We start from the raw sequence: 144,179 nt of genomic DNA, 5'->3' as shown, positions 1-144,179 counted from the left end.
CTTGGCGGGTGTGAGTGTGGGGTCCATGGGGTCACAAAGAGTTGGACACGACTGAGCGACTGAGCAGCGCATGGGCAGCAAGATCCCCTCCTCCCTCCTGATGGACAAGTCCCATTTTCTTGCCCCAGAATTTTTTTTAAGAAAACTTAAACCACCTTATCTTGTAGGCCTCGGGCCATTTTCCTCCTCTGAGCCTGAGTTTTCATTTCCTGAATAATGTAATCCCTAAATACCCATGTCAAGGACAAGTCAGGGCTCTGCAGCCAACACCATTCCTGGCTTCTGGGATAGCAGTTACAGAATTTGCATTTTTCCTTGAGCTTGATCTCATAAATTCCCCCAACACACCCTGGCTGAGGATTCATCAGACTAAAGATTTCCTATATCTCCTTTCTACAACCAAACTGAAGGAGAATTTCTAATTTTCTGCCGAGCCTCGGTGCTAAGCAGCTTCTTTCCCAAGGTTTTGCTTCACCAAAAATATTGATTGCTTGAAGAAAAAGCCACCATCGATCGCGCTTTCCCAAAAGCCTTAATGAACAGAGCTTTTGCCAGGCAGAGTCACGATGCTTTGTGTCCCAATAGGGGCTGAGGACTTTGTCACAGGACACAGCCATACACAGCACCTCATTAACTGGCTCACTCTGTACTGAGCTGAAAGCTCTGGGCGAGGCAGCCTCTCAGATGAAGAATAGAAAGTCCTATGTAGAAGAAAGAGAAGCAGTCTGACTACAACCCATGAGACTGTGGGAATGAGGGCTAACATCCCTGGGCCTCCGTCTTCTCATCTGCAAAATGGCCGTAATCACGTTCCCTTCGTGCTGTTCCTGGACAACACAGTGATCAAACATGCCCCGCACAGACCAGTTGCCCAATAACCGCTTCCTTTCCCTGCAGACTTTTATAAGGCTGGAACTAATTCCTCCACTAAGAAAATGAGCCCCTTACACAGTTTTTGTGTTTGTTTTTGTTTTGTGATGATGTGGAAGTATGAACTCAAAGTGCTGTTTTGAGCATGGACTTTGTACTTAGCACTGAGCCCAAACAGCCTGGAGAGACGATAGAGAAACCTAAGTAGTGTCTGCTGCCTGGGGAGTTTATAACCTGCTTGAGAACTTAAAAGGGGATACTTGCCAGCAACGAACACCCCATCGAGGCAGCTTTTCCTCCAAAGCCCTGAGGACAGGGTCCAGCACTGGCCGCTGCCAACCGTGCTATGTGGACCATTACTTAGCATCATGGAGCCTGCTTTTGCATCTATGGAACTGACTTTTTAACATCCACCTTCTGGGGATTTTAAAAAGCCTAAATAAAATGATGTAGGTGAAACACTCAGTATTGTGCCAGGAGCGTAGCAGACATGCCATCAATGCTTTTTGAATTTTATGACCCAAAACCCAGGGAATAATTGTATGATGCATCCAATGTATACTGGAGCTGCACTGGAGGGAAGTGAACAGAAAATGCTGGGGAACCTTGACCACGGTCTTGCACCTTGATTCACAGTAGCTTTTGCTGTTCCCCTGGGATTCCTTCCCAGCAGGAGGCAGGGTGCACAGAGAAGTAGATTGATATATGCTGCTAAGCAGGACACACTTGGGTTTCAAATCCAGCTTCACAAGTCACCTGCTGTGTGCCCTTGGCTGGCTGGCAGGCTTCCTAGACCTCTGTATATTCTCACATCTATAGGATGGCAACAATAACAGGCCTCTTCTCCCAGGCTGGGTGAGGGTGAAATGGTGTAATACACACGGAACTGGACCGTAGTGAGGCTCAGGAGATGTGGGTTATTATCTGGAGGAATTCTGATCCCTCCTTAGGAATGGGACTTCCCGGGAGCCTGGTGAGAAGCAAGGAAGAGAAGAAGGGAGGAAGCAAGCAGGATGGAGGCTCCGCACACACCCAGGGTGAAGCGATTCAAGAGAGGAGTCAGCATCGCACCAGGAACAGGAGAAGAGACATGAGATTTCTTGAGTTCCTGAAACTCCTCAGCCCAGGCAGGCCGGGAAAGCTGGTCACCCAAAGACATGCTTGAAGTGGCAACTACACGTGGAGGAGCTGAGCCCAGCCAAGAAGACAGTGAAGGTGAACCAAGGGGAGTGCTAGAGGGGTCCAGGCAAGGCAAGCTAAGCCCCAGAGAGTACTTCCCAGCCCCAGGGGCTATTGTTCAGAGCAGCAGTTCGGCACAGAGCCTTGCTTGTAAGGACATCTTGTCAACTACCTCTGTTGCCCTACACATCCCCTAGCACCCTTGCCTGGGTTGCACCGATGTTTCCCAAAGTGGTGAGTCCCCTGCCAGCAAAACAGGGGATGCTTAAAGAGCCACTGACCTTCCATCCACCTAATAAGAGCCCAGAAATAAGTAGAGATACCAGGAGGAAGGTGAAGTATCAAGACTAGAGGACAAAATAAGGAAATAGGCATGTGCCCAGCCCCCAACAAGGAAGCAGTGACAGCTGAAATCTTCAAAGGGATTTGTAATAAGCATGCATGTGTTTGACTTCACAGTTCAACGAATGTAACTATAATTGCATAAACCATGACAAGCAGTAATAATGATGAGGAGAGTTAACATTTCTGAGCATTTACTGTGTGTCAGGCACTTTGGATCATTTTTAAACCCTCAGAGCAATCCCACCACACAGGCATAATATAATCTCTGTGCCCATTGTACAGATTAGGGACCTGAGGCTTCCCAAGGGCAGCTCACTTGTCCAGATCACTGGAGCAATAGAAGACCTCAAAGCACTGTTTGGCTAAGTCCAAGAATTAGATTCTTTACAACCAAGAACCACAAGTGGGGGAGGTGTATGCTCCTGAAAGCAACTAGGGTAGGGGGTCCCCAGCAAGAGAGAGCCAAGCGTAGCTTTCTTGACATTAGAGAAGCACTTTTGGCCAAAGTCATTTTGTGATCTAAACCTGGGCATGATGCTTGCCCTTGAACAGGTCTCTGTAACTAATGATCTTAAGGGAACAAAAGGATATAGATTAAGTGGAACTTAAGAGATAATGATGTTGATCTTTTTTGACCTTCTTGACTGCAATCAACTAAAGCTTGGACTCTGTCCACTGCCCAAGCCCTTCACAGATATGCATGTTTCCTTAGCTTAAACTTTCCCCCCATTTTGCTGTCTGGGGAGACACTGCTTTGGGAAAGATCTCCAGCATTCTCCTTACTTGCTGCAAGTAATATACTCTCCTCTCCTGATCTTTGGCTCAGCTGTATCTTTTGGCTCCACACCCAGCAAGAGGCAAACTCAGATTTTTGGCTAACATCCCCCAAATGAAGATCTGTAACTCAAATAAGGGGGAACACATGCTGGGCAGGCAACCCCCAAGCCCACAGCTCACTGCAACTCAAGACACACTACCATCCCACACTTGCCTTTAGCACCAGCTGTATGCAATAAAATCCAATCTAAAATTAAGCCTTGCCTCAGCCTTTTTGTGTTTCAGTTATAGAGTCATTTAAAGTAAAAACCTTCTAGATGCAAAGTCATTGGCCATACCCTCCACATCCTCCAGCCCCCACAGGCATGTTTTCACATTTCACATTTCCCCCAGTTCAGTTAAAATAGTCATTTCTGACAATTAGTCAAGAACTCTCCCTCAACCTAAGAAGCCTATTTTTTGCTTTCTATCTCTAGGAGAACAGGGTGTGTAATTATAAGAACCTAATTATCAGCTCTCTCAAAAGAATCAGGTTGCTTGGGCTGTGTTGGTGGCGTTGAACTCAGCAGCACTGAAAACCATACTTGTACCATATTATAATTATCGTCATCAATCATGCTCCCCTTGAAGCACTAAGTGGAGACCTTTTCTCTGGAAAGAAAACAAAGCAAACCCTTTCTCCCCCACAAGCGAGTAGCAGAAAGAGAGGCTTAGTCATCCAGATGAGAGCTCCAATCCCAGTCCTGCCCAGGCCCTGACCTTGGATGAGTCACTCAGCATTTCCGTGCCTCGGTTTCTTCATCTGTCGAGTCGGGGATGACATGGTTTCCCTCACGTCATCATGTGAGGTTAGCAAAACAATGGCTTTCAAAGCAAGTCCTGGAGTGCCTGGCCCAAAATAAACACTGGCTAAATGGTAGCAGGGCTTCTATTTCATATCTTTGCGTTATTTCACTGAATGAAGATGATGGGCTGACATGCTCTCAGTAACCTGTCCAGTCCTGTTATAAGTTATTGCTTATTGTCCAGACAAGAAGTTCACCCCTTTGGCTTGAGGATGTCACTCCACTTTCCTCCTCTTCCTTGGGGGAAGCCCAGATCATAGTGCTCCAGGAGACAAGAAAAGACCAGGAGCTTAGGTTCCCCAGCCTCAGTTACCCCATCTGTAAATACTGGCTGGTCATCTCACCTCCCTGGGTGGTTGTGAAGTGTCCTCCTGGGCACCCACACCTACTTGCTTCTCCATCAAGGAGAAGTTTAGGTTCCCCAGCCTCAGTTACCCCGTCTGTAAAAACTGGCTGGTCATCTCTCCTCCCTGGGTGGTTATGAAGTGCCCTCCTCAGCACCCACACCTAGTTGCTTCTCCATCAAGGAGTTGTCTTCCTCCTGGTGCCCACTAAGCCACCCGGTGCTCTGAGAAGCAGAGAGGATCTGTGTTCCTTCTGGATCAGAGAGGGCAACAGGCCTCTTTGAGGGTGCTCAGCTGGCTAAAGCTGGAATGTAAACTTGGTCTCTGTGTTCCTGTGCTCTTTCTGGTGATCCACAGCCACTTTATTCATTTACTCAACAAAGACCTCCCATGTGCGTCCAATGGGCCAGTCTGGGCTACTGCACCAGTCCAAGCTCATTTTGCCAGGGCCTGAGCCTGAGCAGCAGCTGCACAGAAGGGTAAGGGGGAGTGTCTGTGTCTCTCCTTTCTGCACCTTCTCTTCTCTCTTCCCGGCTTATTCTTCCTCTTTTTTTTTCTCCCTGGGGCTTCACCACCCACACAGCCACGTTCTGATGAAGTTAATAATCAGGGTGTCAGCTTTAAATACAAGTTAGCTCAATGAAGAGAACCTATTTGAAGAGAACAAAACACCTAACTAAAGGAAAATTCCAGGTGAGCTAATCCATTACCATGGTGCCCAGATGGTAGGACATAGTTATAGTGAAACCATGAATTCATTCATTCATTTATTCTCCACACAAATATGTATAAGCATCTCTCTTTTAGGTATTAGATATAGTTCTAGGCCAGAGGTCAGCAAACTTTTTCTGTAAATGGCAAGATCGTGAATACACAAGTCTTGTGGGTCGCATGGTTTCTGTCACAACTACGTACTCTGTGCTGTTATTGTAGCATAGAGAGTACACAAGGAAACAGAAGTGACTATGCTTCAGTACAACTTTATTTACAGAAAAAGGAGACAGGCTGGAGTTTCCCCACCCCTGCTCTGGAGCTGGGTCCCAGAGGAGAAGGTGACCCAGGAGCCCCCTTGTGGAAATCAGAGTCTGAACATGAAGCTCTTCTCAGATGGAGCACTGTGATAAGAATGAGGATAAAAGAGGCAATGATGATGGATAGATAGCAGTTAACTACGTATCGAGTGACTACTATATGCCAGGAACTTCACCTAAGTTATTTCATTATTTTTCCAACAACCCTAAGAAGGAAATATTATGTATCATCATTTACAAATGAGAAAAATGAGGCTCGGATGGGGAAATAACTTGCCTGGACCACGTGGTAGTGATGCGTGGAGATTTTGAGGGGGAGGGTTTGGAGTCTCCGATGATGACCTACTGCTGAGTTTAGTAAAAATACTGTTGGGAGATCCCCTCTCCTCCCGCCATAGAAGATAACTCCTTCTCTCACTAGACAAAGTGAGCATGGACCCTGGGAGTGCCCAAAGGCTTGCAAGTATCCCCAGGGCAGTAATTGGGTTTTGTCCATTCTATCTTCCCTGGGCCCTGCAGGAGGTCCTGGAAAGGCTTCTGAGTTGTTGGCTAGCTGCCTTCCCCCAAATATTCCACCAATAGAATGGGAAAGACTAGAGATATCTTCAGGAAAATTAGTGATACCTAGTGAACACTTCATGCAAAGATGGGCAGAACATTTCATACAAAGGACAGAAATGGTAAGGACCTAACAGAAGCAGAAGATATTAAAAAGAGGTGGAAAGAAAACACAGAAGAACTATACAAAAAAAAGATTTTCATGACCCGGACAACCACAATGTGATCACTCACCTAGAGCCAGACATCCTGGAATGTGAAGTCAAGTGGGCCTTAGGAAGCATCACTATGAACAAAGCTAGTGGAGGTGATGGAACTCCAGCTGAGCTATTTCAAGTCCTAAACAATGATGCTGTTAAAGTGCTGCACTCAATATGCCAGCAAATTTGGAAAACTCAGCAGTGGCCACAGGACTGGAAAAGCGGTTTTCATTCCAATCCCAAAGAAAGGCAATGCCAAACAATGCTCAAACTACCACACAATTGCACTCATCTCACACACTAGCAAAGTAATACTCAAAATTCTCCAAGCCTGGCTTCCACAGTTCATGAACCAAGAACTTCCGGATGTTCAAGCTGAATTTAGAAAAGGCAGAAGAACCAGAGATCAAATTGCTAACATCTGCTGGATCACAGAAAAAGCAAGAGAGTTCCAGAAAAACATCTATTTATGCTTTGTTGACTATGCCAAAGCCTTTGACTGTTTGGATCACAACAAATTACGGAAAATTCTTAGAGATAGGAATACCAGACCACCTGACTTGCCTCCTGAGAAATCTGTATACAGGTCAAGAAGCAACAGTTAAAACCTGACATGGAACAATGGACTGGTTTCAAATTGAGAAATTAGTACATCAAGGTTGTATACTGTCACCCTGTTTATTTAACTTTTATGCAGAGTACATCATGCAAAATGGTGGCCTGGATGAAGCACAAGCTGGAATCAAAATGGCCAGGAGAAATATCAATAACAGATATAAAGATGACTCCACTTTTATGGCAGAAAGTGAAAAGGAACTGAGAAGCCTCTTGGTGAAAGTGAAAGAGAAGAGCGAAAAAGTTGGCTTAAAACTCAACATTCAGAAAACTAAGATCATGGCATGTGGTCCCATCACTTCATGGGAAATAGATGGGGAAACAATGGAAACAGTGAGAGACTTTACTTTCTTAGGCTCCAAAATCACTGCAGATGGTGACTGCAGCCATGAAATTAAAAGACACTTACTCCTTGGAAGAAAAGCTATGACCAACCTAAACAGCATATTAAAGAGCAGAGACATTACTTTGCCAGCAAAGGTCTGTCTAGTCAAGGCTATGGTTTTTCCAGTAGTCCTGTATGGATGTGAGAGTTGGACTATAAAGAAAGCTGAGCACCAAAGAATTGATGCTCTTGAACTGTGGTGTTGGAGAAGACTCTTGAGAGTCCTTTAGACTGCAAGAAGATCCACCCCATCCATCCTAAAGAAAATCAGTCCTGAATATTCATTGGAAGAACCGATACTGAAGCTGAAGCTCCAATACTCTGGCCACCTGATGCAGAGAACTGACTCATTGGAAAAGACCCAGATGCTGGGAAAGATAGAAGGCAGGAGGAGAAGGGGACGACAGAGGATTGGATGGTTGGATGGCATCACCGACTCAATGGACATGAGTTTAAGCAGGCTTTGGGAGTTGGTGATGGACAGGGAGGCCTGGCATGCTGCAGTTTGTGGGGTAGCAAAGAGTCAGACATGACTGAGTGACTGAACTGGACTGAACTGCCTCCCCCAAGGACACACAGGGTATGTGACTGGATCAGGGATGACTCCCTCCAGTTCTTGGTCCCCCCTCCTAAGAGCTCATCACCTTGACCTAAGAACAGGTGCGTGTGTGCCCCTGCCCCAGGATCGGAGGCAGCATCCTTTACTCAGCTTGAAAGGGAGGGGGCAGGGCTTCTAACCTGCTCAGGTCACTGCAGCCTCAGCACCAATTGTCACAAGAAGAGGTTAAAGAGGGAAAAGAGCTTTCTTCAGACACACACAGAGGAACATCCATTTCCTAGTAAATTCTAACTGGTTAAAGCAAAATCAGTCAACACTACCATAAATAAAACATTACATTCGTCTTTTGTGAAACCATTCTGATCTCCTGCTGTCCCAGGACGACAGGCAGATGTGTGTTGAGTGTAAACAACCAGCTAGGGTTACTTCTTCCTTTATTTTTAAAAAATAATGAGCAGAAACAGTAACCAATTGTTTTGCCCATTAAAAATTTTGATTTTCCATGCTTATTGTAACCAAGGTCAGAAATACAGAAGTCAAATAAATTTTTTCATTTCTGCCTTCCACTCTACAATGGCACATTTGTGAGCTTTCTGAGAATGAAATGTAGCAGGCTTTCATCACATCTCAGAGTCTCAGCCCCCACGATTGATCATTGTGACCATCGCTTTTCTGAAGCATGTGCCTTCCTGGGGTGGGTAAAGATGTGTGGAAGAGAGAGGTCCAAAGAAGGACACATTTTAAATCATTGACATTGAGCTGACTGCCAGTCTGTTTCCGGATAAATTCATGTCATGGAAATCTGCAAGGAATCTTTAAGAGACAGGAAACTATATATTTCTTTTGACACTCTCTGGGTGCCAGAAGGATGTTTCCAAACCTCGTCTCAAACAGTGGGCCCAGAATGTGTCATTACCCTTCAGGCTGCTAGTTGAAGGACTGTGTGCAGGAGAATTGTGTGTGGTAGGGCTCAGTCTATATTCAGACAGAAGAATTTAAAACACTCATGATCTCAATTCCTCTCTCTAGGGGAAAAAGCAGGCTGTAGGGATGCCAAAAACTGTAGCTATATCTGTTCGCAAGCCTTTTCTCTTGTATATTCATTTAAAGGAAAGCTATTATAGGGAGACCTGAGCTTATCAGACTGTTTCCCTCCTTCATTTTCGTATACTCAATGGTCCTTTTGCCTTAGATGCCCTTTTCTCACTATTTCCTTTAAAAATCCAGCCCAGAATTCTGCTTTGAATGTGATGAGCTAACTCCTGGCAAACATCAGTCCTCCCAGAAATTACCACTATAAGCTATGCACAAAATACAAAAAGCAACTACATTGAAGGCTCTGGAGACTGATCAGAAGCAGACACATTTTGGAGGAGAGTCAAAACAGAGCACAGACTGGAGCAAAGTGAGTTCTCCATTCTTGCAGCTTTAGTCTGGGGGTGGGCTGTGATCTTAGAGTGGTGATAGAAAACCATCTTTCTGACCTGAGGAGCCGGTGGATAGAGCCCACTAGAGAGCCAAGGGAGGAATCTAGGAAAGGAGCGAGCTGGAAAACGGGATTCCCAGGTTCTGAGTGTCAAGTTTACCCACGTGTCTGGCCAACCCTATGAACCATGCATGCTTTGGGAAGACTTGAAGCAGCCCAGTAAGGATGAAACACTGCCCTGACCAGTGACTCACCACACCCGCAGGTAAGCCAGAGATGACAGTCGAATCTAACTGCTAAAACAAAAACATCAGCATCCTTGTGAAGAGTATACTCAGAAATAAAGGAGTCTCCATAGCATGTTATAGCAGTACGTGGTGGCTCTTCCCTGCTAAGGAAGAAACCACTAGCCGATGCAGGCGACACAGGAGACGTGGGTTCAGTCCCTGGGTCAGGAAGATTCCCTGGTGGAGAAAGTGGAAACCCACTCCAGTATTCCTGCCTGGAAAATGCCATGGATAGCAGAGCCGGGCGGGCTGCAGTCCATGGGGTCTCAAAGTGCTGGAATTCTCTAGGCAAGGATATTAGAGTGGGTCGTTGTCATGAAGTCGCTCAGTCGTGTCCAGCTCTTTGTGACCCCCATGGACTGTGGCCCGCCAGGCTCCTCCATCCATGGAATCTTCTAGGCAAGCCTACTGGAGTGGGTTGCCATTTCCTTCTCCAGCTGGGGTGGGTAGCCATTCCCTTCTCCAGGGGATCTTCCTGACCCAGGGACCGAACCTGCATCTGCTGCATCACAGGTGGACTCTTTACCACTGAGCCACCAAGAAAGGCCTGGACACATAAACTACAGGGACAGAAATAGATCTGTAGTGGCCAGAGGCTGAGCGTGGGAGAACGGTTGACTACAAGGGGCCTGAGGACTCTGGGGGGTGATTTATGGAACTGTTTATTATCTTGATTGTGGTCATGGATATACAACTCTGAACATGTGTCAAATGTACATTGCAGGGGCATACACTAAAAGGGTAAATTCTACTCTATGTAAATCATACCTTATTTAAAAAAAATAATCACTATGATGTCTGAAAGTAACCATACACATTCTGCATGAGTTCATTTATCTGAAATCCTAGGAAAGGCAAATTAATGTCTATTAATCAGGTCAACAGTTGTCTGAGACTGTGGGGTAGGTGAAGGAGGCATGGACTGGACAAGGGTATGAGGGATCTTTGGGGGATGATAGAAATAAAGCTGTATATTGATTGTGATACGTTTTCATAAGTACATGGATGCATACATCTGTTAAAACTCATTGCATTTTAAACTTTGAATGAATGCAATTTGGTGTATATAAATCGTACCTAAAGAAGTTTATTTTTTAACATCCAGCTCAAATTTTGTCTCGTCTATGAATTCCTCTAAGCCCTCCCCAGGTATCATGGATTCTTCCTTCTGCTGTATTCCATGCATATATTATATACATGAGCACCTTCCACAGAACTACATTGTCATGCCTCATTCTTCTCTAACACCCAACACAGAGCTTAAAATTCATTCTTTCAACAAATATGTAATGTGCACCTATTATGAGCTAGGCAATTACTGCACCGTTATGAAGATTACAGTAAATCTGGAGAGAAAAATAATAATCTCATAGATAAGTAAACATAACTTCTCTAGGCCTGTTTCTTCATCTGTAAAATGGAGGTAATAGTTCAGTTCAGTTACTCAGTCGTGTCTGACACTTTGTGACCCCATGGACTGCAGCACACCAGACTTCCCTATAAAATTGAGGTTGTGAGGATTATAACAGCCTTATAACATTATATGATGTTATTTGTAATACTATTATGTGGAGCAATAGAACAGTGCCTGACACATAGTGAGCATTCAATAAGTGGTGGCTATTAATGTCATTATTGAATGTAATTACCACTATGACAATGAGTAGGAAGGAAATTAATCCTATCAATGATTCAATGATAGGAATAATGAAAAAGAACCTACTTTAGAAAGGGTCATGGGGTACCTTTCTGAGAGGACACACTGAAGTTGGAACTTGAAATCTGAGAAGATGTCAGCCAGGCAGACTGTGTTCCTGGCATATGTGATGCCCTGAGAAGGGAACTGGAGGGCCTCTTGGAGAAGCTGTAAAGAAACCAGGTGGTTTTCACCCAAACAGGGAAGGGGAGAAAATAGAGGAGATAAGAGAGAAGCAGGGAACCCGGAATCAGGGCCTCAGAAGCACTGACATGGTTTTGGTTCAGTTCAGTTCAGTTCAGTCGCTCAGTCGTGTCTGACTCTTTGCGACGCCATGAATTGCAGCACGCCAGGCCTCCCTGTCCATCACCAACTCCTGGAGTTCACTCAAACTCACATCTATCGAGTCGGTGATGCCATCCAGCCATCTCATCCTCGGTCGTCCCCTTCTCCTCCTGCCCCTAATCCCTCCCAGCATCAGAGTCTTTTCCAATGAGTCAACTCTTCCCATGAGGTGGCCAAAGTACTGGAGTTTCAGCTTTAGCATCTGTCCCTCCAAAGAACAGCCAGGGCTGATCTCCTTTAGAACGGACTGGTTGGATCTCCTTCCAGTCCAAGGGACTCTCAAGAGTCTTCTCCAACACCACAGTTCAAAAGCATCAATTCTTCGGCACTCAGCTTTCTTCACAGTCCAATTCTCACATCCATACATGATGACTGGAAAAACCATAGCCTTGACTAGACGGACCTTTGTTGGCAAAGTAATGTCTCTGCTTTTGAATATGCTGTCTAGGTTGCTCATAACTTTTCTTCCAAGGAGTAAGCGTCTTTTAATTTCATGGCTGCAGTCACCATCTGCAGTGATTTTGGAGCCCCCAAAAATAAAGTCTTCTAGTGTTTCCACTGTTTCCCCATTTATTTGCCAAGAAGTGATGGGACTGGATGCCATGATCTTAGTTTTCTGAATGTTGAGTTTTAAGCCAACTTTTTCACTCTCCTCTTTCACTTTCATCAAGAGGCTTTTTAGTTCCTCTTCACTTTCTGCCATAAGGGTGGTGTCATCTGCATATCTGAAGTTATTGATATTTCTCCCGGCAATCTTGATTCCAGCTTGTGCTTCATCCAACCCAGCGTTTCTCACGATGTACTCTGCAGAGAAGTTAAATAAGCAGGGTGACAATATACAGCCATGACAGACTCCTTTTCCTATTTAGACAACATCTGTTGTTCCATGTCCAGTTCTAACTGTTGCTTCCTGACCTGCATACAGGTTTCTCAAGAGGCAGGTCAGGTGGTCTGGTATTCTCATCTCTTTCAAAATTTTCCAGTTTATTGTGATCCACACAGTCAAAGGCTTTGGCATAGTCAATAAAGCAGAAATAGACGTTTTTCTGGAACTCTCTTGCTTTTTCGATGATCCAGCAGATGTTGCCAATTTGATCTCTAGTTCCTCTCTTTTCTAAAACCAGCTTGAACATCAGGAAGTTCATGGTTCACATATTGCTGAAGCCTGGCTTGGACAATTTTGAGCATTACTTTACTAGCGTGTGAGATGAGTGCAATTGTGCACTAGTTTGAGTGTTCTTTGGCATTCCCTTTCTTTGGGATTGGAATGAAAACTGACCTTTTCCAGTCTTGTGGCCACTGCTGGTTGGCCAAAACCATTTACCATTGGTTTTGGTAAATGTTCTCAAATGTGGATGAATACGTGGCTGGATTGATGGATGGACAGATGGATGGATACACAGACAGGTGGATGGGTAGATAGATGGAGGTAATATGGACAGATGATGGTCACTCAACTCAGAAGGTACACAGATCTGAATGTGAGCTATCATTGCCTCTTAGCAGCTGTGCAAAAAGGCAAGTACCTTCCTATATCCCAGACTTTGCCTCCACATCTGCAAAACATAGAGTTTATAGTTGTAGTGACCCCACAGGGATATTGAGAGGATCTAGTAGGGTCATGCAAAGAGACCGCCATTCTCTGAGGTGCTTGCTCTCTCTCGCCTTCATGTGTGCGTACGTATTACACCCCATCATGGCCAGAAGCCTTGCCTCAACTCGACGTGACCAGAAACAGAACGTGGTGAGGTGCCTGGAGTCAGCTGGGCTCAGAACGCATCAGAGTCACCCAGGTGGGATACGTAAGCCAGAGCCATGTTCTGTCACTCCCTGAGAAAGAAGGGCTGAGCCACCGATGTGAGGACATGCTCGGCAATCATCAGAGGACAGCTGAGGCAGGGCAGGGCCAGGGAAGGGATGCGCCTCGGGAGCAGAGCAAGGGGAGGGAGTGGGCAAGGAAAATGGTGACGATCTATTGACGTCTTCTTGGGGCGGGAAGCACTTACACAGATTTTCTCATTTGATCCTCAGTGCAACTCTGTAGGTTCTAGGAACTCCTCTTGTAGGTTCTGTGAAGACCTACGAGACCTTCTAGAACTAACACACAAAAATTGTTCTTTTCATTATAGGGGACTGGAATGCAAAAGTAGGAAGTCAAGAGACATCTGGAGTAACAGGTAAATTTGGCCTTGGAGTACAGAATGAAGCAGGGCAAAGGCCAACAGAGTTTTGCCAAGAGAATGCGCTGGTCATAGCAAACACCCACTGCCAACAACACAAGTGAGGACTCTACACATGGACATCACCAGATGGTCAATACCAAAATCAGATTGATTATATTCTTTGCAATCAAAGACGGAGAAGCTCTATGCAGTCAGCAAAAACAAGATCAGGAGCTGACTGTGGCTCAGATCATGAACTCCTTATTGCCAAATTCAGACTTAAGTTGAACAAAGTAGGGAAAACCACTAGACCATTCAGGTATGACCTAAATCAAGTTTCTTACAATTATACAGTGGAAGTGACAAATAGATTCAAGGGATTAGATCTGATAGACAGAGTGCCTGAAGAACTGTGGACAATGGTTCATGACACAGTACCGGAGGCAGGGATTAAGACCATCCTGAAGAAAAAGAAATGCAAAAAGGCAAAATGGTTCTCTGAGGAGGCCTTACAAATAGCTGAGAAAAAAAAGAGATGCTAAAGGCAAGGAGAAAAGGAAAGATATACCCATTTGAATATAGAGTTCCAAAGAATAGCAAGGAGAGATAAGAAAGGCTTCCTCGGTGATCAATGCAAAGAAATAGAGGAAAACAATAGAATGGGAAAGATTTGTGATCTCTTCAAGAAAGTTAGAGATATCAAGGGAACATTTCCTGCAAAGATGTGCACAATAAAGGACAGAAATGGTATGGACCCAATAGAAGCAGCAGATATTAAGAAGAGGTGGAAAGAATACACAGAAGAACTATGCAAAAAAAGATCTTCATGACCCAGCTAACCACGATGCTCTGATCACTCACCTAGAGCCAGACATCCTGGAATGCAAAGTCAAGCAGGCCTTAGGAAGCAACACTATGAACAAAGCTAGTGGAGGTGATGGAATTCCAGTTGAGCTATTTCAAATCCTAATAGATGGTGCTGTTAAAGTGCTGCACCCAATATGCTAGCCAGTTTGAAAAACTCAGCAGTGGCCACAGAACTGGAAAAGGTCAGTTTTCATTCTAATCCCCGAAAAAGGCAATGCCAAAGAATGCTCCAACTACCGCACAATTGCACTCATCTCACACGCTAGCAAAGTAATACTCAAAATTATCCAAGCCTGGCTTCAACAGTACATGAACTTCCAGGTGTTCAAGCTGGATTTAGAAAAGGCAGAGGAACAAGAGATCAAATTGCCAATATCCATTGGATCATCAAAAAAGCAAGAGAATTCCAGAAAAACATCTACTTCTGCCTTATTGACTACACCAAAGCCTTTGATTGTGAGGATCACAACAAACTGTGGAAAATTCTTCAAGAGATGGGAATACCAGACAACCTTACATGCCTCCTGAGAAATCTGCATGTAGGTCAAAAGGCAACAGTTGGAACTGTACATGGAACAGCAGACTGGTTTCAAATTGGGAAAGGAGTACATCAAGGCAGTATTTGTCACCCTGCTTATTTAACTTATATGCAGAGCACATCATGTGAAATGGTGGGTGGATGAAGCACAAGCTGAAATCAAGATTGCCAGGAGAAATGTCAATAACCTCAGATATGCAGATGACACCACCTTTATGGCAGAAAGCAAAGAAGAACTAAAGAGCCTCTTGATGAAAGTGAAAGAGGAGAGCAAAAAAGTTGGCTTAAAACTCAACATTCAGAAAACTAAGATCATAGTATGTGGTCCCATCACCTCATGGCAAATAGATGGGGAAACTGGAAACAATGACAGACTTTATTTTCTTGGGCTCCAAAAATCACTGCAGATGGTAACTGCAGCCATGAAATTAAAAGATGCTTGCTCCTGGAAAAAAACCTATGACCCACCTAGACACAATATTAAAAAGCAGAGACAATACTTTGCCAACAAAGGCCCATCTAGTCAAAGCTGTGGTTTTCCAGAAGTAATGTATGAATGTGAGAGCTGGACTATAAAGAAAGCTGAGTGCTGAAGAACTGATACTTTTCAACTGTGGTGCTAGAGAAGACTCTTGAGAGTCCCTTGCACAGCAAGAACATCCAACCAGTCAATCCTAAAGGAAATCAGTCCTGAATATTCATTGGAAGGGCTGATGCTGAAGCTGAAACTCCAATATTTTGGCCACCTGATGCAAAGAACTGACTCATTGGAAAAGACTCTGATGCTGGGAGGGATTGAGGGCAGGAGGAAAAAGGGACGACAGAGGATAAGATGGTTGGATGGCATCACTGACTTGATGGACATGAGTTTGAGCAAGCTCCAGGAGTGGGTGATGGACAGAGAAGTTTGGCGTGCTGCAGTCCATGGGGTTTCAAAGAGTTGGACATGACTGAGTGATTGAACTGTACTGAACTGAACAGCTCTCTGACACTAGGAGGGGAGTGCTTTCTATCAACATCCCCATTTTACAGATAAGGAGCCAGCGGTTCAGAGAGGCATGCTGCATTTCCCACCAAGGTGCCCCTGTGGAGTTAGGGGTGTTCTGAGAGAGTATGCACACCCTTGGTGTTGAGTCTTGACTGAGCAAACTCATCTGCCTCCAGCACAACAGACCAAAATGTGTGCATTTTCCATGTGATCTGGGAAATGGTGAGAAGCACCAGGTGATTAATTTACCCAGGGTCACCCAGAGGTGAGTGGTGAAGGGGGGATTCAGATCCTGGCTCCCAAGCTCACCCTCCACAGCAGGAAATGCCCTGCTGTGCCCACATCCTGGCCCTGAGGTCTCACACCATGACCACTTTGCTCTCCTCACCTCCGGCAGGATGCAGTCAGCCATGAGCCTCTTTCACCCTGCCACAGACCTGGCAGGGCAGGTAGGGTTCCACCCACTATATAGATGAGGACATCAGCGCGCCCTGCAGGCCCTCTTCCCACTTGCAGCTCCTTGTCCGGGCCGTGCCTTCTCTACCTTCACAGAGCAGGGGCAGTGGCGCCAGGATAGATCATGCTTGGTTCTAGAGCTCCCTGGGGCCCTCTGTCAGCAGCTGCTTTGTGAGCCTGGTGACCACTTCCTCACCCAACCTTCCAGGCTCAGCTCAGATCCCACCCCTTGGGTCCCACCCTCAGAATCTAGTGATTCTCTCCGTCTCACGCCCAAGGCTTTGTAACAGCGGCTCCTCCCAGGGTTATAACTGGCTCTGCAACAGCAGCATCCCATCCTGGGAAGAACTTCAGAGGAAAAGACCTACAGGGTGGAGGGCCATGCACAGGGCTGTGATTCTCTGGGAGACAGAATTAACCGAACTTGAAGATGAAGTGGATGTGGGGAGAATGCTGGCTGAAGGAGGGGTAAATACACCCAGCTCTCTGGTATAAGCAAAGGTGGAAAATGGAGCCATTTGCTCCATGAGAGGGGATGGAGAAAGCCATCTGGGGCATCTATGGAGGGGACGGGATGACTGAAAGTCCCATGGAAGCAGGGGTCCCAGCTCCCATGACAACAATGTCACAGGAGAGAAATCTTCACAAGGAATTGACACCTTTGGAAGCAGAGTCACATAACACCCCCTTTCCCTCAAGTCCCAGCTATTACTGATATATTTCTAGACCTTTATTTGAATTGTGGATGAATCTAGAAAGAAATGGAACCAGGAATTTTCAGTTGAGCTTAGATGGTTAGGAAATCACCCACTTTTTCGATTCCAGCTGTTGTCTAATGAACCCCTTGTTTGAAGGGAGGAAGGAGAGAAGAGAAATGTGAGGGGGAGATGAATGTCAACAGCATCTGGGGTCCTGGGCTAAGCATAGGGCTGGCCTTAGAGTCAGGAGGTCTGCCTTCTGATCACCGAGCCACTTCTAATGATGGCTATAAGCCTGGCCCTTCTACTGGAATGCTCCAGCTTGCCTGGAAACTTTCTCTTTTTTTCAGGGCCACTTTCTGTGACTCTCGAATCACTCTCGGCAGAGGTAGACATTTTCCTTTTTGCTCCTCAGCATCCTGTTCATCCCTCAATTACAGCAGCTGCCATATTTAATTATGATCATTCCTGATCAGTGTCACAGAGTAGAAAGAACCAGGAAAACAGACTATTTGGAATTTCCAGTCCAAGCCTTTCCTCTCACTATACGTAACCGTGGGAAGTCTCTGTTCCTCTTTAGGTTTCTAGACCTCACTGTTGTGAGGTTTCAAACACGGGAAGAAAAATGTGCATAAATTACATATTATCATGATGGGCACATGCTAACTTAACAATAAAAAGTAGGCTCTCAGCCCAAGAAGATGGCAAGTTCTGTTAGGACAGGGACCCTCTATCTTCCGTATCTTCAAGGATCTGGGCTTCGCTACTAGCTTGAAAAGTGTCCACGTCCTGGCTCTGCTTCTTATCAGGTGTGCGGGTTCTTAGTTGCTCAGTTGTGTCCGACTTTTTGCGACCCCATGGACTGTAGCCCGCCAGGCTCCTCTGTCCATGGAGTGGGTCGCCACGTTCTCCTCCAGGCGATCTTCCCAATCCAGGGATCGAACCCAAGTCTCCCACATTGCAGGCAGATTCTTTACCATCTGAGCCACCAGGGAAGCCCAAGAATCCTAGAGTGGGTAGCCTATCCCTTCTCCAGGGGATCGTCCCAATCCAGGAATCGAACTGGGGTCTCCTGCATTTCAGGTGGATTCTTTACCCAACTGAGCTACCAGGGAAGCCTCCCTTTATCAGGCAAGTGACCTTAGAGCAGATCATTTTATTTCTCTGAGCCTCCATTTCCTTATCTGTAAAATGGTGACTTATAGGAAAAATGTATATCATAAATGTGAAGTGTCTGGTAGTGTCTGGCACCCACTATTATAAAAGTCTCAAATTGTTGAAGTCAGCCTTTTAAAGTGTAAAGTCTGTGAGGTCAGGAGCTATTTCTATTTTCACTAATGTAACCCTAGGTCTGTCACGTACAGTCGTACAAGTTGTGCACTACTTTATTCCAGAGCATCCTTCGTACAGATTTGATGCGTATCATGTCCTCTAGAGTTGTGCCGTGCATCCACCCTTCAAGCAATATGTCTGGCATTGTACTAGGTGCTGAAAACAGGATCATACTCTCATAGAGCTTGCATCATAGTAAGGAAGGGTAAAAACAAATAAGACAATAAATTAAATTTTACAATAACTAAAATAGGGTGAGGTGACAGATGGCGAAGGCTAGGGAAGACTTCAAGGTGACAGTGACTTGAACTGCAGCATGAATGGCAACTGTGCAAATGTGGAGTGAGGTGTTACAGGGAAATCACAAAGGCAAAGGCCCTGGGGCAGTCATGAGTGTGGCGAGACGCAGGCAGAGGCCCAGCCATCTTGGGCACACAGGTCCTTCTAAGGGATCCAGGTAGCCACAGAAGATTTCCATTAGGGGTGGAATGTGATAGAGTTTGTGATCGGCAAAGGGGAGGGGTGGAACCAGGGACCAATCAGGAGACTGATCCAGTCATCCTGATGGTGAAGAATCCACCTGCATTGCAGGAGACACGGGATCGATCCCTGGGTCAGGAAGGTTCCCTGGAGGAGGAAACAGCAAACCACTCCAGTATCCTTGTCTGGAGAAGTCCATGGACGGAGGAGTCTGGGGTGTTACAGTCCGTGGAGTCGCAACGAATCGGACGCAACTGAGCAGCTAACACTAGGGTCGGAGGACAAGTATTGGAATCAGAGGATTCAGTTAGTACATCTCCGAAGCACAGAAGCAGTAGACACAAATGAATGGGATTTGGAAGAGAAGGACTGAGAACGGCTCTCGTCGCGGGCTATGGGGAGCTGCTTACGGCAACAGGAGGCCTGAAAGGGGAGAGCTGCAGTGTCTGTGAGGCAGCCTCATGTAGCTGCTGTGGCTCAACTGGCCAATAAAACCCGCTGGATGAATGAATGAATGAATGGGACTCCATGTCCTCTCTACACTTGGGATAATAATTCCTCCCTTTGTGAAGATCAGAGGAGCTCATGGAGGTCATGGAGAAAGAACCTTGTCTCTGATGCTGCCCTGAAATGGGACAAATGGCCCCGGTGGTCTGACCCTGAGGGGCCCGCATCCCTTCCACCTGCCTCCTCCAGGAGGTTGGGAGGTGGCACTCCTGGTGTCCTGGGGAGGGGCCAGGACTCTGCAGGACAAAGCTGCTGCTCATTCCCTGTGCTTTCCTGTAACCCTCTAACCCCTCTGTTCTCCACACCCCTCAGCTCCCTCCTCGCATCTGGTTTTTTTCATTTTCTGGCAGGTATTGTCTCTGAACCAAAAGTGTCTGGAAACACTGCGGATTTGTGAAAATGTCGGTGCTCTTCTTTATGCTGCATTTCACTGTAAACGCTCTTCAGAGAGGCCCACAGCTTCACAGTGGGTTTGGGCTTAGATGCCGTTAGTCTTGAGCAAGCTGCTTCCGGTCTCGGAGCCTCAATTGCTCACCTGCAAAATGGGCTACTTGTTCAGCCTAAGTGTTTACCCTCAGATAGGCCCTAGACCCCAGCAGAAGGTCTGGCCCAGAAGAGCAGCAGATTGAACGCTAATGCTCAGCTTTCTCCCAAATGAATATGAAAGCACAGGCCCCAGGAAGCTCACTCCCAGATTCAAACGTCTTCTCTCCAGCTGTTCATTCATTCAGAAGGTGTTCCTGAGGCCTGTCCTGCGTGCCAGGGCCTGGGCCAGATATTGGAGCAGATGGAGTGTGAGTGCCACAGGGAATCCCAGACCTTGGCAAAGGAGAGTCATGTGAATGTGCAGAGAGTGGGCTGCAGGGGGATCTGGGAGTCAAAAGGCCCCCCCCCCTCGAAACCAGGAGAGGGAAGAGCTCCCAAAGGCCAGATGGGGGATGTCACCTACTGCAGGCACTCAACAGCTCGATGAAGCCTGGAGGAAAGGAGGCACTTACGAAAAGGAGGGAGGAGGAAGCACGAAAGGGGGAGGCCTCGCTTGCGTCCCGTCCCTTCACAGAGGCCTGGCAGCTTGAGGCCACAAACAGCAGTGCTGTTCAATTTAAGGAGTGTCCTGAGGGTACAGGCCACGTGGGCGGGCTGTTAGCAGGAGCGCAGATCTGATTTCTGGTTGCCTTGCAGAGAATGAATTAAGGACAGTAGATGGAGCAGGGAGAGCTGAAATCAGGCAAGAAATCAAAGCTGAATTTCTCTTCCACTCGTGAGCCCCGGAATCAGAAGGGGCCTCAGTTTAAATCTCAGATTAATATTTAGGCAGACATGGCTAAGTCACTTTTTCTCTCTAAATTCTGGATTTCTCACCTGTGAAATGGGAGTAGTTGTAACATTCATCTTTGAGTTGTTGCATGTGTGTGTGTGTGTGCGTGTGTGTGTGTGTGTGTGTGTGCGCATGCTTAGTCGCTTCAGTTGTTTCTAATACTTTGTGACTGTATGGACCCTGCCCCCCAGGCTCCTCTGTCCATGGGGATTCTCCAGGCAAGAATACTGGAGAGGGTTGCCATGCTGTTCTCCAGGGGATCTTCCAACTCAGGAATCAGACTTGCATCTCTTACATCTCCTGCATTGGCAGGCAAGTTCTTCACCACTAGCACCAACTGGGAAGCCTCTTGGAGCTGTTATAAAATATTAAATGAGTTGATCTATGGACAGTGGTTGGCACAGGACAAGTGAGCGGTAATCAGAAGGTATCACCTTTGCTCCTCTTCCTCCTCGTTGGGCACGTAAACACCCACTACTCTAATACACCCTTGGACTTCAGGTGAATCTCTCCCCAGTTTTATAACCAGTTCCCAAGCAGCCACTGTCAGCCGGTCTGGGTTGAGGGGTGAGTTGCAGAAAGGCCTCACAGGATTTGTGCTGTAGCTCAGTTGCCTAGCAACAGCATCAGCCTCTGCATCATTGTGGAGCCAGGCCGCATCAAGCACCCATCAAAACAAAGGCAGCAGCGGAACTGACTCACAGCCAGTCACTGGGAACTGGTGGGAGCAGGGCCTTTATTGGAGGGTTAGGGGAATCAAATATACCCAAATTCTAGCTCAAGGCAGGGACCTGCCACAGTTCTAGCTCCTGTTTTCTCCCCAGGGACCCACCCCTCTCACCAGCCCCTGGACTCCCTGGTACCAGGAGGGGATTGAGAGTTGGTAGCATGCCACTGCTTGCCAGAGTACCCTGTGGGCACTATGTGTGCTGCCTTCAGGATGGCTCTTCTCCAGCTCCCCTGGAGGAGGGCATGGCAACCCACCCCAGAATTCTTGCCTGGAGAATCCCATGGACAGAGGAGCCCGGCGGGCTGTGGCCCATAGGGTCACGAAGAGGTGGACACGACTGAACAACTACACTGCACTCAACATCAAAACTGGGCTCCTCGTCATCCCTCACCCAGCTCTTCCCTCTCCTGAGTCCTCCTCTCTGTGATGGTATCAGCACCAATGGGGAAGCCACATGGAATAAAGTGGGTGTCTGGTGGGCCTTCCCTCCTTCCTCGACTTCAGGCCTGTCACCAAGTCAGCAACTGTCCCCTCCCCACCCTTCTTCCCAGGTCATTTATCCAAATCACTTCTGACCTTGGTCTCCCGGCTGGTGTGTGCTCACCCCTGACCAGTGACGGCTTCACACCCCACACTCCACCCCACAGCTCTTCCCAAAAGCCAAGTCTGACCCTGGCACTTTTTGCTTCAACCCTGTATGACAGGGTTAAAAGCCCAGACTACTTACCAGGGCCTGCAAGATCCCACTATCCAGTACCCATGCCAGCTGCCTACTGCACACAGATACACACACACACAGCCATCCTGGAAGCGGGTCCCACTATCTATCAAGGCTTCAGATGACTGAAGTATCAGCCAACCCCTGGATTAGTGCTTCATGAGAGAACTCAACCCAGAACCACCTAGCAAATCCACTCTGGGAATCCTCACCCACTGAAACCTTGAGATAATAAAGGTTGGTTGTACGGTGCCAAGTTGCAGGGTGATTTGCTCCACAGCCATGGATAACTAATACAATGTCCTGGAAGAAATTGTCTAATCTCTCTGCGCCTCCATTTCTCCATCTGTAAAATGGGATTAATAAGAACACGTGGACAGTGTGAAAATATGAAAAGGGTTAGTGACTAGGGACTGTTTATCACAGTGCCTGGACTCTGCAAAACATTCAGTAATTATCAGTATTGCTTATAATTTCTATTATTATTTATTATAAAATGTTTCTTTTTCATCTCCAAAGACTCTCATTTCTAAAGTGTGATTCTCCTGAGCAACACTGAACAACTTTTGGTATTTTATTTTTAAATATAACTTGCTGAATTTGACAGTCTGTGGAACAACACCCTTCAATACTCTCCACTGTTTTTTTGTTCCAGTCACTAAGTCATGTCCGACTCTTTGTGACCCTAAGGGCTATAGGCTGTCAGGCTCCTCTGTCCACAGTATTTCCCAGGTAAGAACACTGGAGTAGGTTGCCATTTCCTTTTCCTCAAGATCTTCCTGACCCAGGGATTGAACTGCATCTCCTGCACTGCAGACAGACTTTTTACCACTGAGCCACCAGAGAAGCCCGTCTGCTTCTTTACTTGCTCCCTTAACACTTGTCAAATATGGAAACATACCAAACCACACCTGCTCTATTTACCTTGAATTTTCAACCATCAGTTCAGTTCAGTCGCTCAGTCGTGTCCGACTCTTTGCGACCCCATGAATTGCAGCACGCCAGGCCTCCCTGTCCATCACCAACTCCGAGAGTTCATTCAAACTCATGTGCATCAAGTCGGTGATGCCATCCAGCCATCCCATCCTCGGTCGTCCCCTTCTCCTCCTGCCCCCAATCCCTCCCAGCATCAGAGTCTTTTCCAATGAGTCAACTCTTTGCATGAGGTGGCCAAAGTACTGGAGTTTCAGCTTTAGCATCATTCCTTCCAAAGAAATCCCAGGGCTGATCTCCTTCAGAATGGACTGGTTGGATCTCCTTGCAGTCCAAAGGACTCTCAAGAGTCTTCCCCAACACCACAGTTCAAAAGCATCAATTCTTTGGTGTTAGCTTTCTTCACAGTCCAACTGTCACATCCATACATGACCACTGGAAAAACCATAGCCTTGACTAGACGGACCTTTATTGGCAAAGTAATATCTCTGCTTTTGAATATGCTATCTAGGTTGGTCATAACTTTTCTTCCAAGGAGTAAACGTCTTTTAATTTCATGGCTGCAGTCACCATCTGCAGTGATTTTGGAGCCCCAAAAAATAGTCTGACACTGTTTCCACTGTTTCCCCGTCTATTTCCCATGAAGTGATGGGACCAGATGCCATGATCTTCGTTTTCTGAATGTTGAGCTTTAAGCCAACTTTTTCACTCTCCTCTCTCACTTTCATCAAGAGGCTCTTTAGTTCCTCTTCACTTTCTGCCATAAGGGTGGTGTCATCTGCATATCTGAGGTTATCGATATTTCTCCTGGCAATCTTGATTCCAGCTGTGCTTCATGCAGCCCAGCGTTTCTCATGATGTACTCTGCTGCTGCTGCTAAGTCACTTCAGTCATGTCTGACTCTGTGCAACCCCATAGACGGCAGCCCACCAGGCTCCGCCGTCCCTGGGATTCTCCAGGCAAGAGCACTGGAATGGGTTGCCATTTCCTTCTCCAATGCATATAAGTTAAATAAGCAGGGTGACAGTATACAGCCTTGATGTACTCCTTTTCCTATTTGGAACATTTACCTTGAATTTTCAACCATAGCAGAGACTATTTCTATATAGGAAGACCAACTAATTTCAGTTACCACTCTCATTGTTTGCAAAAGATAAGAGAACAAAACAGTTTCTGGGAATTCAGCTTCCCAACGAGGGAAGCCCACATCATCCATATTAAATGCTAAATAGAAAAAAAAATCACCAGCCTAATATCTGCACAGTTGTTCTCGGCTTATTAGATCTTTCACAAAAAGCCTATAGTCTGTGATCGCTGGAAGTCAATGTCATTACTCTGCTTAGAAAAAATGTCAGCCTGATGATTCTCAGCCTTTTCCTGTAAAGTGATGCTTACCCTAAAAACAATAACAATACTAATAAAATAATAGGTAACCACAGTCCTCTACCAAGCTCTCACTCTGCTGAGTGCCTTATATGCGTGAATCCTCATGTGCGGGAGCATCCTCTCCAGGGACAGATGGCAGACTTGAAGCTCAGAGAACTGAGAGCTATGGCCGAGGTGCCCCAGGGAGCAAGCTGCAGAGCCAGGACACAAACCTGTTCCATCTGACTTAAAGCTGCTGCCCAGGGGCATTTGGCGATCTGGCCCCTCCTCTCACCTCCTCAGGCTCTTCTAAAAGATTGAGCTCTGGCTGCAGCCAGTTTCTGAGGCTCTGTCTTTCGAACATGCTTCCACTTGCGCATCAGGGGCACGGGAACCCAGGGAGCACTCCCCGAAGCGGGGAGCCTGGCTTTGCTTCAGAGTGTAGCACATGTCCCAACTCCCACACCATCCGTAAGCTGCCCCAACAGCCCTCTGAGGCCTGCGGATGAAAAGAAGGCCCCAAAGGCGTGGAGCGAGTGAAAGTGCTGTCCAATCCCGGCTGGGTGACTGCAGCATCCCCTGGCTGAGATGTCACAAAGGCCGTGGCACTGGAAAGCAGGAGGGGTCTGGCTCCATGCTTCAGGACTTCTGACTCAGAGCTTTGCCATCAACACCCTCCTTGAACTTGTCTGTTTGGACAATTCTTGTTCCATTCCCTCTTCCACCCAACAGATGCCCCAAGAGGTGTCTGGCTGTGGCTATGAGCCCAACAGTGACCCAGCCAGCAGTTATCAGGAAAGTCATCTCTTCTGGCCCTTTGTCCTGGGTGCCAGAACAGGAGAATGTGCAGAACTGAGATTCTGGCATCTGTGTGAGACCCGTCAGATATTAAAGCCCAAAGACTTTGGGTTCATCTGCCGAAACACAAGCTAGCTTTCAGATTTTCTTTCTCACCCAGCAGGAAGAACTGAACACCATACAATTAAAGTGTGAAAGAGGGCAGGATCTCTTTTTGGTTATCTCCCGGAGGCAGGGGGACAGAAAGCCTTTATCTGGTGAAACGATGTTTGCAGACCTTACAACATGAAAGCCAGAGCTTGAGCGTGGGCGGAAGAGGCCGCACAGCCTACCTCTCACCCTGTGGCCTCTTCTATCCCCTTGTTTAGGGATACTGAGCTTCTCCTTACGTAACTCTACTGATGGAGAGCTTACCACTTCTCAAGACAGGGCCCTCCCGCAACCCAGATTTTGGAACCAGAGCCCTGGATTGGGTATTCAATCCCACACGGGACCCTGGAGAAGCCACTTCACTCCTGTCAGTTCCAGCCTCTCGCTTTCCATAAACAGGGCTCCTGGTTCACAGGTCTGCATAGAGATTCATATACAATATTGGTTACGGATGTACTTTTCAAATGGCAAGCTGCATGCAGACGGCGAGGGTTATTTTTATCATAATTGCCGTTATTATGAGGCTGTGACACAGCGTTAATTGTTCTGGAGCGTCTCTGATGTAGCGCCCACACTCGCTCCCCATCAGCCTCTGTGCACGGGGTCTTCCCACCATGGGTTGATCACGGTGGTTGTGGTGAGAGAGAGAAGCCTTTGACCACTTTTTGAAGACGCCAATCCAATGTGAGAATTGTCATTCTGGAAAAATACTGACCAAGGTGGCATTCACTTAAACTCCTCACTAATGAGCCAGTCATAAGGTCATGTGCACCCAAGAGAGGGACATGCTCCCACCATCTCCCTCCCCCCCTCCTTTCTGCCAGCAAGCATTCTAGAACCTTCTGTGGTAGACCAGAGTCCTTCCCAGATCACCCAACATAGTCCCAACACAGGCCGCCCCTCTAGTCCTTCTCCTGCTAATTATTTCATTCTCTCTGCTTATAACCATCAGACACTTCTAATTCATCTGCTTCCCCCTAGCTGTCCTCTCCTGCTAGAGTAGGGCCTGCTCTCTCATGTTTTCCACCCAGGTCCCAGTGCCAGCCCAGGACCTGGCATAAGAGATATTGAATCTATGGCAGTTGGATGAATTTATAAACAAGTGGAGAACAAAGTGTAATCTCTGAACCCATAGAGCTCTGGTGGAGGAATAAAAGACAAGTATAAAGATGGTATCAATCCAGAGCGATTAGGGCCGTGATAACAGATAACAAGGAATAGCAGGAACTCTGCTCCTGAGGTGTCAGGGAAGGCTTCCCTGAGTGCAGATTTGAGCTGGACCTTGATGGGTGAGTAGGAGTTAGCCAGGTGGATGAGGAAGCTCTCTGTGCAAAGAATCAGGGTGTCAAACAATGGGATGCATTGGTGGAAGGACATTTTGTTCTTATGGCTGCAGCTGAGGGTTTGCAGGCTCTGTTGAGAGAAGTGGGGCTGGGGGTGGGGGTGGGGTGGGGAGCTGTTTCTGAAATACAAGGTTAGGACCCAAGCACTTCATTGTAAGAGCAATGTGGTGTTCAGAGAGCTTCTCGGCAGAAGCGTGGTGGGATACAGTTACAGTTAGGAAGATCAGTTTGATGCAGTGGGGAGGAGAAGGTAGTAAGAGACTGGACGCAGCAATGGACAGGGAGGAGGTTGGTGCCAGAGCGCAAAGGTGTGGTTTCAGGGGGAGGACAGGGCTAGGAGAGGGGCGTGTCCAGGGGAGGGGCATGTCTAGGAGGGGCGTGTCCAGGGGAGAGGCGGAGCCTCCTGAACAGGGCAGGAACTGGGAGCTAAAGATGCTGCCTGAACGACAATGTCTGGAATCTGCATGAGAACAAAGTTAGCAACTTCGAAGACCTGAGAGATTTTTACATGAAAAACTCAACTGCTTTGTGACGTTAGCACTAGTCTAGATTCCAGAGGTAAAAAAGAAGGAGATAGAACCACAGATAGATATTTACTATGTGCCAGATACTTTTGGTTCATTGCTTAGCTTGGTCCGTGAGGCGGGCATTATTTTCTCCATTTTACAGGTGAGGAAAAATGTTAAGAGAGGTTGAAGAAGCTGCCCAATTTTTCGTAAGTAAGGCAGTGTCAGGAATTAAACCCAGATTCTTCTGATGTTAAAAGTCAAGCTCCTCACCTTATATCACCGCCTCCTAGAAGACTCAATAGGCATGGGTTTTAGAAAGAGAGGAAGAAAAGAAAGTAGCAAGGGACAACACTGTGCTGCTTGCTATAGTATGAATGTGTCCCCTCAAAATTTATATGTTGAAGCCCTAACCCCTAAAGATGATGATATTAGGAGGTGGGGCCTTTGGAAGGTGCTTAAGTTCAGCAATGCTGAGCACCACATTGCTCTTGTGAAGAAGTGCTTGCATTTCAGGGTGGAGCGCTCATGAGTGGGATTAGTGCCCTTATAAAAGAGGCTCCAGAGAGCCCCCTCACCATTCTCACCATGGGAGAATGCAGAGAGAAGGTGTGGGCTATGAACAAGGAAGAGGACATTCCCTGGAAGGTGGCAACCATGCTGCATCATGACCTTGGACTTCTAGCTTTCAGAAATATGACCAACATGCTTCTGTCATTTATAAGGTACCCAGTTACAGAGGAGCCTGGCAGGCTACAGTCCATGGGGTTGCAAAGAGTTGGTCACAAGTGACTAAGCAGGCACACACACACACAGTTGGTGATATGGTATTACAGCAGTCCCAACCAAGACACTGCTATTGGGGCCCACCTCCATGGGGATCTTTCTTGCTGCTCAATTCTGTCTTGTCTAAGTGAATAGTAAAGAGAAAAAATTATCTTTTTTCTTCTGTGCTAGTTAGGTTAACATCAGACATTTTTAAAATCCTGCCTCATTCCTGGATTCAGGCACCATTTTCCTTTTCATACATTAAACTGAGACTGTGGAAATGCAAACTCTGACCTGCTTTGCTCCCTCTTTTCTGGCGCCAATTGTTGGAAAAACCTTTGGCTTTAAAATGAGAATTTCAGAACAGACGGTCCAAGCTCTTAAAAGGGAAGGAAAATCCCAGTTATTGAATACCCGAGAGAGTGCTATTACCATAGATGCCTTCTGTGCAAGATTGTTCAATCATGACATACAATCATCTTCATTTTACAGATGAGAAAACTGCGAGTCAGAGGTGAACTTTTTCGCACGGGGTCACACTGGTAAATGAAGACTAGACATATCAGATCCACCACATGGATCCATGCCACCAGGCATGGCAGAGCCCATGGCCATTTCTTCATCACTGGGCACAGCGTGGGCACTTAACAAATGTTTGTGGAATGCATGAGTGACTAGATGGAAGAGTGTCATCTTGCTCGCTGTGACATCCACTTCTCTACCTGCATCTCCAAGTATACTACCTGATAACGAGTGCTACTCCATCCAGGTTTGTTGAGGAGACTGGCAAATCATGTCCTTCTCGGTGCCCAGCAGCAGAACAGTCTCCTGCTGGGGTCCCAACGATATACCCATCGTACAGAGCTGTCCCTGCCCAGCAGGCCATGACTGACAGAGGGTCGAGCCAGGAAGGTGGGCTTGTGTAGAGCTACCACAGAGAAGGCAGGCTGGGAACTTACCCAACCCATCTGTCTGGTTTTCTAGGCACAGACGGACCTTCCATTTGTACGCAGATGGGGCCATGTGACTGGAAGAGGGTATGACAAGAACAAAGAGCTTGGGTCAGAAACTAACAGGATTCAGGGTTGAGGTATTAATACAATAAAGTGGTAACTGTGGCTGGGGTCTGCCGTGGTTACTTTTACCTGACATGGCTTTTCTGGGGGTCATACAAAGTTAGATAACAGGAAAATCTCAGGCAGCAGACTCCTCTTTGCTTTCTTCTTGGACCTGCCACAGAGAGATGGACCAGCTGAAAAGATGGCCAAGAGCTGGAGCTTAATGGGAAGTTGAAGATGATGGGACTGAAGGTGATGATGGTCCAGAGTGTACCACTGCCTGGCTTTCAGTGGACGTGACAAAAAGTGAACTGACTCTGGTTCCTGTACTAAGAGCATTTATTTATCTCTCATAGAAAAAGTTGGAGAGTGACCCAGGGTTTGTATGTGAGCTCAACAGTACTAGCAGGCTAGAGCAATACCCCTTGAGTTCTCTTGTCCTTCTCATAGTTGCAAGATAGCTGTCATGGCACCAGGCATCACAGCCTCACTGGATCATCTTCAAGCACAGAGGAAATGGTGGCATGGGGCAGAGTTTATCCTCACACAGCTCCTTCTTATTATGGAGTTTTCACTGGTCATATGCTGGGAAGAGACTAGTATTTTATGTTGCTGTGGTCACCATGCCCCCACAGCCACTACTCAGCCTCTAAAGTTTATTGGTCAGTTCAGGACAAGTAGGCAAACACATTGTCTTGCCTGGAAAATCCCATGGATGGAGGAGCCTGGTAGGCTGTAGTCCATGGGGTCGCTAAGAGTCGGACACGACTGAGCGACTTCACTTTCACTTTTCACTGTCATGCATTGGAGAAGAAAGTGGCAACGCACTCCAGTATCCTTGCCTGGAGAATCCCAGGGATGGGGGAGCCTGGTGGGCTGCCGTCTAGGGGGTCGCACAGAGTTGGACACGACTGAAGTGACTTAGCAGCAGCAGCAGCAGGCAAACATATTGAGCTAATCAGTCAGCCACCAGGAGAAACAGCTCATCTTCGAACAACACTTTATGATTATAAAGTGACTCCACATACATTATCTCCTTATGTCCTCAAAGGCAGCTTTTCAGGAAGAGGAGATCATCCCCATTTTACAGATGAGAATACTGGGGCTCAGAGAGAGAATGACCAGCATATGGCAGAGCTACATTCATCTGACTCAAAACTTCCCCTGCTGCATCTACTTACTCTTCCTCCATCCAAACCATCTGCCTGGTTGGCTAAAGGGTTCTCACTGCCTAGAAGTTTCCCTCAGAAGGAAGGGGAAGGGGAGAGAGACCCTGAGATGTTAACCCTCTACTCCTTGCAGAGAACAGAGACACAAATCTCAGAGTGATGTCTCTAGATAGTCATCTGGGGTTAGTTCACATTCTAGGTTCTGCTGATCTTTCTGTAGACTGGAGGTCTTGGCATGGCCTTGTGGGGAATTTGGGTCATCCAAACAGGAAGACCAAGAGACAGACAGGGCAGATGTGTGCTTTACTGACTCCCCAAATCGGCTCTGGAGAATCAACAGGAGAGGTTGTGTAGGAAGCATGGTGCAGAGTTTATGAGCCTATATTCGAAAAAGAGAAGAGGGGGAAATTTACACTGCTCTTGCTCTTGTTTATGCCCCAGGCATGGAAGGAGTGAAGCCGGGGAGTGGCTCTCTTTGTGTCTCCCTCCCTCTCTCTCTCATATCCTTCCCTTCCTCTGTCTCTCACTCCCTCGGTCTCTCTGTCTCCCTCTTTCTAATCTGTCTCTTTACAAACACACACACACACACACACACACACACACACACACACACACACACACCCATCAGGAAATCTTAGACCGATCCTTCAAAACATAAGTACACAAGGGGTTGTCCCACCATCATTATTATTTCTACTTTGACTTTCTAGCCACCCTCACGTCCTAGATCCCACCAACGTCATCTCTCACCTGAATTGCTGCACGAGCCTCCTAACTGACTCCCACACTCATCCCACGGCAGTTTTCCTGGCCTCAGCAGGCAGTGTGTTCCTTTAAGACCACAAGTTAGCTCACGACACTCCTCTGTTCAGACCCCTGCACGCCGTCTCACCTCACTCAGCACAAAAGCAAATGCCTTCTGTGCCCTGCAAGGTCTCACCTGCCTGCCCCCAGAACTTATCTCCCAATCACATCTGCTGTGCCCACTCAGCCCCAGCCACTCCACTTCCTAGATGCCGCTCAGACACTCTGAGCTCATCCCCTAGCTCAGGGTCTTTGCACAGGATCTGCAATGCTCCTGGGCTGGCACAGAACTTACTCCTTTAATTTGCTCAGATCCTGGCTCAAACACTAGCTGAGAACCCAGTCTCTATAAGTTGGGAAAGCATGACTTTGTCCAGTTCTTCCATGGCCGTATCCCCAGCACCTAGGGCAGTGCCTGATGCTCCTTTGTGATCAATGAATACATACTGGATAAATAAATATCCCGTATTGGCAACTAACCAAGGGTCAGTCAGGCGGAATTCTGGATTCTGATGGCTGTTGACAAACACCAGATAGCCAGCTCCTTCACCCCTCCAGATCTCAGGCTCCACTCTAGGAAGGAGCAGGGGAATATTTGATCATGTCCACCACCCTAGAATGGGGACTAAAAATAGAATTAATTAATATAAATGATAGAAATGATGTTTCTTGACCTAAGTGCGTGGGATTCTCAGTGGGCATATTTTCCTCGAAGCAGAAATCATCAGCCAGTTGGGAGCAACCCATCCACAGCCTTTACAGTTTTCTGTAGGGCCAGCTCATCTGCTTTTTTCATTTCTGGGCATACTCAAACAGTATTGGCTCCCTCCTCTGTGCCATACCTTGGCTGGTGGGTACTAGGCTACTACCAAAAATAATGATTAACGTATATTGGACATTTGCAGTTTCAGAAACTTTTCTAAAGGCTTCCCAATGACCCCGTGAGGTTTGTAAGGCCTGCACAATTATTAACCACCTGTTAGATGGTCCCTGACCTAGAAGCAGTCAGAGTTCCATTGGGAAAGCAAAGACATGAATCAATAATTTCCGTACGGCACAGGCTTGAGCAGAAAGAAGCACAGTGCTGCAGGAACACAGGTGGGAAGCTGATTAATTCTCTTTAGGGTGAGGATCAGCAAATTCTCCTTTTTGCAGCTACCCTCCCAGCCTCTTCCTTTTTAGGGCTTCCCAGTCACTTGTGCCTTCTTTCACATACCCTGTCCTGGGCTGTTCCCATAGCTCCTTCTCCTAAGGCTCTAGTCTCCTCACACATCTGCCCCCCAAAGCAGGGTCCCATCTCCCCCACGAGAATGTAAGCTCCCTGAGGGTAGGGCCCCTGTCTATCCTGTTCACTACATAACAGAGATGCTCAGTAGGCATGTATTTACTGGACCAGTGTCTATAGGAGTGTGTGAGTAAGTTAACTGAAATTACAGCAGGCTTGGTAGGCTGAGGGGAGGAGAGAGAGGAGCAAAGCATCCTTGTTTTTGAATGGCTAAAGCTGGAGAAGGGTTGCCAGAATGGTGGCAGGAAAGAGCAAAGACCCATCAAAGATGTCCCCGGCCTCACTCTGCTTCAGAAACCTCGTGATCATTATTACTGGCCCTGGTATGAGTATTAGAGAGTTCTAATAGAGCCCTTAGAACACTAAGCAGACTTCTTAGAACCGACTAGTGTCTCTTGATGAATGAGGGAATAACTGGAAATTACTACCTTTCACTAGTTAGAAAGGACATGATCAAATATTCCCTCGCTTCTTTCTAGAGTGGAGCCTAAGATCTGGAAGGGTGAAGAAGCCTTAAAAAAGAAGAGGTTGGGGTGGGGGGGTAGCTAAGCAAATGCACAGCCAAACAGGGAGATGCCTCTCCGCAGCTTTCCTTCCTCAGTGAGTAAATGACTGTTCTCACTGGCCCACTCATTGGAAGCTTTGATGTTAGGCAGATCTGAGTCAGTACCCCAACTCCACCACCTAGGGGATTGAATGAGATGAGGTCTCCAAAGCCCTCTACATACTGACTGGTGCACAGTAAAGCCGCAATAAATCACTGAGGATGAAGGAATGGACGGATGAATGAATGAATGAAAAAGGGAATAAGCATTTTGGTAAGACCTTAGAGTTTGTAAATATGAGACACCTGGATGTAAGAGAAGCTGCAAATTCACATTTCCAAGCATCTTGAGAGATCGTGCTTATTGAAAAGTGTGATGTGAGCCATGCTGGAGCCTTACTTCACACCCACCCTCCTTTGGAACTAGAGTGGTGGCTTTAAGGGCGTGGCCCAGGGATGCTGCTGTGATGATCGGCATCACCCTGTCCTAGTCTGACCAATCAACCAGAGGCCTACCCCAGCACATGGAGAAGGCATCACCACAGCGGAGACTGGGTGTTTTAGGCAGCTCCTAGAGAGCTTACTGGACTTCTGCAAACTTAGTTTAGTAGCTGAGAGTGTGCACTCTTGAGCTGTCTGGGTTTGAAAATCAACTGTGCTTTGTATTACTTGAGCAGGTTTAGACAAGTCACATGACCTCTCTATGCCTTGGTTTCCAAACCTATCAACTGAGAGTAAAACAGCATCTGCCTCTCTGGATTGTTGTGCGGATTAGTGAGTTCTCACAGGGAAAGCATGAGAGCTACGCCTGGTGCACTGTAGATACCCAAGAGGCGGATACTGACTGAAAGCAAAATCAAAGAGATTTTGCCATTTAACTCTCCCTCACTCCACGTTTGCTCTGTTCTGGATTCTGGACTTGGAGGATACAGAGATAAAGAAGATGTGACTTCAGTCCTGACGTCACGCCCTGCCTGGTGAGGCAGGCAGCCGTGTCATGGCCCCTGGTGACCTTGGTGCCATGGTAGACGACTAACAGGCTGAACCCCCACAACAAGGGCATCCAAGCCAATCTAGGAAACCAGAGAGTCCTTCCTGGAGGAGGTGAGGGACTTCAAGTGAGAAAGGGCACTGAACCAGGAAGAGAGGTGGGAAAAAGCATCCTATGTAAAAGACAGTGTGTGCCGTAGCCCTGAGCCAGGCGAGGTTGGCACAGACAGAGCACAGGAGGAGAGAAACACACAGGCAAGGCAGTGGATGGCAGTCGGGAGGAATCTGCAGAGCTCGCCCTGTGTGCAGACCCTGTGCTCAGTGCTGGGTATGGGAAAAGCCGACTGGAGCAGCTCTCTAGGGGGCATGCACTCTAGGAAGAGAGATGGAAACCTAGATTATTATATTATAGTCATAATAATAACGTAATATGGAGGGCGCTAGGGCTAAATTTTGCCCAGGCGCTGGCAGGAGCCCTAGGCAAGCACACGAGAAGAGTTTTAAAAGAATTCTCAGAGGAAAAAATAACTGCAACCATGTTTTTCCTTTCCTTCCTGCTCTCAAGAGGTGGCATGGAATGTGGTTAAGAGTGCCAGCCCTCCACTTAAATCTTAGCCCTGCCGATTTGCCAGGTTACTATGTGGCCTTGGCTGAGTCTCTTAACTTCTGCTTCTTCACTGGGGTCGTTATAGAATTACACAAGTTAACACAACTCAAGCACTGAATACCATGCCCCCCTCAAAAGTAAATGCTCTATACGTTTGATGGAATAGACCCACTTATTCAGTGACTGTATTAAGGTGCCCTGCATGCCAGACATAGTTCTAATCACTGGAGACACGAACAGTTGAGTTCAATTCAGTCCAGTTGCTCAGTCATGTCTGACTCTTTGTGGCACTATGGACTGCAGCATGCCAGGCCTCCCTGTCCATCACCAACTCCCGGAGCTTGCTCAAACTCATGTCCATCGAGTCGGTGATGCCACCCAACCATCTCTTCCTCTGTCGTCCCCTTCTCCCCCTGCCTTCAATCTTTCCGAGCATCAGGGTCTTTTCCAATGAATCAGCTCTTCCCATCAGGTGGCCACAGCATTGGACCTTCAGCTTCAGCATCAGTCCTTCCAATGAATATTCAGGACTGATTTCCTTTAGGGTGGACTGGTTGGATCTCCTTGCAGTCCAAGGGACTCTCAAGAGTCTTCTCCAACACCACAGTTCAAAAGCATCAATTCTTCGGCACTCAGCTTTCTTTATGGTTCACCTCTCACATCCATACATGACCACCGGAAAACCATAGCTTTGACTAGATGGCCCTTTGTTGGCAAAGTAACATCTGACATGATAGGGGACCAAATAAACAAGGTCCTTGCCTTCATGCACTTAATACTCTAGTGAGGGAAAACAAGCAGTAAGGATGTAAAAACAATAAATGAATGAGATAGTGTATGTTAACAGTAAGTGCTGTGATGGAAATACATCAGGGGAGTGAGTGACTTAGACAGTCTGCTCAGGAAAGGCTTTATTTAAAGTGAACTATTTCGCTGAGGATGAGAAGAAGACAGCTGGGAAAGATCTGGAGACAGAGCTGGACAGTGACTGTGGCAGGCTGGATAACACTGGCTGAATGCATGAAACTCAGCCCAAGACTTCATGCCAGAATATCTCCCAAGAGGTTGGGAATCAGCGTGGCAAGTTCAAAGAGGAGAAAACAGATCAGTGTGGCTGGAGCCAAGTTCACCAAAGGAAAAGTGGGAGGAGATGAGATGAATGAAACATGGCCCAGAATGAAGGGATTTGATGAAGTAGGGGCATGATGACCATTTGCAGGCAAGAGCACTTGTGGGCAAAAGGCTCAGATGTGTGAGTCTGGCTTGCTCGTGGCTCTGGCTGGACTTCAGGGTGGTTGGTGTGGGTAGTGATTGGAGAAGATGTAGCAGGGACAAAAAGGCATTTGAGCTCTAGCCTCCATGCTGTAGGAGCCACCGTAAATCCAACTTGATGTTTTAGGAAGATCACCACACTCGGGCTGCAGTAATGAAGCCCTACAAACTGGGTGTTTTAAAACAGAAATTGATTGCCTCACCATGTAGAGGCTAAAAGTCTAAAGTCGCGGTGTCAGCAGAGCTGTGCTCTCTCTGAAAGCAGAGGAATCCAGCATCGCCTCTTCCAAGCTTCTGGTTATTTGATGGCAATCTTCATAGTTCCTTGGGCTTCCCAGGTGGTGCTAGTGGTAAAGAATCTGCCTGCCAATGCAGGAGACATAAGAGATGAGGGTTCTATCCCTGGGTCAGGAAAATCCCCTGCAGGAGGGAATGGCAACCCACTCTAGAGTTCTTGCCTGGAGAATTCCACGGACAGAGGAGCCTGGCGGGCTATAGTCCATGGTGTCACAAAGAATCAGACACAAATGAGCTAACAACAATTTAATTGTTTTTTTTTCACTAATGACCTTCACTTGATTACTTATTTCCAAATATAGTCATGTTCACAATTACCAGAGATTAGGATTTCAGCATATTTTTAGAAGATGCAATTAAACTTGCAAGTATGGATAACCTCAGAGTTGTCTCTGGCCCAAATTAGCACATATCTGTATGCTGGAAAATAGAGGCTGGCCTGGGAGAAAAGGTGAAGACACATGAGAGCTGTTTTTTGGAAATTTCAGCCATAAGCATTTGCCTTTAAAACCTTCTCAAAAGTGTCTGGTGGGATTTGTTGCCTGGATCCAAACAGCTGTTACCTTCCTGCTGAGGATATGAATCAATAATCTTTTCTTAAAGGCTATAAAATTCAAGACCTTATCTCCCCACTAGAGAAGTGTTTGCCTCCCCTGACTTCAAATACATTCCAGAGACACAGCGGTCCTCTGTTACCTCCACCTGAACAGCAGTGCGCTCCAAGGGCTGAATTCCGTCTGCCCCCTGAGAGGGACATCTCTCTGCCTCTCTGGTCTCTGCAGTGGGAGGTAGGAGGAAGGGGTGGGGTGGAAGACTGAAACTTACCAAGCTCTGCCACATGCCCAGTGGGTTATGGACTCTGGAAAGAACCAGAATTTGAACCCAAAGATGCTAAACTTATCAGCCTTTGCCACAGTCATGCCCGCCTGCCTTCCTCTCTAGGCTAGAAGAGTGCTAAGCAGGTGGCAGTCTTGCAAAGTCCTTTCAGACCCTTGGTGTGTGTCAGAATAGACCAATTGCTGTAACAACTCCCTCATTTTGGTGGATCATCATAAGAAAGTCTCTTGCTGATTCACACAGAAGTTCAAAGTGAATGTTCCTGGGTGGTAGATTCCCTAGGTAATGAGGAAGAGTCATGAGGCTCTAAGCTGGCTTGCCGCCACTCCATGGATGCTGGCAGAAGGCACGGGACTCAGGATCAGTGGCAAACAAGCTAAGTGTTGTGCTCACAATGGTTCCCCTTGCCCCCAAGCCCCATGGCGGCCAATCTGGTGCTGCACAACCAGCTTACCCTGGATGGGGAGACCCATGCTTCCAGAACCAAAATCTTTTGGCCTGGGTGGTAAGCCTACCTGATCTTTGCCCTGGAAGGAAGTATTATCTTTATTCAAAGGCAGCAAACAAACCTGCAGGAGACACCTTCTTATCTTCCAAACCTATTCACTGTAGAAACATCCTTGAAAAGAGTAGTCCGGAGCAAAAACTGCTAGTGCCTCTGCTCTCAAGATATACAAAACGGCAAGAGCCCCAGGAAACGCTGTCTCCCAGAGGGACTCCCTGCCAAACAAGGGCTCAGGGATCCAGCCTCCTTCCAAACCCTCCTCCAGACCATTAGAGCTTTCTCTATATAATGGGAGGGTAGTGAAAGAGAATAAAGGATCAGGAGGAGAGAGAACTTAATGGTGCAGACCTGAAGGGCTGTGCCCATATTACACTGGCCAGAACTCAGTCACTGAGCCATGCTTGTCCACAGGAGGCTGGGAAGTGTAGTCGAGCTTGTGGGCAGAAGGAAGAGAAAAAAGGAATGCTTTCATGAACCACGAGCCAGACGTTGCCATTCTTTTTTTTTTTTCTTGAAGTACACTTGATTCACAATGTTGTGTAAGTTTCAGATATATAGCAAAGTGATTCAGCTAGATAGATAGATAGGCTTTTTCAGATTCTTTTCCTTTATAGGTTATTGCAAAATATTAAGTATAGTCCCCTGTGCCATAGAGTAGAATCTTGTTGTTTATCTACTTTATATGAAGTAGTGTATATATGTTAATCCCAAACTCTCAGTGCATCCATGCTGCTGCAAAAGGCACTAATGTATTCTTTTTTATGGCTGAGTAGTATTCCATTATATATACATATATATGTCCTGCATCTTTCTTCTCTATCCTTCAGTCAGTAGACATTTATGTTGTTTTCATATCTTGTCTAACATTGTGCTAAACTTTCTAAGCTAAACTTTACAAAGGTGTTTCAAGATTTCCAGGAATCTCCTAGGAAGCAGAGGTGAAGATAATGGGGAGTGGGATCAAGAAACAGAAAGAAAGGGGGGACCACTTCTCTGAACATACAGTGAGGTATCTGTGTAACAAGAGTACAGAGACTTCCCTGCTAGTCCAGTGGTTAAGACTTCCACCTTCCTATGCAGGGGGTTCAGGTTCAATCCCTGGTCGAGGAGCTAAGTAAGATCCCACATGCCTCACAATCAAACATCCAAAATGCAAAACAGAAGCAATACGGTAACAAATTCAGTAAAGACTTTTAAAATGGTCTGCATCAAAAAAATCTTGAAAAAAAACCAAAAAGCACAGGATTTGAAAAATGAAAGGCACAATTTTAGAGACTATACTTAGTATATTTAAGAGACTATTTGAGACTATACTTCCCTGGGATGACTTCTCACCCCAGTGTGAGGAGTTCCTGGGATGTGGGACTTTGGGTGTTTGAAGCCAACTGAAGCAGCCAACATCTTGGCTGTGTAGCCTCCAGAAGTGATTTTGCCTTTCTGAGCCCCACGCTCTTCACTTAGGAAGTGAGACATAACCTTGTCAGCTACCTTACAGACACTGTGCTGAGGGGCCCAGGGGCATGATGGGTGGGGAAGTCTTCTATAAAGGATCTCATGCATGTGAGCCAATTTTGAAATATGTTTGCAGAAACTAGAAGGTCGGAGTGGAGCACAGGGAATTGGATCTAAGCAGGGGGAAAGCTCGGAGACCTCATCATTGAACTGGTTTAACCTGTAAAAGAGGAATCATGAGACTCAAGGACAATAGACCTGAGACTCATCCAACCCGCCCCCCCCCTCCACCCCCGCCGCCCTAGAGAGTTTGTGGCAGAATCGGAACCCAGGCAGTGAGCTCGTGCCTTTCCCCTGCCTCTCGTGGAATCTCTGCCTTCCAATCCCTGTATCTAGCAGGACCCTTGTGGAGTCTACTACGTCCCACACAGATGAGTGTTCCTGAAATCCATTCTTGCTGTAGATGGGGAGCGCCATCACAGATGCTCAAATCCCTATTCCCCTGCTCCTCCGCCCTTCTGGTTGCCTACTGCTACATAAACGGAGTGATCGCAAAAGGAAGTTTTTTTCACTGCCATGAGTATTTATTTCCTTCAGTAAACTCTGGTGTTGTATTATGAGAGCCCTAAAATATTGATATTCCCCATGATTTGGAGTCAATAGGGAATAGAGTACTTTGCACAAATCCTGGCTTCTATCTCTGAGATTTAAAAATGAACTTCAGCATTTCTGTTCAAATTTCAGATAAAAACATTGGATTCAGTCTGGGTCTGCCCAATTTTCTAACATTCATTGGAGTATAAATATGATTTGCTTTCTTCTTATGTCCAGAAATGTGTTTGACTAAGTCTCCTAACTGTTTTTGTTTACAAGAAGCTAATTTAGCATGGCAGCTTGTGTAGGATTATGCAGAGAATCTGCTCAGATGGACTGTCCCAATCTTTATCTGCGATGAAACGTGCACACGCTTCATCGTGAATGCACCATCATGTATTGACAACCAAAATAGAGTTCTTTTTTTTTCCACCCCAAACCTGGTTCTCTTCCCAGGTTCCCTGTCATAGTAATGCCAGCACCATCACTTAGATGCCCAGAAACACAAGAATATTCTAGACTCTTCCCTATTCCTCTCTACCATACTTAATCTGGTACATGCCTCATCATTTCTGCCTCGTTGTGTATGTCTCCTAAATCAGTTGACATTCCTCAAGCCCTTTTATGTGCTTAGTTCAAGTCTTATCCTCTTTCCCCCAGTCTTTACAATAGCGCCCTGACTGGGTCCTCTGACCTCTCTCCCTCCTCTGATTTCTACCCCACCTAAGCTAGCAGTCAAACATCCTTCTGATGGTCTGCATTTTTCTTTTTTTCACTTTTCTCTCCTTCCTCCCTGATTCTTTATGAGCATTACCCACCTCAGCATTCAGCTTAATCTATCTCGTGTGTGTGTGTGTGTGTGTGTGTGTGTGTGTATGTGTGTGTGAATCACTCAGTTGTATATGACTCTTTGCGACCCCCTGGACTATAGCCCTCCAGGCTCCTCTGTCCATGGAATTCTTCACACAAGAACACTGGAGTGAACCATTCCCTTCTCCAGGGGATCTTCCCAACCTAAGGAAGAACCTGGGTCTCCTGCACTGCAGGCAGATTCTTTACCATCTGAACCACCAGGGAAGCCCAAGGTATCTCATATGTGACGTTAAATATGCATTGATTCCTATCAGTTAAGTAAGATTGCTTTGTATAACGGAGAAGGCAATGGCACCCCACTCCAGTACTCTTGCCTGGAAAATCCCATGGATGGAGCCTGGTAGGCTGCAGTCCGTGGGGTCGTGAAGAGTCAGACACGACTGAGCGACTTCACTTTCATTTTTCACTTTCATGCACTGGAGAAGGAAATGGCAACCCACTCCAGTATTCTTGCCTGGAGAATCCCAGGGATGGGGGAGCCTGGTGGGCTGCCGTCTATGGGGTCGCACAGAGTCGGACACGACTGAAGCGACTTAGCAGCAGCAGCAGCTTTGTATAAAATGCATTTTAATTTAAATAAATAGTATCATGTTATTAAGTTCATTTGCTTTCCCTTCTCTCTCTGTTGTGTTTCATGGAGACCTTTCCAAGCAGCTATAAATATACCCAGTTTGAGGTTCCAGGCTTCTGCAGAATATCCCAGCAGGCATCTGCTATATTTCACTTGTTCTTGCCCCAGTGGTGTCCACTCAAGTTGCCTTTCATCCTCTCTTCCTCTTCCATTCAGAGCCTAGCAATGGCTGTTCTAGGACATGCTCCTTTGCAGACCTCAGAAGTGATTTATCTGCACTGTAAACCTAAGAATGTGCTAAAGGGAATGTACGGAATATGCAGGCTTCATTTTGCTAAGTGCTTCAGAGCACTTTCCAGAAGGACTCTGCCAATCGATGTTCCTGTTCCTAAGCAGGGGAGTTCTGGTCTCTCCACATGCCCATCAGCATGTAGAATTATTTGCTTATTAATGTTTGCAAAGTAATACATGTAAACTGGTGATCACAGTTGTTCTCACTTTCACTTTCCCCCATTTCTAGTGACTTTGAGCCCTTCTTCATGTACTGATTAGCCATATGAATTTCCTCTTCTGTCCCTCTCTTTTCCCCAGTGTCTAATGAATCTTGTCTTAAAAAACTGGTTTGTAAGAATTCTTACATACCATTGGCTTCCCCTGGTGCCTCAGCTGGTAAAGAATCTGCCTGCAGTGAGGAAGATCTGGGTTTGATCCCTGGGTTGAGAAGATCTCCTGGAGAAGGGAAAGGCTACCCACTCCAATATTCTGGCCTGGAGAATTCCATGGACTATCCATGGGGTCGCAAAGAGTTGGACATGACTGAGCAACTTTCACTCACTTTTATATACCATTAATCTGTTGATAGGACATACTACAAAAATCATCACTGAATCTGTCACTTGTCTTTTAACTTTTCTGGTGCAATTCTTCATTGAGAGAGAATCCTCCACTTTAATGTCAGATTCATCCAGATTTGCTCTATGGCTTGTCAGGAATGCCCACTTTCCTTCCGGTTTACTCTTGGTCCCAACCAGGTGATGACTGCTGAGACAATCCCATGCCTTCAGGGTTATCTTCCCTTCATGGATACACATGACTGAGTCACGGGAGGGCACCTGGCTTTGCTGAGCCAGTGATCTCATTATTAAGAAAAGTGAAATGGGGACTCAGAGCAAATCAATCAATCTCTTCCCAAATTTGGCTATGAAATGTGGGAACTGTTGATGACTATTTTCTGCTGTGACAAAGCTTCAGGATGACCCCAAAATATAACAGGTGTGTGGAGAGAAGCAGAAACAGGACTCAACGGGAGGTTGTTGCAACACAGATGTCCTCCCCACTCTCTTGCTCCTGAGGTGGAGCCCCTAAGATGACCTAGGGATCTTCCTTTCCCACATTTCCCAATCACCATACAAAAACCAGTGTTTGGGCATTCAAACACCATTTTTTTTAAATATTGATCACATTCTTTCCCCACATCCGCTACTATTTGCTAATACTCCTCTCTCAATTGACTAGATACTTTTTTCTCAACACTTTTAATTTGAAGAGGAAATTTCATGTGAAGGCTGTAAATAAAATGTTTACAGAATTTGTCTACCTAGAAGTAATCATGGAAGTGAATATAATAGAAATTAAAAGATGTAAATGCTAACTCGGTACCATCACGTGCTGAAGAAATGCATTCAGACAGAGTGGACCCAACCTGAGACTTTCTTCTCGATGTAATCAGGATTCATAGAAGTTTAGAGAAAATGTAACCCTCTCTTGGAGTCATTCAGTGTTATTGCATACCTTCTCTCCAGCTTCCTCAAAGCGTCTTCCCGCCTTAGTGGTCCTGAAACGTGGACACCAAAGGGGAAGGGGACTGGGATAAACTGGGAGGTTGAGATTGACATATATATACGATACACTGTGTATGAAATGGATGACTAATGAGAACCTACTGTGTAGCACACGGAACTCTACTCAAAGTTCTGTGGTGACGTAAATGGGAAGGAAATCCAAAAGAGAGGGGAATATGTGTAAGTATAGCTGATTCACTTTGCTGTAGACCACATCATAAAGAAACTATACTTTCATAAAATTTTTGTAATCTAAAAAAAAAAAAGCTAGTGTTCAAACAAATCCCTTCCTTCTCCCTCTGATAGATTTGTTCTCCCTGATCTACATCTATCAACAGTTTTCTGATCTTGGCAGCCAAACACATAACAAAATGACGTACTTGCAGTTAAGGGGCCCAGTGGTTCTAATTCACCATTAAGGACCAGGCTTGTGAGAAGATGGTGTTCATCACCTCCGTGAACAAGCTGTCCAGGACTCGGTTATAGGAACCCCTCCTAGAGGCAAGAGAGTCTGGGAAATGTAGTCCAAAGCTCAACAGCTAGGGATCTTGCAGCAACTAAGCAAAGTCCTTAGGAGTCCAAAGGACTCAGCTAAGTCCTTGCAGCAACTCTATACCATGGAAGGAATGCATATGTCTTTTATGGATGGTGTCTGCCACACACTGTCACCAGCAGCTAGCACAGGGCCAAACAAGTTATAGGAACTCAGCTGAGGGAGGGAAGAATGGTAGAAAAGAGAGACAGAGGAAGACAGTTTGCCCTGGTCCTTTTCCTTTAGGTGGGAAAAAATTCTGCTCCTCCGTAAGTCTCACCATTTTGAATGAGCATGATCTACGTTTTCTACAGATATATGAATAGTTAGGATAAAGCAGTGAAAACCTCACTGTTTTATTAAGCAGATTCATTTTCACTCCCAGAATTTTTTGGGGGGTATATATCCTGTATAGATTTATTCCTGAAAGGTCACTTGTAAAATACTTTTCTATAAATTAACTCTTGTCTTCCCCTGACCTTCACAGTGCTATCAGAGTTGTTCTCTGGGAACATATTTCTAAGCCATATCCTCTTTACAAATCCAGTGAAACATGTAATATCACAGTCTTGGGTGTGTGTGTGTGTGAGAGACGGTTCTTGAAGCAAGTCACACAGGGAAATGACCTGGGACTAAGAATTGCTTAGATATGGTATTAGTTTCCTGAGGATGCAGTAACTAAGTACCACAAGCCGAGTGTCTTAAACAACAGAAGTGGATTATTTCATAGCTCCGGAGGCCAGAAGTCTGAGATGGAGATGGTGGTGTTGGTCGCACATGAGGAGGTGCGACCCTGGTGAGGAAGACCCTGTCCTGTGCTTCCCTCCTGGTGCCCAGGGACTTGCTGGTCACCTTTGCATGCTTGGACTTGTGGGTGTGTCGCCCTGCTCTCTGCTTCCATGTTCCCAGGGCATTCTCACTAGGGCATGTCTGTCTCTGTGCCCAGATTCCCCCTTCTCATCAGGACACCAACCATACTGGATTATATGAGCTTAACTTGATCATCTGGAAAGAACCTATTTTCTTTTTTTCACCCTACAAATTATTTTTATTTTGATTTTGTTATTGATAACACTATTGATACTGCTGTTTTAGAATACCAGCTCTGTGGTATGGCTTCCTTTTTAGAAAAGTTTTAGGCTCACAGGAAAATTGACTGGCAGGCACAGAGTTTTCGCGTGTAGCCCTGGCGCCCACATATGCGTCACCTCTCTCTCCATCGACATCCCCCAGCACCAGGGCCCACTTCTTACAACCGACGAGCCTGCTGACATACGTCGTTTCACCCAAAGTCTATAGCTTATTGAGGGTTCACTCTGGTTGCTGTGCTTTCTATGAGATTAGGCAAATGGAAAATTAAATATATCAACCATTATGGTGTCATACAAAGTAGCTTCACTTTCCTAAAGCTCCTCTATCTTCTACCTGTTCATTGCCTCTCCTCCCTAAGCCCTGGCTGATATTTTTACTGTCTCCTTAGTTTTACCTTTTTCAGAATCATATGGTTAAAATCACACAGTTGCAACACCTTGGAAAAACCCTATTTTCCAAAGAAGATTGTATTCTGAGGTCCTGGGGTGTAGGACTTCAACACATGAATTTGTTGAAGACACAATTCAACCCATAACAGTCATTGTCTCAAAATCAAAATGTCCAGAGGAGAAAGAGCAGGGGCCATGTCAGAACAAGGCGCACTGCCCAGAAGCCAGTCCGCCTCTGTGATGCCTCCTGATCCACAGGAGAGGACAGAAAACACTTCTGATTGCTCCAAGCTTCTTTCCCAGGACTGAAAAAAGGAATTGACCTCTAAACAATGGTCTGTGGGATCGTCAAGAGAATTAGAAGTTGGGTGCTAGAGGCAGACGGCCTGGGCCCTGATCCAGGTTTACACTTAACCAACTAAATGAATTTATCATGAGCCTTTGTTTTCTCCTCTGTAGCCTAGACTGATGCAGACCTCATAAGATCATCATAAGGACTCAGTGAGCAAAACACCTGATAAGTAGCATCGAGCTAAGGCGTACAGAGCAATGCTTAGGACAAGCTTACCCTGAAAGAGTTTTATGGTGAGCCACCATGTGCCCACCACCTGGATGAGATTAGTGCTTTGCTACATCTCCCTCACACACCTCTCCATGTCTCCACCTCCTCTAGCCCTCCGTTCCTCCATCTCAGATTTGGTATACTTCAAAGTAAGTTGCCAGCACCAACGCTCTGCCGCCTTAACATTTCAGCACTCATTCAGCATTCAATGTATTTTTTGAGAGAAAATTTAGCATAGTGAAATGCACAAATCTTTAAAGTGCCCTTGTGTTTTGACAAGTGATACCCCTGCAGCCATGAAATTAAAAGACGCTTACTCCTTGGATGAAAAGTTATGACCAACCTAGATAGTATATTCAAAAGCAGAGACATTACTTTGCCGACTAAGGTCCGTCTAGTCAAGGCTATGGTTTTTCCTGTGGTCGTGTATGGATGTGAGAGTTGGACTGTGAAGAAGGCTGAGCACCAAAGAAGTGATGCTTTTGAACTGTGGTGTTGGAGAAGACTCTTGAGAGACCCTTGGACTGCAAGGAGATCCAATCAGTCCATTCTGAAGGAGATCAGCCCTGGCTGTTCTTTGGAAGGACTGATGCTAAAGCTGAAACTCCAGTACTTTGGCCACCTCATCCGAAGAGTTGACTCACTGGAAAAGACTCTGATGCTGGGAGGGATTGGGGGCAGGAGGAGAAGGGGATGACAGAGGATGAGATGGCTGGATGGCATCACTGACTCGATGGATGTGAGTCTGAGTGAACTCCAGGAGTTGGTGATGGACAGGGAGGCCTGGCGTGCTGCGATTCATGGGGTCGCAAAGAGTGAGACACGACTGAGCGACTGAACTGAACTGAACTGAACCCCTATGAAATGCAAGCAATTATCAAGACCCAGAACATTTCCATAGACTCCAGAACTTTCCTTCTGGCCCCTTCTGAATCAATCTCTACACCAACCTACTCCGCAGAGGCAGCTGTTGTCTTGATTTCTATCATTAGAGACTAGTTTTGGTTGTTGCAGAACTTTATATCCAGAATCAGACAGTAGGTGCTCTTTGAGGCAGCTTCTTTCACTCACAAAATGTTTTTGAGCTACCCCTGTGTTATCATATGTCTCAGTGGGCTCTTCCTTTTGTCTCTCGAGTCATCTTCCATTATACAGATAGATCACAGCTTGTTTAGCTATCCTCCTACAAATGGACACCTGAGCTATTTTCTGCATTTTGGTTGTTCTAAAAAAAAACAGTGCTATGGATATTATTACATGAGTCTTTGTATCCAGATGTGCTTTCATATTTCTTGGGAATTTAACTGTGCGTCAGAGAGTAGGGATATGCCTAATTTTATTTTATTTTTTTAAAAACCTCCAGAATGTTTCACAATGTAGCTAAATCACTCTATGCTCCTAAAAACTTCCTAAGATTTTGAAAAAGGAAGATCACGCAGGTGGCCTCTCAGGAAGGTGAACTGGAGGAAGGAGGGCCCAGACCAGGCAGAGAGGCCTCTGCAACCTTCTGGAGCAGGTGGGAAGAGCGGTGTAAGGGCACCCCGAGTCCCCAAGACCTCTCTCTTCTGTTTAAAAGGTTCATAATGCAGCAGAATTTTGATCCTATGTGTGCTCAGAATAATCCCACACTACTACCGGGACACCAGATGGGGCTGAGAGAAAGAAGTCTCCATTCTGAATTTAGACAGTAATTTCTTGGGAGAAAAGAGACTTATACATGTGGACTACTTTAACTTTTGTTCGAGCATTTTTTTTTTTTTAATTAACTCTAAAGAGGTTTGACCTATTTAATACCGAAAGGGGACACTCGGCCTGAAATGAGGATATTTCCACGCTGTTTCTCCATTTGTTCTCCAACCGGAAGCTGGTGCAGTGAGTGATCTCCTTGGCAGCGTCCCCCCACAGGGTTGTGGGTGCTGCCCAGGGAGCTAGGCTTAGCTTGTGTTGGAGTCTCCAGCTCTCTTAACCGAGCTATGAACCTCTTAGAATTTTTTTTTTCTTTTGGCCGCACCTGTATGGCATGAGGGATCTTAGTTCTCTGACCAGGGATCAAACTCATGTCTCCTTCAGTGTAAGGCTGGAGTCTTAACCACTGGACCACTAGGGAAGTCCCCCTTAGCAAACTTTTTTTATATTTATTACTTTTTTAATTTATTTATTAGGCTGTGCTGGGTCTTAGTTGTGGCATGGTTTAGGTGGTTTTGTTGCTAAGTTATGTCCGACTCTTGCTACACCATGGACTGTAGCCCACCAGGCTCCTTAGTCTGTGGAATTTCCCAGGAAAGAATCCTGGAGTGGGTTGCCACACCCTCCTCCAAGGGATCTTCCCGACCCAGAGACTGACAGTCTCCTGCATTGCAGGCAGATTCTTTACCTCTGAGCCACCAGGGATAGATTGTCGCAGCATGTGGGATCTCTAGTTGCCACACGTAGGATCTAATCCCCTGGCAGGGGTCAATACCAGGCCCTGCATTGGTAGCGTGGAGTCCTAACCTCTGGACCAGCTGGGAAGTCTCCCTTAGCAAATTTTAATCAATCCTTTTTCCTCCTATACTATGTGGCAATCTTCAAACCAGGGTGGGAAGCAGATCCCAGAGAGAATGCAAAGACTCAGGTATGTTGTGGGGACTGTTTCCAGATCTTCAGCTTCCAAGAGCCCTGTTTGTAAAATGCACCCTCAGGTCACTTCCAGGATCTGCCTGTTCTTTCCCACCTTCTCTTTCACAATCATGCCTCTTACAGTTCACCAAAGAAAGCTTGCTTCTCCTCCAGGGTATTATCGCTACGAAGGTCAAACACCTCCAGGACCAAAGAAAGGGGAAAGAGTTCAGATGGTCAGCTTCCAAGTGAGGGAGTCCCTGAGTAAAGCCCTGCAGTGAGGAGCTCCAAAGCAGACACTTTGTAGGAGCCCTCTAACTTGATTCAAATATCTGTCTCTGTCTAACTTATAATTTTTGTTTTTTAATTTTTTGGAAATATAGTTGACTTACAATATTGTGTTAGCTTCAGGTATACAGGAAGTGATTCAAGTTTATATCTTTAAAAGAATATGTATATAATGTGTGTATATATATGTATATATATATATACTTTTTAAGATTCTTTCCCATTATAGGTTATTACAAGATATCGAGTATAGTTCTTCATGCTATACAGTAGGTCCTTGTTGGTTATCTGTTTTATGTACTAACTGAGAATTCACAAGTGCAGTAGTTACCTCATGGTCAAGTTTATTTGAACTAAGTAATGAAGCTAGATGTTTTCTTTCAAACACTTTGAGTTGGTTGATGGTTTCAGTAAATGACTTTGCAATTTAGGTTGCCATTTTTCAAAGTTGAAAGCACTAAATGTGCAGCTTCAAGATTTCAAAGAAAATGGATTTTAATAAAATGCTTATACAATGAATGCTGCTGCTGCTGCTGCTGCTAAGTCGCTTCAGTTGTGTCCAACTCTGTGTGACCCCATAGATGGCAGCCCACCAGGCTCCCCTGTCCCTGGGATTCTCCAGGCAAGAACACTGGAGTGGGTTGCCATGTCCTTCAATGTATGAAAGTGAAAAGTGAAAGTGAAGTTGCTCAGTCGTGTGCGACTCTTAGCGACCCCATGGACTGCAGCCCACCAGGCTCCTCCGTGCATGGGATTTTCCAGGCAAGAGTACTGGAGTGAGGTGCCATTGCCTTCTCCGATACAATGAATAGTAAGCTATATATTTTACAACCATTTAAACTTGTCACTTAAAAGAATTTACATTATCAACATAAAAAAAAAAAACCCGTGCAAAGAGAAATAAAGTTTTACAATTATTGTTTTAGGGGGATTTGGAGTAAAATTTTTTCAAGATCCCTGCCTTGGGATATCACCCTTCATCCAAACTGGCTTCTCAAAGTGCTTCTTCCAAATAAATGCCATTGTGTTCTTTTCAGGAGGAAGTCTGGAGAATTGAATTCTCCCCATCTCATGGCATTAGGGGAAGGAAATGATAAAGCTGTCCCTTTACTGAGGGGAAAGGAAATCCATTTGCAAAGGATTTGATTAGCCACAATAAAGTTGCCTGATGGGCCTTGATGAAAGACTGCGCATGTCAGAGACTAACAGAATCACATGGTGCTCTTTTCAGCCCATTCATATTCCACAGACCTCCACTGAAAGAGGCTTTCTTCCCAGAATTGCAGGAAGGGGCTGCAGGCTAAAGTCTAACCAAAACATACTGCTTGTTGCTTCCCACCAATGCTGAGTCTAAATCCCACTTGCCACCTCCACTTGGAGGACAGTGCTCCCTCCAGTGAAGAGCTTTTCCCACCAACAGTGTCCCCTTGCTTGTTTAGGAAACGTGGAGAGAGGATAGATCTGGCTGCCCGGCTGGCTCAAGCCCAGCTCCACCGTTTCATGTGTGCTGTTGAGAAAAAGGTCAAAGAACAACTAATTAAAAGCACCACTTCTCACGCTGGAGAAAATACAATAATGCCTTTAAAAGATTTTCCTGTTTTCTTTCTGAACACAATTATATGCCAAGCACCTTGGCTGATCTCAAGTCCAAATGGCTGATGCTATTTTATCTAACACATGATTATAAAAGTGTTGGAGAGCTAACAGCAAATATGCGAGGGAGAGAGTTTGTTTTCCAGCTCATCTAGTCTAAATGAAGTTTTTCTTTTTTTTTCTTTCCCCTCTGTAGGCAAGCTCATGGTTGGGCTGCAGTGGGGGGATATAACAGTTTTTTGTTTTTTTTTTAAACTCTCTTTTTAAAGAACACAACCTGTTTTTTTTTTTTTTTAATATATCGTTATTACTTGTGTATTTATTTGGCTGCACCGGGTCTTCATTATGGCACTTGAGATCTTTAGTTGTCGCATGCAAAATCCTAGTGCAGCATGTGGGATCTAGTTCCTTGACCAGGAATCAAACCCAGGCCCCTTGCACTGGGAGTGCAGAGTCTAAGCCCCTGGACCACCAGAGAAGTCCCATGACAATTGTTATTATCTGTGGAGCGTGCTTCCCTCGACACACTGTGGAACCCCCAGCATCAGAGTGTGTGGCAAACTCCCTTCCCACAGCCCCCTCCAAACTGTGACCCCACCTCCTGTCTTACAAGGGTCAGTCTGGGAGCTCTATAAGGGCAGAGACAGGTCCTCCCATCTGAAAGTGCCAAGCAGCTGATCCAGGCCATGTGAGCACAGCCTGTATGGCTCCAGGATACTCAAAGGGATGAAAGAGCATAACTCTGAAGCTGTATGTGTTTGGTATCTGTCACTGTCTCTGTAAAGGGGCTCCCCAGGTGATGCTAGTGGTAAAGAACAAGTCTGCCAGTGCAGGAGATGTAAGAGACTTGGGTTTCATCCCTTGGTTGGGAAGATCCCTGGAGGAGGGCATGACAATGTGCTCCAGTATTCTTGCCTGGAGAATCCTATGGACAGTGGAGCCTGGTAGGCTATGGTCCACAGGGTCACAAAGAGTTGGACACAGCTGAAATAACTTAGCGCATGCACACACACACACACACACACACATACACACACACTGTCTCCTTGAAGGTGAAGTCTGCATTTTAGATGTCACTGGTTACTCAGTTCCTAGCAGAGACTCAGCACACAGGAGGTGATCACTGTGTGGGAACACTGTGTGGGAACCATTCAGGTGACCACTGAATGGGATGGATCACTCAACTTTTTGTTCATTTCTTGTAATGATATTGAGTCTGGCCTCTGTATCCTGACACCAAATTAAATCTCAGAGACAGAGTTTTGGGTGAAGTAGAAAGAATAGCTTTATTGCTTTGTCATGCAAAGGGGGCCACAGTGGGCTAAAATTCTCAAAACTGTGTGTCCCAACCTGGAGAAAGTAGTAAAGAGTTTTGGAGTAATGGTTCAAAGAGGCTCTGATCAGCTCATGGATGTTCTTCTGACTGGTTGGTGGTGGGGTAAATTGGAATTAGCATCATCAGTCTTCTGGTTCCAACCAGTCTGAGGTTTGCATGCTTGTGGACAGCATACAGTTAACTTCTTTCACCTAGTGGGGACTTCACTGTCTGCAAAACAGCTCAAAGATGTTGCTATGATCACCCCTCGATCACCCCTCGATGGGGGAACGAGGACCCTACCCCAAGGCTGCACTCTTTCTTCTTGATTGTCCCTTATTGTCTCTGCATCCCCTCCCTTCTTTGATTAGCAGCTGTATGAACCTGCCCTTCGGACCTCAGGGAAGGTCATGGAGGCTGAATGAAGCCTATTTCCTGTAATCAAAAAATGGGGGTAGAGATTGGTTCAAGATGGCAGGGTAAAAGGATGTGTACTCATCTCCTTCTGCAAAAGCACCAAAATTGCAACTAGCTATGGAACAATCATTGACAGGAGGACACTGGAACTCACCGAAAAAAGGTGCCCCACGCCCAAAGCAAAGGAGAAGCCACACGAGATGGTCGGAGGAGCATCAGTTCAGTCGCTCAGTCATATCCAGCTCTTTGTGACCCCATGGACTGCCGCACGCAGGCCTCCCTGTCCATCAACAACTCGCGGAGTTTACCCAAACTCATGTCCATTAAGTCGGTGATGCCATCCCACCATCTCATCCTCTGTTGTCCCCTTCTCCCCCCACCTTCAATCTTTCCCAGCCTCAGGGTCTTTTCCAATGAGTCAGGAGGAACATAATCATGATAAAATCAAATCCCACACCTGCCAGATGGGTGACCCACAAACTGGAGAACAATAATACCGAAGAAATTCTCTCACTATTGTGAAGGTTCTGAGCCCCACATCAGGCTTCCCAGACTGAGGATCCGCAAATGGACTAGGAACCCCAGGAAATCTGAGTTTGAGGGCCAGCAGGATTTGATTGTAGGACTTCCACAGGACTGGGGGAACAGAGACTTCACTCTTGGAGGACACAAACAAAATCCTGCATGCACCAGGACCCAGGGGATAGGAGCAGTGACCCCACAGGAGACTGAACCAGACCTACCTGCTAGTGTTGGAGGGTCTCCTGTGAAGGTGTGGGTCAGCAGTGGCTCACCATGGGATGGGGGCACCACCAGCAGCAGTCCCAGGAGGTGCCCTCTGGCATAAGCCTTCTTGCAAGTCACAATTAACCCTACCATAGCACCTGTAGACTCCAGGGCTGGGTTGCCTCAAGCCAAACAACTAACAGGAAGGGAGTACAGCTCTACCCATCAGCAAACAATCAGATTAAAGTCTTACTGAGCATGGCCCTGCCCGCCAGAGCAAGATTCCGTTTTTCCCACTGCCACTCTATCCTATCAGAAAGCTTATAAAAGCCTCTTAGACTCATCTACCATAGGGCATACAGAAGAAGAAAAAGAACCACAATCCTGCAGCTGACCACATGACAGAAAGTTCATCAAAATGAAAAGGCAGAGGATTATGCCCCCCAGATGAAGGGACAAGATAAAACCCCAGAAAAGCAACTAAATGAAATGGAGATAGGCAACCTTCCAAAAAAAAAATTCATAAAAATGATAGAAAAGCTGATTCAGAATCTTGGAAAAAGAATGGAGAAGATGCAAGAAAAGTTTTCCAAAGACCCTGAAGAACTAAAGAATAAACAGAGACGAACAATACACTAGAAGAAATCAAAAGCAGAATAACTGTGGCCAAAGAATGGATAAGTGACCTGGAGGACAGAATGATGAAAATCACTGCTGCAGAACAGAATACAGAAAAAAATAAAATAAAGTGAAGACAGTCTAAGAGACCTCTGGGACAACGTTAAATGCACCAACATTCACCTTATAGGGGTCCCCGAAGGGGAAGAGAGAGAAATATTTGAAAAGATAATAGAAAATAGTCAGTCAAGTCCAAGAAGCACAGAGAGTCCCGGGCAGGATAAACCCAAGGAGGAACACACCAAGATAAACAGTAATCAAATTGATAAAAATTAAAGAAAAAGATAAAATGTTAAGAGCAACAAGGGAAAAATGACAACACACAAGGGAATTCACATAAAGTTATTAGAAGACTTCTCAGCAGAAACTCTACAAGCCAGTAGGGGATGGCATGATATATTTAAGGCGATGAATGGGAAGAACCTACAACCAAGAACAGACTGTCTAGCAAGACTCTCATTCGGATTTGATGTAGAAATCAAAAGTTTTACAGACAAGCAAAAGTTAAGGTACTTTAGCATCACCAAGCCAACTTTACAACAAATGCTAAAGGAACTTCTCTAGGCAGGAAACACAAGAGAAGGAAAGTGAAGTTGCTCAGTCATGTCCGACTCTTTGTGACCCCATGGACTGTAGCCTACCAGGCTCCTCTGACCATGGGATTTTCCAGGCAATAGTACTAGAGTGGATTGCTGTTTCCTTCTCCAGGGGATCTTCCCGACCCAGGGATCGAACCTGGGTCTCCTGCATTGTAGACAGACGCTTTACTGTCTGCGCCACCAGGGAAGTCACCAAGAGAAGGAAAAGACCTACAAAAAATTAACCCCAAACAATTAAAAAATGGTAATAGGATCATATATATCAATAATTACCTTAAATGTTAATGGATTAAATGCACTGGCTGGATGAATGAAAACACGTCTATGCGTGCATTTCCACTTACCACATCACTCTACTTGACCCCTCTGATTTATGTAATTCATTTGTATGGTTAGGTTAATCATGTTTCCATTATGGCTTGCAATTGTAATTATCTTTTACTTTTTTGGTCTGTGAAACCAAAACACTGATAAACATCTTTTACTATTGTGATTATGTAACTTTTATTCATTTTAATACCATTGTATCATGATTGGTCAACAGAAAATAATAGAATTCTATATCACTAAAAACTAGCATTTAATAGGAAAAAAATGTAATCACGTTTTAAAATCTAGATGCAGTTAGAATTAGCTCGGCATTTTTTGAAAAATAAAAATGCCCAGGTATTGTTTTTTTTCTCTCCAAAGCTCCAGATGATTCTAATGAGGAGGCATGTTTCAAAATAAATGGACTACCTGATTACCTTTTACTTTTATCTAGCTTGTTTCACTTTTTCTATTTCATATTCAGTGCTCCCATTTCATTTAGTTTATGTTTTCCAATTTCTCCATCTGTTTTTTGTTGTTGTTATTGTTATTTATCAAGTGTAGTGGAAAATCGTTTGTATCCATATACAAAGTGTATATAATACATATTTTAGAAAACATGAATTTTTGCTTAGCTAAAAAATTTATGATATTTTGGTTCCACTTGTTTTGCTTAGTATGAAAAGAACGCTAGACTTCTAATTTATATTCACTCAAAACCTTAATGTAGTTTTATTTATTCTGGCATCTAGTATTACTGCTAAAAGTCTAAAAAGCTTACAATTTTAGCAATTTTAAAAAAATTTTGAATGAGGCTTGAAACTTCTAATCCAGTTCTGAGACTATAAAGAAATACTATGTTGTAAAAAAAAAAAAAAAAGCCAAGAAATTAACATGTAATACAGTATTATTAACTAAAGTAAAAATTTTGTTGAAATTTCACAAAATTTTATACTAGTATCAATTATCTGCTTTCATAACTTATTCAAGATTCCACATTGTATTAAGCTGCACTGAGCAGCTTCAGCTGCCTACAACAAATATTGGTGAATTCTCTTTTCATTTTTACTCTGTTACAAACATTTTCTATTTCCTTTTTATGGTTTCTTAGATACACCCACCATTTAAAAGTAAACATTTAATTTCCAAATATATGTGTTTTTTTTAAGTATCTTTGATATTAATTTCTCATTTAAATGATTTATTCTCTGCAACTGCCCTCTGTGTTTTTTCAGTCTTAACTTTATTGAGGCTTTCAATGGTTAAGTGAAAGATCTTTCTTGGTAAATGTCACACTGCACTTGAAAATATGTGAGCTATTTTCAAATACCTTTTGATATGGATTTCTGACATAATTCCACAGTGATAAGAGAACAGACTCTGTATCATTTCAATACTTTTAGACCGAAATTTTTGCACCTTGTTTTATGTCCCTGGATATGTTCGAGTGTCTCCTGGTCTATAGTCTATGGGAACCTGAGTAGAATTTGTATCCTGCTATATACTGGAAATTATATAAATCTTGATTATGTTGAATTGATTCCTAGTGCTTTTCAGGTCTATTATATCCCTCTACTTTTCTGCCTATTCATTTTACTAATTTTTGAGAGTTTGATATTCAAATTAAAGCTAAAAATCTTAATTTATCTACTTAAAAATTATAATATATAGTTGAACTATATGTAATTTTGTTCTGTATTTTCTAAGTCTTCTGTAAATGTGTTATATTTTTATAATTTAAAAAATAAAAAAGAAAGAAGAAAAATAAAATATGACACAAATGAAAAAAACAGAAATGGGGGTCACCCAGAAAGACTTTTGTTCCCCAGAGCCCCCAGAGTTCTGCTTATTTCAGTAACAACTACACAGTGAATAGTTTGTCACATGCGGTTCAGGGAAAGAGCGCAGCTTTGAGGTCTGTATTCGTTTGCCAGGACAACAGACTGAGTGGCTTAAAATAACAGAAATATACAGTCCTCATAGTTCTGAAGGTTACAAGTCCGAGATCAAGGATGGGTTGACGGGGTCTGGGCCATGAGGGAGAATCTGTCCCTTCCCCTCTCTAGATTCTGGAGATGTGCAGGCAGTCTTTGTGTGTCTCAGTTTGTAGCTGCATTGCTCCCATCCTCTGCCTCGCAAGGTGCTCATCTCATGTGTGTGTTTCTGTGTCTGAACTCCTCCTTTTTGGACACTAGTCACATGGGCTTAGGGGCCACCTTGCTTGAACTTGGTTATCTCGCTAACGACCCTTTTCCCAAATAAGATCACAATCTGAGATGCTAGGGGCTCTCGCATATAATAAATCATTTTTTTGGTGGGGACACATTTCAATCCACAGCAGAGTCAACCAGACATGGGTAAGTTTTCTGCAGTGAGACCCTATGCTCTGGGGTCTTAAGAGGATACACTTGTGTGTTTCTCTGCAGTTTAATGTAAAGCACTATTCTTTTCCTACTGCCAGAGTATCTTAGAATTCCCAAAACACCTGGATTCTTTCTCAAATGAACTTTCTAGCCATGCTGGGAAGTAGCGATCAGTAGCACCACTTCAAAGTTGAGGAAAGTGAGGCTCAGAGAGGTGAAGTCACCTGCCCAGAGCTGGTGGGCAGAGAGCAATGAGACAGGGATTCAAATCCAGGTCTGTTTGACTCCCAGCCCAGGACTCTGCATGTCACAATTTGCTGAAAGCTCCTTCATTTTCCCTTTCAAGAGCTCACTGGTCTGAATTGTGTTGTTTTTTCTTTGTTAATTAGTGGGAAAATTTGCATGGAGGGGAATAAATTGCTGGCATAGAGAGATACACCCTCCTAATCAAATGTGTTTGTTTAAAGCTGCGGGGAAAAGAGCTGGCCTGTGGAGATGTGGTGGATGCCGAAATCGTGCAGGAGAGCAGGACCAGGGGCCTCCAAACCAGATGGCAGAGGCTGCAAGGAGGATGGAGGGTGGCAAGGGCGGGCAGGGCACAGAGTCCAGGCCAGGGTGCCGAGGCTGAGCAGTGCAGCAGGGCGGGTGCAAACCCAGCACTGACCCTTCTGAGCCTGTTTCTTCACCTGTGAAATGAAAGAAGAAGAATACCAACCACAGATGCTACTGCATGTATAACAAGATTATAAAGTGGGGAATGCGATAGAGGGATAGTCAAGGAGCTCCGAAGGCCCAGAGGAGGGGTTCATCTGGCCAGAGCAAGTCTGTACCACGAGGCTGATGAGACTGACCTGAAAACACGAGGAGATGAAGATGATGAGAAGGACAGAGAGGGTATGTACCTCCCTCCATAAGTGCAGCGGGGCAAAGTCTCTCTTTTCTCCCAAAACTCAGTGAACGCCTACCTTGAGCCCTCATCCTGCTGGGCCAGCAGGAGCTGCTGCCTCAGCCCTGTGAGGAGTCTGGTCCTGTGACCTGAGGCGTCTCTTGGAGACGCGATGTGCCTGGTGACTGACCACTCTCCCAGACATGCAGTTCCCTCTCCTCTCCAGGGCCTCGGCGCCCTTGCAGGAGGGGCCACCTGGTGAGCAGCGTGCAGGGCCCTCCTCTGTCAGATCCCCAACCTCTCTGCTCCATCCCCTGCTGCCTTCAGGCAAGAGAATCTTTTCTGGAATGAGACAGATTTTCTGTATATTTCTTCAAGACACTTCCTGTGTACCTAAGGATGGTCTCCCCTCTGTGGTATGGGTTTTGGAAACAAATGCAAGAAGGTCAGGAAAGTGCTTTCTGTGTTCCTTGCTGCCTCATCCTTCTCCCATGAAAGAAGCACAAAGACAATGACCAATCTCAGTCGGGCGTGGTGAGGGGAATGGAGGAAGGTGAAAAAGTGAAACAGTCTCCATCATAGTGCCCCAGCTCACAGGGCACATGAGACTGTGCGTGCTGTGAAGCACCAGTTCAGTGAGACTGAGAGTGCATGGTGGGGGTGGGGGGCATGGTCCATGGAAGACATGAGGGGGTGAGAGCAGCCAGGGGTCAGACTGTGATGGGCTTTTAATGTCAAGGTCAGGGACCTACACTCAGATTCTGGCAAAGGAAGGGGCCGACTCGAGCCACTTTGAAAATGGAATGGTCAGAACTTAGCAGCCAATCCAATGTTCACTGATGTAAAGGGGAACATCAAAAGTGGCAGCTGGGTCTAGGAAGCAGAGCAGCTGGTGGAGTCATCACCCCACTTAAAGGACATGGGACATAAAGCATCTTTGGGGGGTAATATGACGAAGGCTCTAAAGGACATTATTACCTTGAAGTGCTTGCAAGGATATTCAGTTAGCAAGGACCAGAAAGAAAGAATATACATGGAGTGAGTCTCAATAGAGAGAGCTGGACTAAAAACAGACATTTAAAAGTTATTGGCATAGAGCTGATTTTTTTTCACCCATCCATTCAGCCATCCATCCAGGATACCACTGACAAGTAATCTGATGCCAGAAACAGATTGCAGTCATTCTGTGACCCAGGGATACGCAGAGCTGGTATGTGTGGGAAGGCAGGGACTGCTGTGGAGAATCCTATCCAGTTTGGGGAGATCACAGAAAAATCAGCACCTGAACTGAGTCCTGAGGTGTGGGCTGGAAAGAGCTTGATGGGTGAGAGGGCTTGGAGGCTGGGGAGCTTCCTTGAGAGAGCTCACCTGAGGATGCAGCTGGAGTTACAAGCCTGACCTCAAAGGAGAGCCCGGCCTTTGTCACAGCCAATCCTAAATACGGGGTGGTGCCCAGATGGAAAATGGATTTCCTGTGTGTGCTGGTCATGGTAATCCTTTTTACTGTATCAAATAGACCCCCAAATCTTGGACGTTCTCTTTCATTCATATAATAGCCCAGTGTGGGCAGATGGCTGTCCACCTGGGGATTCAGGGACCCGGGCTCCTCCCACCTTGCACCTCCAGCATCTCCCCAGGAGTCCTCAGCTTCACCACATCACAGCGCAGGGAGGAAAGGGAAGGAAGAGAGATTAGAGAAGCTGCGTCACCTGCCTACAAGTGCCATCCTAGAAGGGCCACACATCACTTTCACCTTCCACTCACGTTAGAATGCTGAAAACTAGTCTAATCAGGCTTGGAAATGAGGGGCTGGGAAAGAGAGTCGCTTACCAATCGAGGCCATCCTGGTGACAACTCCAGGCTATGGAAGGAAGTCATGGGGTTTTCAGTAGAACCAGTGATCTCTGTCACTCTCAGCATCAAAGTGAGTGAGAGAGGGGGACGTGGAGAACTGTTGTAAGGAAAGATAATATGGCTGCGGCAGGGCTCAGGAAGAAAGTTGATGTGATAGAGTCATTGTCTGCCGCGGGTGCAGATAAGAAGAGTTATGGTGTGTGGCCAGTTACTTCCAACCCCAGCGTCATAGCTCTTCCTCAGATTTGCCTTTTAGTGCAGTTGCATGGATTCATGTTGGGGTCCCAGGTAGAGTGTGAAGGAGATAAAGGCGCTGTCAGGAGAAGGAGTCATTTGATCAAGCTCTGGAGGGCACAGGAAGCGCAAGCCGTCCCAGGTGGGCCCCTGAGAACAGAGAGAAATGCGAAGGGAAGAGGACGACTTCTTTCCTCACACCACCAGAGCCTGAGGGAACTGTCAGCTGCACGGCCCTAGCACATCAGTGGCCTTGTCCATCTGTTTAAAAAGTTCGGGATGTCCATGGAGCTCAGTGGAGAACAGAGGCCAGCAGGTTCACATCTGTTCTCCAGCACACGCGAGAGTCCACCTGGGCTGGGGAGAGTGGTCTTCACAAGGGGGCAGAAGATCCCATAAGCAGTTGGGAGCAAGTGTCTATGACATTTAAGGTGCTATTGTTATTAAAACCCTGTCACTACTCTGAATGTAAGTGGTGAGACCTGAGAAACTCAGCTTAAATATAACACGATACATTGCGCTACGTCGCTTCATTCATGTCTGAGTCTGTGCGACCCCATGGACTGTGGCCCGCCAGGCTCCTCTGTCCATGGAGTTCTCCAGGCGAGAATGCTGGAGTGGGCTGCCAGTTCCTGCTCCAACACTACTGTTGCTCCAACACTGATTCTGTCCAAAAAGTTAGCCTTTAGAAAGTAAGTGGCTTTATATACATCTTTTGGAGAAGGAAATGGCAACCCACTCCAACATTCTTGCCTGGAGAATTCCATGGACAGAGGAGCCTGGCAGGATACTGTCCATGGGGTTGCAAAGAGTCGGGCATGACTGAGCAACTAACGCATATACATCTTTACAATTGAACACCAAGCAAGATGGTGTATCCTAAAATACCAAGTTAATTACTCAAAACATCTCTCTAGTGATGTCAGAAATTCTAAATGTCAAAAAAGTCACATATCTGAAACGACTTTATATGCACACAAAAGCTGAAAGAGTAAGTAAATATGTTGTAAATAATAGAGTCATCTTTCTCACTATCAGAGAAAGAAGCTACAATCAAGCAAAGAGAGGATGGTACAATACACCCTTTGGTTTTGCACTGAAATCAGAGGTATCAAAATAAATGTATATTTGATTTTGATAGAGATGGATGATAGATAATAGAAGGTAGACAGATAGAGATATGGAGAGAGAGAGGTGTCTGTGCACACATGGACTGCTGTATATCCGTCATGTCTTAACTGTCCACGAAGAGGACAGGGAGAAGCAAGGAGACTTCTCTAGCAAATGAGGGCGGGTGGGAGGTAAGTGACTTTTGCCATGGGTACTTCACAGCCACTGCCTTGTTTTAAGCCACAGCAACCCTATGAGGGGGAGGAGTTATTTATAAGTAATTCCGATTTACAAGTGAGGAACCTGAGTCTGAGAGAGACTTACTCAAGATACAGCAGCTACAATTTGTTGAGTGCCTGCTATAGGTAGAACTTTACATATTATCTCATTGCATTTTTTTGCAAAATGAGGCAGATTAAAATTATTATCTCCATTTTAGAGATGGGAAGCTGCAGCTTAGAGAGAGACGAAAGGAACCAACCAAGGCCACAGAGCCAAGAGGAGCAGAATTTGAATGCCATGCTCCTTCTGAGCTCCTCTGAGCTGTCTTGCCCTCGGCCGCACACCCCACCCCACACTGGACCCAAACCCAGCACAGCGCTCACAAGGGCCCTCAAATTGAAGCATAAATTACAGCACCAGTCGACAGCTCCAGACACCGCTCCCTTGAAGGAGGCAGAGAGGCAGAGACAAAGACAAGGACAGATCCAGATGAGAAGCGGCAGGGTGTCCGAGAGGGGTGTGGCCATCTCTCCAGGCAACTTGGACTCGTGATCTCTGGGGCTGGGTTCTCTGAAACACATCATTTCTGACAAAAGAGCAGAGTCAGATGAACACCCCGCCGTGCCAGACTGCTTCTCATGGCATTGATGTTGCCATGGAAACCAACCCTTATCCCTCAGTGGTTCAGGCGTGTTGTTTTTCTAAAGAGACTGTGTTGTGTGCTTGTTGAGAAAGCGATTGAGGATTTCTTTCTCTTCCTCCACAAGAGACCCCCTGGGATTAGAGCACATTGTAGGGGTGGAGACGGGGGAATAAAGTGATTGACAGCAGTTCCGACAAGTGGTCTTTCAATTTGCCAGAAAAATGTGCCTTCCCTCATATCTTCGGACCTGATTGAAGGCTGGGATCACCCCGGGCGCCATCCCTGCCTCTCCCTGAAGTGCAGAAACTGTATCATCATTTCTCTCCCTCCCATCCCCCAGCCTGAACCACGAGCCCCAGGGCAGTGGCAGTAGCTTCCTGTGCCTGTTTAACCTCGGGGTCTGGCACTGACAGCGGGGAGCCCTCCCAGCCCTGGGCTGTCTCCTCTTAGCACCTTTATGACGCAGTTCCCAGGGCCTGGGGGGATGACTCTGGGGTGTCTTCTCTGTACCTTCTGATTTCTCCCTGTCAAAACGCAATGGATCAAGGCTGAGGTAGAAGTTGAGCTCCTCCAAAGCCCCTGGCTGGCACCCCACTGCCACGCTCTGCCCTTCTGAGAATTTCTGCCCCAGCTCCCCTTCCTGTGCACATGTGGAATGTGTGTCTGCCCTTCCCACAGACTGTGAGCATCTTGAGAGGGGTCCCCACTGCTGGTGAGCAGATTCAAAAGTGCAAAAGCCACAGACAGAGCTTGTTCTATGAATCAAAGAGCTATCTTTACCATTTTCTGGCTTAACCCTTTGTCAGCCAGCAGAGCCCTGTGAGACCCCATCCTCCAAAACCCAGAGCAGCTTCCCCCAACTAAACCCCACTTGATTAAGCTCTCCTAGAACTAATCTCCCACTCTGTGGGTATTTGTGGGAGGAGTTAAGCATCTTCCTTTTTTTTTTTCTGATGAGGAAATTCTGACTCTGCCACGAATAGCACATGGCCCCAAGGCCTCTCTTCAAATCAGAAATTTCTGCCATGTCTCCTGTCCCTGACGTGTGCCCTTCCTTCAGTCACACACTCACAGAGCCTGCTCATTCCAGAGAAGAGATAGCTTTGGTTTATTTTTTTGAGGCAATGGAGTGGCAAATCCATTTATGACAGAATGTTTGAACATGTGTTCATTAAGTCTTTAGCTGACTCTGTGTAATTTAGAAAAATAGTGGGTGTTTACACACTGGCCGTATGGATGAGGCTGCCTCTGCAAGTGGGAGGCCAGCAAAACAGCCCTGCCTGCCCAGCTCACTGGGCCCTGAAACCACAGTCTAAGGCCTTGTGGGTCCAGGCGGGGTTGTCTAAGGCCCGTTCGTGCTCAGCAGCCTGTGCGGCCCCGAAGGGCAGGGCTCAGGTGGCCCCCCTCCTCCTTCCCACCAGCCACGTGTTCACGGCCACCACCTCGGGGCAGCACTGAGCCTGGAGCCTCAGCCTTCAGCTCTGTCCCTAGTTAATCCTGGCCTCTCCCTCAATGGCCTGCCATCTGAGTCTGAGAAGAGTTGTGAACACACACTAGAAACTCCCAAGCAAGTGCAGAGATGAGCTGGTAGAATGGCACCATTGTTGAGACACTGGTATTCAATGTGTGGGTGGGAATCGGCTGCTTCCTAAAGGTGGCCTCCTTTGTAGCTGAAGCACTGCTCTGAGCTTCCATTCCCTCATCTCAAAGTGGGGGCGATGGTCATATGAAGACAGTGATGTTGAGGATGGACGTACCCAACTCATGAAACTGGGGGAAGAGTTCCAGGAACCAAGACACCCAGAGCACTTAACGCTTGGCATGGAGCAGTACTTGTACTGTCGGTCGCTCAGTCTGTCCCACTCTCTGTGGCCGCCTGGACTGTAGCCCGCCAGGCTCCTCTGCCCATGGGATTCTCCAGGCAAGAATGGAGTGGGTTGCCATGTCCTTCTCCAGGGGATCTTCCCGACCCAGGGACTGAACCCAGGTATAGAACCCAGTTCTCCTGCATCGCAGGCAGATTCTTTACCATTTGAACCGCGGGGAAGCTCTAATGGTATGTGGCATGTAGCCAGGGGCTGTTAAATGTTTACTATCCTTAACACTCACTGCTGATGCTGATTCGGGTAAAGGATAAGCTAGTTCGCTTTTATAAATGTGACTTGAATTTCTGAGGCATGAACCTTGATAGTGTTGCTCTGGATTTTATAAAAGCAGTCAAGGGGGATAAAGTAGTCACACATACCTGAGTTTGAATCTCAGCTCATCTGTTAGAGCCCCAGGCATCTCTCCATCCTTCTGAGCCTCAGTGTCTCAATCTGTCAAATGGGGACCAATAATCTCTACCTACCTAGGTTATAATAAGCTTTAAGTGGGCTCATTATGAAAAGGGTCCACTCATCACCCATCAGCTTCCTCCTCAAACTGTTGGCAAATGGCCAGATGGCACTCTCAGACTCTTCTCATGCCAAAGTCTATTTCCACATCCGACTCTACCTTCAGACTTCAGGGGGTGAATATATGTCATCTGGGGCTGGGTGCCCCATACTCGGCACAGCCTGGCCCTCTGCAGGTGCTCAGCAGATGCTCACAGGGTGAAGGACGTTGCGCTGCAAGACAAGAGCCAGCTGCATCTCTTGGTCCTTGCCTCTGACCTCAGCATCATTTCACTGGCGGAGGATGGAGGTCCCCCCACCTCAGCTCCAGCCCCGGCCTAACAGGACACCCTGCTCCCTGCATATTACCCACCAGGCTCACTGAGCAGAAGATGAAGAAAAATGCAAAGCAAGGTCAAGACTCTCAGACACATCTATCTTTATTTGTTTCCTGTCAGAAAAGTTCAAGAATTACACCAAAAAATACTTCAGCCTCTGCTACCTACTGACAAAAATACACCACAAAATTATAAAGCGCTCAGCAGTTTCGCTAGGGACAATTTGTTATTCCACTTTAGATGACAAATGAATTTACAGGTGACTCGAGGTGACTGGAGGGTGGGGGTGGGGAGAGGAAAAGTCAAATGATAGCTTTTAGCAGAATAGTTTGAGCTATGCTAGTCTTATTACCCAGCTGTTGTATAGGATGATTTCAGCATCACAGCAAGCCACTAAAAAAATGCCCTTTAAATGGCCTGTTCAAGCTTCATGGGAAAACAGAATCACATCTCAAATAGCCAACTCTCCTAGCCAGTTCTGGCTCTGCTGGGCCCAGAGCCAACACCACACAGAGGGGGTCTCCCCAAAACATTAGTGGGAGAGCCGTGTGGGAGTGCCTGATGTGGGTGCAAGGCAATGGGTGGCCTGGGCAATGCCAGCTGTCGCCTCTTGGTCAGAAGCTTCTAGAAGCAGATGGGAAAGTTTGGGCTATGCTCCTGTCAACACAGTGAAGTGTGCACAAGACGGCCACGGTTCTCAGTCTCCCTTAGAAAAAATGACTTAGCATTGCTGAGATCCAGCCGAAAGCCTCTCTGGCTGTCACCTGGTCACGACCCTTCCTGTTCTTCCTGCTCATCACCACTTTGGGAAACAACAAACCGACAAAAATGTTAAACTTGGGTGCTGGGCTTACAGCTTAGTCAAAGCCGCCTGCCCGTCCTCTGCCTTCTTCATCCTGCAGTCCCTCCTTCCTCCTCTTTCTACCCCTGCCATCTCCTAGACGTGGGCAGCACCCAGGTGTAAGGCTTGAAACGCAAGAGAGAGGCAAAGAAAGCCTGCCCACTGTTGAGTGTTCGCCTCTATCCTCTGCATTCCCAGACCATGCATCCCAAGCCCCGCTCCGGTGCCCATACAGACAAGCTTATCCGCATTCTGCAAAACACACGTGGTTGAGGCTTTTCTCTCTGGGTTGTGCGTGTCCTTATCCACATTCTGCAAAACACACATGGTTGAGGCTTTTCTCTCTGGGTTGTGCGCGTCCCGGCCTACAGATGCCAAACTCAGTCTTCTTTCTAACTTGACAGTTCCTAACTTTCAGTGTTCTTCCTCTGCAGACCCGAGGCCAAGCGAGCAGACTGCCTGCCTCACTCACATTTTGCACCTTCCGAAGCCCACCCTGAAGCAACCGTCTCCCCCAGTCTGAGCAGCCCGGAAGGTCTGTGCTCTTCACCACCCTTCAACACACTCCAGATGCATCCAGTCTAAGAATTCCATGTTCATTTTCTTTCTCTCCTTTCCTGTTTTTAAATTTTCCTAACAAATAATAAGCAGCGGCTTTGAAAATATCTTACATGGGAACAGTCAACACGAAACATGCCTTTGTACATGGGCCTGACTCGGGGACGAATCAACAATACCAAAGGACAAAAAGAAATACTGATTCAGACAACTCCAGCACACGAGACTTTCGGTGAGCTCCCCCCACCCACCCTGGCCCCACCCCCACCCCCATATCCCAGGAGTACAGTGTTGTAACTGGAGCTCGGCTTAGCCAGCGGGGTTCCCCTCCCCACTCCCCATGCTGGCTGGTGGGGGTGCCTCTAGTGGCCCTGGGTCTTGGGAGGCTTGGGTTCGTGGATGACGGCGGCCGCCGACAGCCACGGCCCGATGGCCCGGGCGGTGCTCTGCTTGGCCACGCTGTAGTGGCTGATGACAGTGTAGAAGCGGCTTCTGGAGCTGGGGTCCTGGGATGAGTAGTAAGCATCCAGGGAGGCCGGGATACAGCGCTTGTGCTGGGGAAGAGAGAGACAGTCAGGAGGAGCTCAGTGAACGCTTCCCACCTGCCCTGCAACGAGGCCATCCCATCCGGGGGCCCCGGCCATCCCCAGCTCGCAGCCAGCCGGAGGGGATGGCATCTGGCCTGGGCCTGGTACTCGTCAGAGCTTCCTTCACGTCATCACCATCACCATCATCAAAGCTGCCACCTACAAGAAGACAGAGGAAACTAACCTGATGTTAGAATCGTTCCCAGAGGCAGAGAAGGGGTGAGAGAAACGGGTCAAGGGGATCAAAAGGTACGAGTTTCCAGTTATGAAATGAGGATGTCCTGAGGGGGTAATGTACAGCATAGTGGCACAGTTAATAGTAATGTAGTGGATATCTGAGAGCTGCCAAGAGAGTAGGTCTTAAAAAGTCGTCATCACAAGAAAAAAATGTGCGACTATGCAGAGTGATGGATATTGACTTACAACGGTGATTATTCTGCAGTATTTACAAATATTTAATCACTATGTTGAACACTTGAAACTAATACAATGTTATATGTCAATTAAACCTCAATAAAAGGAGAAGAAATAAAGGAAAGGAAGGAGGGAGAGAAGAAGAAAGGAAGGAAGAGGAAGGAGGGAAGGAGGGAGGAAACTGATGCCAATACTAATTCAAGGTCAACACCCTCTGCTTACCAACTGCAGGGTTAGTGGACACTGTTGATAGCTCTTTGCCTGGCTGATTCACCCATCCCCTACCTGCTTCGCTGGACCACTGCCTGCAGCCAACTGCTGTCCATTTCTTTTCTTTGATTGGAAATTTATTACTCTTTCTTCTTATATCAAAGCCTTGGTTCCTAACAACATATAATTATATATTTGCATTATCCTACAATATCAATCAAATGGTCCCAAAATAACAGCAATATGATGAGTAACAGACTACTGAATGGACTATATCATTTCTCTGCAGCTCTCTGTGTCCTTAGAATATATTCCACTGAGGGCGTAGAGTCAATATACTGTATTATACAGTCATTTGGAGCAATTACTTACTTGGTAAGTTTAGTCCTCAACTTGATATACAGCTGGATTTTAACTTGGTTTTAATTTTAGGAATTTTTTTTTAATCTAGTTTTTACAAACATGTCAAACATTGACACACATCCAGGACAAATGTATATCAAGACAAAGGCAGAGAAGCCTTGCTCCTCATTCCTGTTCCTTCTGTTCCCTCCCTGCCCACCTGACTCAATGGGTTTCTCAGTTGTTGTTGTTGTTTTTTTAAATTTATCCTTCCAAAATTTCTTCCTGAAAATATAAGCAAACATCATTCACATTCCCTTTTCTCACTCAAAAATAGCACCTTTTGTTCTTCACTCTTCTCCCAGAGGGTATTCTCTCTCCATGTCTGGAGACACCCTCACTCACTGTCGCAGTTGTTTGGAATTTCATATGCAGACACGTCATAGTTTATTCCACTGTCCCCTACTGACATCCCAATACTGATAGTGGTTGCTAGTCTTTCAGAACCCCAGCTTCTAACGCCTAAGAAGGTCATCTTAGGAAATCATGTAGCAGAACCAAAAGACATGTGTTTTTAAGGCAGAAAAGTCCCCATTTGATTCCCTCACTTTGGAACGTAACAGCAGTGATGTCTTAGAAAACTCTCAAGACAGAATACTCTTAATCTCCATTTCCTCAGATGCAAAATGGGGGCAATGAAACCTCCTTTTCAGAATGGGTGGACAGCTCAACTGAGATACTATTTATGAAAATAGTCTAGGAAGGAAGGTGAAATCTAATTGGTACTCAGTAAGTGGTAACATCGATATTCGTTTCAACTCTGAACTCGATTCTAGCTTTATTACCTCTAATAGTTATTGCCAGCCCATTCTCTAGCAGGCCCTTTGCTGTCTTGATTTTACTTAAATTCTCTCCAAGATCCCATGACAAACATCATTGGTGCCCACTGCAAGCGAGAAACCTGAGGCTCAGAGGGGCGCGGGAGGGCTGGAGGTCATGCAGCCAGTTCTGTCTTTCAAGGGAAGGCGTGCAATCAGAGTGGGGGAGGAGGAGGCCCAGCTGCAAGACCGGGGAGGAGGCCACCTCAGAAGCTCTGTTCCCTGTCTTCACACCTCTACAGGGACAAGGAATCAGCCATCAAACCAGGGTCACCCTAAAGCGGAGTGTTCTGGAGATGGGACAAGGAGCTCTCCCCGACTTCTGACTTGTAGTCTGAAGCCGGCCTGCCTCCCTTTCCCACACTCTGGAGAGCACCCTCTATTGCCTACTGGCAACCAAGGGCTTCAAGAAAGCCTGAAAACTCCCTGCCACACATAGGACTTTTTTTATTGTGATTTTATAGTTTCACATCAAAATGTACTGTAAATATACAGTATTCCAGAGAGTGAAAATGATTTTCGATTGCCGTCATCAGTTTTGCTTTGGTGTTACTTCTGTTTCTTTATACTTTTTTAAAACATATTTCAATGCCTTTATTGAGTGCATAAAGTTTTCTTTTTTATTGAGGTATACTTGATTTATAATACTTTGTAAGTTTCAGGTGTGTAACAGGAGTCACAATTTCTAAAGGTTATACTCCATTCATAGTTGTTATAAAATATTGTCTCTACTCCCTGGGCTGTATAATGTACCATTATAGCTTATTATTTTATATGCAGTAGTTCATACCTCTTAATCCTCTATCTCTATCTTGCCTTTCTCCACTTCCCTCTACACGCTGGTAGCCGAAGCTTGTTCTCTATGTCTGTGACTCTGTTTCTTTTATGTCATATTTACTAGGCTGTTGTATTTTTTAGATTCCACATATAAGTGATGTCATACAGTATTTGTATTTCTCTGTCTGAGTTATTTCACTTAGTATAATGCCCTTCGAGTCCATCCATGCTGCTGTGAGTAGCAAATTTTCATTTTTCTTTATGGTTGAGTAGTATTCCATTGTGTGTATATCAGGTATAAAACATGTGTGCGTATACACATCACACACATATGACATCTTTATTCATTCAGCATTGATGGACACTTAGATTGCTTTTAGACTTCCCTGGTGGCTCAGACGGTAAAGCGTCTGCCTACAATGTGGGAGACCAGGGTTCAATCCCTGGGTCGGGAAGATCTCCTGGAGAAGGAAATGGCAACCCACTCCAGTATTGTTGTCTGGAAAATCCCATGGACAGAGGAGCCTGGTGGTCCAAGGGTTGCTTTTACGTCTTGACTACTATAAACAGTGCACTGCTCTCAACATTGGAGTGCATATATCTTCAAATTAGTGTTTTCATTTTCTTCAGACACATACTACATTTTAAACAATTTGCAGAGAGGTTACCATACCCAGAACTTCAATGCCAATGAAAAGATGTTGACCCTCTAACTGAAGTTGATGGTCACCAGGAGCCACTCCCCTGCCAGAAGCCCCTTACCTTGTAGACAAATCCCTCTGGGCAGCTGTGGTCATAAGTGAAGGCTTTGTAAACCACCAGGAACACGATGCAGGCGAGGAAAGCTAGGGCCAGGCTGACGAGGATGGTGACCTGGAGAAACACAGGACAGAAGGCTCCAGCCTCAGCTTGCCTGCTTTCTGTCTACACATGCAGCCTTCAAAACCTGGAGCTGGTAGGAAGCCTGGCATGTTAGCAAAGGTCGAGGGTGACCAGGGACCCCAAGAACCAGCTCGGTCTCAGCTCCGTCACCAACCTGCTGTCTTTGAGCCTTGGTGTCTCCATCTTCTGATACTCTTGGGAGCTCCGTCTTGGCCCCATGTGTGAGGCCCGCTCCCCTCCCCATGTATCCCTGTTGATTTTGTGTGGGCAGGGGTTGATCATCAAGTGATCACATCCAGCAATTCTGCCTTTGATCACCACCTCCCTGCCACTACTGAGTTCCATCTCGGATATCCAAGCTCACGCTACCTCCACTTGGATGTCCAGTACTCAGCTGAATTGTGTTCTCAAGTCCTTGCTCCCCTCCCATCCTGCTCCACCCACACTTTCCCATCTCAGAAAATGTCAACGCCGCCTTTGCAGTCGCTCTGGCCAAAGAATCTGAAGTTCTCTCCGATTCTCTTTTCCTCACACTCTACATCCCAGCTACCGGCAGAAGCTATCATTTCTGCCTCCCAGCACACGCCTCATGGAATGACTTCTTACACTCTCAGGCAGCTCCACTGGGGCCAGAGCCATCATCCCCCCTCACCCGCGGGACTGCAACTGCCTTCTAACTAGTGGCCTCCTCAACCCCCACGTGTGTTCACACAGTAACCTGAGAACCCCATTCAAAATCTAAGTCAAAGCACATCCGCTTACTGCTCAGAAGCATCTAATGGTCTCCAAAATTGCTCACAGTGAAAACCCAGCTCTTGACCATTATCAACAAGCTTTAAAAAAAAAAATACAACACCAAACAACCCAAAGGCACCGTCAGGCTTTACTAGAAAGGATGGAGTGGCTGATTCCAGAGGCACCTCCAGGTCTGCACTGGTCCCATGCCGCCACCTGTGTACAAAGTGGGGGGCGACCACCCCAATGCTGGGCTCTGGGTGTTATACACAGAACCGCCACCTGTGTACAAAGTGGGGGGCGACCACCCCGATGCTGGGCTCTGGGTGTTACACACAGAACCGCCACCTGGGTACAAAGTGGGGGGCGACCACCCCGATGCTGGGCTCTGGGTGTTACACACAGAACCGCCACCTGTGTACAAAGTGGTGGGGTGACTGCCCTGATGCTGGGCTCTGGGTGTTACACACAGAACCACCACCTGGGTACAAAGTAGGGGGCGACCACCCCGATGCTGGGCTCTGGGTGTTACACACAGAACCGCCACCTGTGTACAAAGTGGTGGGGCGACCACCCTGATGCTGGGCTCTGGGTGTTACACACAGAACTGCCACCTGGGTACAAAGTGGGGGGCGACCACCCCAATGCTGGGCTCTGGGTGTTATACACAGAACCGCCACCTGTGTACAAAGTGGTGGGGCAACCGCCCTGATGCTGGGCTCTGGATGTTATATACAGAGTTTTTTTCTACGTTACTTTCAAAGCTGGTAGCCTTTTGAGTCAGTTGACCTAGAAATATGGCAGAATTCCTGTCATGGAGAGAAGGCTTAGTTTGATTTGGAAGAAAAATAAAATCATCTTGGGGTGGCGGGGATGGGGAGGTCCCTATCCCATCTCCTTCCCACCTCAGGCCATGGTTTATCAGGACAAGTGGAGATGGGATTCTGCATTGCTCCCAAAGGAGTCATATGTTAGCAGCCACAAATCCTGAAAGGAAGGAATCTGAAGAGGAAAAGAAGATGGATGTGGGATGCAGTCATTTGAACCCTATGGGCAGACACTGTCCATGAAATTCCTCTGTATGTGGGTATGAAGTGTCAGGTTAGTGGACTATTGTGATATAAGAAACACATCTATTTGGTCTTGTTCCCAGTTCCTGGCACAGAGTTAAAACCCGTATAATTTCCTACGTGATAAGAGTAGGGTGGCAGCATCTTTTGTTCTAATGTTTGGTTTTTGTGCCCAGTTCCTGAAATGATTCCAATTCTTCAAAGTGAAAGGAGCACCTTTTATTATTCATAACAACCCCTTTCAACTAGACCTGAGTTAATGCTATATTATGTTATGAGGTGACTTTTGGAAGGCCCCTAAGGCTGGGAAAGAAACCACTGATAGGAGGGTTGTAACTTAACTGCCTCCCTCACCTCAGAGGGAAGAAAGAGGGGCTGGAGATCAAATTAACCACCAACGGCCAATGCTTTAATAAATCATGAAGGCTCCAGAAAACCCTAACTGAAGGGCTCAAAAACCTTCCAGTTTGGTGAACAAGAATGCATCATGCCTCTGAGGGTGGTGCACCCCAAACCCCACTGGGACAGGAACTCCTTGCTCAGGAGCCTTCCGGGCCTTGCCCCATGTATCTCCTCGTCTGGTTGTTCATGTGTATCATTTAATATCCCTCACAATAAATCAGAAAGTAAAGTGTTCTCTTGGGGTCTGTGAACCATTCTAGCAAATCACTGAGCCTGTGGAGGAAGTGGTGGAGAGCCCCAGGTTATAGCCTGAGATTTGCGAGTGGCGTCTGAGTGGATGCAGGCTTGTGGGACTGAGCCTTTGACCTGTGGGGTGTGTGCTAACATAGGGCAGTTAATGAGATGAGTGAAGTCGTAGGGAATTCAGTCAGCCTCCACCAAGAATTGGAGAATTGCATGGTATGGGAAAAACCACGTTTGGTGTCAGAAGCAAGGGTACAGAGAAAAAGTATTTTTCCCTTTTATATGTTGACAGGTGAAATTCATTTCTAAATGACTGTCGAAACAATGTGCTGTCTGCCCTCTCCACTGACATCCCAAGCTCTCTGCTGCAGCCTGTTGCTCACTCATCAGCCTCCTGGCCAGGACCGAGCTGGTGGCAACAGAGATGTGAGATGGTACAGCGGGCAGACTGGAGTCCCCCAGCAAGTTGTGGAAAGAGAGAGAGAGGTCAGAGGCCAGAACATGGAGCAAGAGGTGCCAAAAAGACGCATATCCCCCTTGCTACGCTAAGCTGCTTCAGTCTTGTCTGACTCTGTGTGACCCCATAGACGGCAGCCCACCAGGGTCCTCCATCCATAGGATTCTCCAGGCAAGAATACTGGAGTGGGTTGCCATTTCCTTCTCCAGATTCCTAATAACCAGTGCATAAAAGGAAATAAGATGGATACCATAAGTCACTATCGACCACACCAAAAAATTCAAGGAAAAACTTTTAATCTTATATCTGATTAAAGATCAGTTCAGTTCAGTTCAGTCACTCAGTCATGTCCAACTCTTTGTGACCCCATGAATTGCAGCACACCATGCCTCCCTGTCCATCACCAACTCCCAGAGTTCACCCAAACTCGTGTGCATCGAGTCAGTGATGCCATCCAGCCATCTCATCCCCTGTCGTCCCCTTCTCCTCCTGTCCCCAATCCCTCCCAACATCAAAGTCTTTTCCAATGAGTCAACTCGTCACATGAGGTGGCCAAAGCTTTGGAGTTTCACCTTCAGAATCAGTCCTTCAAATCAACACCTAGGACTGGTCTCCTTTAGGATGGACCGGTTGGATCTCCTTGAAGCCCAAAGGACTCTCAAGAATCTTCTCCAACACCACAGTTCAAAAGCATCAATTCTTCGGCACTCAGCTTTCATCACAGTCCAACTCTCACATCCATACATGACCACTGGAAAAACGAAAGCTTTGACTAGACGGACCTTTGTTGGCAAAGTAATGTCTCTGCTTTTGAATATGCTATCTAGGTTGGTCATAACTTTTCTTCCAAGAAGTAAGCATCTTTTAATTTCATGGCTGGAGTCACCATCTGCAGTGATTTTGGAGCCCCCTCAAAAATAAATTCTCTCACTGTTTCTACTGTTTCCCCATCTATTTCCCATGAAGTGATGGGACCAGATGCCATGATCTTCGTTTTCTGAATGATGAGCTTTAAGCCAACTTTTTCACTCTCTTCTTTCACTTTCATCAAGAGGCTTTTTAGTCCCTCTTCACTTTCTGCCATAAGGGTGGTGTTATCTGCATATCTGAGGTTATTGATATTTCTCCCGGCAATCTTGATTCCAGCTTTGTGCTTCTTCCAGCCCAGCGTTTCTCATGATATACTCTGCATATAAGTTAAATAAGTATGGTGACAATATAAAGCCTTGACGGACTCCTTTTCCTATTTGGAACCAGTCTGTTGTTCCATGTCCAGTTCTAACTGTTGCTTCCTGACCTGCATACAGGTTTTTCAAGAGGCAGGTAAGGTGGTCCGGTATTCCCATCTCTCTCAGAATTTTCCACAGTTTCTTGTGATCCACACAGTCAAAGGCTTTGGCCTAGTCAATAAAGCAGAAATAGATGTTTTTCTGGAACTCTCTTGCTCTTTCCATGATCCAGCGGATGTTGGCAATTTGATCTCTGGTTCCTCTGTCTTTTCTAAAACCAGCTTGAACATCTAGAAGTTCATGGTTCACGTATTGCTGAAGCCTGGCTTGGAGATTTTGAGCATTACTTTACTAGTGTATGAGATGAGTGCAATTGTGTGGTAGTCTGAGCATTCTTTGGCATTGCCTTTCTTTGGGATTGGAATGAAAACTGACCTTTTCCAGTCCTGTGGCCACTGCTGAGTTTTCCAAATTTGCTGGCATATTGAGTGCAGCACTTTCACAGCATCATCTTTCAGGATTTGAAATACCTCCACTGGAATTCCATCATCACCTCCACTAGCTTTGTTCATAGTGATGCTTTCTAAGGCCCACTTGACTTCACATTCCAGGATGTCTGGCTCTAGGTGAGTGATCCTACCATTGTGATTATCTGGGTCGTGAGGATATTTTTTGTACAGTTCTTCTGTGTATTCTTGTCACCTCTTCTTAATATCTTCTGCTTCTGTTAGGTCCATATCATTTCTGTCCTTTATCGAGCCCATCTTTGCAGGAAATGTTCCCTTGGTGTCTCTAATTTTCTTGAAGAGATCTCTAGTCTTTTCCATTCTGTTGTTTTCCTCTTTCTTTGCATTGATTGCTGAGGAAGGCTTTCTTATCTCTCCTTGCTATTCTTTGGAACTCTGTATTCAGATGCTTTTATCTTTCCCTTTCTCCTTTGATTTTCACTTCTCTTCTTTTCACAGCTATTTGTGAGGCCTCCTCAGACAGCCATTTAGCTCTTTTGCATTTCTTTTCCATGCGGATGGTCTTGATCCCTGTCTCCTGTACAATGTCAGAAACCTCTGTCCATAGTTTATCAGGCACTCTGTCTATCAGATCTAGTCCCTTAAATCTATTTCTCACTTCCACTGGATAATGATAAGGGATTTGATTTAGGTCATACCTGAATGGTCTAGTGGTTTTCCCTACTTTCTTCAATTTAAGTCTGAATTTGGCAAAAGTAGTTCATGATCTGAGCCACAGTCCACTCCCAGTCTTGTTTTTTGCTGACTGTATAGACCTTCTTCATCTTTGGCTGCAAAGAATATAATCAATCTGATTTCGGTGTTAACCATCTGGTAATGTCCATGTATAGTCTTCTCTTGTGTTGTTGGAAGAGGGTGTTTGTTATGACCAGTGCGTTCTCTTGGCAAAACTCTATTAGCATTTGCCCTGCTTCATTCCGTATTCTAAGGCCAAATTTGCCTGTTACTCCAGGTGTTTCTTGACTTCCTACTTTTGCATTCCAGTCCCTTATAATGAAAAGGACATCTTTTTTGGGTGTTAGTTCTAAAAGGTCTTGTAGGTCTTCATACAACCGTTCAACTTCAGCTTCTTCAGCATTACTAGTTGGGGCATAGGCTTGGATCACTGTGATATTGAATGGTTTGCCTTGGAAACGAACAGAGATCATTCATTTTTGAGATTGAGATATCCCCCTTAGGTTCCCCAAAGATGGTATTTGACTCGTACAGGGACAGGAGCACCCAGGACCACTGCCCAATGCTGAGGACCTAGGAATACTCAGTGAGCAGACGTCTGGAACATAGTCATAAAGAATTTTAAATGCTCAGTCTTCCCAGTAACCAAAAGGTAGAAATAGCCTGAAAGTCTATCAACTGATAAATGGATAAACAAACTGTAGTCCATCTGTACAACAGAATATTATTCAGCTATAAAAAGGAATGAAGTTCTCATGCAAGTGTGGGTGGGCTTTGAAAACACGCTAAATGAAAGGCCACATACTGTATGGTCCCATTTATATAAAATATCCAGATAAGTAAACCACAGGGACAGAGTGCAGACTGCTGGTTGCCAGGGGGCATGGGAGATAACTGCTAACGGGGACAGAGTCTCCTTTTGGGGTACCGAAGCCTTTCAGAACTAGATGGAGGTGATAGTTGCCCAACACTGTGAATGAACTCAGTGCCACTGGAGTTTTTACTTTAATGCTCTTAACTTTACAGCATGTGAATTCTACCTTAGCTTTTTGCTTTGTTTGGCTGCTCTGGGTCTAACTTGCAACACATGGGATCTTCAGTCTCTGTCGTGGCATGTGGGGTCTTCTTTCCTGACCAGGAATCAAACTCAGGCACCCTGTACTGGGAGTGTGGAATCTTAGCCACTGAGCCACCAGGGAATTTGTCCTACCTCAACTTTAAAATACATGCCCCGAGCTCTGGCTGATTCTGTCAAAGGGACCTTAAGCTCCTGCAAGTACCCTGTCACCTGAGCTCCCCCAAGACTGGGACAGACATGCTCAAAAGCACCTCCACAGGCATGCAGACCTTGAACTTGCAAAGAAAAAGTCGAGAGCTTTTGCCCACCCTGTCACCACCGCCAGCCTGATGCAGGGTCTGGGAGAACCTGCGGACAACGTCCACCCCCCCACCCCACCCCCATCCTAATGGCTACAGGCAGCTCCAGCCTCTGCCTGAGCAGGGAGCCGGGCCTCTCTGTGACCCGGGAGCAGGGCAAGACTCCAGCTCAGGGGTGTCCGGTGGGTCTGGTCCCCAGCAGCCCGGTGAAGCTGCTGGGAGCTGGAGCAGGGCCCTGCAGGCTGGCTGTGGGACAAGTTCCCTTACAGTGGGTTTCTTTTTGTCTTGGGTTGGAGGGGGTGCTCTTTCATTCCTAACAGCCTTGAGCTAACAGCCCCCACCTAGCAGGGGCAGAGTCTGATTCACCAGAGCACTCAGGCTTGACCGGCAGAGCACAGCACATGTTTTGGAAAAGGGAAAGAGAGGGACGGAAGAAGGGAGAGAGGGAGGATACTAAAGAATTCACAGCTGATGCCCACACGGCCACCAACCGGTGCATTCTGATTTATCAGGTCAGGGACGGTGGGCCCAAGACGCTCTCCAGGTGACTTTAGTGTACAACCAGACACGAGAACCACTACTCCTGGATGACTAGGTCTGAGGGTTCTCGAGCCTGGAATCACCTGGGTAGTGCTTTAAACAATCCTGATCTTCTGGCTCCATCCAGACCAGTTACATCAGAGTCCCATGGTGTTTGCCATGTGCAGGCAAGTGCCGAGAAGAGTCGGCACAGAGAGAGACAGAGGCGTGCATACACAACCACAGGAGTCAAGGGTCTGATGCTGACTGGGATGCCAGGAGCACAGCCCACCCCAGGGGATTCTACCCAGCAAGGCTAACCTCTGCCATGCATCCCACAGCCCAGAATGAGGGGAATAGGAGGCCATTTTAGGCAAAGATTAGTCTGCCTCCCCAGAACATTGGTAACTTCTGAAACAACTCGAGGTCAGTCATCCCTTGGGGGCCTGTGGGGGTCAGAGAGGTCAGGGCTGTGAGCCGGGCACCAGTCTTCCCTCGAGGCCTCACGGGCCACAGGGCGAGGGAGAGGTGGGCTCAAGGACACAGACACTTGGAACACAAGGGTGGCACCATGGGGGGTGCCAGCCCGGGGCTGCTGGACCTAACCAGCCTGGAGGTGGGGGATCAAGGAAGGCCTCCTTGGGGAGGTGACTCTGGAAATGACTTCAGGGAAGAATGCCAGGACAGGGGAGGAAGAAGGGTCTGAGCAGAAGAAGCCACATCTGCCATAGAGCAGACTGGAGCTGTTCTAGAAACATCATATGGCTTGTCATGGCTGGTCCAGAGGATGCAAGTGAGGGAGAGATGGGCCTGGGACAGTGGGCAGGTAAGAGAGAATAGGTAAAGAAGGACCAGGCTAAAACTCAGACTTTAGCTCCAGGCTGACAGAGAGCCCCTGAAGGTTTTAAGCAGGAAAGTGACAGGATCAGAAAGATGGTAAAAGAGGGCAGTGAACACAGAGGCATACATAATTTGGGAGGGGCAAGGCTGGAGGCAGGGAGGCTGGTGGGAAGGCTGATGTACCAGGGCATGACCTAAATGCTGAGACCAGACCTGGGGCTGTGAGGGTGGAAGGGGTCGACAGCTTGAGGAGGCCTGGGAGGTGAGGAGAGTGATGTGAAGAGGACGTTTGAGCTGCGGACGACGTTTGAGCTCCGTCTGGATTCTTATCCTTAATGACCGGGTCAGTGTTGGCTACTGGGTGGAGCATGGGAACACCACTGAGGTTTCTGACTGGTGCCAGGCTGAGATTTTTCCTGAAGGCAGGTCTCCACAGGGCACCCTGCAGGCAGCTACACTCTCCCTTTCAGAGGGATTAACCTCACGGAAGGGGGAAGTCCCAGTGCCTGCTCCGGACAGCCAAGCTCCTGAGGCAGGGGCGGGGGGGGGGGGCTGTGGGAGTGAGAGAACCTGGGAGAGGATCCCCCCTTCCCCACAGAGAGCCTCTGAGCATGAAGGTAGGCCATAATTCAGCATCCATTGGCTCGGTTCATATAACTTCGTTGCTTGCAGATGGTGGAAAGCCCTTGGCTTTACCTTCCAAATGCAACAGCCCAGGATTAGAAATAAACAAGTTCCTGGCACTGGATCTGAGATGTGATCTTCCCTGCTCCCCACCTCCCTGCTCATCCGTTCATTCCCTCACCACATGGGGAGTGCAGAGAAGGAGAGGTTCAGACGCTGAACAAGCAAATCACCTGATAAACAATGACAAAACCAGACCTGAGCAGGATCTGGACAGCGAACAGGAGAGGAGCCTGGATACGGTGGGCAGGGGCGGGAGGGGGAGCCCCACACAAGAAGACCCTGGGCCAGAGCCGCCGCCTCACCTGAGGCTTAAGCCTAAACAGAAGAGGAGCTCAGAGCCTGGGAGGAGCAGCTCCCTGAGGTGGGGACAGAGCACTGAGGGGAGTCCAGGGCTGTGGAGACCACGGTCACCTCCTCCACCCAGGAGAGGAGCTTCCTCCCGCTTCCATCCAGGGCTTTCCTGGACAGGCACCGCTCAGCCTGGCCTCCCCCACCAGCCTCTAGCCTCCTTCTGCTGGGAGTGCCTCGGGCAGCCAGCAATCTCATCCTTTTCCCCTGTGCCCGGACCCTGACTCCATGAGGGGACCAGTGTTTCCTGAAGAGAAATGCTGAACTGAATTAAGACCCGGAGTGCAAACACACACATACACTCACACATACACACACGCACACACCTCTCCCCAGACACACACCCAAAGATATGCAACCTGCCAAAAAACATACTGTATTCACATGGGATGGGATAAGGTGCTGCAACATCTGGTCTTCTCCAGTCACTAGTCTCAACCCCTTCCACCACCCACACACAGGCTCAAACTAAAGAACTTTAACCTTGGAAAGAATCAAGGTGTAGGGTAGCTTCAACTAAGACCTATCCAAGATTCCTCCTCCAACTTTTGACCATATGTCAAGGAGAGAACCACTTCAGTATTCTTGCCTTGAGAACCCCATAAACAGTATGAATGGGCAAAAAGATAGGACAGTGAAAGATGAACTCCCCAGGTCAGTAGGTGCCCAATATGCTACTGGAGATCAGTGGAGATATAACTCCAGAAAGAATGAGGAGACGGAGCCAAAGCAAAAACAACACCCAGTTGTTGATGTGACTGGTGATAGAAGAAACGTCCAGTGGTGTAAAGAGCAATATTGCATAGGAACCTAGAATGTTAGGTCCATGAATCAAGGCAAACTGGAAGTGGTCAAACAGGAGATGGCAAGAGTGAACGTTGACATTCTAGGAATCAGCGAACTAAGATGGACTGGAATGGGTAAATTTAACTCAGATGACCATTATATCTACTATTGTGGGCAGAAATCCCTTAGAAGAAATAGAGTGGCCATCATAGTCAACAAAAGAGTCTGAACTGCAGTACTTGGATGCAATCTCAAAACCAATACAGTATTGTAAAGTAAAATAAAGTAAAAATAAAAATAAAAAAAAATGACAGAATGATCTCTGTTTGTTTCCAAGGCAAACCATTCAATATTATGGTAATCCAAGTCTATGTTCTGACCAGTAATGCTGAAGAAGCTGAAGTTGAATGGTTCTATGTAGACCTACAAGACCTTCTAGAACTAACACCCAAAAAAGATGTCCTTTTCATTATAGGGGACTGGAATGCAAAAGTAGGAAGTCAAGAAACACCTGGAGTAATAGGCAAATTTGGCCTTGGAGTACAGAATGAAGCAGGGAAAAGGCTAATAGAGTTTTGCCAAGAGAACACACTGGTCATAGCAAACACCTTCTTCCAACAACACAAGAGAAGACTCTACACATGGACATCACCAGATGGTCAACACTGAAATCAGATTGATTATATTCTTTGCACCCAAAGATGGAGAAGGTCTATACAGTGAGCAAAAACAAGACTGGGAGCTGACTGTGGCTCAGATCATGAACTCCTTATTGCCAAATTCAGACTTATATTGAAGAAAGTAGGGAAAACCACTAGACCATTCAGGTATGACCTAAATGTCATCCCTTACGATTATACAGTGGAAGTGACAAATAGATTTAAGGGACTAGATCTGATAGACAGAGTGGCTGAAGAACTATGGACAGAGGTTCACGACATTGTACAGAAGACAGGGATCAAGATCATCCCCGGGAAAAAGAAATGCTAAAAAACTAAATGGCTGTCTGAGGAGGCCTTACAAATAGCTGTGGAAAGAAGAGAAGCGAAAAGCAAAGGAGAAAAGGAAAGATATAAGCATCTGAATGCAGAGTTCCAAAGAATAGCAAGGAGAGATAAGAAGGCCTTCCTCAGCGATCAATGCAAAGAAATAGAGGAAAACAACAGAATGGGAACGACTAGAGACCTCTTCAAGAAAATTAGAGACACCAAGGGAACATTTCCTGCAAACATGGGCTCAATAAAGGACAGAAATGGTATGGACTCAACAGAAGCAGAAGATATTAAGAAGAGGTGGCAAGAATACACAGAAGTATACAAAAAAGATCTTTATGACCCAGATAATCACAATGGTAGGATCACTCACCTAGACCCAGACATCCTGCAATGTGAAATCAAGTGGGCCTTAGGAACATCACTATGAACAAAGCTAGTGGAGGTGATGGAATTCCAGTGAAGGTATTTCAAATCCTGAAAGATGATACTGTGAAAGTGCTGCACTCAATATGCCAGCAAATTTGGAAAACTCAGCAGTGGCCACAGGATGGGAAAAGGTCAGTTTTCATTACAATCCCAGAAAAAGGCAATGCCAAAGAATGCTCAAACTAGCACACAATTACACTCATCTTGCATGCTAGTAAAGGATGCTCAAAATTATCTAAGCCAGACTTCAGCAATATGTGAACCATGAACATCCAGATGTTCAAGCTGGCTTTAGAAAAGACAGAGGAACCAGAGATTAAATTGCCAACATCTGTTGGATCATTGAAAAAGCAAAAGACTTCCAGAAAAACATCTATTTCTGCTTTACTGACTATGCCAAAGCCTTTGACTGTGTGGATCACAACAGACTATGGAAAATTCTGAAAGAGATGGGAATACCGGACCACCTGACCTGCCTCTTGAGAAATTTGTATGCAGGTCAGGAATCAACAGGTAGAACTGGACATGGAACTGGTTCCAAATAGGGAAGGGGGTATGACAAGGCTGTATACTGTTACCATACTTATTTAACTTATACACAGAGTACATCATGAGAAACACTGGGCTGGATGAAGCACAAGCTGGAATCAAGATTGCTGGGAGAAATATCAATAACCTCAGATATGCAGATGACACCACCCTTATGGCAGAAAGTGAGGTGAAGTCACTCAGTCGTGTCCGACTCTTTGCGACCCCATGGACTGTAGCCTACCAGGCTCTTCCATCCATGGGATTTTCCAGGCAAGAGTACTAGAGTGGGTTGCCATTTCCTTCTCCAGGAAAAGTGAAGAAGTGAAGAAGAAAAAAGTGAAGAAGTGCAGAAAGTGAAGAACAACTAAAAAGCCTCTTGATGAAAGTGAAAGAGGAGAGTGAAAAAGTTGGTTTAAAGCTCAACATTCAGAAAAAGAAGATCATGGCATCTGGTCCCATCACTTCATGGCAAATAGATGGGGAAACAGTAGAAACAGTGTCAGACTTTATCTTTTTTGGGCTCCAAAATCACTGCAGATGGTGATTGCTACCATGAAATTAAAAGATGCTTTCTCCTTGGAAGGAAAGTTATGACCAACATAGACAGCACATTAAAAAGCAGAGACATTACTTTGCCAACAAAAGTCCATCTCATTAAGGCTATGGTTTTTCCAGTAGTCATGTATGGATGTGAGAGTTGGACTATAAAGAAAGCTCAGCGCCAAAGAACTGATACTTTTGAACTGAGATGTTGAAGAAGACTCTTGAGAGTCCCTTGGACTGCAAGGAGATCCAACCAGTCCATGTTAAAGAAAATCAGTCCTGAATATGCATCGAAAGAACTGATGCTAAAGCTGAAACTCCAATATTTTAGCTACCTGATGCGAAGAACTGACTCATTCGAAAAGACTCTGATGCTGGGAAGGATTGAAAGCAGGAGAAAAAGGGTATGACAGAGGATGAGATGGTTGGACGGCATCACCAACTCAATGGACATGGGTTTGGGTGGACTCCGGGAGTTGATGATGGACAGGAGGCCTGGCGTGCTGCATTCCATGGAGTCGCAAAGAGTCAGACACTACTGAGCGACTGAACTGAACTGATGATGTCCAGGCACACTTCTCATCACTGTATATGAATTTATTCTTATAACAGCCCCATAAGATCGTGCCCTTTCATTTCTTTTGACTAAAGCACAGAGAGGTTATGTCGTTTTCACAAGGTAACACAGATAATTAAGTAATACAGTCAGGACTCTATGAAGTATGGCCTAGGTTTTTAGTCTAAGATATATTCCTCATAAAGCATTTATTCACTAAACATTAACTGAGCACCTACAATGTGCCAGAGAATTCCACACACTGAGAGTAGAGTGCTGAGGAAGGGAGGTCCCTGCTCTCCTAAAGTTTACCTTTAATCTGTTTCAACAAGTGTCTACTTCTGTAAAGCAGAATAGTAATGGTATCTGCCCCTCAGAATTCTGAGGATTAAATCAGATGGTGCATGGGAGGCCCTGTAGTGTGTTGAATGATGACCTCTTAAAAGATAGGTGCCGGGAGCCAGCATGAGGAATCCCGCCTGTGGCTAAGGTCATGAGGAAGGAAGCCAGACATACTCAAAGGCATGATCTGGCTTCAGGGGTTCCCCCTGGGTTTTCCTGAACATCTACCCCCAAAACCAGAGTCTGCCTGCCTTACTGTACTGTGCTTTCCACTCTTCTGCCTCTAAAAGGAATTAACTTAGGGATCTAGTCAACAGTCTCCTGCATATAAAGAGAATGTCTCTTCTTAAACCCCTCTGATAGCTTTCTAACTTAGCTGACCAGTCTGTCCAGACTTTTACAACTTGTGAATTGTTTACAGGCCCCCAACAGTGAGAGGCACAAAAAAGCTTAAAGCATCTTAAAGATACAGAGCCTCTTCTAAAGAGCTAAAAATTATATTGGTGACAGGTTTCACTGTTGAGTCAATGACTGCCGCCAGGCCTCCATATTCCTTATCTTTTAGGCACCTGAAGGATATTCATCAATGTAATTGGGATATAGAAAAAGGAATATAGTACTTTTGATGTTAGCAACACTAGACTTTTGAGTTAATTACTTTTCTCTTTGTTATAAATCACTGTACTCCTTTTCCTTGTTATAAATTGTTGCATCCTTGCTATGTAAGAATGTAACTTTATTTAGTGCTTTCTGAGAATGGCACCAGACTTTGGGAAGAACAACACTATTAAGGCAAATAAGTCTTCTGGTTGACAAACCCTTATCAGAAAAGGGCCGTAAAATGTTAATTGGCCTTCTGGCCAGAAGATGATGTAAATCACCTAAGACTTGTGTATACAACTAGGTACGCAGACAGAAAGCCTGGTCTTGATAAGAGTCAGGGCTGCTGATGCTGCATAATTTTATATTATCCATTGATCTCTATGTACAATCAAAAGTATAAAAGGCCTTTCCGGACAATAGAGGATGGGCCAGTCACTGGAAAGACTGTTTTCCCCCGTGTCTTCTTTTCTATTTTCAGGCTGAATTCCCATCTGGGGCGTGGAGGCTCGCCATGTCTACTTACTTGCCCTGGCTTCTAAGACCCATGAGAGAGGGAGCCTAAGGCAGGGCACCCTCCGCTATTCAAATGGGCACTGGTGACCTAACAGAGATGGTGCAAATCTCTTGTCCTGAGGTTTTATTAGTTCTCCACGTAAACCAAGTTATTCAGCCTCTTTTCTCCACTAAATTTTCCTACTACACTATTTCTTTCTAATCTCTCTTTATATTTCTAAATAAAAAAGTTTTTCCTCACCAAGCCATCCCCGCTTCGAATTACCCTGGATCCACCAGGGCAGGACCCTGGCAGGTAGGTCCACGTATTAATCACCAGAATCTACAAATATCATCTTACTTGGAAAAGAGGTCTGTATCAGTTCAGGTCAGTCACTCAGTCATGTCTGACTCTTTGTGACCACATGAATCACAGCACGCCAGGCTTCCCTGTCCATCACCAACTCCTGGAGTTCACTCAAACTCATGTCCATCGAGTTGGTGATGCCATCCAGCCATCTCATCCTCTGTCGTCCCCTTCTGCTCCTGCCCCCAATCCCTCCCAGCATCAGAGTCTTTTCCAATGAGTCAACTCTTTGCATGAGGTAGCCAAAGTACTGGAGTTTCAGCTTCAGCATCTGTCCTTCCAATGAACGCCCAGGACTGATCTCCTTTAGAATGGACTGATTGGATCTCCTTGCAGTCCAAGGGACTCTCAAGAGTCTTTTCCAACACCACAGTTCAAAAGCATCAATTCTTCGCCGCTCAGCTTTCTTCACAGTCCAACTCTCGCATCCATACATGACCATTGGAAAAACCATAGACTTGACTAGACGGACCTTTGTTGGCAAAGTAACGTCTCTGCTTTTCAACATGCTATCTAGGTTGGTCATAACTTTCCTTCCAAGTAGTAAGTGTCTTTTAATTTCATGGCTGCAGTCACCATCTGCAGGGATTTTGGAGCCCCCCAAAATAAAGTCTGACACTGTTTCCACTGTTTCCCCATCTATTTGCCATGAAGTGATGGGACCAGATGCCATGATCTTCATTTTCTGAATGTTGAGCTTTAAGCCAACTTTTTCACTCTCCTCTTTCACTTTCATCAAGAGGCTTTTGAGTTCCTCTTCACTTTCTGCCATAAGGGTGGTGTCATCTGCATATCTGAGGTTATTGATATTTCTCCTGGCAATCTTGATTCCAGCTTGTGCTTCCTCCAGCCCAGCATTTCTCATGATGTCCTCTGCATAGAAGTTAAATGAGCAGGGTGACAATATACAGCCTTGACGTACTCCTTTTCCTATTTGGAACCAGTCTGTATAGATGTAGTTAAACTAAGGATCATGAGATTACATCATCCAGGGCTGTCCAGGTGGGTCCTAAATGCAAGGACAAATGCCCTTATGTGAGACACACAGAGGGAGACAAACACGGGGAGGAGAGAAGGGCACAGAACTAGAGAGGCTGAGATTGAACTGATGCAGCCACAAGCTAAGGGACACCTGGAGGCACCAGAAGCCAGAAAAGGCAAGGACAGATCCTTCTCTAGAGGCTTCAGAGGAAGCATGGCCCTGCCTACACCTTGATTTTGAACTTCTGATCTCCAGAAATGCAAAAGAATAAATTTCTGTTGCATTCATCCAGTGTGTGGCAATTGGTTGTGGCAGCCCAGGAAACTAACCTGGTGCTTTCCCACACTGCCTGGCATATGGGCTACAGATGTGTGTGCTCCCCTTTCTTGCCATGTCATCTGCCATGCTCTTTAGCACGCACTTCAAGGGCTCCAATAACTCAGGAAGACTGCCATTTCTCAACACAGATTTCTCTTGTATACATGTCCAGCCCTTTTTTCCTTGGAGAACTCCTATTCATGCTTCGAAACCCAACTCACAACATCTCACCTCCTCTAGGAAGCCCTCCCTTGCTAACTTGTTTTCTCCCCACACTTGGTTTTCCCTTCACCACACAGCACTCAGCCCACTGTATCATGACTATCTGGACTGTACCTTGTTTGCCTCTGTGGTCCAGCTCATGACTTGGCACAGATCAGATTTCCCATCCCACATTCTGATGCCACACCTCTTTCTTCATTTTTGGCACAAAGCACTTCCTTGAGTGAATTTTAGGGCCCCTTTTAACTGTTCCACACCTGACAGAGTAACCGGATAAAATCATTGCATTGAGCCACTGGAGGCAGTCTGTCTGATGCTGGGAAATGATTAGCTTTTCCCATGAAGCAACCTCCTTGTCTGCCTGCTGTGCCCTGAAAAGATGAGAAACTTCTCTCTGATGTCTGGGAGGACTAGGTTTTTCATTCTAGGCAATGTCCATGCAGTTTTCTGCAGTAGCTATGGCCCTATCCCAAGAAGGTTCCCATTCTGCTTCAGATTCTGATGAGCTGTGTGACCTTCCACAAGATGATGCTTCTCTCTGAACTCCTATTTCCTCTTTTGTTGAATGGAAACAAAAATTCCACCCCACAAGATTGGTGTGATGACTGTATGAGATGATGCCTGTGAATTACCTGGTCTTGTCCTGGTCCCTGGGCTTAACCGATAATAGCAGTCACTTATTGACTGTTCAGTAAGGCACTGGGTACTGTGTGAGGTGCTTCTTATATAATATCTCCTTTAATCCTCATGATAGCCCTATACACCTCATTATTACATCCATTTTACAGCTTTGCACACTGAGGCACAAAGGCATAAAGTAACTTGTCTGAGTGCAGGTGGTTATTGAAGTAACAGAGCCTGATTGGAACTCTGGACTATCAGCTTCTGAAGCCCTCAACTCTAAACGCCACCTTAACAGACGTTTCGATGAATATTTCTCTGCCCTGCAGTTGCTTTGGCTTGTAACAGTGCAATGAAGCGAGATGATGTATCCAGTAAACTTATTCCCAGAAGATAATGCCATAACAGACATGAAACCCCAGGAGTGAGGAAGAGAGAAGAGAAAAACAAAAAACTCTCCCACTGTCTGTTGAGCCAGGGCGCTGATCTAGACCCTCATTATGCCAGGAAACAAGAACTTCATTAACATTCATGCACTGCACCATCTCGGCACCACGGTACCCAATAAACCATCCTTCGTTATGAAGCACAAACCCTGGAAACCTCAAAGCAATAGAATCACTCACATCGGAGAAATAAAACTTTGTGGGGAGATAAAAACAGAGCTGCCCAACAGATATTCGTCTTCCGTATGTGACAGTTGGAACCTCTAGAGACAGAATTAGGCCGCCCAGCACCATGCTCCTGGCTCAGCCCCAAAGATCCTGACAAAAGGGCTTGAGTAGAAAGTGGGAGAGGATCGCCGAATCCATAAATTCTGCCCAAATGACACACTCTCCTACCCCTCTCCCTAGTACCAAGCAGCAAATAGAGTAGAGTCTCCAGGGGGTCTAGTCTTCAAGTCCAGTTCTGACTCTTATTTGCTGTGGCCCTGGGCAAGTTGAGTGCTTTTTCAACTCTTCGGCTTAGTTCTTTCCACCAGATGTTGTGAAATAGAATTTGATCGTGTCTGAAGCCCTAAAGCATAGGTCTAGCCCAAGGTAATGACCTCAGTTAGCATCCAGAGGGAACCCACACACATCACCTTGTGTTCTGGCAAATCTGTGGGAAAGGTATGAACAATGTGCCCATTTTACAGATTATCTATCAGAGGCAGATGGAATGACTTTACCTACATAAGGGGAGACTGAGGATTTGAACTCAGGTCTGTCTAACTCAGAAGTCAGTTACCTAACCATATGTATTTTGCCAATAAATCTATAACTGTGTTAGAGTTTATTTTTACTAAAAATGTATTGTGTTATAAGAACAAAACGGGAAATCCAAGAGGAACCACCTGTTATGACGCTGCCACCATCTCAAGTCCAGGTTTACATGCTTGCTGTTTGTTTCTGTCCACGTGCCTCCCTGCATAAGTCCTGACCCCCCTGCTCCTTCTCATTTTACCCACTGTGGTCCATCCAACTGTTTCTGATCATGGAGAACTTCATCACAAGCCCAGTCCAGGCCATCCCAGAACAAGACAGGTCTCAACTTCACCATCTACAAAATGACTCCAAAGCATTACACTAACCTGCACAAAACTGTCATGAGGTACAACAAAGATGAGTAATGCAAATGACAAATCACTCATGTAAAGGCAAAAATGATAAACTAATGCTTCTTATTGCCAACAATGCTGTTGTTACAGTTGCGCGTTACTAGCTGCCGCTGCTGCTGCTAAGTCGCTTCAGTCATGTCGGACTCTGTGCGAACCCATAGACGGCAGCCCACCAGGCTCCCCCGTCCCTGGGATTCTCCAGGCAAGAACACTGGAGTGGGTTGCCATTTCCTTCTCCGCGCATTACTAGAGTTAAGTCTAACTCAGCTATTTCCTCAGCGCAAGGACTGCTGGGTGTTATACTGCCTTTCCATCACCTGTGACCTGTCCTCCCAGGTGACTGACAGCCCCTCAGGAGCGGAGCAGCGCTCTGTCTCTCAGCTTCTAGGGCCCTGAAAGTAGAAAGAGTTAGTCCTGGGCCCTGCACTTAGAGATCCAGGTTCCTTTGGTCTGCACAACATTCACAAATCAGCATTTCAACCTAAGTCCAGGAGGTTTGGATGCAAGTGACCTGGAGCGTATAGTTAGATCAAGACAAGGGCCGACATCCTTTGAAGAGAAGGCAACAAGAATCGTACATCCTTGAGAGTCAGATATTAAGCACAAAGAGGGCCTCACTCAGTCCCACCCAGTGTCCCATAAAGTGGGTACTGCCCATATTCTTGCTTCTCAGATGAGGAAACTGAGGACTGCAGAGGTTGTAGAGCTGTCAGGATTTTCCGGGCCATCAGTAGTAGAGCAACACCCAGAAGCCACGTCTGTCGGGATCTAAAACACATTTTCGTCCCTTGGCACTGCACTTAATCCTCTGGTCCTGCTTACCTATCTGACAACACCAACCACGGTGACCCTAGGAGCCCTCTCTCACTCACACAGAAATGCACAGATACACAGATACACACACAGGCAAATACAGACACACAGAAACACACACAGACACGGAGACCCAAAGACACACAGACATAAATATACACACACACAGACACATGCATACAAATATACAGATATACACAGCAACACAGACACTACAAATACACCCAGATTCACACAGGCAGAGGCACACACAAGCACATGCAGACACACACACACACACACACAAACACCCAGAGACAGAGAAACACAGTCGCACAGACACACACAGACACACACAGTATAGGCCTAGCCCCTTAGATTCCAGGCTCTCTGCTGCTGGCACGCCTTTCCACTGTCTTCCCCTGGAGGGTGTCTCCCTGACACCCCAGGAAGCCACCCCAGACCTCTCCCTCAGGAGGGTGGTCTCTCTAGGTTCCCCCGAATTCCATCCTGGCCACTGTCACGTCCTGCTCCATGTCATCACGACTTCTAAACCCATCAGCCTGCTCCACCACACCATGAGCCTCTCGGGGGCAAGGACTGTACCTCACCAACCTCCAGCCCAGCTCTCAGCCAGGGCTCAGCACCACAAGCACACAAATGAGCTTCAGAGATCACATATCTCTTTGTTTCAGCCAGCCCAGAGGTAGGCCCAGCACAGGGCAGGTGGTCCCCTCCCCCAGGTTACCAGCCACACACGTCTTGGCCACAATCAGAGGTGCATCACTGCCTCACTGCATCCAGCCGAGCCTTGTCCAGACGCAGCCTGCATCTTCATCTCCATGGAGATGCCAGCCCTGCAGCCCAAATAGCCTGTCTGTTAAGCTACTTTCATTCCTCAATCCTCTTTCTTGGCAGAAGAACTGATAAAAAAAAAAAAATCAGGTCAGCAAAATTGGTTTGGAAAATTAGAAATCATCTTCTCCAAGTTCCCATGTGTGGCACTGCTTGGACGCCAGTGGGGGGTTCTGAGCCAGATAAGCTGTTCCACATCTTCCTGTAATTCCTGCAAGGCTGAGCGCCGATGCCTGCCAGTAACACAATGGCGCACGCAGAGGGATTGCCTCTGTACAGAAGGTGGACACGTTTGGAGGAGGCAGCTTTTCTGCCTCCATTCAATTCACTACTTTTGTCCACAAGAAGGAAGGAATCTCTACCCAATCTTCCACCTCCTCACTCCTCCCACCCTACATATATACATGCATATACACACACACACACACACACACACACACACACACACACACACACAGAGGCACACACTCGCTACCTAGGAGGAGTTTTGGAGGAGTTTTCACAGAACACAGTTAACATAGCAGGGCTGAGACTACTTCCCTTGGAGAGGTCCACTTGCTAGCTGGCATCCAGGAATTTGGTAACAGGAAGGTTCCCATGATGCTTCCCTAGTGGCTCAGATGGTAAAGAAACTGCCTGTAATGCGGGAGACCCAGTTTTGATCCCTGGGTCAGGAGGATCCCCTGGAGAAGAGAATGGCAACCCACTCCAGTATTCTTGCCTGGAGAATCATGGACAGAGGAGCCCAGTGGGCTACAGTCCATGGGGTCACAAAGAGTTGGACAGACTGAGCAACTAACATTTCCCATGAGTCCCAGAACTAGTAAGAAGGACTCGCTGTGCCTACACTATTCAAACAACATGGTTTATGCTGAACACCTGCGTTCTTTCCCTTCCTGCGCCCAGAACCCAGAGTCCAGAACTTAGGTACATGCAAGTCTGCTGATGTGACCCAGCTCCCAGCAGAAGCCCTGGGCACTGGGTATCTAGCTAGTTCCCTGGTCCACCACTCTCCATGAGTATGCTCACAACCCCTTGCTGGGGCGCGTGAGCACGTCCCGTGCAATTCCCGGAGGAGAGGCCTCCGCCAGCTCCTGCCTGCTTTCCTCTGGCGCGGTCCCTGCACCTTTTTCCTTTGCCACCTATGGTTTGTATCCTTTCACCGCAATAAATCATAGCTGTACTACAGCTACACCCCAAGTCCTGTGAGTTCTTCCAGTGAATCATCCTCCTCAGTGACCTCTGATACAGCTCCCTTGCTGTCCCCTTTGTGGTTTCCCCTGGATCTTATTTTTCAGAGCCTGGCAGCAAAGGTTACACTTTACTACAGACGCTCTGCCTTAAAAGCAGCATCAGGTTCCAGCTGTAAACCTTTCCCTTCCTGCCCCCAGCACCCAGACCCCATGCCTCCTTGCCACATGGGTCCGGATGGAGGTAAAGTTCTCACTCTTCCTACATGGGAGGAGCCTGTGCCATCTCTTTTCCTTCCATCCTTCCCGGCACCTGCAGCATCTTGACCAAGGTTATCACTTGGTGAGACCGACACTAAGAATTAGGAGCAAACACTCTCCCTCCTGCCTTCTGCCTCAGTTTTCCCTCCAGAGATGGTGAGTATCCATCAGCATGAGATCCCTCCCTGGGGTGAGGGTGGGAAAAACAGGCTGAGAAGCTAGAAAACCACTGGGGCCTCCCATCCTGAGCCTTAGGCCCAGCCGTGCTCACGGGAGGAGCTGCCTCCTGGATTACCAGACGCGTGGCAGGTGAGTAGGGTAGTTCTTCATCTGCCGTTTGGGGTCCATCCTTATGTTCAGATCTCCTTGGCAGAAGCCTCGGAAGGAAAGAGTGGAAGGATACTGGCACTAAAACCTCTTTCCAGCCCTTGTCAGTCTACAGCTGTGAGTGTGTAGGCTGACCCCTACAGCCAGCTGACTCGGTCAAGGGTCACGATTCTCACATTTCAGCCGCACCTAGAAGCTGAATCTACCCCCCAGGTACAAATGTTCCCAGGTCAGCTAAGTATGTTTCAGTGGGGTAGTGGCCAGAGCCCTGACTTGGAAGCCAGAAGCGCCCATGTTTGTATTCTAATCCCACCACCTCCTGGTTCCCTATTTTACATTTCCTGGGTTTCAGCTTTCTCATCTGGGATCTGAAACTGGGATACCTTGCAGTATCAGTGTAAAGATGATACAAGAGCACTCAGTGAAAACACTGCAGGCAACATCTGGCACCGAGTCGGTGCCCAGAGATACGAGTCCTGAGGATCCAGAAAGAAGAGACAAGTCTCAGGATATAAAACCATGTGCCCTCTGACTGTCCCATTGGTCCACGATTTCAGTGATTTTATTTTTTCATACCAAACAGACACATCCACTCAATCAGTGCTAAGGAATTCATTCTCCTGTTTTGGACTCATCAGACTGACGCACATAGCTATGAATGGGAAATAACCCGAAGGACCAAAGCAAAGACCTACAGCGTTTTTTGTTGGATGTTTGAACTAATCAGAAGAAAAGAAACTGTTTCCTTTGGGTTTTATGAAATATTGGGACAAGACTGAAGACAGCCATCACTGCTAGCCAGATCCAGATCAGAGCCAGTGCAGACTCTGAGAACATATACATCCTCCACTGGCAGCTCCTCCCGCTGCTACCCAGGTGACTTCAGACAAGTTCTGTGACATCTCTAAGGCCGAGTTTCTTCATCTATGAAATGGAAGTTACAACGATCCCTAGTTCCCAGAGGCTTTCAAAGGCAACATGAGGTCACACAGATCACCTGCATGGCTTTGGTGTGAAGCAGTGTTCAGTAAGTGGCTTCTAAGTGAATGTACCAGAATGTTTTCTATTGATATGTTCTCTCTCAGGTAGGAATGCCAGCTCTAAAACGGCAAGACAGGTCCGGAGGGTGAACATCTGTTCTGTTTACTGCTCGTATTCTGTTTAACTCCTCAGTCGGGGTCAGTTCCTAGACAAGAATTTGGTTTTGCTTATGAACTGTGCTCCCATGAGCAAGACGGTTTCATTGGAAAGGGATAAGATAAACATTAAGAATTAATGAACATGGCGTGTGTATATATATATAATTTATTCTTATAAATAATTTTTAAAACCTAGAAGATAGGTCTTATCATTTTTTGCTATTTTATAAATGAAGAATCAAAGACCTGAGGCAGAGAAGGCAATGGCACCCCACTCCAGTACTCTTGCCTGGAAAATCCCATGGACGGAGGAGCCTGGTAGGCTGCAGTCCATGGGGTCGCTAAGAGTTGGACACGACTGAGTGACTTCACTTTCTTTTTTCACTTTCATGCATTGGAGAAGGCAATGGCAACCCACTCCAGCACTCTTGCCTGGAGAATCCCAGGGATGGCAGAGCCTGGTGGGCTGCCATCTATGGGTTCGCACAGAGTTGGACACGACTGAAGCGACTTAGCAGCGAAGACCTGAGGAAGTGAAGTCACTTGCCTAAGTAAATTCAAATAGTGAATGAAGTAGATTTTGAACTCAGGTATCAACCCCAAGGCTGTGTGTGCTACTCACTCCCTCCACTTCCTCTGGAATGGATGCTACCAGATTAGCTGTTTGGAATACAAGGTTCTCTCTATCCCAAACCAGAAAGATTACGTATGATACTGGTTAGTCAGTTCCCCGTGAAAGCCACCAGTATCCATTAAAGAGGCCTATTATCTAGGGCCCCAGTGAATCCTGTTGAGTAAATTGCCTTCGGAAAGGAAAGGGAAAATGAAACATCTGTGGCCTCAAACTTTATACGAGCAATAACTCAAGGGTCTCTTTCAGAACACAGAGAGGACAACTCCCCAGGGAGGCAGGGGCAGTACAGAAGCGTGAACCTGGCCAAAGCCAGAAATTCATTAATATCAGCAGAACCCTTGAAAGAGAGAAAGCAAAATTTAAATTGGAACACTCTAAAGCAATAACTCATTTTCCAATTTAATTTGCTATTGGCATGATCATCAGAAAGAAGAAACAGGGGCCTGGGGCCCAGTTTACGTCCCAGTTTACGTAGGAGATGAATCTCTGACCTCCTAAAGCATTTTTTCATTTTGAAAGTGCAGACCCTTGTTCAACTTGGATCAGAGGATATTAGATCTTTGAGAGTAAACTTCTTACAGGTGGGAGAAGCTGAGGGCTTACTTCAGAAGGCTGTGTCTTTATCGGTAACAAAGGCAAATGCAGAATATAGATCTCAACCAGTGTGCGCGTGTGCATGCTCGGTCACTTCAGCCGTGTCCGACTCTCTGTGACCTCATGGACTGTAGCCCGCCAGGCTCCTCTGTCCAGGGGATTCTCCAGGCAAGAATAGTGGAGTGGGTTGCCATGCCCACCTCCAAGGAAGCTTCCCGACCCAGAGATGGAACCCTTGTCTCGTTTGTCTCCTGCATCAGCAGGCAGGTTCTCTACCACTAGCACCACCTGGGAAGCCCCTTCACCAGTGTGCCTAGCAAAGGGAGGAGTCGATGTTTCCCGGTCACCTACTCTGTGCAAGCCAGGTAACTGAGGGAAGAGGGCCAGGGGCGGGGAGTGCAGGGAAGAAGAGGGAACGTGCCGCATCGACATGGGGCAGCTGCCCAGTCCCTGACAACTGTCAAGGATGGGAAGGAGGCCCTCATATGACTGGTGTTCTGCATTTTCCAGGACATACGGAGATTCTGTCCATAAGTAAAATGTCCTGATCTTCAAACTAGGGGCAGCTGATACAACACTATGCTTTCTTTCATTATTCCTTCTGAACCTTCCAATGACTCTGTAAAGTCAGTCTTTTAAAACCTATTTTACAGGAAATATGGTTCCAAAAAGTGGTTGGTCTAGGGTCAAACAGCCAGCAATGGCTGAAACCAGCACATACCTCCAATTTGTTCTGAGAGGGAGGTGCCCAGGTCTAAGGGGATGAGCTGGGGAGTGTGACTGGCCTGGGGCTGAGTGGAAAGTCAGTGCACCAAGAATACCTGTGACCCTGGGTCAGGCAAGGCGGGGATTAGAGAGGTCTGGAGTGCATTCTAGAAATCAGCTGAAAGTGCTGTCTACCATGGGGAAAGGACTGGGGAACATGGAGAAGGAGGACCCAATACTTGCTGAGCAGCTACTAGAAGCCAGGCCCCAGGCTCTATAGGCATTGCTTTACAGAGTCTCCACACAAGGCTGGGTATTGTCACCCTGCTTAGCTAACTTCTATGCAGAGTGCAGCATGAGAAACGCTGGGCTGGAGGAAGCACAGGCTGGAATCAAGACTGCCAGGAGAAATATCAATCACCTCAGATATGCAGATGACACCACCCTTATGGCCGAAAGAGAAGAAGAACTAAGGAGCCTCTTGACAAAAGTGAAAGAGGAGAGTGAAAAAGTTGGCTTGAAACTCAACATTCAGAAAATGAAGATCAAGGCATCCGGTCCCATCACTTCATGGAAAATAGATGGGGAAACAGTGCCAGACTTTATCTTTTGGGGCTCCCAAATCACTGCAGATGGTGACTGCAGCCATGAAATTAAGAGACGCTTGCTCCCTGGAAGAAAAGTTATGACCAACCTAGACAGAAGATTAAAAAGCCGAGACATTACTTTGCCAACAAAGGTCTGTCTAGTCAAAGCTATGGTTTTTCCAGTAGTCATGTATGGATGTGAGAAGTGGATCATAAACAAAGCTGAGCACCAAAGAATTAATGCTTTTGAACTGTGGTGTTGAAGAAGACTCTTGAGAGTCCTTTGGACTGCAAGGAGATCCAACCAGTCCATCCTAAAGGAAATCAGTCCTGAATATTCATTGGAAAGACTGATGCTGAAGCTGAAACTCCAATACTCTGGCCACCTGATGTGAAAAACTGACTCATTTGAAAAGACCCTGATGCTGGGAAAGACTGAAGGCAGGAGGAGAAGGGGACGACAGAGCATGAGATGATTGGATGGCATCACTGACTCGATGGACATGAGTTTGAGTGAACTCTGGGAGTTGGTGATGGACAGGGAAGCCTGGTGTGTTGCAGTCCATGGGGTCACAAAGAGTCGAACACTACTAAGCGACTGAACAGAACTGAACACAACTATTTGAAGATGTTACTATTCCTGTCTTCCCGAGGGCACTTCCCAGGGCAACACAGCCAGCCCAAGGTGAACCTCTTCATTCTAACATTTACTTGAAACACCTGGGCTTTAGGCAAGGAGAGGGCTGGGGCTTCCACTGCCATGTGGTCAACCACCAGCATTTTGTGAATAACAGTCCAGGACAGAAGACCTCACAAATCTTACCAGGGTTATTTTGCACACAGTGAAACTCAGTAAATTAAGATGTCACACAAGCTTTGCTATTTCCACGGGGAGGGACTATAGCTACAAATCTGTCCCAACGTGCAGGCAAATGGGCTCTGAGCAGATAGGTCATGAAGTTTGTTTACTGCTGCCGTGATTATGAGTTTTATTTATTGTTAAGAAAATGAAAGGCATCCAAGGGCCCAGGGTCCAGGGTGGGTGACAGTCCACCTGTGGCTCTGCAGAGACTGGGATTCAGACATCTACCAGGGAAGCAATTTCAGGTGGTGTGAGAGCGAGCCAGGCCCTAGCACCACACTGACCTGGATCCAGTCTCTGCTCCACCACTTACTGGCTGTGTGACCTCAGGCAAGTGATGCCATCTCTCTGAGCCTCAGTCTCCTTATCTGCAAAAATGGGATTGATCATAATGCTCCCTACCCGGCACATTGGTAGGACTCCCAGGGACACTGGATGTAAAGCTCCCAGCAGAGCTGGATAGCATCACTGCCATTGCTACTGAAGCACATTCCATATGCAGTTGCCCAGAAAGCCACCTGCTTGACATCCTGTCACTAAAATAGCAGGATGCCTGGGCCTCTTAATTTCATCAAAATCATCTGTTGAGTCACAGCTTCAATTAACTTTCCCATGGTTTCACTGGGAAACCATGTATCAGGCCCTTGCCTTTCGTCCCTTCTCCCTGGCTCCACATGATGGAAGTTCACATCTCTTATAAACCATTCTGACTCTACACAGATGAGTAAATCACCCATAGAGCCACACACGCAACCAGACTGCAACAAGGCAAGGCTTTCCACAGAGTATTAAGGAGGCAAAGGCTTGGAAACTAAGGAAACTGCCTTCCCTCAATCAGTTCCCTACAGTAGCTGCAATCTGGGTCCCCGGTTTGTGAGCTTATTCAACTGTGACCTCAGGCCGTGTCTTCCCAGCACCCCTGGCAGGGTGAGCTGGGCTTGGTGACCCACAGCAAAGGGTGAGTGTGCTTCACATATGTGAAGCTGCTCTATGCAGGGTTGCTGGAAACCATGGGGCTGAGAGGTGAGGTTCAGGTCAGGGCTGCTTCCTGGGTACAGAAAATAAAGCAAGACAGGATATACCGAGAGGGCAGGATGCTCTGAGCTACAGACTCTGTGCTGGGAAACTGCAAGCCAGCTGAGAAAGCTTGTGCAGGACTTGAATTTTGACTGAGCTGTTTGCTCCTTGAGGGCCCCAGCCCTTGAGGATTCATCTTGGTAGCCCCTGTGTTTGACTGCAATGGGTGCAAGATAAATCAGTGCTTAGTAAATAAATGCCCTTAACTAGTTTCATTCATTATTTTCATTACACTCCTATGTTTTTCCAGAAATAATTTAAGGCAGCTTACAGGCTACATGATTAGTAATCACTAACATTTGCTAAGTGCTCCCAATATGCTAGGTTCTGCCCTAAGCATTTTATATGGTTTCCTCATTATGTCCCTACAGCAATCTTTTATGATAGGTATTATTATTATTGTCCCCATTTTACAGATAAGGAAAACAGGAACACAGTAAATGGAACATCAGGAACAGACCCTGATGCTGAGAAAGATTGAGGGCAAGGGGAGAAGAGGGCGGCAGAGGATGAGATGGCTGGATACCATTACTGACTCAATGGACCTGAGTTTAAGCCAGCTCTGGGAGATGGTGAAGGACAAGGAAGCCTGGTGTGCCACAATCCATGGGGTCACAAAGAGCCAGACATGACTTAGTTACTAAACCATAACAACAAAATGGAAAAAGGATGAGTATTCATCAGAAGCAGGTGTTATAATAGTGCCTGTACTTGCTGCAGGGGGCAATACACCGGTGAAAGGTATTTTAGAAGCCTGGCCAAAGACAGGAACTGGATCCACTGTAACATTCAAGAGTCCAGAAGACAGAAACAAACTGACTGCTCAGAATATGCACAAGTTGCTCCTATCTAATATGTGGTGTTGGAGAAGACTCTTGAGAGTCCCTTGGACTGCAAGGAGACCCAACCAGTCCATCCTAAAGGAGATCAGTTCTGGGTGTTCATTGGAAAGACTGATGAAGCTGAAACTCCAATACTTTGACCTCCTGATGCGAAGAGCTGACTCATTTGAAAAGACCCTGATGCTGGGAAAGATTGAGGGCCGGAGGAGAAGGGGATGACAGAGTATGAGATGGTTGGATGGCATCACTGACTCGATGGACATGGGTTTGGGTGGACTCCAGGAGTTGGTGATGGACAGGGAGGCCTGGCATGCTGCAGTTCATGGGGTCACAAAGAGTTGGACATGACTGAGCAACTGAACTGAACTGAACTGAATATGTGTGGCCATGGGTAAGTCACAAGTCACTTCTTTTTCATCCTCTGGCTTCTTGGGTTTTTTTTTTTTTTTTTTCTGTTCAAAGAGAGTGATTACAATAATGTCCCCATCACAGAGCAGTTACAAAGGTCAAAGGAGATGATAAATGCAGCAAGCCCAGTGCCTGGAACCCAAAAGCTGTTCCATCAATTACTCACCCTGTCATATTTCTGGCCTTCTCTCTCCTTCCACTTATTGAAGGAGGCATCTTGGAGCATGGATGTTTAACTGTAAAATCATTGGCAAGACTGCCCAGCCAGTTCATTATTGCCTAAAAAGAAGAAAGGAGCTGTGCAAGGCTTTTCAAGCATCCCTGCTCCTAAATTTCATGAGCAGTAGGCAGGTGAATGGTTCAGTGAGTTCCAGTCTGGGTCCTGCTTAAATCCACGTTAACATGGAAGGTGCCTCTTACTCCCCATTACAGCGCTGTGCCCTGGGATGCTCAGGAAAGTCACACTTTCCATAGTCTCTTGCAACCAAGAAATGCAGTTGATTTTCCTGGCCTCGTTTTCATATTTTAAAGAACTGTATCCCCAGGGCTCCTCAGAGAACTGAAATGGGGAAAATCTCGTGCATATTTTACCATGTAACCCAAAGGCTAATCATGCGCCTGACAACAGATCCTGGTGGGACACCTGGTCCAGAGCAGGGCCAGGACCAGACACATGGGATGCAGGATGACGCACGTGTGGCCTCTGTGCTTACAGGAGGCTTCAGAAGGCAAGGCAAGAAGCACTGTGATGGAGAAAGCACTGGAAAAGGGGTTCCTAAGCTAGCCTGGGAAGAGATGGAGAAAGGGTAATTCAGGCAGAGAGGACAGTCTGTGCAAAGACATGGAGGTGTGGGTGGTACATGAAAGATGAAGCTTAGAAGGTAAACAGAGGCAAGCTCAAGGAGGAGCGTGGCTGTCAGACTTAAGGGTTTATTGTGAGCACTGGAGAGCTAACGGCTATTTGATATCTGGTATTCACTGATATGGCTCCATTGTTTTAAAATGAAATTGGATGGGTGGAGATTTAATTGGAGGGGATGAAACTGGGAGGTAGGAGAACCAGGCAAAGGCTCTAAAAATAGTCCAAACCTAAACAAGTATTCCATGAGTGTCTTCTTCACAGCCCAGTACTGAGTTACTTTGGGAAAAACCAAAAATAAAGAGGGAGAGATAAACTGACTGGGTGCCAAATGTATTTCCATGCTTTACAGATATTGTCACATTTAAGTATCACAAAACAAGATTAGTACCTCTATCTTGCGGAATAAAAAGCCTGAAGTTCAGGGAGGCAAAGAGAAGTGGTTCATATGGGGAAAGTCTGTGACAAGGTAGGTCTAACAGGCTCCACCCACTGCTGACCAGTGTGGCTCTACCCTGTAGACCAGGATCAGAAATGGGGCAGGCAACCAACCTCCCCAAGACTTCAAGGAAGAAGCTATAGCTTCACTATCAACACCCAAAGCTGAAGTTCTATTTAAACTACTCAAACACAGAAAGTGTGGGTTAGTCGCTCAGTCGTGTCTGACTCTCTGCAACCCCATGGACTGTAGCCTGCCAGGCTCCTCTGTCCATGGGATTTCCCAGGCAAGAATACTGGAGTGAGTTGCCATTTCCTTCTCCAGGAATAGAACCTAGGTCTCCTGCATTGTAGGCGGATTCTTTACCATCTGAGCTATCAGCCTGCTGCTGCTGCTAAGTCGCTTCAGTGGTGTCCGACTGTGCAACCCCATGGACAGCAGCCCGCCAGGCTCCTCTGTCCCTGGGATTCTCTAGGCAAGAGTACTGGAGCGGGTTGCCACTGCCTTATCCAAGCTACCAGGGAAGCCCCTCAAATACAGAAAGGAAAGACAATTTGTTGCAGCTTGGAATGAGAAGTTGTAGTCTCGATCCAAAGATGACTAATGTGTGCCTAAAGGGTGATCTGTAAACACAGAGCCCCGAGCTCTATTAATATTCAATGATAAATGATGTTGCTTTCAAATCAAATTCATACAAATGGAGGTTTCAGCTGTGTGCCAGCATCTCGGGAACATTAGGTTGGGGGCCATGCCTCGTACATCCACGAATCACCTACACACCTTCCTCAAGGCTGGGGACATGGTGGCTACTGTCTAAATACATATTGACTGACTGGGGCCACTACAAGAAAAATTACTAAAGGGAGCTACAATTAGGAGAATGTCAATAAGTGCACTTCGTATGTCACCTTTGAAAGCTTTAGAGATAGCTGGGTACAAATGGAATTTGTTTATAATTAATAACTCTCCACTTATTTGCTGAAAATGACCCACGCCCTCCCAATAACACTAAGCCAAATGACTTTATGGGTTAACTTTGTTATATAAAGGGCTCAACGAATCATTATTTCTCAGCCTTTTCCAATTTTTTAGAGCATGGAGAAAGGAAAAGGCATGTACATTCTCTTTACAAAAATAGCATAACTCTAATAACCTTACCTGACAAAAATGGCACATACACAAAAAGAAGCTCAATAAAACTTGACATTATTATTAAAGTAACAATTTTAAATAACATATTAGCAAGCAGAATTCAGTGATACACAATGACCAAATAGGAAGTGTAAGAGTGAATTAATATTTAAAAGTCTAGCAGTATAATTTACCAGGTTAAAGAAAATGAACCATACGATCATCTCCATAAATGCAGGAAGGGCTTTTGAGGGGGGAAAAATCATCAAAATGTACATGGTGAGATGCTAGAAACAGTAGGCCTAAAGTACTGACCAGTGCAAAAATGACAGTAGTGTTAGTTAGTGTTAGTCGCTCAGTCGTGCCCAACTCTTTGCGACCCCATGGACTGCAGCCCTCTGTCCATGAGATTTTCCAGGCAAGGATACTGGAGTGGGTTGCCATTTCCTTCTCCAGGGGATCTTCCCAACCCAGGAATCGATAATTTCAAAGAGGAACTAACATAAGAAAACTAAACATACCAAAAGGGAAGCAATATTAGTATTACGGACAGAAGATACAGTTATACATGTAGAAAAGACAAAGAGTCAAATTTTTAGAAAAATTATTAGAAACAACAAGAGAAATTGGTAACTGTGTGGTGGCAAATAAAAGTACAAAATTCCAAGCATCTTTATTAAGTATAAGTAACAATAAAAATTAAGTTAGCAAATATAATGGCAGAAAAGGGCCTTTTAGGATACCAACAAAAATTAGGTAAAATACTTTGGTATAAATTTAATAGGAACTGTAAAGATGATTTTAAAGTTTAACTGAGAACCTTAAAAGGAGATTTTAACAAATGCAAAATTAAATCTTATTTGATATCTCTTATGCATAGAGTCTAAAAAATTGTACAAAACAGAAATAGAATTATAGATGTAGAAAACCATCATGGTTACCAGGGGTGAAAGTGAGGGGAGGGATAAACTGGGAATTCGGGATTGAGATATATGTACTACTATATAGATAACTAATAAGGACCTACTACATAGCATGGGGAGCTCTGCTCCACACTCTGTAATGACCTATATGGAAACAGAATCTTAAAGAGTGGGTATATGTATATGGATAACTGATCTACTTTGTTGTACCACAGAAAGCAACACAACATTGCAAATCAACTATAGTCCAATACAAATTTTTAAAAAATAAATAGGCTAAATAAAGATGTAGTCCTCTTCAAGTTAATCTTTGAATTCATGTAACCCAAATGTGAAAGTTAACAGGAGTTTTGGGACCTAAAGATACATTAATATGTATCTGGAAAAGTAAGTGTGCAAGAATGGATTGAGAGTTCTTAAAAAGCAGAAGAATACAGATTTTTAATATGCAGATTTTAAAGAAGTATTCTAGAACTATTAATTGAAACAGTTTGGCATTCTCTCAGTTATTGATACCAAATAATTATCAGATCCATGGAAGAAAAGTGCAGAGAAGTAAACTCAAATGCATATGCAATATCTAAAAAATGTGGCATGTCACGTCAAACAGAGGAAGGACGAAGGAATAATCAGATCAACTGTCAAACTGCCATTCAAAAAGAAGGAAAACTGGACTCCTACTCTACTGTTTACAAATTCCAGATGAATCCAAACATTAACATAAAATCACAAAAGTAGCAGAAGAAAACATGAGTTTATGGTGAGAGAAGGCTTTAATTTTTATAGTGTCAAATGTACCCATAATTTCCTTTAAGCCTTCGGGAGCCTGTGATTAATTTGAGTTAAAGCAAAAGTAAGAAATACCGCAGGCTGAAAAAAGAAGTTGTACCATAAACAGAACAAAAAGGCAAAGGACAACTGAGAAAATCCTAAATAAATGAGAATGACTAAGTTCTCAGCTTCTGGAAGAGGCCATGCAAATCACTAGGAAGGAACAGCAAATGGTCTGACCAAGCAGGGTATGTTCCAGGAAGGATGCATTAAACAGTCAGCTGGTATGTGGGAAAAGGCACACTCTCATCAGTAATGAAAGACATACAAACTGAAGCAAAGGTGAAGAGCCATTTTCTACCCATCAGATTGATGAAACTTTCTTTAAAGTTTAATTTAATTTTTTAATTTTTGAAATACAGTTGATTTAAAATGTTGGCCAATCTCTGTTGTACAGTAAAGTGACTCCATTATATACATATAGACATTCTTTTCATACTCTTTTCCATTACTGTTTATCCCAAGGAAATATATCCAATCTTCCAGTGAAACTATTAAACATAATTAAAACAGATGCTGGCAACATGGGGAAAAACACATTTGTAGGCACGAAGGAGGATGTATAGATTATTGGGAACTTTTTGGAAGGTAATTTGGCAAAATTTATTAAAATTGAAGACTCACATTCACTCTGGAAGCTTTTATGATAAAGATTCTCATACCTTACAAATATACTTGTAGAAATATACGAAAGGTGTGTGTGTGTGAAAACACAAATACTAGGGAATTTACCGAAGCAGAGCTCTTAGCAGCAAAAGACTGAAAGCTAAAACAATAGGGGACTGATTGAGAAAGATTGCAGAAATCTTCAGTCTACAGTCATTGAAAATTGAAAGTGAATGTGAAGTCGCTCAGTCGTGCCCGACTCTTTGCGACTCCGTGGACTGTAGCCCACCAGGCTCCTCCATCTATGGGATTCTCCAGGCAAGAGTACTGGAGTGAGTTGCCATTTCCTTCTCCAGGGGTCGAACCCTGGTCTCCTGCATTGCATGCAGATGCTTTAACCTCTGAGCCACCAGGGAAGCTACAGTCATTAACAAGAATAAAAAAGGAGTCCAATGCGCTAATGTGGAAAGATATCTGAGATACATTATTAAGGGAAAAGAAAAAGCCAGGTATGTAAAATGGTCTCATTTGAGAAAAAGAATATCAAATGTGCATATGCATATATCTGTATGTGCTGATGTGTAAGAAAGCGCTTCTGGATAGAAACACAAGGCGATGATCCTGAGCTATTCAAGAGAGCTTTCTACAATATGGTGACGCCCTGTAAATCTGTCCCGTATGGTAGCTGCTAGGCTTATGTGATTATCGAGCACTTGAAATGTGGCTTGCGTGACTCAGGAATTAAATTTTGAATTTTAGTTTATTTTTATTAATTTAAATATATATAGCCACACATGGCTAGGCTAGAAGCTTCCAATTTGGATAGCACAGACATGGACAATGGATAGTTTGGATGAAAGGATTATGGAGAGAAGGGGAGATATTTTTTCAGTTTTTGTCTTTCTATACTGTTGGAATTTTGTGCATGTACTATATGTATTACTTTTTTATAGTTTAAAGCAGATTTTAGTTATCTTCAACTTCTTATCTGTGTAAAGTTTTCTCTACCCAGCAATCTGAGTGCTCTTCAATGGGCATTTCCTACACAAAATCTCCAAAACTTTTGCTTTCTTTATTTCTCCCAGTTTTATTGAGATATAATTGACATATAGCACTGAATAAGTTTCAGGTGGACAGCATAATCATTTGACTTACATACCTTATGAAATGACTGCTACAATAAATTTAGTGAACATCCATCATCTCGTATGAATACAAAATAAAAGAAAAAGTTTCTCCGTGTGATGAATACTCTTAGGATTTACTCTCTTATCAACTTTCACATGTAACATACCGCAAAGTTAATTATATTTATCATGTTGTACATTACACCCCTAGTATTTATCTTTTTATAAATGGAAGTTTGCACCGTTGAGTACCTTCATCCAATTCTTACTCATATTTTAAAAGTTACTGACCCCTAAGGTCCCAGGGTTGATAGTCACAGTGGAGGATTCAGAAGTGAACCAAGGGTGGTGTCTGTCCTCAAGAGCCCAGGCTTTCATTGGGCCAGAGAAAACACATGTAAGAAAACAACTGCAAGGAGGAGGTCCAGCTGACAAACTCCCCAGCAAGTGAGGTCCTGGAGGAAGAAAGGGGCAGGACCACAGCTGACAGTGGGGAAGCGAGGAGGGGCTGTTAGAACAGGCTTCACCCGGAAGGGGATGTGTGAGCCAGCCTATGAGATGAAAAGGTGCATGCTAGACCATGGCAGAGAAAAAAGCATTCAGGGCAGGAGAAACAGCTGTTTGGAGGGGTGGATGCAGGATAGGGCAGAGTGCCTCCAGCATTCCATGAGTGATTTAGGTTGGTGGGAGGGGTGCGAAGTGAGAAAGGAGAGGAGGCTGAAGAGATGAGAAAGAGGTTCTGAGGACCAGGGTTAGTAGACTTAGGAGTTTAGACTTCACCCTGAAGGCCAGGGAAAGCCCCAGAAGGGTTTTAAGCAGCAGGGGAAGGTGGTCACACATGACTCTCAGAAGAGACAAACACTGGCTAGGACTTGGAATGTCAAAATCAAAGACAAGCTGGAAAATGAGGGATGCAGCTGAAATATAAACATGACTTATTTTTATCCTTCCTATAAAGATAATAAAGCTATTTATGGATTTAAAATTGCATTGTGTACATTTTACTTTGCCCGTGAACAATAGCCTTTGATCCATTAAGTGTTATGCAGTACCAAGGGAAAAGAAAATTCAAGAGAATTCATTTTGCCCACTTTCTGTGACTATCTCGCATTTTATCAAGTCCCTTAGGACCTTGAGAGGTCTTGTTTTTACCTTTACTAATTTTTCTAGGGCTTTAAATCTCCAGGAGACAGCTAGGATAAGAAACTGAATATTCAACAAATCTGATATGTCACAGTGGGGTGACAGGGGCATAATTCCCATTTTCAGACCAATAAATATAGTGATAAATCCTGGGCCAAGTTTTTCTCAGCCTCAGCACTATTGATATTTTAGGTAGGGTAATGCTTCATTGTGGGGAGCTGTCCTGTTCATCATAGGATATTTAAGGCCACAGCATCTCTGGCCTTACTTAACCCACTAGATACCAGTAGCACAGATACATGCAAACACACACACAGACTGGTGACAACCAAAAATGTCTCCTGGGGAACAAAGTCATCCCTGATGGAAAGCACTGCCTTAGAACATCTCAGACGGAAGCGCCCTTGGGGACCCTCCCACTCAACTTCCTCATTTTACAGATGAGAAAACGGAAGCTCAGAGACTAAGACTAGAAACCAGGTTTCCTTACTCGGGTTAGAATATTTTTTAGAGATTAGATATCTTTTTTCTTAGCCTCAGAGAAACGCAATTTTTTTTTTAAGTGTTGGAGGAATTCTAAATATCAGTTTCACATGGATGGACCTAACGATTATCATACTAAGTGAAGTGAGACACAGAAAGACAAATATCATATGATATCACTTATGTATGGAATCTTAAAAAAAAAAAAAACACGACAGAAATGAACTTATTTACAAACCAGACTCACAGCCTTAGAGAAGGAACTTAACGGTTACCAGTGGGGAAGGAGTAGGGATAGGGCTAGACTGAAGTGAGGGATTGACAGGTACACACTGCTGTATTTAAAATAAGATAACTGACAAGGACCTACAATAACAGGTCCTTGCTGGTTATCCATTTTGAATATAGCAGTGTGTACATGACCTTCCCAAACTCCCTAACTATCCCTCCCCTCCAGCAACCATAAGTCCATTCTCTAAGTCTGTGAGTCTCTTTCTGTAACTATCCCTTCCCCCCAAGCAACCATAAGTTCATTCTCTGAGTCTGTGAGTCTCTTTCTGTTTTTGTAGGTAAGTTCATTTCTGTCATTTCTTTTTAGATAAAAGAATTTGAAAAAGAATAGATATATTTGCTGTACACCTGAAACTAAAACAATATTGTTAATCAACTACGCTCCAAAGTAAAATGAAAAATTAAAGAAAAAAGATAAGAAAAAAATAAAGCAAATTTAGTTTCATCTAGCTGAATATTCATTTGTTTTTCCTCTCTCCTCTCTTTTTACCTCTCTCTCCTTGATATAAATTATTCAGCCTAGAATTTCTATTTACTTGTTTTTCTAGATACAAATGCTAACAAAATTAATAATAATAGAAAAGATTATGAGAACATCCATACTTCTCTAATTCAGTATTTTTCATTTGTTAGCAGTGAAGAGGTGAAGGGAAAGATGTCCAATATATATATTTGAGTGTCTGTGTGCCAGGCACTCTGCCTGGCACATCCTAAACACAGTTATTACAACAACCCTCAGAGGTGGGCATTGGCAAGCTTACTCATATTCCTAAAGAGGAAACTGAGGCTCAGGGAAGTAAGGTGACATGCTCACACAGCTAGTGAGTTCTCAAACTGACATTTGAACTCAAGTCAGTCAGACTGTATAGTGAAACTGAGCTCAGGTTGTGGAGACTTAGAATGAGTTCACGATTACTGCCCAAGAGAGAGCTGAATCCCTTCGGATCTCAGAGCTGAGGAGCTTGCCAGCATCTCCGAGAGGAAGCCAGGCCTCTGTGGCAGTTGCTATGACGACGTTTCCTTATAATTATAGAACATGGTGGTGACACGACAAAGCTCACAGACAATCACTTTGTTAGGACCTGTCTTCCTCTGACAGTTCCAGGAACTTAAATATCATAATTTTTTTTAAGTCCCATTTAAAAGAATCATGCAGTGCCGCAGCAGAGGCCCAGAGGGTGAGGAAGTCAGGAGCTTAACCCTCCCCCTGTGTGAGGGGACCAGGAGGCAAGCCACATGGCAAGCCATGAGGAAAATAGCATTTCTCCCTCGGGAAATGTTTGCTTCTCTTTTTCCTTTTGGATCAATGCTTTTAGGACTTGGCCAAACAGGGTATTTAAAGAGAAGAAAAAAAGAGAGCCAAAGAAAAATTGGCCTAATGCTTGGCAAATAACAGGGACAGATAGCAAAATTTTAGTATTCTAGTAAACCACTTTTCAGTTTAGTTTAATTTAGCCAATTCCCCATATGTGCAGGGTTTCCTGATTTGGAAGCTGATACAGACAAAAGGACACACACACAAACATATATGCACATCACAGACAAACATACCCCTCTGAGCCAGAAAGCCTGACTCTGTACCTTGTTAGCTGTGTGACGTTGAGCATCTTAACTAACCTCACTGATCCTCAGTTTCCTTACCTGTACATCAAAAACAATGCCTACTTCATAAGTTAGAGTAAAGATAAAATGGAAAATGACGAGCAAACTACACAGCACATAATAAGAGCTCAATGAAATCAATTAAGTAAAAACAATAATTTTTAAAATCTTGTTTCACTGTCCATGAACATCTATCTTCCTTTTATTATCCCAGCAGGGGATGTGAGAAAACTTTATGAAGCCCTTCACTACTTTCAGCAGTCCAACCAGGTATCACGGGAACTCTAGGTGAAGTCAATGTGCCATCTCAGGGGAGTGATGGGTGCAGGAAGGGCTGGGACTCTGGGAATCTAGATGAGAAAGTGACTTGGGGAATCAAGGGTAAATTTCAGAAGGAGGTGAGACCTGGTCTGGGTCACAAGGCAGAAAATGTAGGCAATCGAGCCAGAGGAAACGGCATGGGCAAAGGCCAGGAGAAGTGAAAGGAGAGGTGGTTTTGTAGAACTGAGAGAGGCCTGAAGCACTGAAACACAGGGAATGGCAGAGGGACGGGCAGCAAGGGCCACCTCTGGGAGAGCCTGCTGCTGCTGCTGAGTCGCTCAGTCGTGTCCAACTCTGTGTGACCCCATAGACGGCAGCCCACCAGGCTCCCCCGTCCCTGGGACTCTCCAGGCAAGAACACTGGAGTGGGTTGCCAGAGCCTGCACTACCATGCTAAAACCTCACACTGTTGCCAACAGGACGTGGGGGCCACCAAGGATTTCTCAAGCAAGAGCTGATGGTTGTCTTAACTACACAAAGGTGGAAAGGCGAAGGTGGGATGGAACTGGAAGGTCAAAATCTGGCCTGGTGGAAAGGGTGGGTGAGGAGAAAGAACGGAGCCAGGGTGTTGAGAAGGAGGGCCTAGTGAGATGGAGCCAGCTGTGGCTCCCCACTGAGGCCCGCCCTAGGTGGGAGCATTCCATCCAGTCGCATGACCAACTTCCCCAAAATGAAACAGAAGGAAATTCACGTTTCTGAAGCTTCTGTGGGGTTTATGTTATCTCATTTTGTCCTCAGGCCAGGCCTATGGTGCAGACAGCATTGTCTTATTTTACAGCTTGGGAAATGCAGGTTCAGAGACCTGAAATGACTTGCTCTAGTTCATATAAACTCACAGTGTCAAACCTCCAACCCACGGATTTCCCCTTTTCCATACTGCCCTTCACGCAAGTGTGCTGGTTAACTGTCCTGGGCTGGGAACAGAGGATGATGCATGATTCAGTGTTTGTTCATTTCCATGCTATAAATATTCCCCCAAAGCTTGGTTACATACTTGAAACAGTTTAACAACTGGTGTGCAGACTTTAAATCGGCCAACTCCCTCAGGAGTCCCACAGGAAATAAAAATATTCACTAAATTCTAGGAGTCTTCTATACCAAACTCACTAGCAAGTAACTTGCTTTATTACAGCATTTATGTGCCAGTGTTTGAATCAATGAGAATGAGAAGCTGGCAATAACAGCAGCCCAGTCATCAGGCTCTGGAGTGGAGCTGTTACCGCGTCAGCCAGGGCTTGCATGTGCCTCACACCCTGAGCACATTCCGCCTGAGACAGCGCCACAGACGTTTTCTCTCCCAGGGACATGTTTTGTTTAAAAAAAAAAAAAAATTAAGCCACATTCGCTTTTCAATTCTCAATAATATATGTTTTTCAAGGTTACTCCAATGGTACAATTTCATGAGGCCAAGAGAAAGCACCCAACCATAAACATCTTTGTTCTGATTTTCAATAAAACCCTAGCCAGAAGTGCAATAATAAACATCAAACACTCTTACAGCCTTTTTTTTTTTCCACCAAGCACTCACATGCAAATTCTCTTCATGCCATTTAATGACTCTGCTCCTAACCCAGCAGGCAGTGTTTTTAATAACTTACCTAAAGTGTTTCTCAAAATTAAAAAAAATAAGAGCAATAAAAACTGAGACAACAGATAATAAAGTAAAATCGCTTATCTCCTCTTGCTGCTGTCAGCAAATATTAGAATCCCATCAATGGAAGGCAGCCCCTGGGATTCTGATGAAAAACTGGAAGAAGCAAATGGCAAAGCTATAAAAGAGGTCTCACCTCCTGGGGAATGTGATATCAGGAAGAGGACATCTATGAGAATGTGTCATCAGCAAGAAGCTTAGAAGGAAAAATACGGCCCCAATTTTAAATAAATACATTGAAGATGAGTCAGCCAGAGCTCTGGTGTTTCTCGCCATGGAGTCCTTCCATCAACCATGGGGTTTTTTGTTTGTTTGTTCATTTACCTGCCTATTTACTAAAGACATCATTTGGTGCCTAGGGTGGCCAAGCATTCACTAGGCTTTTGGGGTGCAAAGATGAAGATAGTGGGAGACACAGCGGGTAAAGTTGATGCCAACAGTGTGTCACTGGAAGGTTGTACAGCAGGTGTGGGAATCCCGAGGGGGAAGGACAGACTGCACGCGGGTAGGCAGGCAAGCCTTCACAGGCAGGGCCATTTGAGTTGGGTGCGGAGGGGTGAGAAGGGAGTTGGCCCAATGGTAGAGGCAGGTGAGGCAGTTTGGTTGGAAGAGACAGCATGAACAAAGACGGGGAGGCATACGGCGTACGTTACGAGGAAAGGACCAGGACTTTGGGCAGGTGAGGGCACCTGTGGGAGGAGGCAAATGAGCAGGGCACCCGCGGAAGCCGTGGGATGTTGGAAGGACAGCAAATGCATCGTGTCTGTATGCATCCATTCATGCATTAGGAAGTCTTCCTGTGGGGAGAGAGGAGAATGGGCAGGAGGGGCTGAGAAAGGAGGCAGCGCGAGCTGAAGGAGGCTGGGCCAGCGGATGACGAGTGGGACAGAGAGCAGAGCAGAAAGCGTGTGACCGGAGCCCTGCAGGCGGGAGAGGGGCCTGGGCTCTGCCGACTGTGGACGGGCCACCCTCCTGGGGAGACTGGCTCTGGCACTCCCCCGTGTAGTGCTGGGGGGAGGTGAGCAGAGCGGTGGCCTGACACAGAGTGCCAGCATCCCCAGCCTTTGGCCAGAAGAGGAAGAGCAGAAGGAAAGACGCAGCTCGCTGGGCTCGGCAGCAGCCCCTGCCTGTGATTCTCTGGTAGCCGGGCTCCCCTTCCCCTGGCAGCAGCTTCCCTCACCCCTTACGCCCAGCCAAGGCCCCTGCTAAGGCCTGCAAGTACAGCCTGGCTCCACAGCCTCCTGGGCATGGAACTCGGGAGAATGCCCAGCTTCTGTGAGCCTGTTTGCCTCACCTGCAACCAGGGTGACAATCTCACCAGCCTGGTGTGCGGGGGTCATGCAGTGCGATATCTTACATAGTGCCAACCACAGGTCAGGTCAAAAGCAGAGTACAAGCCTCAGACGGTGAGTGGACCGACAAGTGGATGGAACACTAAGCCAATATCCTGTAATATTAGTCCCGAGGCTTCAGCTGGGTATCTGTTTCTGTTTGTTTTATTGGTGTGCTGTTGCTGCTTGTTTTTAGCAACAAGCCACAGACACCAGCTCTTTAAAAACTGCTAGCTTCTCACTTCTAATTCTCCGCCACCAGTTTTATGTAATGTGTCCATTTGCCTGACAGGAATGGTGAGGTCTGGTCCCTTTGCACTGATGCGTCCCTTGCACTCTGCATTCTCCCCACTGACTGTGCTCAGGGTCTGGTCTGCAGGCACCCTCAGGATCTTTCCTCACACACCTGGACACCCTCTAGTCTGAGTTTGCCCAGGTCATAGCCACCAGGGGCAGGTTTTCTGAATCCTGACTCAGGATGTATTATCAGGGTTGGATGCTGAGGCAGTCCCAAGGCTGGGTGGGGCTCAAGTTGCAGCACACCTGACACTCACTCTATACTATACCCTTTTCTGAGAACTGAGAACACACGAGTGGACCACTGCGACCCTACCCTCCAGGGACCCGGGGCTGAAGGTACCAGAGTAGCGACAACACAGTAGTATGCATGACCCCCTGATGACCTGCAGAGCTCAGAGGAGGCATCAGACTCGGAAGATCAGGGGAGGCATCTCAGAGGAGGTGACCCTACAAGGACACAGACAAGAAGTTGGTTGGCATCTTCTTGTCTAAACCACACATTTGCAAGCTCCTCCAGAGCAAGGCTTTTGTCTTGCACCTCTGTGTGTCTCCCAGCAACACATCCAGTGCAGCACAGTGCAAATTTTATAAAGACAAAAACAAAAGGGGAGAAAGGGCAGAAAGGGAGGAAGTCAGGCGAGCCACAGCTGGGCAGGGTGTCATCGAGGTATAGCAGAGAAAATAGCTTAATGGAGCCATAGTTCTGGGTTCTTATGTGTCCTTAAATGTCCTTGCTGCGTGGCCTTGCCAAACACTTCACTTCTTTGAGCATCTGTTTCCTCATCCATAAAATGGAGGTAATAATAAGAGTAGTGATAATATAATAATAAAAGTGGTACTGATAATAATAAGAGTAGTAGTACATAAGGTTGTCATCAACCTGAAAAGTGGATAGAAAGGCATTTTTCACAAGTACTAGGATTATTCATGTTATAACTGATGTGTTGAGAAGTAGCTCACCAAAAAATACTGCCTGCATTCCCCAAGAGGCGGAGAGATGGCCCCTGAGGTCACTGTAGAGAGCCAGAAGCAGCCCATGGGTTCTGACATTGAATTGGCTACTCTTAGAACAGTTCCTCCCAGAGAAGGCAATGGCAGCCCACGCCAGTACTCTTGCCTGGCAAATCCCATGGATGGAGGAGCCTGGTAGGCTGCAGTCCATGGTGTCACTAGGAGTCGGACATGACTGAGCGACTTCACTTTCACTTTTCACTTTCATGCGTTGGAGAAGGAAATGGCAAGCCACTCCAGTGTTTTTGCCTGGAAAATCCCAGGGACAGGGAAGCCTGGTGGGCTGCCGTCTCTGGGGTCGCACAGAGTCGGACACAGCTGAAGCGACTTAGCAGCAGCAGTAGAACAGTTCCTCCAGGTTTATCCAGTCACTTTCCCAGGAGGAAAAGCCAGGAAAGGGAAGACCAGGTCTGTCTCAACCAATTGTCAAAACCCAGCTAATTAGGCAGGAAACTAAGAACCCAGGATGAAGGAAAGAGATCCGAACAGGAAGAGAATAAAATGATCATTCATTGAGAACTAGAGTGTTCCAAGAACTTACACTTCGGGCTATCTCAAGACTGTCTCAGTTAATTGATGAGGAATCAAGAGCTCAGAGAGGTGAAGAGAATTCCCAAGGTCATGAAGCTAAGAGGTGACAGGGACATGACCTGAGTTGCCAGGTGAATCTAGTCCCAAAGTACAGGTGTTCCCTAGAATACCTCTCCTCAGTTTAGCACAGCTTCCAAATGCAAGACTCAAGTTTCTTCTCTCAGGTGAACCTGGGGACAAACAGCTCCTTTCACAGCAAAAAAAAAAATCAGCTTCAGAAGAAACTCCAGCTCCCAGGACCAAGAAAGAAGGCAGGGCTTCTCTCTGCATGCTCCCATCTTCTCAAAGAAGCCTGATGAACATTCTCGCAAGTCTGTGACCCTTGGCAATGACTGCAAGAGCCTTCATGTTAAAAAAAAAAAAAAAAATTCCAGGTGATTCTTTCAATCTTTCTCCATTCCTCTCTCCCTCCCTGCTCTCTCCTCTCATTCTCTCTCAAGGTACAATTGCTATGAGCTGATCTCCCCAGCTCAGATTTGAGCTGTGAAGTCACAAGCTGTTCCACCTCCTCGAAGGTACTGGGAATAAGGGTCAGATGCATCTTTGTCATCCCCATGGTTACTTCTGCCATGGGTGATAGCCTAGAGGGGGCGCCTGGCCATTGTTTATCAGCCTTATGCTCTCTGAAATGAACTGGGAATTTTCTGACTTCAAGCTCCAGTTCCCTAGCCTCAGTTTCCATCCTGAGCTCCAGACTAGTTACATCCAAGGGTGGCCAGACTGCCTCCTCCCCCAACCACCTCTCCCATGGTGCCCGCACGCCCTCCACTCAACGTGTTCCCCCCTGTCCAGTCCCCCATCTCCTATCCAGTCAGCCAAGCCAAGAACCCAGAAGCTCCTGATGGAGCCCCTGATTCTCCAACCAGGAACAAGTCCTGCAAGTTCACCTCTGTAACAGCCCACCTGGATGCCTGAGTGCCCCTGCACCTGATGCTCAGACCCTCAGACTCCTCTCAGTCACCACCAGCCTCCTCCTTAGACTGTGGCATCAACCATCACCCCAGTAGAAACATCCTCCACGCGGCCCAGGGGAAGCTCTCATTAAGGAAGTGAAAAGCTGGTCAAATGGATGCTCGCAGCTTTACAAAAGCAAACAAACTTGCTCCATTCCTTCCATTTTGTTCCAAGTGGCAGGGCCCTCCACCCACACCAGTGCTGACAAAGAACTGACCCCGAATCCCGGCACCATTTTTTCCCACCCCCAGGACCAAATGAGTCAAGTTGTGGGGGGCTGGGGGACGGGCTTCCATAGGCCCTGATCCCTGATGAACTACTCATTTTTTCTTGGCTGACTCATTTCTGTTCTAACCCATAGTTACCTATGGCAGGCTGCGTGGATGAACAGACAGTCCCGGCCACTTGCTAGTGGGGGAGCAGGTTCCACTGCTGCTCTGAGCTAAAGATCCTCTTGAAAAGAAAATGGGATTATATCAGCCTCTCAGGGACCCATGGGCCTCATGATATGGTATGATGTTTACCATATGATAAAACAGCCACATCACCAGAAGTTGCCAACAGAGAGGAAACAAAAATGAAACAACGTGGTCCCAACGCCACTGCTGATGACACAGCCACAGATGACACTGAGACATTTCTTTCCTCTATATACTTGCGGTTTTTTCATAATTCCAATCATAGAAAACATACAATTTTAATCTCTGCTTTTTTCACTCAACCTCCTCTATAATAAGAATCTGCCCAAATTATCACATGTCTTCATAACCATCATTTTAAATGATTGCTAAATAAGGATTAATTCCATCAAAAACTGTAACACTCTATTTGGTAAAACAAGCAAAATTTTTAAATGCTTCTAATTTTTTTCTGATTATTGTAATAAGTCATGCTCTTGTAGAATTGGGGATGTAAAACAAAGAAGAAAATATCTCACGAGCCCATATTTCAGAGTAAACTACTCGCCCCACAAAAGTGGTTCTTAAAAAATTGTTGAACTACTCCATCCTATGCATGTGGTCTTACATATGGAATCATGAGGAAGTTGCTGAAAACCTAGCATTGTTTCCAGTGCTTTGAGTTGACAAAAACACTGCAGTAAACACCTGTGCTCATGAATCTGGACGTATTTCTGATGATCTCTCCTGCTAGGAGGACAGGTCAGCATTCTCCCTGGCCTGGTCCCCCTACACTGTGTACCAAGACACTCCCACCCTCCCCTCATGGCTACCTGCTGGCTCTTGCAGGTAGGTACCTGCATGCAGTTCAGGCCAGGTCCAAGTTCACTGGGCCCATGCTGTGTGCCAGACACTAAAGCCATAGTCAGAAATAAAAGCAATCCTTGCCCTCTAAGAGGGGGTCAACATCCAGGGAAGTCCAACATGCTGGGGGATGTACACAGAGGTGCCATGCTCCCTCCCAGGCTCACACACCCAGCTACTCTAATACAGATTCAGCAGGGAGAAAGACAAGGACAGGAGCAGACCAGCATACATACCCGCATACATACTCCAATCCCCAGACAAGCAACCAAGGACTGTTTTCACGTCCAAAGCCCCTGAGCCACAGTTGACACGAAATAGCTGCTATTAGTCAAGTACTTCATCTGCTTTGCATGTATTCTGTACGTCATCCTCACAGTAACCTTCTGGTATCTCCCTTTGATAAGTGAAGTTTACAGACTTGCCTGTACTTCCCAAGTGGCTCAGTGGTAAAGATTATTCACCCGCCGATGCAGGAGACGTGGATTTGATCCCTGGGTCAGGAAGATCTCCTGGAGAAGGAAATGGCTACCCACTCCAGTATTCTTGCCTGGGAAATTCCATGGACAGAGGAACTTGGTGGGCTACAGTCTATGGGGCTGGAAAGAGTCAGGCATGACTTAGCAACTAAACAACTGCCTTGCTTGTGGCCACATGGCTGGTATGAGGCAGAAACCAGAGCTCAAGCCCAGCCAGACTGCTCCAGCATCCTTCTACAGAACCACTTATTCTACTGCCTCCATGGCAGATTGTGCCTCCAAAACATTTTTCAGGTCTCTAATCCACTCACCATCCTTCTCAAAGCCACTACCAGTGTTTGAACATGGACAAATGCAGTAGCCCAGCAGTCTCCGCATGTTCCCTCTTGCCCACTACACTCTGTTAGTCATGTAAAAGCCAGGCTGCTTTTTCCAAAAACCAACTGTAATCATGTCCTTCCTTTACCTGAAGTCCTTCTAGGGTATCTTCATAAAAACCCAAATTCCTCCTTACAGCATATGAGGCCTAGGATTGTCTGCCCTCTGCCTATTTCTCCTGCCTCCTCTCTGCCTGCTCCCCACACCTCTCCCAGAGCCCAGATTCACTGCCCCTATGCCTGTTCAGTGTTGGGTCCAACTCCCCTCCAGCCTCAGGGCCCTAAGTCCTAAGTGACTTCCCCATGGTACTTTCCTGAGGTGCCTCCATACATCTTTGCAGAGCGGGTCTCATGGCTCCTTCATGCAATTCATCACAGTGATATATACTCCTCAGTTCTCCTAGTGACCCCTCCACCAAGAAACAGAAACTCAACCATCTAGTTTTCACCACCAAGTCAACTTTTCTCTCCCTTCGTCATTTTTGTACTTGTTGCAATCAGCCACTGTCTACAATTTATGTTTCTTTACACATTTCCATCACATTTCCTGGAGACTGTGATGGAAAGGCAGAGAGACAGGGACCGGAGGTAAAAGAAGAAATGACACACATTTAACAGTTATCAAATTGCCTGAACATTTCGGGGCAAGAGAAAGGCCAATTCATCCTCAAGAGGCGGAGTTTTGTTATTTGACTAGACTCGGTGACTCATGTGCAGTCTTCCTGTCACACCAGCACGACACTGACCGTAAATTCGGCGATTTTCGGCACACGGAACTTCCCTTTGTTCTTCTGTTCAGGCTGATATTCTGTTCTTGTCTTCACGATCACCTAAAATGATCAACCAGTGTTAGCACACAGAAATACCTGGAAGAGTTTTCTCTTCCTTTTTTTTTTTTTTAGTAACTAGAATTTACTATATATTGCATAAAGATCAGAAAACACACACTTCCTCAAACACACACAAGAAAATTAAAAATTCAAATCATCCATAATATTTTCCCATTCCAGCAGAGGCAACCATAGGTCACAATTCTGGTCACACCTTTTCAGATGTTTTTACATGCATATATATATTATATTGTATTTATGAGCATATTCAAAAGCAGAGACATTACTTTGCCAACAAAGGTCCATCTAGTCAAGGCTATGGTTTTTCCAGTGGTCATGTATGGATGTGAGAGTTGGACTGTGAAGAAAGCTGAGCACCGAAGAATTGATGCTTTTGAACTGTGGTGTTGGAAAAGACTCTTGAGAGTCCTTTGGACTGCAAGGAGATCCAACCAGTCCATTCTAAAGGAGATCAGTCCTGAGTGTTCTTTGGAAGGAATCATGCTAAAGCTGAAACTCCAGTACTTTAGCCACCTCATGTGAAGAGTTGACTCATTGGAAAAGACTCTGATGCTGGGAGGGATTGGGGGCAGGAGGAGAAGGGGACGACAGAGGATGAGATGGCTGGACGGCATCACCAATTCGATGGACGTGAGTTTGAGTGACTCCGGGAGATGGTGATGGACAGGGAGGCCTGGAGTGCTGCAATTCATGGGGTTGCAAAGAGTCAGACACGACTGAGTGACTGAATGGAACTGAACTGAACTGATTAGCCATTTATACAAATATATTTTTGTGAAATGGACTGGCACTTCATTTTATCACACAACACTACACTAACATTTTTTCCCATGTAGACAAATGTATGATTTTAGTTTGCCTTTTGATGTCCCTTTATGTTTCATTGTATGTGTTACTACAGTTACTCTAACCATTATTGACCCTTGAACATGTAGGGTGTTTCCACAGTTTGGATTATCTAAGCAAGTTATGATGAACATCTTGTAGCTAAACTTTTGCACATATACTTAATTCCAGTTTAATTTGGAGACTTCCACGAAGCGAAATATAAAGGTCTATTGAATCTGTTGTACCGTCTTATTTTTCTGAAGTCTGAATATTTTGCAGAGGTGGCTAATATCTTTCCAAGATAAGCTGTCAACCTGCCAAGACATTTATGGAACTTCATCCCACAGTGTAGGCAAAGTGGAAGGAAAAAAGGAACTTGACAGATAATCAATAACTATTGCTGAGTGCCACGGTGTCATGGGGAACACAGGAGCTGTCTGAGCCTTGAGGTCTCACCTGGAAAGTAAAGACAATGATCATAATCATAACCCCTATTTAACAAGATTGTTTTGAGAGTTAAATGCGATGATAACGGGCAAAATTTTTGGAATAGTTTATTATGCGCCAGGGCTAGATCAAGCTCTCCATATACCTTATCCACAAACCACTACTATTTCCATTCTCCTGAAAGGGAAACTGAAGCAGAGGACTGCCAAGTCACACTTGGTATCCAAGGTAACACAGCTCAAAGGAAGCAATCTGCTAACTATCATCAGTCTTCCCATTAGAGCTTAAACTAACTGAATTTTCACTGAAAACTTTCACCCCAAGTTTTCCTAGAAATGACAATCCAATGTATGGACTCCTGCAAGAATTCTGTGAAGAATGCTCTTTAGGGTCTCTGAGGCATACTGTGGACAAAATACAGCTCACAAAGGAAGGGGCAGGGGAGGAACTTCCATGATTGAACATCTCCTGTGTGGCACTTAAATATGTTGGTTAGGGAGGATCTGGGTCCCAGCCCATGGAAAACACCACTCCCTCCCTGACACACAGAATTCATTTGCAGATGTAAATTCTGGTGCTGTGCTCCCCCTCTCTGAATTCTTCTCCTCCAAACAACAAAAAGTGATCCCTGGCTTCCTTAAACTAAGAAATGATACAGTCAAACAAGGGTGAGGGGTTTGGGGCGAAAATGGGGTTAGGGAATGTTCAATTTTTTTCCATCTCCTGCTCTAAAGAAGAGGAAAGCAGAAGCCTCCTTGCCACAAGTAAAAAAATATCCCTCATGCTTTGCAAATGTACTGTACGGCAGACACTGAGCACTTGACAGGCACTCTCTCACTTAATTCTGTGTTGTGGGGCAAATACTGACATTGTCAATATTGTAGGGAGATGAAAGATTGCACAATGTGTTTGAATCCCAACTCTAGCGCTGAGCATTCTGTGTCTTAGTTTTCTCATCCATTAAGTGGGAAATAACCATAACTACCTGGTTGAATTTTTAGGAGGCTTGTATGAGTCAATATAAGTCAAGCACTCACATCGTTTATTCAATAATAAATGTTTTTTGAAACACTGCCTCTGAGTGCTGCCAAATGTTTTTCCAGTAGATGTCTGAAGCAGATGTAGCTTGGGCCTGGCTTGCACATGTCAGCCTGTATCCAGCCCTTACAGAACAACACAAGGATTTCTCAAGAATGATGCTCTTCAAGCATGGTCTAAAAAGGGAGGCTTTCAAGGATGAATACAGTTTTCCTGAGAGAACACGCCAAGACATTTTATGCAAAGTGAACCACATGGTTTAAGAAACTAAAGTGTGAAGCAGCATGTGGCCTTGGTGTTTGGATGCTTTGGTGTCACGTGAACTTCAATGTAGAAGGAAGAATTGAGAGCTAATATAACTACAAGGGCAAACGCAAAAGCACAACTCATAGGCTGTGCTGTGTGCTTAGTCGCTCAGTCGTGTCCGGCTCTTGGCGACCCCGTGGACTGTAGCCCACCAGGCTCCTCTGTCCATGGGGATTCTCCAGGCAAGAATACTGGAGTGGGTCACCATGCCCTCCTCCAGGGGGTCTTCCCAACCCAGGGATTGAAGCCAGGTCTCCTACATGCAGGCAGATTCTTTACCGTCTGAGCCACCAGGGAAGCCCAGGAATACTGGAGTGGGCAGCCTATCCTTCCCCAAGTGACTAAGCGCAGCACGTCACATCCCTTTTCCTGGGGATCTTCCTGACCCAGGAATCAAACTGGGGTCTCCTGCATTGCAGGTGGATTCTTTACCAGCTGAGCTACCAGGGAAACCCTCTAGAGATGGCTGTGTGGCCTCCACAGGCTAGCTGTTTCTATTAGAAACTCACAATATTCTAGGAAGGGCCAAATGAAATATGCTGGTGTTTTGTGAACTTAAAAGATGTTCTACAAAATGTAATCATTAAAAATTGTTGGGATAGTACTAGATCAACTGGCAGGTTATGAAATGTATAGAATATTTAGATGTCTGATCATTTCTTAAAATATTTACAAACTGGGAATTATCATTTCTTCTCCCAAGTCTTCATGTTATATGTGTGTACATGCCTGATGTGTGCATGTATACATAAACATATTATAATACAGCTCAGCATCTATTTCTAAGCTTAGTAAATTTCCTGGTCAGTGTGCTATGTAACCCATAAAACTTGGGGCAATAATTGCCTTTGCCTTTTATGCTAGACAGCATTCTAAGATAGTCCCCAAACTGCCCAGCCTATGCCCACCCCCATATAATCTCCTTCCTCAACAGTGTGGACAGGACCCATGAATATGATGGCACAGTCACTCCCACGAGTATGCTATGCTATCTAAAACTCCATCAGAGCAGACTGGAGGGAGATGCTCCTTCTGGCCTTCAAGTAAGTCAACATGTTGGAGAGGGCTATTCAGCCAATGCCTGAGGGTGGACTCTGGGAGCTGAAAATGACCCGGGCCAATAGTAAGGTCATGCAGGAAAATGGCACTTCAGTCCTACAACCACAAGAACTGAATTCTGCCAATAACTGGCATGAGCTTGGAAAAGGACCCCAAGCATCAGGTAAAATGCAGCCCAGCTGAAACCTTGACTTCAGAACTGTGAGACCCTCCTGAGTAGACAACCCACCTAAATTGTGACTGGACTTCTGACCTATAAAAACCTGTTAGGTTTCTGACCTGTGAGGTGATAAATTTGTGTTGTTTTGAGGTACTAAAACTTTGGTAACTGGTTACATAAAAACAGAAAAACCAAAATTCCTCCCCACATTATCAAATCCATCTCAACCATCTCTTAACTAGACTTGTTCATTTCTAGATCCTTAGCCATCAGACTCATCTCAAGCATCACACATCAAATGTCAAGAAGCATTTGCTACTTGGTCTTCTCCTCTGCCCTTCTATTTTATAGACATCTTTCTCAAAACATCTCAAAGAGTTCTAGACCATTTATATCATTCCATTTAATTTAAAAGACCTCATGCAGCAGTCAACATGTTGAGACAGGGATAAAGCTAAACAAATATTACTGCTGAAATGAGACAATGAATAACCATTACAGGCATATCATTTTGCTATAAATGCCATAATAAATATTTTGTGACTGTTTCTCTAGTATCCATTCCCTTCTTCAATCAAAAGCCCCCAACCCTCCTTTCAAGAGCCCTGTCCTATGTAACAGCCATGTGGTTTGGTGGAACTGTTGCCTTCCTTGAGGACAAGGATGGTCCCTAATTAAGTTAGGCCAATCAGAACATACTGTTCTATTGATCACAAAATTTGATTGACTCAGAGATGCACATGTTATCCAATTTGGATCAAAGTATATGAGGCGGTTGGGAACATGGAGCTGACGGAGTCTATTCAGCGGGGTTCCAGACTGAGCAATGGAGCAGGTAAATGAGCTCAATGAGAAAGGCAACAAGGCCCTGAGTGCTGGCAACATTGACAATGCGTTACAGTGCTACTCCGAAGCCATTAAGTTAGACCCCCAGAACCATGTGCTCTACAGCAATCGCAGAGCTGCCTATGCCAAGAAAGGAGACTACCAGAAGGTGTATGAGGACGGCTGCAGAACCGTTGACCTAAAGCCTGACTGGGGCAAGGGCTATTCATGAAAAGCAGTGGCTCTTGAATTCTTAAACCGATTTGAAGAAGCCAAGCAAACCTATGAGGAGGGTTTAAAACATGAAGCAAACAATCCTCAGTTCAAAGAAGGTTTACAGAGTATGGAGGCCCGGTTGGCAGAAAGGAAATTCATGAACCCTTTCAACATGCCTAATCTGTACCAGAAGTTGGAGAGTGATCCCAGGACCAAGACTCTGCCCGCAGATCCTACCTGCTGGGAACTGATCGAGCAGCTGCGGAACAAGCCTTCCGACCTGGGCACGAAACTGCAAGATCCCTGGATCATGACTACTCTTAGCGTCCTGCTCGGAGTTGATCTGGGCAGTATGGACGAAGAGAAGGAAGTTGCAACACCTCCACCACCACCTCCTCCCAAAAAGGAGACAAAACCAGAGCCAATGGAAGAAGATCTTCCAGAGAATAAGAAGCAGGGGCTGAAAGGAAAAGAGCTGGGGAATGAAGCCTATAAGAAGAAGGACTTTGACACAGCCTTGAAGCACTATGACAGAGCCAAGGACCTGGATCTCACCAATATGACTTACATAACCAACCAAGCAGCCGTGTACTTTGAAAAGGGTGACTATGGCCAACGCAGGGAGCTTTGTGAGAAGGCCATTGAAGGGGGCCGAGAAAACCAAGAAGACTACTGACAGATTGCCAAAGCTTATGCACGAACTGGCAACTCTTATTTCAAAGAAGAAAAGTACAAGTATGCCGTCCATTTCTATAACAAGTCTCAGGCAGAGCATCAAACCCCAAATGTACTCAAGAAATGCCAACAGGCAGAGAAAATCTTGAAGGAGCAAGAGCGGCTGGCCTACATAAATCCTGACCTGGCCCTGGAGGAGAAGAACAAAGGCAATGAGTGTTTTCAGAAAGAGGACTACCCCCAGGCCATGAAGCTCTACATGGAAGCCATCAAACAGAACCCCAGAGATGCCAAACTGTATAGCAACCGAGCTGCCTGCTACACCAAGCTTCTGGAGTTCCAGCTGGTGCTCAAGGACTGTGAGGAGTGCATCCAGCTGGAGCCAACCTTCATCAAGGGTTATACCCGGAAAGCAGCCGCACTGGAGGTGATGAAGGACTACTTGAAAGCCATGGATGTCTACCAGAAAGCACTCGACCTGGACTCAACTGTAAGGAGGCCGCAGATGGTCACCAGCTCTGCATGATGGCCCAGTACAACCGACTCGGCAGCCCCGAAGATGTGAAGTGGCGGGCCATGGCCGACCCGAGGTGCAGCAAATAATGAGTGACCCGGCCATGAGGCTCATCCTGGAACAGAAGGACCCACAGGCGCTCAGCAAACACTTAAAGAATCCTGTGATAGCACAGAAGATCCAGAAGCTGATGGATGTGAGTCTGATAGCCATCCGGTGATGACTTGCTCATCATCCCCTTCCCTTCACCCTCATGTGGAAAGAGGAGCTGGGACCACGGCACACAGCACAGAGCAGAAGGAAGAGAAGGGGAGACAAGCGAACAGCGTATCTTTATGTTTATACAGACCTAGATGGAAGATTCAGAGACTTAAACTTGCGAATTCGTGCAGCTGCTGCCTCTGGGCCCTCCCAGCACACGCATGGTCCTTCCCCTGCCTCCCAGTCGCTGTCTCAGCTGCTCTCCCATAGTTGGTTATTTTTTATTTGGGGCAGTGGGCTTGTATGGGGAGGGGAGGGTGTTCTTCCCAACCTCAGGTTCCAACTGTCTTCATTCACATTGTTAACTCCACGTCCTCTTCTCCAATAAAACAAGCCAGTCAGGCATGGTTATTAAAAAAAAAAAAAGTATATGAGGCAATACTGACTGGGAACTTGGGGGAAGAAGCCTCCTTGCTCTTTATGAGTGTTCCCTAAAGAGCATGGTCTTCCTCTGGATTGTATAGTGAGGACCTCATTCTGAAACAGTTGATGCATTTGTTGCTACTATGAGGAGAAGCCAGGATGAGGTCAAAGGCAGCATATAAAAGAGGACAGAGTCAAGAGGAGCCCGGAGAAATGGAAGTGAGACCTGATGACATCCTGGATCATACCTTGCCTGAAACCAGACCCACACTGAACCCTGCAGTCATGGGGCAGGGGTAGAGGAGTCAAATCTTACTCTTTGGGCCTTAATCCAGTTTATGCTGGGTTTTCTGATATTTGGTGTGAAAAGCTTTCTATTTGATACAAGTGTGTTCCAAGAACACGAACTGAAAAGCTATTAGAATTTAGTAAGATGGCCAAGTACTAAAATCATAACAAAAGCAATAGATTTTCTTGGCACCAGCAAAAAAAAAATCACCTTATAATATGATGGATCCACCCAAAGATACATACAAAAATGTTCACAACCACTTTTTTTCATGATAGCCCAAACTGAGAACAACTCAAATGTCTATTAATAGGAGAATGGATAAATTGTGGTTTACTCATAAGATGGAATGTTACACAGCAATGCTACACACATGGGTGAATCTCACAGGCATTACATTAAACTGAAGAAATCTGATGCAAAACATTTTTTTATATCCTGTGATTTCATTTGTACCAAGTTCAATATAAATGAAAGAATTTTTATATGATCTTCTGCTGCTGCTAAATCGCTTCAGTCATGTCCGACTCTTTGTGACCCCATAGACGGCAGCCCACCAGGCTCCCCCATCCCTGGGATTCTCCAGGCAAGAACACTGGAGTGGGTTGCCATTTCCTTCTCCATTGCATGAAAGTGAAAAGTGAAAATGAAGTTGCTCAGTCGTGTCCAACTTCTAGAGACCCCATGGACTGCAGCCTACCAGGCTCCTCCATCCATGAGATTTTCCAGGCAAGAGTGCTGGAGTGGGGTGCCACTGCCTTCTCTGTAATATGATCTAAACAAATATATATACTATACATGTACACTGTATATAGTACATACATATATAATACTATATATATATATAGTGTCCCAACTACCATTTCGGAGAAGGCTCTTGCCTGGAAAATCCCATGGACAGAGGAGCCTGGTAGGCTGCGGTCCATGGGGTCGCGAAGAGTCAGACACGACTGAGCGACTTCCCTTTCACTTTTCACTTTCATGCATTGGAAAAGGAAATGGCAACCCAGTCCAGTGTTCTTGCCTGGAGAATCCCAGGGACGGGGGAGCCTGGTGGGCTGCCGTCTATGGGGTCGCACAGAGTCGGACACGACTGAAGTGACTTAGCAGAGCAGAGCAGAACTACCATTTACAGAAATAGGAGAGATGCTGATTTTAGTAGAGTTGGGGTCATAGCCCTCCACGTCCTGCTTTGCCCTGAACACCTAAGAAATGTTGCTTATGCTCTGAATGAGTTTCTAATGAAAACACTTCTTTTGGCTTCAGAACACTTCCCAAACCACCAGGTTCAAAGTAGGCCAACAGACAAAGGGGCCCCTGACCCCATGTCCATCCTCAGTCATCTGCTCCTCCCTTTAGCTAAGCCATGCTTTCTCCAAAAGCAGCCCAGCTAATATTTTACCTTTGCTTCCCTGGGGGCTCAGATGGTAAAGCGTCTGTCTACGATGCGGGAGACCCAGGTTTGATCCCTGGGTTGGGAAGATCCCTTGGAGAAGGAAATGGCAATCCACTCCAGTACTATTGCCTGGAAAATCCCATGGACAGAGGAGCCTGGTAGGCTACAGTCCATGGGGTCACAAAGAGTCGGACATGACTGAGCGACTTCACGTTCACGTTCCCAAGGAAATATTAGCTTATTAGAACCCCTTCTCCACATCAAAAGCAGGTCTTTGCCTGTTTGCCTGGAACAAATGGGCAGTCCTCTGGACTGGTCGTTTTCAACCTCTCAGTTATATTTGACAGGCTTGCTCACTCACTCCTCCATAAAGGTCCTCCTCCCAGGTCCATGGTCCTCTTCCTGCTCACTGAGCATCCCTCCTCAGTTTCCTTCTCAAGTCCCACCCACTCTGCTTAACCTCTCAGCATTAGAATCTCTCAGGGTTAGGCCACAGGATACTTCTTTCCTACAAATTCCTTCTGAAGGTTCTTACTCCTATCACTTCAAGCTCCATCTTTATTCTCATAAGTCTCAAATTTATATCTCCAATTCAGACCCTATTCAGCATTCAGATTACCCTACTGGATGTTTGCCTCAGCATTTAGATTACCCTACTGGGTGTTTGCCCTTGGACAGACACACCTGAATTTATCATGCCCACAGCAAAGCTCTTGGGTTCCCTGACTCACCTGCCCCAACCATCTTGCCCTTGACATTCTCTCTCTTGTGTAATCCCTAGCTAAGAAAAATAGCAGCATGATAAGCCATGTTTATGTCAAGTCATAAACAGAAGTCTCTCATGATCCCTCCCTTCCCTTCAGTCTCCAAATCTATCCCACCACCACTAGCCTCTGCTTCCTCAAAACTTTCTCTCAAATAAACCCATTTGTCCAGTTATACTGCCCGAGTCCAGAGCATCATCCTCTCGCCACGAACATTTGCTCTGACCATCTTCCTTGCTTCCATCCTTGCCTCCCAAAATCCAAATAAAAAGAGCTTTCTAGACTAAGAGAGCATCAGCCAGCAAACATTCAGAAGACATCCAGGAGGCTGGACCTGGGAGGACCACAAAGACGTAGCTTTGAGTGGACTGGGAACAGAGTGGGTGAAGCGAGGGGTAAGCCAAGGCTCTGCATGTCTTGCCTTACATATTAAAGATGAACTCAAGAGCAGTGAGGAGCTAAGGAAGGTTTATAAACCAGGTAATGGCTTTCCAGGCAGGCATTACAATTAGAGGAGAAGCCTCTGGCACAATGGAGATACACTGGAGAGATGCAGAGAGCAAGAAAAAACAGCCTTATAGTTACTGGAATCAACCAGCTATTGGGCATGTCATGAAGCGTGGTGTGCTGTTCCCGTGGACTGCCGCCAGAAACAGAGCCTTTCTATAAAAGGAGACATAGTAACAGTGACTTTTTTTAGTACTATGAAGGAGAAAGCATAAGAAATGTTAGCCAATCATTATTAATTGTACCTTGGAGGAATCAGCTTGCTTATGCAAAGAAAGAGAGAAGAGAGAAAACAAATTTGGTAAAAAAGGTTCTATTTTCTGCAGTTGAAAAAAAAATGGAGCAAAATGGAGCTCTGAGCTGCTTGGTTAATAACTGAAATGTAATGAAAAAGTGGGGAGGGGGGAAAGAAAAATTCTTTCTACTTGTTTTTATTAAAAGTAGGATTTTCTAGATACTTGGAAGAATGAAACTCCTGGTTTTCAAATATCATTTTGAATTTAGGCAAAGAAATAAATTTGTTTTCTTTTCATATCAATACATCAGTCCCTATTGTTCTGTTGGCAGTTGATATGAAGAACATAATTTAACATAATTGGCATTGTGAAAATGGGATAAATTATTCATCCTAAAGGACCCCTTGTCTGGATATATTCCCCCTTCGCTGGCAAGGCCAGATAATACATGGTGGTTCAGATGGCGCAAAGTACAGATCATAAAAATTTAAAATACTACTTCCCAGGATTATCAATAGTGAAGAGGTTCCCACATGAAGAGGCCCTAGGATTGGCAGGGACAATAAATAAAAGTGCAGAAGTGCTGACAAGGAGCATAATTGTCTTTTTATGAGCTGGACTGGCACAGGCCAGAAATAGATCTACGCGGTACCTTTCAGCTCATTCTTGCAGCAAAGAGAGAAGTTCTGAGCAGGACAATGAGCGGCTAGCCTCTGAGCACCTCCTGTGTGCCAGACATGGTGCTACTCATGTGTACTCACAAAGTCTCATACCCTCTCCCCAACTTAGAGATTCTCTCTGACCTTCACGTCTCTCCTTTAAGATCATTATTATGCCCATCTTTCAGATGAGGAAATTTAGCCTCAGAGACTTCAGTCACTTGCCTATGATCAAATGACAGGTAAGTGGTTGAGCTGGAAGAACTGAAGAATATGATGCTCTTTTCTATAATTTTTAAGGTACCTGCTATGTGCCTGGCACTGTACCAAAAGCTTTACATCCTATATCTCAGACAATCCTTTCAATCACTTTGAGGAAGGAGAGAGTATCCCCATTTTACAAGAGTCGGAGTCTTGGGGAACAGAAATGATTGCACAACCTCACATAACCACTAATGGGCTGACTCAAGGCTTGAGCCTGGGCTTCTGGCTCAGATCAATTGCCACCAGTAAGGTCATCATTCAAAAATCGTAGCAGTCAAACTCGAATCCTGTGGCACCTGATGCTCTCTAAATGCTATTGAATGAATGCCCTAATGAGTGAATCCTGCACCTAAAGAGACGAGGTGAAGCTACCCTAGTGGGGACTGGGTACATATCTGGGAACTTTCTCCCACTTACCACCTCACTCCTCAACTCGCACTCCATCTCTTTGGGTTTGAGTCTCTCCCTGGGCCCTTGAAGTTTGGTACTAGGCCCAGAACACAAGTAAGATATCGGTGTTCAAAGAACATTAGTGGTAGTATCGTCCAATGCCACCAATCCACAAATGGGATCATGGGAGCCCAGAAAGGGGGAGGGATTTGCTGCAGGTCACACAGCAAAGATTCTAGTATGGACCTGCTGACTCCCAGTCCAGGGCTCTTTCCTGTGTGCTCAAATCTCTTTTCCTTGCTGGGCCTTTGATTTCTCAGGGTAGAATGGAATATTGGCCAGGAAGGCCACATATGGATGGACTAGCCCAGTGAGTCTATGACTCTTCAACTCTGTGACAAGGCATATAGCTGGGGAAGATGAGGGGCTCTTCATTGGTGCTACAGGAACTGCCAGCTCCTGCTCTGAGCAGAGGCTTGTTGCCTGGGCTGGAGTCCCTACAGCGAGGTCCACAGCTCTGCCATCCAGACCCATCCTCTACAGGGCAGAAGCTCAGCCCACGTCACTGTTCAACCCTTCTTGCACCCCTGTGCACTCCAGGAACTATGGGACTGAATTGATGATGATGATGGTAACAACAATCATAACAACCTTGCATTAAGCACCTACCCTATGCCAGGTACTGTGATAGACATTCGACATTGCATTTTCTCATTTTACCCTTTAAACACTTCTTAAAGGAAGATACTACTGTCCTCATTTTAATAAGAAAACAGAGGGACAGAGTGGTTAGTAAACTTGCCCAGGGTCACACAGTAAGTAGGTGGTCGAATTAGGATTTGTAACAATGCCAACTGCATTGTTACAATGCATGTGTCTCTGTATAGGCCACCCTTTGCTTGCGGGGACATTGGCTCACTAGCTCACTGTCTCTCTGTGCGTGAACATAAGTTAAGTAAGGCACTTCAGCTCTCTGAGATTGCTTCACCATCTGTGAAACGGAGGTGATTTATTAAAAAATATATAAAATTTGATATATCCTCATGGTAAAAAAATAAGTATGAAACTTGTAGAATTATATATATACACACACACAGTCTTCAAATGGGCCTCAACCACCCCATCTGTAGTCCCCAAACACCCCATCCATAGTCCCTAACCATTTGATGGTTTTTGTGTGTCTTTTCAAGACTGTTTTATAAGAATGAAACATACACCCATATTTCCACAAATGGGGCTCCATGCCACATTCTTCAAAGCTGTTTTAAAGGAGCAGTGTGTCTGTTGCTTTTTCCACATTAGCACAAACACAAGCAAATCTGTCTCATCCTTATAACAATTGCTTACTTTTCCTCATCCATGCACTATGGTTTATTTAACCACTTCAATCTCGTAGAACATTTGTTTAACAGCTCCAATCTCCACATACATATATGGCTTTGCAGATTCGAAAAATATATCCATAGGATAAATTTCTGGTGCCAGTAGCAACATACCAATCAAATGGGATATACAGTTTTAATTTATAAGCAATGTCCAAATACCCTCTAAAAACCACTGCATCAAATTATATAACCAAGCAGAGTGCAACAAGAAGATCTGCTTTCCCCTAGCGTTAGCAACACTGGGCATTATCACTTTATTTATTTATTTATTGCCAATCAGATATGTAAGATGCTATGTTCCATTTAAAATTCTTATGTTTTAAATTATAAAGAATTTTTAAGCTGCTTATTGGTCACTTTCTGTCTATTTGTTGGAATCACCTAGTCCGAGCCTTTGCCCCAATTTGGGGTGATGCACAATCTGCCTCTTGTGAGCCCCTGAAGAGCAGAACAAGGGGGCTCTATCAGCCTGGAATCTGCAGGGATATGCATTTTCTGCTTCCCAGGGAAAGGCTGATGGTCCTCTGATACTGTGTATCAGGGAGAAAAATAAATCCTCTGGTGAAGCCACGACAAAGACCAAGAAGGCATTCAGGACCAGTGACAGGAGCAATGTCTCCTTTGCTCCTTTCTTTCCAGATCTGCTCCACCAAACCCTGAACCTCTACCACTGAAACCCCATTCTTCTCAGCAAGTTTTACTTTTATAGTCATCCTCCAAAAATGTCACTTTTGGGAGACACAGTCTGAATATCCAAGGAGAGAAAGGAAACTGTCAATGAGCCCCATGTTTGTGTCATTAGACAATTTTCACTTGTTTCCTCACAGTAACCCTGTTAGGTAGCTATTATGCTCATTTCACAGAAAGGAAAAAAAAAAAAAAAAGGCCCAGAGATACCAAGCCACTTGCCTAAAGCCACACAGTACATGAATAGTTTAGCTGAGATTTGAATACAAGTCTCTAGGACAACAAAGCACATGTGGTCTACCACACAGAATGGGAAGTGTGCCAAACATTAATGATCGGTCTTTTAAGGTCTGCGTCCCTTTCCTCCCACAGGCAGGTGAGCCACCCTCCTGTGGGACGTGCAAAGATTTAGCAATCAGTAGAAAGCAAAGGAACAAACTGCCTAGAGCCTCGCAGCTGGCTGAATACATGATTCATCTGGGCCTTTGCCAAGGAGGGCTGTGCCTATCTGGCTTGCTTTCAGGGGAATAACCATCCTTTAGCTGGCATTTCCCAGACTCCTGGGTGCAGATCTTGGTTGCCCTGTTTTCTTTTGGTATGTCCTAGGATAGTATTTTAGTTCTCTGAGCCTGTTTTCATATGGACGTAGTGGTCATGACCTCATAGAGGAGTTGTGCCGTTATCTGGGTCACTTAAATAAACCAAAGGCACATCCTGGAATTTGGTATCTACAGACTGATGTCCCAGCTTCTCAAGAGCTTGCTACCATGGCCTGGAGAGAGCTACCAAACTGCTTAGATTTAAATGGATTAACTAAGCCTACGTTTACCCTAGGCAAGGGGCCAGGGGTCTCATTCAGCCATCATTTCTGGTTTCTCACCATATGCCAGAACCAAGGCTACAAAGATGAGACAGAGCCAGGACCCTCAGGCCTGGTGGGAAAAGCTCCTCAGGGCTGACCCAGCACTGTCATAATCAATCCGTCCATCTCCCCATTTCTGTTGTCAATCACAAACACAGCAGGGACTTTCTAGTCGATCTCCTGCCCTCCACTCTTCTCTTCTCTGACTCATGGAGGGGAGGGTGCAGCTAGAAACCCAGGAGCCTCTATTTGGGGTAAATTTCTCTGGTGCTGGCTCATTTGGGAGATGGATTGGAAGAAAGGAGGAAGAAGAGAACAGGCCGTAGGGTAGCCCACAGCAGCCAGGGGAAGCTTCCTAAAATAGAAATCTGATTCTGTTACTTGACTTCTTTAAACCCCTTCCAAAAATGTGCCATGTGAACTGGTGTCCCACTGCACCTCGCATGCCACATCGCCCCCCACCCAGTGCACCCAGGCACCTCGACCCTGACTGTCCTTCTTCTCCCCTCGGGGCCTATCCACATGCTGACCCCTCTGCCTCTACCTCCCTCGCCACCCCCAACCCTCCAGCTCTCAGCCAGGGTTGCTTCTTCAGAAGGACCTTCCCTGACCACTGTTCCACCATAATTAAGCCCTCTTAAGTCTTAGCCTTTACAATCTAGCATCTTACTCTTTCCTTAATAGCCCTTCCTGCAAGCTGCATCTCTGAACTTCTATTTGTGTGCTGGCCTGTTTGAAGACCCCCTTTCCCACTGGGACTAGAAGCTCCATGAAAGTAATGACCATGCCTGACTTTTCCTGGCTGTGTATGTATAGCCTAACGTGGTGCCCAGCACATAGAAGGTGCCCCATAGAAACGGTGGATGAGTGAATGAAAAAATGAGTTCCTTCCAGCATAGTAAGTGTAACCTTAGCTATAATTATGAGTGGCCAGGGAAGGTGTCCAGGAGAGCTGCCATCTGAACTGGGTTTCGAGCTGCCATGACCACTGGCTTATCAGACAGGAAAAGGGACAAGCAGGGCATTCTGGGCAGAAGGAATGGTGTGGGCAAGGAGGAGGGAGCAAGAAACACCCTGGAGAGTATGGAAAATTCCAGGGCTGGTTTTTCAGCCTCAGCACTTTGGACATTTTGGGCAGGACAATTCTTCAGGGGTGGCATTTTGTGCATTGTCGTGCATTTACCAGCATTTCTGGCCCAAAGCAGCACCCCCACCTTATTGTCACAACCGAAAAGTGTCTCCAGACACAGCCAAATGTCCCTCCAGGAGGGAGGGGAGTCACCCCCTGGCTGAGAACAATGCTCGAGGTAGTTCTGCCATGCTCGTGTTCAAGGTACAAAGTGAGAAGTGGTAGGAATGGAAGCCAGTGGAGCAGGTGAGGGAGGACCTGGAGTGTCAAGGTCAGGATTTGAGGACTGCACGCTGCGGGGAGGACTGTGTCCTGTGGGGAGCACTGGAAATGCTTTCCAAGGGAGAAGGACTGATCACAGCTGGAGGACTGATCAGAGTGATAGAAGAGGCGGGGGAACAGACACAGGCCTCCTCTCCTAAGGCAGGCACAGCTCCTCCAGCACTGGGGACGGAGGGAGCATTGGAGGCTGTGATGCTCTCTTTCCAGGATGGCCCCAGGCCCTACCTGCAGGCCCAAGAGAGCGCAACAAGGACCCTCAGCCAGGGATGAAGGGATGTAGAGTCTGAAGAAGCACTGCCTGGGGTGGGAAGTTTCTCGTTATTGAAGGCAGCAAGGTGCAGAAGGGGAAACCGAGGTGTCAGGGGCACTGGGCTTCCAAACTCAGCTCTTCCACTCTCTCTGTGAAGCTTGAGCATGTCTATTGACCCATGCCTCAGTTTCCCCACCAGTGAAATGGGTGCACTAATACCCACCTCATAGGGTTGCTGGGAAGATTAACTGAAACCATAGCTGTGAATGCCATGCATGGCCCATTTCTAGCCCAGAGCAAGGGCTTCAGACATACTCATCCTCTCCACTTAGCCTCCAAAACCTTTCCCCCAGAAGCTCACATTCCATACTAAGAGTATTCAGTGGACAAATCTAGAAATAATTGTCAGTATTACATGCCAAAGCACATTCTGTATTTTACGTTTTCAGGAAGAAAACTCATAATATTGGGGTCTAATATACGCCTTTCTGATAACCTTTTTAGCTTTAAACCCTCACCATCTGGCTGGACCTAATGAGAGGGCTGACAAATGTGTCAGAACTCGCCTCACCCTCTCTAAAGCCCTGTAAGGTTGAGTGCTCCCTCTACCCACGAGGAGGCTGAGGCTGGGCCAGCTGGCCCCCTATTCCTGCTGAGCACTGCCTGGGCTCTGGGTCTTCCAGGAGGCTTATCAACTCTGGGATTTGGGAAGTGACTTTACCACCATGCCTGAGTTTCATCATCTTTAAAAACTGGATTAAAGGAGCAACTCCTTTATTAGATTCTAATAACTACTGAAAGGATGAAAGGAAATTCTGTGTCTGTGTGTATGTGTGTACTTCTGACTTAAAATCTACCATAAGTAGCACATGAAAATGATAGTTATTATTCTCATATGGCTAGTTTTGTGCCAGGCACTGTATATATAAGGCCAAATCTAACACTGCCCCGACCATTATGAAGTAGGTGTGACCCTCCTCACTTCATGGAGGACACTGAGGTCCACCTGGTATGAAGACTCTGTTAAGGACACCTGCCAAAGTCTGTGAGGTGCCCCCGGGGGATGTGTCCACTCAGGGATTTTCACCCTCCAAGATGCACTGGTTTCCTTTTCCATGCATGCAAGTCCACGATGTACTTATCTTCAGGCTTTGGGACAGTTTTTTGGCACATCTGGACTGGCTCAGTGGCTATCAGGTACATTTCCTGTCACAAGGGGAGAAAGAAGCCCTTGGAGGTGGGGAATGGGGTGAGGAGTAAGGGATGACAGAGACCACGATATCTCTGGATGGCCCGCAGGTGTGTGTAGAGTTGAGGGGAGAGGTAACCTCACCACAGTCCCTTTTCCTTGCATGCCTCTCAGGGACGTAAAGATCCTTGAGACTAAAGGGGAAAGATTCTTCCTAAAACTTCGCAAAACCCTGAGCAAATATCCCCTCTGCTTCTCCTCAATTTCCACTAAATCTGCAATCAAATTCCAGCATTGCCACTTACTCCTCTGTGAGCTTGGATAAATCGCCAAAGTTCTCTGATCCTCCTCCACCTTTTGCCTGCAGACGTGGATGGATGTATAATGCCCGGGCAACATGCCTCTAGCACAGTGGTTCTCAACTTTGGCGGCACACAGGAGTCCACCTGGGAAGGTTTAGTTAATAGTGATGCTTGGGTCTCACCCCCCAGAGATCCTGATATAATTGTTCTGGGGTGTGGCCTAGGTATCAAGATTTTCAAAGGTTCCCCAGTTAACCCTAATATACAGTCACAAACTGAGAACCTCTGCTCTATAGGTAACTAATACCCAATTAATATTACTCCTTCACAGTAACAGTGTTAACTGCCTGTTAGCAAATGTTATCTTCAAAAGGCCTTAGCAGTTTCTCAGGATGGCTCCGTGATTCTTTATTTCTGGAACCCCTATGCATATTTTCATATTGACAACCTCTGCACTTTCAAAACAGATGACTCAACCCTCAGCCAATCAGCCAGGCCCTTTATCTGGCTTTGGCTTCTCTTCTGTTCATTGGATAGAGCCAATTGGTTAAGACACACAATGCCTTCCTGGAGATGCCAATGAGAAAATCAAACAAATGGAATGATCCATTGTTCACTCTTCAGCTAGGGAACTTCATCATTTGCCTCCTAATCTATCTCGTATGGCATGCAAAAGCTCACATTATAAAACCCCAGGTTCTCTCAGAGGGATCTTAATATCACTTCTCCCACCTGTGCTCATAGAATGACTCTCCCACTTTTGTATAAACGCTCACCTCCATTCTTCATGGACTCCTCCCACGTCAGGAGATGTGCCATCAGCCAGTCACTCACTTCCAGCCACGCCTCCCAAAAAACGCTCTATTCCAGTCATGCTATTTCCCCAAAGCTCTCCATGCTTTGCACATTTGTGCCCTTTGCCTTAAATGCCTTTCCCTCCAATGGCCTCCAATTTCAAATGTTCCCCTCTGCAGCTGACCTCACCTGTCCTCCCAGTTCCCTCTCTGCCACAACAGAATGTAGTTGTTTCCATCCCAGTGATCTCACAATCTTCGTAACGCTCAGGCATTGCATTTACCAGGATGCTTTATATTAATTTAAGTCTCATATTGATGAGGGACTTTGTAATGTGTTTTTATAACCAACTTCCAGGGTAGGAACAGGGCTTTAGCAGGTGCAAACTAAATGCGTGTTGGACTGCATCCAATTCTCTGACCTCAGATTTGTAGCAGTCAATTTTTAAAAGACCTTCCCCAAATAATCAAGACCATTTTCTTTTTCTTCAAATCTGGAAGCTTATTAGTATTCATCCGCTATGATAAAACTTTTTAAAAGAAAGGTTAATTTTTTTGCCTACATATGCGAACAAAATCATGGACAAGCACTTACCATAAACCTGAAACAACACAAGAGGTGTCATGTCTCTAGAAGGAATACCTACATTTTACAAGAAGGGGAACGTATTTGGCTGAGAAGGGAATGAAAGGGTTTGAGGGAGGTGGAATTTTCTTGCTGCTTTATTTCCTGAGATGAGGGGAGCACGGGGGCTGCTGATGAGAACCAGAGCGCCTGCTTTACCTTTTCCGGAGCAGGCAGCTGTAAGTGATTAACCTCCAGGGGCGTGATGAGAGGGACGGTCTGGAAGCCGTCCTCAACCGAAGGTGGTTTGGCTCCCTTCTCACTGGGGTTACTGTTCAGCTTCACCATTCTGATGCCTTTCTTCCCAGACCTAGGACAAGCAGTAGAATTCTAGTTATAGTGGGGAGAGAGGCAGGAAAGAGAGGGCTGACGACAGAGAAGACAGCGCTGCCCTCAACAGCTCCACTCTGGCGGCTTCAGTGTAGACATAGTCATCGGTCTTCCGCTAGATCCCTATTATCCAGGAAAACTTCTTTAATCATCAAGAAATGCCACCTGCCTATGGCACTTACCAGCTTTCAAATTTGAGGAACTCAAGGAAAATCCCAGTCTCATACACAAAATCTACAACCTTAAAAAATTAGCCAAGACACAGAGCTAACATAATCACACAATCTCAGTGGAAAGCTAATTCTTAGTGAAAAAATAAATCCTATTATTCTGGGTCATCCTGCAGTATGATAAATTTCACCTTACCATCTTGATTGCTATTTTATTCTATTGTGTTTTTCCCCCATTAATCTCCCTAAAATACAATAAATACATTCAACGCCTCTATGTGTAGTATACCCTGTTACACAATATGTAGGTTGTACAGGAGATACAATTTCTTAAAACAAAAAAGGACTGGCTTGAACCTGATCCTGTTATTCAGCCATGGAATGCCTCCATTTCCTCAATAGCAAAGGGCCATTTTTTTTTTTTTTTTGGTTCCACGGAAAGTTAGCAACCCCCGTATTGCAAGATTGCCAACTAAATAAACAAATCGCGTTTATTTCTTTCCAGCTCCCTTGGAAGTCAAACGGCGTTCCCACCCCACCCCCAGAAGCCCAGTACAACTGAATTTTTCTTGTCAATCCTGCTGACTGGAACATTATTAGACAAAATAGGGTTGTTGTGGGGGTGAAAGGGATAGGCAAGGGTTGGAGGATACTGGGGAGTGGTTATAGCAAAAACAAATGCCTACTTACTGTGCAGCACTCTCGGGGGTCAGAGCAGATTCAAACCAGTTTGAAGAGGAGGACGGCCGGGAGCCCTGCCTCCTCAGCCGGAGCTTGTGGTGCTGAAAGGACAGCGCCTTGCGTGCGTCTGGATTGGGAGCTTCTGAGAGCGAGGCGCCAGCGAGCGGGCTCCTGGCAGCTGTCTGCCCGCTTGCTCGCTCGCTCGCTCGCGCCCCCTCCCACCGGGAAACGGGCTCCCACACCATCTGTCATCTGGCACCACCTGCTGTTTCTCATGCATGGCCACAACCACAGCATGGGACAAAATGGTTTCAAGAAAGTGGGAGGGATTCTGGCCATTAAAAAAAGAAAGAAAGAAATTAATAGGAACCGTCTTACTATACAAGCAATCCTTGAGCCTTTAGAAAAACTGGAGGAGGCGGCATATTCATTAAGAAAAGGGACCACTCCGAAGATTTTCCTGGACAATATTATGAAAGACAGAATTGTTCAGGACTTAACACCGTGCTCTGACCTGTGTATGGAAAGAAGGAGAACTAATATTTATTGAGTATCTCCCATGCACTGGGCCCTTTTCCAGGTTATTTCAGACTATTTCTCTCATTTGCAAATTGTGATTTCTAATAGTGCCTACATGATGGGGTTAGAGTGAAGTGTGAATGTGATAACTTGCAGAAAGCATTTAGCTCAGAGCACGGTGCATGACTAGCAGTGCATAAGCATAAGCACCTTTTCTCACAATGCTGTGACCATGCAGGTCAGCTAAGGTCACAGAGCTAGCTGAGCACCAGGTATCTGAACCCTGATCCACTGCTGTCAAAGTGTGTATGCAGTCCACATGACAGAGCTTCTAGGTTGGTGTCTGGAATCAGAGAGGGCAAAGTGCTGGAGTCAGTTCTATGAAGTTTCGGCTGTGGGGACATTTTGAATTCCCTCTCCAAGCCTTCTTTATCTCTGATGTGGGTATAATAACATCTCTCTTGCCAAGCAGTTGTGAATATGAGAAGATATTGCACTCAAGGACGCCCCTTTCAGCTCAGGGACAGGGTTCTGAATGGTTAAACTGTTTCATCCCTGGAGATTGCTCTTACATGCCCTTTCAATCCTCTGAGGTCAAGACTGTTTCCACTAGTTTCTCCCAGACGTATCCACACCACCATTGGCCATTCATTCCCAGCTGCAAGGCTGTTTATGATGTACTTCATAAGGTCTTGGTGTAAGTAATAGCATCCTCTTTCACTGTCAAAAGTATCCCAGCTTGCACGACAAATTATTTGGTCACCTTGGTTGGTGTTCACATATGGAGCATAGCATACACTCTCCTGGTTAAAATGCCAGGAGAAAACACATATATTACCTGTACTGTTTAGGAATGAAATAGGTGTGTGTGTATGTGTGTGTGAGAGTGTGTGTTTGTATATAGAAAAAGAGATGTTTCTGAGACAATAGAGGCTATATTGCATCAGAGCTGAGTAGGACACTTCTATTAATAGAAGAATGCATACATTTAAGAGGGAGGTATTCCAATAAATATGAGCCCTCCATTCCCTGCTTTCCCAAAGACCTGGGTGATGTTCAGGTGCAAGCTCTAAGGGCAACATAACGGAAGCAGCTGTGAACACTTGTACTTACTTGATCCTATTACTGCCGCCTCCAAAGGAAAAGGGAAGTCCCTTTAACACAGCTTACGACAGAGTCACAAGCAGAGAACCACAGGACCTGAGAATCTAGTAAGGTCCAGGATAAGGGCCTGCCTCGTGTAAAATCCAGGATTCTTGATATTTGGCCAGGAGAGAGGGTGCAGAAAGAAGTGGGGGTCTGTAGTGATGTATAGAAGCCCCTTGTTGGAGAATGATATGAGGGGTGTTTAATATAATGGACAATTATTCTCTTGTAGAGCCCTGGAAAAGATGTTTGACAATTGACAACAAAAATAATGACATTTTGTCATGAGGTTCTCCAAGTATGTGGATGTAGATGTGGTATATAAGACAATAAGTGAAGGGTAAAGGGGCCAATCTGATGGTATTATTTCTGTATTCCACTTGAAGTGGTAAAGTATTGATTCCAATTAAACTGTAAAAATTTAAGTATGCTTATTGTAATCCCTAGCATAACCAAAAATATACCAAAAGGAAAGTCCAAAATGTGATATATAAGTTTAAATGAAATACAATAAAAACAAAGTTCAAATAGCCCAAAAGAAGGCAGGAAATGGAACACAGAGGTACTGGGTTAAGCTTTCGGCTTTCAGCTCAGAGGAAGTCACAGTGCAACTTTGCTTCTCTCCTCCCACATCTGAGTTTATCTGACACCAGCTGCCTCTGTCATGCTGCCCAAGTTTGACCCCAATGTGATCAAAGTCATGAAACTTAGGTTCAATAGTGAAGAAGTTAGTACCACATCTTCCCTGACCCCCAAGATCATCTTTCTGGGTCTGTCTCCAAAAACAATGTTAGTGATGACATCACCAAGACAACCGGTTACTGAAGGGTCGAAGGATTTCACAGAGAAACTGACCTGACTCAAAAGAGACAGGTGAGATTAAATCGCAGCTCTGTCACTTGCTATATTTCTGATTTAGGTAAAAGTTACCTAACCTCTCTATGCCTGGATGTCCTAATTGTAAATTGATGGTACTAGCAATAATTCAGAGAAGGCAATGGCACCCCACTCCAGTACTCTTGCCTGGAAAATCCCATAGACAGAGGAGCCTGGTAGGCTGCAGTCTATGGGGTCACTAAGAGTCAGACATGACTGAGTGACTTCACTTTCACTTTCCACTTTCATGCATTGGAGAAGGCAATGGCAAGCCACTCCAGTGTTCTTGCCTGGAGAATCCCAGGGAGAGGGGAGCCTGGTGGGCTGCCGTCTATGGGGTCGCACAGAGTCAGACACGACTGAAGTGACTTAGCAGCAGCAGCAGCAGCAATAATTCACAGAGTCATTATAATGATTGGATAAGTATATTTATATATATATACATATATACATATATATCACTATATATATACATATGTATGTATATATATGAAGAAAGCTTTCCTTGGTAGCTCAGACGGTAAAGCGTCTGCTTACAATGCAGGAAAACTGGGTTTGATCCCTGGGTCAGGAAGATCCCCTGGAGAAGGAAATAGCAACCCACTCCAGTATTCATGCCGAGAGAATCCCATGGACCAAGGAGCCTGTGGGGCTACATTCTGTGGGGCCGCAGAGCCGGACACCACTGAGCGACTTCACTTTCACTTTCACGTTATATATATGGGCTTCCCTGGTAATAAAGAATCCGCTTGCAATGCGGGAGGCCTGGGTTTGATCCCTGGGTTGGAAAAACCCCCTGGAGGAGGGCATGGCAACCCACTGCAGCATGCTTGCCTGGAGAATCCCCATGGACAGAGGAGCCTGGTGGGCTACAGTCCATGGGGTGCAAAGAGTCAGACATGACTGAGCAACTAAGCACAGCAAACACACACACACACACACACACACACACACACACACACACACACACACTGCATAGAACAATACCTAAAAGTGAAAAACAAGTATTTATTCTTATTATTCAATTATTAGATAATCATTTTTTTATAACTAGCTTCCAGGGCTTTTTTTAGTTTTATAACCTATCAATTTATTTTTTAAAATTATTTTCTTATTCTTTACTCCCTTATTTTTATCCCATTTTTCTGTTTTGAGCTTCCCCAGATAAATATCTAGTTTTGATTTGCTTTCTGTTTTATAATGAAAGAAATTAATGCTATTACTTTAATGTATCTCTGATTAGTGATGCTTTTTATTATCCTCCTTCAAATAGTAACTATTTGTGTCTGACTCAAGTCATTCAGTAATAGAATTTTGTTTCATTTTAATTTTTAAATGTTTGACTTTCACGGTTGCTAATTTATATCTCTTGAGACTAGTTTCTAGTTTCACTGCATGTAGTCCAAGACTGTTTTCTGTATATTTTCTGCTTTGGGGAATGTATTAAATTTTCTTTGTAGCCTAACATATGAACTGTTTCAGCTAAAATCCTCTGAGCATAAGGAAAGAAATCATATTCTATATAAATACAGATTATTATACATAACTATTAAGTCAAGTCTCTTCCTTAAGTTATTTAAATCTTCTATACTCTCATTGATTTTTTACTTATTTATGTATCAAGAAATGAGAGAGGGGTGTTGCTATTTTCCATTATTGCTGTGATATTTCTCCTTGATGCCACATCTTACGGGTTTTGCTTATAGATGTAAACCTATTCAGTTCAGTCACTCAGTCGTGTCCGACTCTTTGCGGCCCCATGAATCACAGCACACCAGGCCTCCCTGTCCATCACCAACTCCCGAAGTTCACTCAAACTCATATCCGTCGAGTCAGTGATGCCATCCAGCCATCTCATCCTCTGTCGTCCCCTTCTCCTCCTGCCCCCAATCCCTCCCAGCATCAGAGTCTTTTCCAATGAGTCAACTCTTCGCATGAGGTGGCCAAAATACTGGAGTTTCAGCCTTAGCATCATTCCTTCCAAAGAAATCCCAGGGCTGATCTCCTTCAGAATGGACTGGTTGGATCTCCTTGCAGTCCAAGGGACTCTCAAGAGTCTTCTCCAACACCACAGTTCAAACGCATCAATTCTTCACCACTCAGCTTTCTTCACAGTCCAGCTCTCACATCCATACATGACCACAGGAAAAACCATAGCCTTGACTAGACAGACCTTAGTTGGCAAAGTAATGTCTCTGCTTTTGAATATGCTATCTAGGTTGGTCATAACTTTTCTTCCAAGGAGTAAGAAAATAACCTATTAGTCATAATTAATGTTTCATGATTTGAATTCTTGTTTGTATAAAATGTAATTGCAAACCCTTCCTTCTGTAGTTTGTATTTTACTCTTCCAAACAGAGGAAAACAATAGAATGGGAAAGACTAGAGCTCTCTTCAAGAAAACTAAGAGATACCAAAGAAACATTTCATGCAAAGATGGGTACAATAAAGGACAGAAATGGTATGGACCTAACAGAAGCAGAAGTTTAAGAAGAGGTGGCAAGAATACACAGAAAAGCTGTATTAAAAAGATCCTAATGACCCAGATAACCACAATGGTGTGGTCACTCACCTAGAGCCAGACATCCTGAAGTGTAACATCAAGGGGGGCCTTAAGGAGTACTACTACAAACAGAGCTAGTGGAGGTGATGGGATTCTAGTTGAGCTATTTCAAATCCTAAAAGACAATGCTGTTAAACTGCGGCAGTCAGTATGCCAGCAAATTTCGAGAACTCAGCAGTGGCCACAGGACTAGAAAAGGTCAGTTTTCATTCCAATCCCAAAGAAAGACAATGCCGAAAAATGTTCAAATTTTCATACAATTGCACTCATTTCACATATAGCAAGATAATGCTCAGAATCCTTCAAGCTAGGCTTCAGCAGTACGTGAACTGTGAACTTCCAGATGTACGAGCTGGATTTGGAAAAGGCAGATCATATTGCCAACATCTGCTGGATCATAGAAAAAGCAAGGGGATTAAAAAAAAAAAAAGCTTCATTGACTATGCTAAAGAATTTGTGTGAAACACAAGAAACTGTGGAAAATTCTTAAAGAGATGGGAATACCAGACCACCTTACCTTCTTCCTGAGAAATGTATGCAGAACTAGAAGCAACAGAACCAGACACGAAACAACAGACTGGCTCAAAATTGGGAAAGAAGTACATCAAAGCTGTATATTGTCACCCCACTTATTTAACTTCTGTGCAGACCTCATCATGTGAAATGCCAGCTATGATGAAACTAGACAGCATATTAAAAAGCAGAGACATCACCTTGCCGACAAAGGTCTGTCTCATCAAAGCTATGATTTTTCCAGTAGTCATGTATGTATGTGAGTTGGACCATAAGGAAGTCTCAGGGCCAAATAATTGATACTTTTGAACTATGGTCCTGGGAGAAGACTCTTGAGAGTCCCTTGGACTGCAGGGAGATCAAACTAGTAAATCCTAAAGAAAATCAACCCTGAATACTCATTGGAAGAACTGATGCTGAAGCTGAAGCGCCAATACTTTGGCCACCTGATGCAAAGAACTGACTCACTGGAAAAGATCCTGATGCTGGGAAGATTGAGAGCAAGAGGAGAAAGGGGCGACAGAGGATGAAATAGCTGGATGGCATCACTGACTCAGTGGACATGAGTTTGAGCAAACTCAGGGAAATAGTGAATGACAGGAAAGCCTTCCAGGTGTGCTACAGTTCATGGGTTGCAAAGAGTCAGACCTGAGTTAGCGACTGAACAAGTATTTTATAATTGAACTTTCTTGATGAGGTCACTTTAAGTAAATTTTTTTTAATATGGGAATTTAACTCCTTATAATTAACACTTGGAGAAGGCAATGGCAACCCACTCTACTACTCTTGGCTGGAAAATCCCATGGACGGAGGAGCCTGGTGGGCTGCAGTCCCTGGGGTCGCTAAGAGTCGGACATGACTGAGTGACTTCCCTTTCACTTTTCACTTTCATGCATTGGAGAAGGAAATGGCAACCCACTCCAGTGTTCTTGCCTGGAGAATCCCAGGGACCGGGGAGCCTGGCGGGCTGCCGTCTACAGCGTTGCACAGAGTCGGACACGACTGAAGCGACTCAGCAGCAGCAGTAACACTTACCCTGATGTGTATCGTCCTGTACTTATTATCATTTTGATACTTCCTTTCGATCTCCTTCATTGTTTTCCTACAATACACTTTTGCTACAGTGACCCTAGATGAACTTTTTTCCACCAGTAACTTGGAAGACACAAATAATTCTTTAAAATCATCTCTGAAGTTATTTTTTAATATGTCAAAAAAAAGATTTGAATAGACATTCATCTCCTAGCCTTCAGAATAAAACAGATTATTTTGATACCCACTACATGCAAAATGAGATAATTAGCTCATATGTATTTCTTCTCCTTTCCTGCCTCTCATTTCTCCCATATGTATCAGATGTTAAACCCAAGTTTTTATTTTCACTAATGCATATTTTCCTCCTTTATTTCCATTTCCTGTTACACTCTTGTCAGAATTGGAAATGGAAGAAAAGTGAATACAATGTGAGCCATTTTCCAATGGGCTTGATGATGACTTATCTGAAAATAATAATTCTACATACATAAGTTTCAAAGGATCTGTGATGCTTCTGTGATTGGTTTTTAATATGTCTTAGCACTTAAAATCTGTTTTGTTTTGTTTCCATGCATAGATACACCTCCAATGAAAGAAATGATAAAAGCACTTTAGATGTCTCATTCTAAATCTTGTTGTCAATTTAAGAATGTATTCAAAATTTAATAGTATGATAGGAACATAAGCTTTCTAGAAATCTGTCCTAAGAATCTCCCAGAGGCAAGTATAAAAGGAAGCTATGGCTATATTATTGCTAGGTGCTCTATATTTAAATTTCGAATAATGGCAGTCAGAAAGCTATGAAAAGCTTGAGATTCTCTTTCTTCTTAAAAAGGGAAGCGGACATTGCCTACTTTTGATTTAAAGGGAAAAAGGACAATGAAG

The 144,179-nt window shown here is 45.6% G+C and overlaps 1 protein-coding gene and 1 pseudogene across 1 annotated transcript; one reads left to right on the top strand and one right to left on the bottom strand.

Annotated features, from left to right (window-relative positions):
- Positions 1-65,702: 65,702 nt before the first annotated feature.
- On the bottom strand, positions 65,703-135,749 carry NSG2 (neuronal vesicle trafficking associated 2). Its single transcript, XM_068990724.1, has 4 exons — positions 135,621-135,749; positions 116,655-116,738; positions 69,311-69,421; positions 65,703-65,894 (listed from the first exon to the last, which is right to left on the bottom strand). Exons 1-4 carry the CDS (start codon positions 135,747-135,749, stop codon positions 65,703-65,705), a joined length of 516 nt encoding a protein of 171 aa, XP_068846825.1.
- LOC138094649 (stress-induced-phosphoprotein 1 pseudogene) lies at positions 121,424-123,047 on the top strand (annotated as a pseudogene).
- Positions 135,750-144,179: the final 8,430 nt, after the last annotated feature.

The sequence above is a fragment of the Capricornis sumatraensis genome, chromosome 18 (assembly GCF_032405125.1).
Source record: "Capricornis sumatraensis isolate serow.1 chromosome 18, serow.2, whole genome shotgun sequence".
In the NCBI taxonomy this organism is placed as follows: Eukaryota; Metazoa; Chordata; class Mammalia; order Artiodactyla; family Bovidae; genus Capricornis; species Capricornis sumatraensis.
The sequence above is the reverse complement of the archived record's forward strand: the minus strand, read 5'-3'. Positions and strand labels throughout refer to the sequence as shown.

Bases quoted from the DNA above. Each gene is read 5' to 3' on its own strand.
- NSG2 (XM_068990724.1), bottom strand. From the start codon at position 135,749: ATGGTGAAGCTGAACAGTAACCCCAGTGAGAAGGGAGCCAAACCACCT. The intron at 116,739-135,620 runs GTAAAGCAGGCG...TGATCATTTTAG, and splicing joins AGCTGCCTGCTCCGGAAAAG to GTGATCGTGAAGACAAGAAC. The intron at 69,422-116,654 runs GTCAGTGTCGTG...GTGTTTCTCCAG, and splicing joins CGAAAATCGCCGAATTTACG to GTCACCATCCTCGTCAGCCT.